Source organism: Sorex fumeus, unplaced genomic scaffold, assembly GCF_029834395.1.
Source record: "Sorex fumeus unplaced genomic scaffold, SorFum_2.1 ptg000063l, whole genome shotgun sequence".
Classification (NCBI taxonomy): Eukaryota; Metazoa; Chordata; class Mammalia; order Eulipotyphla; family Soricidae; genus Sorex; species Sorex fumeus.
In genome coordinates this window covers 77,511,608-77,654,107 of record NW_026606120.1, presented here as the reverse complement: position 1 = coordinate 77,654,107, position 142,500 = coordinate 77,511,608, and the positions used below count along the sequence as shown (strand labels likewise).

The following is a 142,500-nucleotide window of genomic DNA, read 5'->3' as shown; positions in this document are numbered from 1 at the left end:
ACTGCCCCTGACCACCCCACCAACCTGGTACTGCTTCCTATGCGCTGTGGAGCTTTGAGGTGGCATCCTTGAACATAGTGCAGCCTCCTGATTCTTTAGACCCGATTGTGACAGCAGGGGAAGAACATTTCTGTGACTTCATTGCAAAATTTGCTCCGTCAACCTGCCCAACAAGTTTGTAAGCGCCCACTTCCCAATTGGGCTGCTTGGGCTGACACATCACAATACTATAGACCAAAGAAAAACAAAGAGAAGAAACAAACAAACAAACAAAAATACTCTAGACCATAAGTTGAAACAGCGGGAATATCTGGCCTCAGTCCTGGAGGCTGGAAAGCCAACAGCAAGGTGCCAGGAAGGTGGGGTTCCGGCGAGGGCTCTCTTCTGGGCTCACACATGGCCACCTCCTGTGTACTCACAGCCTTCCTTTGGTGCCTGCATGTAGGAATAGAGAGAAACTTCTTTCTGTTCTCTTTAAAGATCTACCCTTGGGCCACAGATTATACCGGAGGTGAGATGCCCTGGCATAACACGTGGTCTGTGGGTCCCGGAGCATCACCGGTAGTTGCTCCTGAACCCAAAGGTAGGAATAGCCCCTGAGCATCACCAGGTATTGCACCTCCCTCCCCTAACACACACACACACAAACACACAAACACACTCACACGATCCACTCTTAGGACCTCATTTCACATTCACAGACACCCCTCTTTTGGGGGGAGCCTTTGGGGTCACACCCAGTTGTGCTTAGGACTTACTCCTGGCTCTGTGCTCAGGGATCATTCCTGGTGTGCTCTGGGGACCCTACGGGGTGCAGGGGAACAAACCCAGGTAAGCCGTGTGCAAGGCAAGCGTCCTATCCGCTGTACTATCACTTCGGCCCTAACCTTCATATCCTATGAAAAATTCTCTGTCTCCAAATAGATTTACACTGGGATTAAAGCTTTAACTTACAAATTTGGGGCAGGGGGCACAATTTAGTCCAAGTCTATAAGATATGAAGTAGCCAGGATGGGGGCGGGGTGGCCAGGATTGTGGGGTGGTACAATACAAAGGCAGCCTCTGGCACTGTGCTGAATATCCTTCTGCATGGAGCACTGACTAAATGGAGCAGAATGCTTGGGACTCAGTGCTCAATGCCCTGAAGGGTATGTTTCAGAGGCTCTTGCAACGTTGCAAAACCTCCAGGCTCCTTCGCTCAGGTGCTTCCCCGACACTATTCTCGAACTCCTTTCTCTGCCTTAAAGCTTATCATACACTGATCATTTGATTTTTTTTCCCTTTTGTTTTTGGGCTTGGGGGCCACACTCAGTGATGTTCAGGTTATTGCTGGCTCTGTTCTCGGGAATAAGTCCTCACAGTGTTCAGGGTGGTGGGTTCAAACCAGGCTCTTAGTCCCTGCAGCCATGAGGCAAGGCAAAGGCCTTCAGAGGGTGGCATCTAACGAATCCTCATTCTCAACGAGATGGTCCTGAGGCAAAGGGGGTGCTTCCCTGCTGTGCATACCCCAGGGCTTGTGGTCCATACTAGGGGCACAGTACACTCTGGGTAAGTAACCCACTGCCTCCTGGGACTAGGACAGAACCTGACCACCTTCCCAGGACCCCAATACCACCCCACTGCCAAGTCCTGGGGGCTTTGTGAGCCCCTCTAGAACCCACACTTAGGTATAGGAAAGGCTAAGTTTCTTTTTTTCGGGGGGGGTCACACCTAGCAGTGCTCAGGAATCACTCCTGAAGGGCTCAGTGGGTGAGGGACCAAATGGGGTGCCAGAATCAAACCCAGATCAGCCGCTGCAAGGCAAATGCCCGAGGCGCTATACTGTGGCCCCAGGGCTAAACTCCTTCCAAGCATCCAGGTTATTCCCACCTCCAGGGTGCTCGGATCTCTGAAGCCTCCCAGTAATCCAGTTCCTTACAGTTCCGGACCCCAACCTGAGGAGAGAAAGGAGAAAACAACTGTGACATCCTGGGGAGCCCCCCCCACCGAGGGACCCTGGAAGTGGACCCAGAAGACTCAAGTGCTCCAGCCTGGGCGCATTACCTGCGTGGTTCTCTCTGACCTTCCGTGCATCCCTTAGCTCTGCGCCGGCTTCTCTATCGGCAGGATGGACACGGTAAACTCGGCGGGTCCAGTCTTGTCCCTTCCAGGTAAAAGCAGGTTTAATGTGCCCCTTGTGCAGATGGGCAGAGGAAAGAACTAAGAGAGCCGATTTGTAGGGACACTTGCTTTGAGAAGGGAGGCCCAGGGCGGGTTGGCACTACTCTGGTCCTTGCCTGGTGAGGGAGCCTCACCCCCAGGCGGACATCCAGGCTGGAGAGGCCGAGGATGGCTCACTCTCGCTCTGCCTCCCACTGTGCCCCAGCTGGTCCCACTGTTCTCCGGATAGGTGGGAAGGAGGTGAGCGGGTCCTGACCTCACTGAACCCACATACCCCACTTCTGTAGGGTCGTATTTGCTTCTCCTCCTCTCCCTGAACAGGCAGAGGAGGTTTGCCAGGAAGCCTGGGGCAGGTGTCAGCTGTCTTAGACCAAGGGGTGTCAGTTGATGATCCCCCAAGCCCAGGCCACGGTGATTAACCCTGTGGGGGTGGGGGAGTAGGGGGTGAGGCAGTGTGGGCTGCATAGACAGATCTGCCCGATGCTGAGGGTTCAAGCTGACATCCACAGGAGCCTTGAGTTGGGGGGACAGGAGCAGGCCACTCACTGCCCGGTGACCCCTCTTTGGTCACCCTGTCTTCTCAGCCCCTATGAGCCCCGTAAAGAGATAGCTACAGCTCAATGGGGAGTAGGGAGCTCAGGGAGGACCTTCAGGGGCACCTCCTTTTGCTGGAAAGTTCTCTACGGTAAGGCAGCTCCTGGGGGGACCCCAAGGATGGAAAGGGAACAGGCAGGTCCTACCTTGTGTCTGGGAGTGGGGTCCTTGGAAGAGGAAAGCCCGCACCTCTCATCTCTCCAGGAAGTTTTCCTTCCCTGCAGCTGGTGCCCCAAAGACCCCCCCACCATGACGTCCCCCAATCCCAGGCCTTTCCCTTAGAGGGAGCCTGCTGGGCCTGGAATGAGAAGAATCTGAACTACAAACAGACCTCCCAGCGGCCCCCAGCTCGCAGAACCCTCCGGGGCGGGGCAGAGTGAGGGGCTGAGCCGGTCTGGGGCTCCCCGCCCGCCAGGCCGGCTGGCCGGGGCCAGGCAGGGGGAGATGAGGACTGTGGGCAGAGGTGGGCCCAGGCCATACCCGACTCTCCCAAGCCCAGAACCAGGCACAGTATCTGCACAGGGGCCTGGGGCTGGAGTTTGCAATCCAGCGTGGCCTAGAAACATCTCAACTGTGAGTTCTCCCTCCCCCCAGGAGGGATTTACCACCCCGCAAATACAACCCAGAGTGATAGTACAGCAGGGAGGGCGCTAGCCTTGCACGTAGCACCCAGGTTTGATCCCAGCATCCCGTATGATCGTTCTCCCTGCCTGCCTCTCCCCTGGGGACATCGGGTCTTAGAGTTCTGCCCCCACGCCCGGCCCAGGCCCCTAACCTGGGTAGGTCCCTTCTAAAAAGATCACGGGGGGGGGGGGGGCGGGGGGGGGGCTGGAATGAGAAAGGAGAAATCAGCCAAAGGAAGAGGTGAGGGGAGCAGAGTGCTAGAGGCCCCCGGCCCCACTTCCCCAGTTTCTGGCCTCCCTCCCTGGTCCCCCAACTTGCTGTATCCCTGCTGGCCCCAGCAGAGGCTTTGTAGTGAGCTGACCAGCACTGTCCACGCTGGGGTGCCCGGGCAGGGTTTTGGGGCAGGGTAGGCTCAGGGCAGGACCAGGCCGGAGAGGCAGCGAGCTGGAAGCCGCCCTGGGTACCGTGACCTCTTGGCGGGGGCCACTCTCCCCAGCTTGTAGAACACAGCTCCTGCCAAGGGTGGTATAGAAAGGCTCAGAGCCCGCAGCAGGCAGGGGAGGCTGCTGAAAAGGCGGCTTAAGGGCTTCCTGCTGCGTGAGATGGATTAGGCGGCAGTTGGGGGGGGGAGCTGGGAGGAAGGCCTGGCCTGCAGCCAGAGCCCCTGGGCCCCGGGGCTGACCGCCTGGGTCACCCTCCACCTGGCTGAGGGGCTGCACACCAGGAGGAGCAGACCACATGGAGTCCCCCAGATAGATGGAGGGAAAGATGGAAGGACGCCCTCCTGGGGGCTTTAGGAGACTTAGGAAAAGGGGGAGGAAGGAAGCAAGTTAACGGGGTTCACCGGGGTCTCCAGCTGCCTCCCAGAGTGAAGGTGCTTCTCAGGGTGCTCTCAGCCACCCCAAATTGGAACAGAAGGAAAAGGGACCGTGGGCTGGAGCGATAGCACAGTGGGTAGGGCGTTTGCCTTGCATGCGGGTTCGATTCCCAGCATCCCATATGGTCTTTGGAGCACTGCAAGGAGTAATTCCTGAGTGCAGGGCAGGAGTAACCCCTGAGTATCACCAGGTGTGAACCCAGAAAAAAAAATAGCAAAAAAAAAAAAAGGAACCGCCCCTCTCCCCCGTGGTCTTAACATTTGCACGGAGCATCAGTTCAAGGGATGATGAGTTCAGGCGATTACCAGGACATAAGATGAGCTGAGGAAGCCAGGTGTGTCAGAGGGTGACAGGGGCTGGGCGCCATCATGAGGTGTGAGAGTGTGGCCTGAGCTCTGGGGGTCGAGGTGACATCTCCCTGGGGATCACGTGTGGGGAAAACCAACAGGCGGCACATCGCGACCACTGAGTGGCACGCAGCAAGCAGACATGAGTATATACGAGGACAGGCATTTGGGAGGGAACATGCGAGAATAAGGCACAGCCTGCGTCCCCCTCAGGGCTGCTCACCCTCTGAGGAAACGGAGACCCAAGTTGGTGAGGGGACTTCTTGTCCCAGTTGAGAGATTTTCTTTCTTCAGTTTATTTATTTAACTTACTTGGTTTGAGGGGGCCAGACCCGGTGGTGCTCAGGCCTCACACCCGGTAGAGCTCAGGGAACCATACGGTGCGGTGCTGGGGTCAAACCTACCTCTCCTATATGCAAAGCCTTTGCCCCAGCCCCTGGAGCTGTCACTTTGGTCCCAAGTTGACAGACGTTTCAAAAATAAAGCACCTGGGGCTGAGAGAGAGAATACCGTGGGACTATGCTTTGCTTTGTACATAGCCAACCAGGGTTTGAATCCCAGGCACCCCATAGGGTCCCCTTGTCCTGCCAGGAGTGATTCCTGAGTGCAGAGCCAGGAGTAACCCCTGAGCATCGCGGGGTGTGACCCTGAAACAAAACAAAACAAAATAAATAAGATGGAGCATCTGCTGGTAGTTCAGGGTGGACCCTTGCCTTGCATGCAGCTGAGCCCGCACGCGTGTGGCACGGTTTATGTATGGTTCCCCCCAGCACCGCACTGCCAGGGGTCACGGGGTCACTCCTGAGCACAGTAGCCCCTGAGCACCACCGGGTCCCCCACCATTCCCCCATGAGAGAAAAATCACCGAGAATCTGAATTAGAAGGCAGGGCTCTGAAGTCCTTTCAAGTTTCTGTGGCTCCAGGCTCTGGGCGCCTTCTCCCCTCCTCTTCCTCGCTGGCGGGCGGCGGGCGGGGTTCAGGAGAGAGGAGGGCTCCCTTTCTCAACAACTGCCACCCTCCCGAGTTCCAGCTGCTCTGAGGGTTGGCAGAGTGGAAAAGGGCACCTACTCAGGGCACCGGGTAAGCCCCGCGCTCCGTGGGGACCGAGTCTGCGGGAGGAGAGGACGCAGGGGTGGGTGCTCGCAGCGCGGGGACCCTTGGAGCGGCGCCACCGGCTCCCAGCTCGGCAGGGCCAGCCCCGGCTTTGTGCCTGCTTTTTTCCCACAGCCCCGCAAGGAGGGGGGAGGGCGGTGTGCTGGGATCCCGGGCTCCCCCTCCCACTGGGCAGCACCCTATCAAGTCCCACCATAAAAAGCTTGAGCGTGGAGGAGGAGGGGGCTGTCCGCACTCCCAGGAGGCCTCGGCACCCTTCTTCCTTTCTGGGGAACAAGAAGCTTGCTAATGGCTTGGGCCCCTTCCCCAGCCCCTGGCCCCAGCTTCGGCTCCCCCAGACAAAAAAGCTGCTTTACATGAGAAGAGCGGGCTGGCCCGGCCTTACCCCGGACTCAAAGAGGCGGTAGGAGGCGGTGCTCCACCTCAACACCCCCCCCCCCAGCCCTGCGCCTCCCCCTCCCCCACGCTGAGGCCTCGTTTAGTTGCAATTAGCAATTCTTTGCAACCCACGGGGCTGAGGGGGACCAGCATCCGACCTCCCAAACCCGGCCTCCCAGCCGGGGCTCCCAGCCCCCGCCAACCCCCCCTTCCGCCTCCCCCCACCCCCACTGCCTCCAGGCCTCCTAGGAGTTCCCTAAGGAAGGAAGGAAGAACCCAGAGGGGCCAAACCCTGGGCCACTGGGGGTCGGGGCAGAAGGGCGGGCCCCAGGCCGTCCAGGCTGGATGAACCAGCCGGCCACTTCACTTCCCCTTATTTATTTACTTATTTATTTATTCATTCATTCATTTATTCCTATTTGGGGGGCCACACCCGGTGGTGCTCAGGGCTCAAGGTCACTTCTGGAGGAGGAGGTCCTGGGACCCTAGGCTGCCTGATCTTTGATGCCATAAGGTGGATTCACCTTCATTGTGGGGGGCTCAGGGTAGACCTCAGGGTCTAGAGTTTGATGTGTGCCAGCCTGGCAGGGGGGGTGGGGCGCACAGATTGCAGAAAGGAAAGACAGAATTCCTGAGCCCCTTTTCAGCTCACACAAGGCCCGCCTCTTGCATCTGATCCCCCCCGGAAGGGTGAGTTGGAGGTCCGGGGTCGGGAGAAGGCGAGGCGAGGCTGAGGGTCTGGCTCCAGGCCCTTGCACCCCGAAGGCAGGCGTTTCCCGCCGCCGCTAGAGGGCGCCCTCGACACAAGGGAGGCGGCTGCAGGCAGGACTGGGGGCTCCCGGGGTCTGCTCCTGCTTCCACCCCGGGCTGAGTCTGAGCACCTTGAGAAGGGAAGCCCGCTTCCTGTGGATGAATTGTGCCCTGACTTGGAAAGGTGTGTGGGGGCCGGGAGAGATAGCACAGGACCGGACCCTGCATCCCATTGGGTCCCCCAGGCCCTTGAGGAGTGGTCCCTGCGGGCAGAGCCAGAAGGAAGGCCTGGGCACCTCAGGGCGAAGCCCCCGAGTGAAAACAGAAAAATCAAAGTATCGGCCTGTGGGCGTGCATGAGGCGTCAACGCTGATCCCGCAACTCGGTTATCATAAAGGGCAGAGCAGAGACTGAAAACTCCCTGGGGCCGCCTCCCCCCACCTTTACAACTTCCTGTGAGAACCAGGGATTCCTGGTTGGTAGGATGATGCTGGGAAACGTCCTACGGGTCACCAGGGTTTTTGAGAAGAACAGGGCAGAACTGGACAAGGGGGACGCTGCGCCAGAGTGAAGGGCTCACAGTGAAGCCCAGATGAATTCGCTGCTTTGGAGGGTGTCTGCCCCCATTTTCATATTAAATGTAAAATATAAATGTTTGTATTTTATAAACAATAAATAGAAAATCAAATATATATGGCTTTGAGCCACACCCAGTGGTTCTCAGGGCTTACTCCTGGCTCCGTGCTCAGGGATCACTCCAGGGCAGGTTCAGGGGGGACCAAATGGAGGGAGTGCCAGGGATTGAATTTGCATCAGACACAAGCCGAGCAAGCGCCCTATCCGCTGTACTCTCCACCCACCGCCCCCCTTTGTAATGTTGCTGTTACACTCACCGTGCAGATCGGGTGAGTCTGGTTGGCCTTTGGGAGTGAAATGACCTGAATTCCCCTCCCCAAGTCTTAATTAGCTTCTTTTTTGACTGGGGGGTTGGGGTTCACGCACTGTGATGATAGGGGGTGGGGATTGAAGGACCCCAGAACTGGACCCTTCCCCCACCTTTAGCAGCATCTCCCAATTCCCCTCCCTGGAGGAAGCAGCGGGACTTGGAGGGAGGTTCCAGCCTCCAGCCGGGGCGAGGGAAAGAATTCCTTGGAATTGTTCCCTCGTTGCTCCTCTCTTTCCCTTTAGAACCCCCTAAGCTGGGGGGGGAAGGGGGGGGCAGAAACGAAGACAAGAAGAAAAAGAGTTCATGTGCCTGCCGGTCGCCCCGCACATTCTCAGGACTCAGAGGCTCTGGGGAGGCCTCCCAGCCCCCCACCTCCCCTGGGAGGAAGGCATTTAATGGGGGTCAAGTGCTTGGAGCTAGGGCGGAAGCAGTTGTGAGCCAAAGGCAGGAAACGCTCCTGGGGCGTCCTTCCCCCCCACCCCCCAGCTGGCGACCCCAGGGCTTGTTCACGCCTCCTCCAGCCCAGGAGCAGCTTGGCGGGAGTGGGGAGGCCAGTCCACATCCCCCCAGCCTTGGTGTCTGAGCTCCTTCCTGCCACGAGCCTGGAGCTTTTGGCCACACGAATCGGGTCCAGGGAGATGGGTCCCTTGTGGGCCCCCTGCACTCCTCTGCAGGATCCTGGCCCATAGTCACACCCGCTCACGGGTTACTCCTGGCTCTGTGCTCAGGAATTACTCCTGACAGTGCTCGGGATACCATATGGGATGCCGGGGATCGATCGAACCGGGGTCAGCCACGGGCCAGGCAACCATCCTACCCACTGTACTATTGCTCTGGCCCCATGATAGGGCTTTTCTCCCGAGACAGGGCTCCTAAACTCTGCACCCGAGGGAGGAACTGGCTGAACCCCAGCAGCCAGGCTAGAGAGAGTGAAGAACCAGGTGAAATTGATGTGGACAATATTTGTTTCCTTTGGGGGCCACACCCAGTGGTGCTCAGGGGCCCCGCCCCTGGCTCTCAGCTTCAAGTGAAATGTTGAGGGACCACATGTGGTGTCCTAGGATTAGAACCCACAGCTAAGTGCAAAGCAAGAGCTGAACTCCTTACTAGCTCTCTTCCCAAACAATGTATTTTGTTGAATTCAGTATAGCCAAAGTAGTTTCACTTCCACATGTAATCAGTAGAAAAATTATGAATAATATGTATAAGTACCGCGCGCTAATGGATTGCATCACTGCAGTGGGTAAAGCGTTTGCCTTGCATGCAGCTGACATGGCCGACCCAGGTTCGATTCCTCCGCCCCTCTCGGAGAGCCCGGCAAGCTACTGAGAGTATCTCACCCGCATGGCAGAGCCTGGCAAGCTCCGGGTGACATACTCAGTATGCCAAAAACAGTAACAACAAGTCTCACAATTTGTTGTGAGATGTTACTGGTGACTGCTGGAGCAAATCCATGAATGGGAGGACAGTGTTACAGTGTTACAGTCTAGTGTATGTTCCCCCCACCGCCCCTGCAACGAAATGACCTCCAGATTCATCTTATAAGTCCTCTAGCATCTGAAGAAGTCCAGTTGTGGGGGCCAGAGCAACAATACAGCAGGCAAGGCAAGCCTTGTATGCAGTCAACCCGGATTCAAACCTGGACATCTCAAATGGTCCCTTGAGCACCGCCAGGAGTAATTCCTGAGTGCAGAGCCAGGAGTAATCCCTTAGCATCCCCCGGTGTGAACCAAAAAGAAAAAAAAAAGCCATAAACAAAAAAGGAACTCTGGTTGTTGGATATGAATTGCTCTGGCCTAGCCCAACCACTAGCTGCAGGCTGTGTGTTCTCAGCCTCTCTGTGCCTTTATTGTGTCATCTGTAAAATGGGTTTTGCAGCACCTCCCCCCAGATGGTTTTGAGGAGGAGCTGTTTAGACTGGCTGGCACACACACCATGGGTGTTCCATAAAGCCTGGCTGCCTCAGGCCTCTGCCAGGCTAACCTTGGTCCCATCGGCAGCTGGCTAAAGGAGTGAATCAAAGACGCCCACAGCCTTGCAGCAGGCTGAGGCAGAAGGAAGCCGGGTGGGGTGAGAACGTCTTGTCTGGGGAAGTTGGAACAGGAATGAAGAGTGAAAGGCTGTGGGTGGCTGGCTGGCAGAAGGCTCCAACGAAGGCCAAACCGAGGTCTGCAGCTGTGCCGCGGTGGAATTTGGAAACAGTCACAGAGCCGCCTAAGACTGGGATGATTCATTGCTGAAATGAAGCCTCTGGGTTCAAAGAAGAGAGGTCTGGCGCGCTGGAGCCTTCACAAAATGCTTCCCGGAGCTTGGAGACCAGCTGGCAGCGGGCGATCGCCTTGTGCATGGCGAGAAAGGGTCTAGTGGGGACACCCGGGCTGGTTGGAGTCGCAACCAGCTCCCTCGCTCCCGGCAGGTATGCGTCCTCCCAGCCCGCGCTCGGGGAAGCCTCCGAGAGCTGCATTTTGAGGCCACAGCGCCCTCTGCTGGACCCGGGGCGCTGGGGCGGCAGCAAGAGTAAGTGACGGAGGAGTTGAGATGGGGAGGCACGGGCGGGACAAAATCCTGCACAGGAGAAATTTAGGGTCCTTCCCAATCCCCAGGGGTCACAAACGTGGTCACATAATCAGAATCCTTTGACAAGATAATAGAAAAATTTTGGGGTCAGAGAGATCATACAGCGGGTTGGGCGCTTTCCTTGCATGCAGCCCCCGGCTGAGTTTGATCCCCCAGCAAACCCCATTGTCCCCTGAACATCACCAGGACTAATCCCTGATGACTGATCCAAGAATAAGCCATCAGCACAGCCAGGTGTGGCCCCAAAGCAGGAAATAAACATAGAAAACTCTTTTTTTTCCTCTCCCTTCTGCAAGGAATGTAGAAAACTTCTGCAAAAGTAAGGGAGCTCTGGCATGTGGTTGCCTATCTACTCATCTTTATTTGCTTTGTTGGTCTAAGTACTAAATTAAGTTTACCTCTCCTTTAGATGGATAGGGCTACAAATAAGAGTATAACAACCTTAAAGAATAATAGTAGCAGTAATAATAATAATAATATACCCTTCTATGGCCTACCACATGCCATGTGCTATTCTGTTCTTTAATAATTTTATTCCAGATGAGGAAACCAAGGCCCAGTGTGACAGCTGACAGATGGCAGAGAGGGGCCGCAATGGGCAATGTGGCTCCAGCGTTGTATGACTCAGCCTGCTTCCTGCTGCTTCCCTGAAACCATCCAGACTTTTCCCCGTGAGGGGAGACTCAAGCCTGGGTGCCTTCAGGTTTGGCCTTCCTGGCTGTTCCTGACTCTCTGACCATTGTGACCATTGAATTTGAGAATATCAGGGCTAACAAGTATTATTGCTTATGCTTGAAATACAGGCCAGGCAGGCACATGCTGGGTATCTTTTTAAAATCTTTTTGCCACACCCAGTGGTGCTCAAGGGTTACTCCTGGCTCTGCACTTAGGAATCTCTCCTGGTGGTGCGTAGGGGTTGAACCCCAGTCAGCTGCATGCAAGGCAAGTGTCATACCTGCTGTTCTCTCTCTCCAGCCTTGGGTGTCTTTCTGGAGCAACTGAGTTGACTGCTGTTATCCCCTGCTACCTGGGGAGTGACTATTCACTTCTGTTCCTGCGAACAGCCACAGACTTCACTGTCATGGCTGAAAACACCACCCAGGTAGTCACTCACTATGCTGTGGGTCGGGGAAGTCCAGACCTGGCTTAGCTGGTCTCTGGGATCTCAGGAGGCTGTCATCAGGGTGACAGACTGTGCTGGCCTCCCACAGCTCATCTGGGAAGGGTGCTTCTGAGTAGAATGTTGGCAGAGTTAACCTCCTGGACCATATGGACTGAGAGGGACAGTGCCTCCCTCCTCTTACCTGTGGGCTGATAGCACTTCCGCTCCTCACGGGCTTTGCCAGCGTGGCTTGTTGGTGTGTGAGAATGTGTTTGTATGAGTCTGTTTATATGTGTGTGAGTATATGTGTTTGTGCATGTGTGTGAGTGGGTTTGTACATGTGCGTCTGTGGTATATGAAAGATAGTTTGTATTTTTGGCTTTGGGGCTATGCTTGGTGATGCTCAGGGCTTTCTCCTGGCTCTGCACTCAGGGATCATTCCTGGCAGGGCTTGGGGGACCATATGTGGTGCGGAGGATCAAACCTGGGTCAGCCATGTGCAAGGCAAGTACCCTACCAACTGTGCTATCACTTGGACCTGGAGGTTTGTATTTATGCTTGTGTGTTGTTTGTGCATGTGTTTGAGTGTGTTTGCATTTGGGCATATGTTATTTTTTTTTTTTTGCTTTTGGGGTCACATCTGGCGATGCACAGGGGTTACTCCTGGCTCTGCACTCAGGAGTTACTCCTGGCAGTGCTCAGGGGACCATATGGGATGCTGGGAATCAAACCCGGGTTGGCTGCATGCAAGGCTGTGCTATCTCTCCAGCCCTGTTATGTATATTGGAGTGTGTTTGCACATGAGTTTTGTGTAAGAGTGCATGTGTGTGCAAACATGGGTATTTACGTGTTTTATACATGTGAGTGTATGTGTGTCTATGTGTTTGTATGTTCGCACATGTTTGTATATGTGTGCTTGTGTTTGTGCATGTATGTGCATGTGTGCTGACCAGTGTGAAATGCACATTGTAGGCTGGCACTGTAAACTCAGACAGGAGCTGTTATGCCACTGTGAGGTAGATTTCTACTTTCTTCTTTAGGAAAATGTCCATTTGTTCTTTTGCTCTATTTTTGTTTTTAATAGCAGGAACCACACCCCTTAATGTTTAGAGGGATGCTAGGGACACACCCTGCACCAGCAGCGCAAGTGGGGAGAATGTGGTGCTGGGGATTGAATCTAGGGCCACATCCACTCTACAAGATCTTACTGGTTTGTTTGGGGGCTACATGCAGTGGTGGTGGGGGCTACCCCTGGCTCTGTATTCAGGGGTCATTCTGGCAATGCTCAGGAGACCATGAGGTACCAGAGATGGAACTTGGGCCTCCTGTTTGCAGAGCCTGTGCTCAGCCCTTGAGTTCTCTCCCTGCCCTCTCGGGCCTTCCAGTGAAATGAACAGTATCCACTGCATCACCGAGAATAATCTCCTTTCTTTAGAGTTAACTGATTGTAAATATTAACATCGACAATTCCCTCTAAAGCCACGCAATCTAAGGGCATGAATAGCCGAGCATGCAGCCTAGCCAGGTTGGCACGCAGCAGTCACCATACCAAGTGTGGCCCCTTGCTTCACCGGGTCAGCAGCGTCGGCCAAGGGCTCTGGCTAGCAGGAAGGAGCCTCCCACAGTCACAGAGTGTGTGTGTATGTGTGCATGTGCGTGTGAGTGTGTGAGCGTATGTGAACGTGTGAGTGTGAGCATGTGTGTGCGTGCGCACGCGTGTGTGTGTGTGTGTGTGTGTGTGTGTAAGAGAGAGAGAGAGTGCGCTCATGCTTCCATCCCCTTTGCCATCTCCCACTGGCTGGAACCAAGCTGTGGTTTTGTCCCTGAAAGGATGCTAAGGAAGGGGGTCACTCAGTGGTGTGATCACTGGGAGGTGGGCGGGATATCCTAGCCTGTCACCCACAGAGAAAAAGTTAAGGTTCCTAGAGGTTCAAGGGGCCCAGCTTGGCACATTGGCCCCTCTTGTGGTCTGTTCCCCGCTAGGCTGCAAACTCTGCTGCCCCCTGCCGGTTCTGCTTCCAGGTGCCACCGAGGTTCCCATATTTACCTCTGCCGCACTCTGGAAGAGTCCAACTCTGGAACTTGGACTCTCAGGGGTCACCTCCCCGCCTCCCACTCCAGATGACATGAATCCCCACTCCAGTGACTGCCAGTTACCAGCGTAGGGTGGTCTCAGCCTGGTTCAGTCAGGGACTGCTGCTTCTCAGCTTCCTGATCCCTCTGCTCACTCCCCGGGCCCAGCCTCCCACCATGGCCCCTCCGTCCAGCCCTTCCTGCACCACTGAGGCAGCCACCATGCCATCTTCCCCTGAGTACTGGGTAGTGACTTCCCAGCATGCTTGCGTCTGGGTTCTGCTTCATCTCAGCCTCCTCGCCTGGACTTCAGGCCTGGAATAGAATCCTGGAACCACGGGAGAGGGGCAGGGAGAGCGGCACAGTACCAGAATCCCGCCTGACTGCTGGAAGATGCCAGCACAGGCCTGCTGTGGAAGGGGGCCAGGTTGGGTCAACCAGGGGCTCCTACTGGGACCCGTGTCATCTCTGCTTCATTCTGTAACACTGGGCCAAGGTGAGTGCCGCGAAGAGATTTCAATGGTTCCCAAATGGTCTTCTCTAGGCCCGGTGGCCATTTTATTTTTGCCTTTTGGGCCACACCAGTGGTGCTCAGGGATCACTTTTGACTCTGGACTCAGAAATTATTTCTGGCAGTGCTTGATTGCGAGGATCAGACCTGGGGCAATCACGGGCAAGGCAAGTGCCCTACTTGCTGTACTGTCACTGTATTTTCATGCCTTTGTTTCTCTTGTTTTTGTTATGATCCAACAATCCATACCCTTAGTTACATGAAGTATATTATTTTGGTCAATTTCTAGGCGCTACAAAGTTTCCAAAGCCAAAGGCTACTAGATTTCTCTGCTTCCCTTTCTCCTGGACATGCATCAGTTTGACTTTATGATTTTTCTCTCTTTTTAAATAGAATCCCCCTTTCACCCACCATTCTCTCTCTCTCTTTCTCTCTCTCTCTCTCTCTCTCTCTCTCTCTCTCTCTCACACACACACACACACACACTCTCTCTCTCTCTCTCTCTCTCCCCCTCTCTCTCTCTCTCATGGGTCACACCCGGGGTGCTCAGGGCTTAATTCTAGCTCTGTGCTCAGAGATCACTCATTGTGGGGCTTGAGGGACCATATGGGGTGCCAAGGATTTAACCGGCTTCAGTTGCATGCAAGGCAAGCTCCTTGCTTGCTGTACTATCTTTCAGCCCCGGCTTAGTATATATCCCTCCTCCCCTGTCACCCCAAATTGGAACATCCTTGAGTTCTGTCTCCACTTTTTTTTCTTTGCTTTTTGGGTCACACCTGGTAATGCTCAGGGTTTACTTCTGGCTCTGCACTCAGAAATTACTCTTTGCAGTGCTCAGGGGACCATATGGGATGCCGGGGATCGAACCCAGGTTGACCGAGTGCAAAGCAAACAGGCCCTACCTGTTGTACAATCGCTCTGGCCTCACTTTTACCTCTCACACCACCCCTTCCGTCCTGCCCAGAACCAGAATTGATTGTCTCCCGCTGAGTGACAGCACCTTGGGGCTTTCCTTGCATTATTTACTTATCAAATCATTTAGATTGATTTATTATCTCTCATACTACATGATGAGCTCAGGGAAAGCCTGAAGAGCCCTGAGCAGTGGGGCACAGATCAATCCTGGCAAGTGTCGGAGATCATTTGGACAAGGGAGATTCAAGTCTGGCAGGTTTGAGGCAGTTTTTGCTGTGTGACCAGGTGTGGATTGCTCAGTGCTGCCCGGTACCTGCACTGGCCCCAGTGGACCGGCTCATCCAGTGGACTCCGCAGCCAGAGGTTGCTTCTGGCCTGCAAACTCCATGGAAGGGCTGGCCCCCACCTCCCTGGGAGGGGCCTGGGGGCCTCTGCACTGCCTTGACATGGCGGTAGGGGGCAGCACCTGCATTCCCATTGCCCTGTGGCAGTTTCCACAGCAGTGTGGCCTCCCTCAATGATACTACCTTCCTTCCTTCCTTCCTTCCTTCCTTCCTTCCTTCCTTCCTTCCTTCCTTCCTTCCTCTCTCTCTTTCTTTCTTTTTGATACTACCTACCTTTCAATCCCCTCTCCTAACCAGTTCCAGCCCCCCAAATGTCACCAGATTGTCGCTGAATTTCAAGCAGCCTCACCCAGTTCCTGTCTTACTGCCCTCTAGCATGTCCCCTGTAATTCTGTTTGCGGCACTTGGCCTTCTCTGAAAGGATCTCATTTGTTTACTTGGGTATCACCTCTCCCTCACTCTCGCTCTTTCTCCCTCCCCCGCTTGGCTTCCCAAAGTTAACTCCCAGAACATAAACCTGATAAGGGAGTTTTCTTACCATGTTCCCTGGACCATCTCCAGCCCCTATTGTGGCCTGCTCAGACCAGCCCTGCTAGGCAGTCCATAAACTTCCTCAAAGAATACACACTGTCTTGGAAGAGGTCAGACAGTGGGTGAAGCCTAGCACGTACCATGTGATCTCCGAGCACCACCAGGAGTGATCCCTGAGCATAGAGCCGGGAATAAGTCCTGAGCATCACCAGACGGGCCCCCCCAAACAAAGAAGTCATAAGATTATCAGTATATAGATGAAGAAATGTTCTGTATCACTTATCATCAGGGAAATACAATCAGAGCAATGAGTTGTCAGCTCACGCTAGAGAGACTGGATCATGGGGCCACAGAAGTAGTATAGGGGTTCAGGCATTTGCCTTATATGTGGCTAACCCTGGTTTGGTAACACATGGTTCCCTGAGCACTTTAGAGAGTGATCCCTGAGCACAGAGCTGGGAGTACTCCCTGAGTACCACAGGGTGTGGCCCAAGCTCCCCACAAATTAAAGGCTTCCCTGGCACTGCATGGCCCCCTGAGCACTGCCAGGAGCAATCCCCAAACCCAGAGCCAGGAGAAACCTCATGCATCTCCATGGGCACAGTTCTTCCCTTAAAAAGTAAAGGCCTGGCATTTGGTTCAAAAGCTTGGGGTGTATATTTCACACCAGGGGTCTCGGGTGTGCCCCCAGTAGTGCTGGCTCTCCTGAGCACCACCAAATGTGGCTCACCCTGCCCCTGCCAGTGAAAAGCACATCTCTTCAACCGAGCAGTCCCACTCTTGGGAACGTGTCCCATGGAATTCGGAGTGCTGGCGCCAGGAGAGCTGGGCACCGGGATGTTCATTAGATAGATACAAGACTCTTGTATCTATAGTTAGGCACAAGACACTAGGGACAGCGAGTGCCCATCCATGATGGGTGAAAGATAGAGGTGTACAATGGGATTTTTCACCACTGGGAGAAGAGGGTGGGAGCTGTACCAGGTCTTGCAGGCATTTTCATGAGCTATTTCTGAGCAAGAGAAGCAAGATGCATACAAATGTGAATAATATAATTGTTTTGTAGAACTAAGACTGGCAAAAAAAATTTCATGCACATGTATGTATGCATACGATTATAAACAATTAGATGATCATTTTAAACATATGAGGGGCTGGAGAGGTAGTACAGCAGGTAGCGTGCTTGTCTTGTACATGGTCAACCTGGGTTCGATCAATCCCCAGCATCCCATAAACCACTCATATCGCACCAGGAGTGATCCCTGAACATAGCGAGCAGGAAGCCCTGAATACAGCCAGTATGGCTCAAAAACAAAAACAGAAACAAAAAAGAAGGGCTACAAATTGCACTGTGGATGTATTACCCAGTTGGGGGTGAAGGAGAAGGAAAGCCAAGTGGGAAAGGAAAAAAAGAACATTGCTCCTGGGGGGTACTAGAGGTATAGTCCAGAAAGTAAGGCACTTGCCTGGCATGCAGCTGGCCCTGGTTCAAATTCCTGGCACCGAATGTGGTCCCCTGAGCACTATCAGGAGTGACCTCTGAGTGCAGAGCCAGGAGGAGCCTCTGAGCTCTGCCTGGTGTGACCCAACCCAAATTTGATTCAGACTTCATTATCTTCTATTTTGTTGCTGTTGGATTTGGGGGTCACACCCTTCTAGTCTCAGGCACTATTCCTGGCTCTGTACTGGGGTTGAACACAATCACTGCCCACCTCTTATACTATCTTTTCTCCCCTCCACTTCTTTCACTTCTTCCTATTCCTACCCCACACATATGCAGTAATGGATCGCTTGAAAATGTGAATAGGGGGGCCAGAGTGTGGGCTTTGCAGGCAGGAGATCTGGGTTCAGTTCTGGCAACCTACAGTCCTCTGAGCAGTGCTGACTGAGAGTGACCTCTGGGCACCAGGAGCCAGGAGTAGCCCTGGAGCACCCAGGGGAAAAGCACTGCATTGCTGCGGACAGGTCACTCTTCCTCTGGGTGTGCTAAGCTTTGCTCTTCTCTGCTGGATCTCCCATTTTTCTCCTTTTACCTCTCCATCCTCTTCTCCTGTGTGCTTCAATCTCCTGCCAGAACTGGCCCCAGAAGATGCAGAATGGACTCAAACAGATAAAAAAAAATGAAAATGTGGGTTCCCTGTTCAAAAATTGTGTGGACGAAGTGATAGTACAGTGGTTAGGGCGTTTGCCTCTCATGCCTAGGATTCAATCCCCGGCATCCCATATGGTCCCCCAAGCACCGCCAGGAGTAATTCATGAGTGCAGAGCCAGGATTAACCCCTGAGAATCGCTGGGTGTGACCCAGAAAGCAAAAAAAAAAATTGTGAAGAGGGTTTCGAGCAATGGTACAGCAGGGAGGGCACTTGCCTTACATGTGGCCAACCTGGGTTCGATCTCTGGCATCCCATACGGTCTCCTGAGCACTACTAGGAGTGAATTGAGTGTGGAGCCAGGAATAACCCTTGAACAAGCCAGGTGTGGTCCCCAAGCCCAAACCAAAAAAAATCCTGAAAAATTTCAAGAAGTAGCATGCTTGGAGGAGTCCTTCTGAGAACAGGCCCTCCCATTAGCACTCTGTGCCTCCATCTGGAACTTTCTGCCCCAGTTTATAATATCCAGCTCTCAGTACAAATGGCACCTTGTTGGGAGGTGTCACCTGATTGTCACCTGAATTTCAAGTAGCCTCACCCAGTTCCTGTCTGTCTTATTGCCCTCTAGCATGTCCCCTGTAACTCTGTTTGCAGCACTTGGCCTTCTCTGAAAGGATCTCATTTGTTTACTTGGGTATCATCTCTCCCTCACTCTCGTTCTTTCTCCCTCCCCCGCTTGTCTTCCCAAAGCTCACCCCCAGAACATAAACCTGATAAAGGAGTTTTCTTACCAGGCTCCCTGGACCATCTCCAGCTCCTATTGTGGCCTGCTCAGAGCAGCCCTGCTAGCCCTGTGAGGAGCTGGGAAATGAATACACGGTAGGGCTGGTCCCTCACCTTCAACAGCGCAGCCCCAGGGCTCCTCACCTTCAACAATGCAGCCCTAGGGCCAGCAGCATTTTGTTTGCATTCCAGTGCCCACAGCCAAATTCTGTCCCCACGTACACACCTGAGTTCCCCTCTTTCCTTTCCAGGAGTAGGGATGGCAGGCCACTTTGGAATCTCATTAGGTGTATGACCAGGAATTCTTTGACTTATTGGAACATTGTCTCATTATTTTCCCAGGAAAATCATACTATCAGTTATTTGAATTATTTTGAAGCTAAATGAAATGATACCCATAGACTGTGTTTTAGTAAAAAGGGTATTTTTGTGAGTGTGTGTGTGGGAGGGGTGAGAGGGGCCCTGGAGGAGCCACACCCAGTGGTTCTCAGCTTACTCCTGGCTCTGGGTTCATGGATCACTCCTGGCCAGGCTGTATATGGTGCTGGAACCCAGCCCGAGTCAGCTGTGTACAAAGCAAGTGTCTGACCTGCTGTACTATTGCTTGCTCTGGCCCCCTGTCTATTTTGTTCAAGATAGTTCCCTTCAAGGACCCAGTGTGATAGAAAAGCCGGTTGGGCACTTGCCTTGCACGTGGCTGATCTGGGTCTGATCCCCAGCACCCCATATGGTTCCCTGAGCCTGACCAGGAGTAAGCACTGAGCTTAGACAGACACGCGTGGCCCAAAATAACAAAGAAAAGTTTCCTTCAAATGTCTGGTAATCTTCAGCTCTTTATTCATACTTGAATTGTGTAGCAGCTCTGAGCGCCAAAACCTTCCTAAGCGAAGGAACCCGGGACCCTTATGTTGCGCTGGGGATTGAACCAGTGTTAGCCTCATACAGCTCAAGCACCCTAGCCCTGTCCTAACTATCCTCAAGTTTCTTTATGATGTTCAAATTCTGTGTGTTTTGCCTCTCCTTAACTAAAATGCTCTCTTCTCTTCACTGCCTGGAACTTCATTCAGCTTGAAACTGGGGGTCAGTGATGCAGAAGGTAACAGAATAGAAGGAACACAACCTTCCACCAAAAGAATCAGTTTTGGACCTCCCAAGGGTTGGGTTAGGACCATTTTCCAATTTGGCAGTGTCCCCCAGTTAGGGGACACACTGGCTGGTAGGACCATATGCAGTTACAGAGAGGGAAGGCACCCTCCCTGCAGAACTAGCTCCCGGGTCCCTGTCAGTTCCTGCAGGCCATCCAATGTTTTATGTACTTTGGCCAAGGGAGCTGAAAGATTGGGTGGGGTCCTCAGGAAGGTCCTAGGATGGAAAAATCTGATTCATGGCCCACACAAAGTCAGCACTGGGCAGGGGCATTGGAGATTACTGAGTTCAATTTCCTTTACAAAGAGGAAACTGAAACCCAGAGAGTTTGGGCTGATAGGAATCAACTTTGGCCCTGTGAGCAATACTTCTCTCCAACTGCTCAGAAAATGCCAGGATCTTTTTTTTTTTTTTTTGGTTACTGTTTTTGGCTGAGACTCTGAGGTGCTGAATAGGGGGTGGGGTGGGTGTGGGTGTCTTCCCTGCGATGTTGGACCGGTAGGAACCGGGGCGAAGGCATGCAAGGCAAGCGCCTTACCCCTTGTTCTCTATTCTTCCCGAAAATGCCCAGTACCGGGCAATCACGAGACCTTTGGTCTCACCGGTCCGTTTCTTCAAAGTTGCAGGTGCATGAGGGCTTCTGAGGTGAGGTCAATTCAAAGGTCAATTTTTCCTCACCCCCTTTCATCGGTTATCTAACACTCGACAAGTTGCTTGACTCCCGCCACGGAAAAACCTCCTCCAGTGGGGGAGCATTTTCCCACTCAGTGAATGGGCTGGCGAAAGCGGCAATCAAAGCTGCGCTGCCTGGCTCCACCACCCGCGCTATTGTTTGTGTTTTTTTTTTTTAGGCCACACCCAGCGATGCTCAGGTTACACCGGGTTCTGCGCTCATCCCGGGTGGTCCCGGTTGGGGTGCCGGGGACCGAACCCAGCTGGACTATCTCTCCGACATGCTAGCTCCAATCCAAGCACGACACGATGCTGCCATTTGGCACTTTTTTTTTGTTTCGCTTTTTGAATCATACCAGGCGATGCTCAGGAATTACTCCTGGCAGTGCGCGGGGGACCATATGGGATGCCGGGAATCGAACCCGGGTCGACGGCGTGCCAGGCAAACGCCCTACCCGCTTTATTATCTCCTGCCTTCACCCCCCTATTGGGCACATTTCAACCAGAGGCCAGGCCTCGGAAGGCCACGAGAATCTGGCGAAGGAAGCGCTCCGGAGGTCGAGCAGGTGCGCCAGGCGTCCCACCGAGCCCGGTGCCCTTTGCCTCCGGAAGCGCTCGCCGCGCTCGGGCATCCGTGCGCACGCGCAGCCGCCGGGGTCGCTCCAGGCCGCGGCGCCTAGCCCAGGCCGCGAGGGGGCGGCGCCGGCTTCCAGGGCCGCAGGGCGCGTGCGCGGGCTGCGCGCTCGCGCCCCCGCCCCCCCGCGCCGGCGCGCGCCGGGTGGGCGTGGGAGTGGGCGGGGACGCGGGGCGGGGAGCGAGGGGGCGGGTGTCGCGGGAGGGCCCGAGCGAACCCGAGCGCGTCGTCCTGCGAGGAGTGAAGGCGGCAAAATGGCGGACCGCTTCTCCCGCTTCAACGAGTACCGAGACTTTCAGGTAAACACGGGCGGCGCCATGCCCGCCGCGCTCCCGCCCGCGGGGCCCCTCGGGCGGGGGCCGAGGCCGCACCCGCGTCCCCCGCCGCCCCCCGCCGCCCCGCTCCCACTTGGCGCCTCGGGCCGCGCGTCCCGCGTCGCCCTTCGCGCCGCGGGTTTCGGGGCCCCGGGCCCGGCCGCTGCGTGTGGGGGTGGGGTGGGGTGGGGTGGGGGGTGCGCGCCCCCCTTGGGGTCCGCCCGGCCGGGGGGCACGGGCCCGCCCCCCGTCCCCGAGCCCCCCACCCCCCGGGCCGAGGGCGGGCCTTCCGAAGCCCGGGGGGTCTCGCCGCCCCCCGCGCGCTGTCAGACACAAACCCCTGCATTGTCTCGGCGTCTCGGCGCCCGCCGGGCCGGGGCCAGGGACCCGGGCCGGGCCTGCCTTCCTCGGCCCCGGGGGGCTGCGGCCGCGCAGAGCCGAGCCCCCCGCCCCACCTCGCCTCCCGGAGGGTGGCTCGCTCGCGCCGGGGCGCTCAGGGGCGCGTTCCCAGGCCTGCGCTGGCAGCCGGGGGCGGGGTGGGGTGCGGGCAGCGCCCGATCGTCCCTTTCTCCGGGCGCAGGATGTCGTCCGGGAACACGGCCTGGCGACGGCCATCGCTCGCGGGCCCCGGAGGGCCGGCGCAGCTGCAGATCGCCCGTCCTTGGGCTGGCTCTCTTCCGGGCCGCCGCGGGCTCGGGGCTCGGGGCTCGGGCCGGGGCCTGGCGCCGGCGGGGACGCGGTTTCCTCGGACCCGCTGCGCGCCCGGCCGCCAGCCCCCGCATTGCCGGCGCTCCCCTGGCAGGCGCCATGCGCGGGGGGCGGGGGCGCCGCCCGGGGCCCCGCATCCGAGAGCCCCGGGACTGGCCCCTTGCGCGGGGCTGGCTGGGGGGTGGGCTTCTGGGTCCCGGGACCGTGGGGCGGTCGGTGCTCCACGGGCGGGGAGAGCGAGCGAGCAGTGCCGGCCCCGACTGTGGTGCGGAGGACGCCCCCGCATCTGGGATCTTAGGGCTGTTGAAAAGCCCTCGTGATCCCGCGTCTGTTGTAGCGCCGCAGCCTAGCACAGGATCTCGGGGTGTCTGAGAAGATCAATCCGGGGAAGTTTGGATCCGTTCATGTGAGCCATTTGAGCTTGGAGAAGAAGGTCTGTCTTAGCGTGCACGAAGCGACTGCCAGCCATGTGGGCTTTATGGCTGATTTTTGCAGGGAGATCATGACCCCCCCCCACCCCCCAAAAAGATCTCCAAAACCAAACAAGCAAGAAAGCAAAACCTCAAGGCTTGCCAAAGGAGAGAATTTCAAGGTGACCTAGTAAGATTGAAAATAGAGCATGTGGATAATTAAGTTTTGAGGGAAAACGATTCACAGCCACTGAAAATCAGCGGGCTATAATAGCTTTTCCGGGGCCTTTAAAGAAGGTTTTGAACGTGGATGAGCAGATATGAATGGTGTCACCTGAAAAAAATTGAGAAAGTTACCCTCTATCTTTTCAAGCAAAACGACCTTTCCAATGTTTTAGCTATTTATGTAGAACTACTTTGTGTTACTTGGTAGTCCGTTGAAAATACTACATATTTTACGCCTTTATTTTCTCAGCTTTATATTGGAATAGCAAATTCCTGCTGTATTGGGCCAGCCAGGAAAATGTTTCTGTTTTTTAAAATTCAGCTGTCGGCCTGAGCGCATCACTGTGCTGAATGTTAAGTGTACAGAGGCAGAAAACAAGTTGAAAACTATAGACCATAAGTAAGGGAAAAACATTTCTCTTTATACTGTGATAGTGTGTGAAATCTAGAAAAGAGTTAGAAATATAGGAGCTGTAGAGATAGTATTGTAGGCAAAGTGGCCGAAACCCCTCCCCCCCATCCGCTATGGTCCCCCAGGCTCTGCCAGGAGTGATTCCTGAGGGCACAGTCAGGAGTAACCCCCAATGGGCTGAAGAGATAGCACAGCGGGTCTGGCGACCTGGGTTCGATTCCCAGCATCCCATATGGTTCCCTGAGCACCAGCATCCCATATGGTATAATATGGGATGGTCCCCTGAGCACCGCCAGGAGTGACCCCTGTGCATTGCGGGGTGTAACCCAAAAAGCATAAACAAATAAACACTCTCCTCCCGTTGTTCATCGATTTGCTCGAGCAGGCCCAGTAACATCTCCATTGTGAGACTTGTTACTGTGTTTGGCATATTGAATACCTCATGGGTAGCTTGCAAGGCTTTGCCGGGCTGGCAGAGGAATCGAACCCGGCTCGGCTGGGCACAAGGCAAACGCCCTACCGCTGTGCTATAGCTCCAGCCCCAAAAAGAAAAAAAAAAAAGAGTAACTCCCAAGCATTTCTGGGTGTGACCCAAAGACCAAAAAAATAAGTAAAAAGTATAAATAAATAGCAGTACTCCTACATAAAAAAAAAGAAATATAAGAGAATACAGTTTTTTAAAGCAATGTTCCAAAGGATCTGTTAAATGTTATCATTTCTCACTAAAGCAGAGAGCTGCCTTAAGCAGATGTAAATTTTTCTTTTTCTTTTCTTTCCTTTTTTTGGGGGGGCGGGGCGGGACCATACCCTGTGATACTCAGGGTTTTCTCCTGGCTCTGCACCCGGTAATTACTCTTGGCAGTGCTGGGGGGACCATATGAGATGCCAGGAATCAAACCTAGGTCAGCTGCATGCAAGGCAAATGCTCTACCTCCTGTACTGTCGTTCTGGCCTCAGATTTTTCTTTTTCTTTTTTCAGCAAAGCAAGATAGTTTTTATCAAAAGAAACTTGCTTAGAAAGATGTGAGAGGAGAGGAAATACATGTTCAAGAGAGAACCCGGGCTCTCCACAGTGAAGAATGCAAGTAGAGAAGCAGAGACAAACAAGCAGAATATACGTTCAAGGGAAAACATGGGCTTGGAGAGCAAACCAAAGATTATTCTAAGGTTAACTAGGTTATGGTAGCAGGATACAGGAAGTCAATTATCAGAAAAAAAGCAGAGGTGAGGAGTATCTGAGATTTAAAAGGGCGAAAACAAACAGTTTTTGGAAGACCATCCAAATATTCTGAACAATTTTTTTTTTCCTTTTTGATTTTTGGACCATAGCTGGCTGTGCTCAGGGCTTACTCCCACCTCTGCACTTGGGGGTGGTCTCTCCTGGGGAGCTTGGGGGATCATATTGGAAGCCAGTGTTTGAACCTGGGTTGGTTGTGTGCAAGGCATGCACTCCTACCACTGTACTATTGTTCCTGCCTCTGAACAATCTTATTAAGCAAAAATGGTTCTCAGGAAAAAGCTGTCCACAGTGGTACCTCTGATCTAAAAATTTCCCTCGTGGCTGCAAAGACCAACTCCGGTTTGATACTGGCACCATGTAAGTTCCCCTGAGACGGCCAGTAGTAATCCCTGATTGCAAGAGCCTCCAAATCAAAAATATAAGATATAATTCAGCTAAACATCTGAAATAGGTAAATACGGTATTTGGAATGAAAACCTTTTTATTAAGACCATTGAAAATTGTTTCAGTGTTTCTAAGAGGCATTCACTTAAAATTGTATGAATGATAATACAACTGGTAGCATGCTTCCCTCGCATTTAGCCAACTTGGGTTTGTTCCCTGGTATTTCCTATGGTCCCTCGAGCCCCTCCAGGAGTGATCCCTGAGTACCGAGTGAGGAATAAACCCTGAGCACTGCTGGGTGTGACCCAAAGACAAAAACAAAAACTAAAAAAGGACAAAACAAAAGGTCATTTAAAAGCGTTGGAGAGAAAATATAACAGAATGTCAGTATATCTCAAACATTTTCAAGGTCTGGGCCAGAGAGATAGTATAGTAGGTAAGGTGCTTACCTACAGAGCCAGGACTAACCCCTGAGCATCACCGGTGTGGACCCCCCAAAAAAAACGTTTTCTAGGTCAGGTATACAGAAGTGACCTCGTTTTATGTGATAAGTGAGGTGGTGAAGCCAGAGAATACATCTGAAAACAAATCCAATGTGGGCTTCCAAACACAATACACTGATTCTGTTGCTTTAAACAGATCATATAGCTCTGGAAAGTTTTCTGTGCTGCTTCTCTTATTCTACATGAATGTTGTTTTGTCTTTGGTAGGGTAGTTAGTAAATGTAAACTTTGACTTTTTGCCAATTTACCATGAAATGCCAGTTTCAGAGAGCTTAAATGTTGTCTTTGAACTTTTTACAGGGGCGGGTTCACTAATAGATTTTGTGAATACCTGAAATGTTATTTATTTTTTGGGGGGGCCACATCTGGTGATGCTCAGGGTTACTCCTGACTCTGCACTCAGGAATTACTCCTGGGGGGATGGGAGGACCATATGGGCTCCCGAGAATCAAATCCAGGTTGGCCGCTGTAAGGCCTTACCCACTGTATTTTCTCTCTGACCCCTGAAATTTTACTAATTTGGTTTTTGGAACCACACTTAGCAGTGCTCAGGGCTTACTATTGGCTCAGCACTCAGGGATTACCTCTGGTGGGCTCAGGCGACCATATGGGGTTCTGGGGATTGAACCTGGCTTGGCTGTGTGCAAGGCCAGTGTCTTTATTATCTCTCTTACTTTATTTCAGCCCCAATACCTGAAATTCTAAAAGTTTTTGTATAATGTAGTGCATATTTAACTGGTGAGGCTTTTAGGAATTTAATATAGAGTAATTTAATCATTGTTGTGGACATGATAATACATTTTAAAAACTTGGTAACTGTCACCCACCTATAGACTTTATGAGTATTGTCTCATAACTGTCACAATCCTTTGAGGTAGGTACTGTTTATTTCTTCCATATTCAGCTGAGGCATAGAGACTTAAACAACTCTGCCAAGTGTATCCAGTTAACAGCCTGCCAGCTAATACCAGAACCTGATCCTGAATTTACACTTTGGCTTTTTGACTCCTGAACTTGTGCTCAGGACCATTATCATAACTTCAATTATATATTTGATAGAACTGTAGTTGAACCATTACATATGGAACATAATACAGGTTACAAAGAATAACTGAAACTTAGAATGGTGATGAAATCGTAAGTTTTATCCTGTTTTTGTCTGTTTACTTACTTACTTAGTCTGATATTTTCTTACCTTTGAAGTTGTTACATTGTATCATAGAGGATATAGTGTTAACTGTTGTATTAGCTTAGACTTTCTGTTTGTCTTTTGGGCCAGTCCCAGCTGCCAAGGGTTTACTCTGCGGTCAGGAATCACTCCTGGTGGTATGAGGGACTCTAAGGGATAGACAGTACCGGATGCGCCCACCTGCTGTACTCTCTCTCCAGCCGCTAGTGTAGACATTCTTGAGTAGCTTTAATCCTTGTGGGTCCTACCCAGCAGTGCTGGTGGCGGGAGCAAATAACCACAAGGTACTGGTTGGGTATGCATGCCAAAGCTGGTAGCATATGGCAAAGCATGTACCCCCAAAGCCTTGCTGGGGGTACCTATAGGGCTCTGGGGATCGAACCCTGGTTGTCTGTGTGCAAGGCAAGACTATACCTGCTGTACTTTCTCTACAGCCCCTTTACTCTGCCAAGTATACCCAGGTTTTTGGCTTTTTGGATCACACCTGGCAATGATCTGGGTTACTCCTGACTTTGCACTCAGGAATTACTCCTGGTGGTGCTCAGGGGGACCATATGTAATGCTGGGGATCGAACCCTGGCCAGCCATATGCAAGGCACACCCTACTGCTGTACTATCACTCTGGCCCCCCTGAAATTTTAAGGGGCTGGGGGAGATAGTTCAAAGGTTTCCTGTATGCAGTTGATGCAGGAGCTGACAATTTGATTCCTGGCCCCATATTCCTGAGAGTAGCCAGGAGTAGCTTGGGAGCACTGCTAGCCGTGGCCCAGAAACAAACCAAAAATAAAGGAGGCAGGGGAGACCCAGGAAATACTTAGAACACTAAGCTCACTTAGGTGTGTCATCTCTGGCATACCTGCATAGAATGCGCACTCTGCTATGTGATACCACATAGAAAAGATGCTAATATGCTTTGTGATGTTGGTTTTATGACACTGTAAACATCCTAATTTAAAAATCTTCACTAAGATTTGAAGGTTGGGGCCAGAGCAGTAGTAGAGTGGGTAGAGTGCTAGCTTTGCATATGGCCAGCCTGAGTTCAGTTCCCAGTATGACATACGGTTTCCTGAGCCTGCCAGAGTGATCTCTGAGCAAAGAGCCCTGAGCATCGCCAGGTGTAACCCTAAAACAGAAAAGAAAAAAATAATTATTTTTCTAAATTATTTTTTATTTAAAATTTTTTTTAAATGATGAAATCTTTCTTGTTGAACTTGCAGATATAAACTCCCTGTACAACCTCAAACCTCACCTCAATTCCCAGCCTCTCAGCCACATAACAATTTTTTTTTCTTTTTGGGTCACACCCGGCAATGCACAGGGGTTACTCCTGGCTCTGCACTCAGGAATCACTCCTGGAGGTGCTCAGGGGACCATATGGGATGCTGGGAATCGAACCCGGGTCGGCTGCGTGCAAGGCAAACGCCCTACCCGCTGTGCTATCACTCCAGCCCCTATTTTAAAAAATTTTTAAAAAAAAATATTTTTTTAAATTATTTTTAAGGTCGTATCCTGGTATACATGAAATCCAGACAGGAATTTTACTGTTATTACAGTAAAATTTACTACATAAAAGTAAATATATGACTTTCTTACTGGCATTCACCATGATTACACATTACCTTTCACTTTTGTTTTGTCACTTTATCACTTGTTCCATTTATCTTAACTCATAAGAAATCAAATGAAGGAGACTAGAGAGATGATACAGCCTGTTGGGGGATTGCCTGTCATGTGGTCTATCCAGGTTTGCTCCCCGGACCCCATATGGTCCTCTGTGCTCGCCAGGAATAATTTCTGAGCCCAGAGCCAGGAGTAAGTCCTGAGCACTGCTGGTTGTGGCCCAAAAACCTTTAAAAAAATCAAATTAAGAATACCTTCAGAATAAGAAGGAATCAGGTTGCTTTAAATCACCAGTCCAAGTACACAAACTGAAGAACATCTTTTCACTAGCATTCAGTTTTAACACCGTTAATAACCACACCACCACTGATGCTAAGCATTGTGTCTTAATACTTTACAGCTGTACATCACTATGCAAATAATTTTATTTAGTAAACCTGTAATTTAAAATGTTGAGTGCATCTAAGTTATCCTTAATTTGTATGACATTTCTAGAGCTTTTCTGTGCTGTAAGCTGGTCAGTGAAAATAAATGTTCATTCAGTTACTGAAGTTAGGGTGTTTTTTTTTCTTTTTAATGGCTTTTGACTCAGGGAACACTCCTGATGGTACTCAGGGCCATATGGAATGCTGGGGGTTGAATCCTGGTCCGTCGCCTTGCAAGCCAAGTCCCCTATCCGTTTACAGTCCCTCCAGTTCCTCTCTGATTTAAGAGATGCCACTAGCTAGCAGTGAAAATTATTGTCAGAAGCCTCTAAAGATACAAGTGGGTTCTGTCCCCAGCACCATACATTGGTTGTTCCCTGAGCACCCCAGGACTCATCCCTGAGTGGAGAGCTAGGAGTAAACCCACACACTGCTGGGTGTGACCTCAAAACAAGGCAAAATTCAGTATCAGCTTTGATTGGGATGCTGAAATGTATGCAAAAGCATTACTGTTGTTTTCCCCATACATGTTAAGATAGATAGAAAGGCTTGGAACCAAGTTGTACGCATTTCAACATATTAATGACATACTGACATTGTTTTTTTTCTCTCCCATTTTTATTGAGGTACCATGATTTATACTACTGTTAATGATAGTTTTCTGTGCATACATAGTTCCAACACCACACCCACCACCAGAATGGCTGCTTCTCACCAACCAATATTCCAGAGACCCTTCCCTTCCATCCATTCCTCTATACTGGCATTCTTAATAGAATTTTTCTTTTTCTTTTTTTTTTTTTTTTAATTTTGGGCCTCGCCTAGCAGTACTCTGAGGTTACTCCTGGCACTTAGGAATTATTTCCGGTGGTGCTCAGGGGACCATATGGGATGCTGGGGAATGAACCCAGATTGTTCTCTTGGGAGGCAAGTGCTTTACCTGCTGTACCATCCAGAAAATAAAAAAGTCATTGATTAGGATTCCGACCCCACCCCATCTGTTACTCAGGGCTTGCACCAAGCTCTGCCCTTAGGGATCACTTCTGACAAGGCTCAGGTACTATAATCGAGAGCCGGAGAGATCGAACTTGGGTTGGTCATATGTAAGGCAAGCATCTTATCCCCTCCACTCTCTCTCCAGTCCTGGTTAATATATTCTTTTCTCTATGTGTGGATGGGGAGAGGCCACACCCAGCTGTACTCAGGACTTCCTCCTGACTCTGCTCAGGAATCAAACCTGGCAGTGCTCAGGGATCCATAATGGGATGCTGGGGATTGAACCTTGATTGACTGTGTGCAAGGCAGATATCCTCGGACTGTGGACTGTACGTATGTTGCTTCGCCCCCGACCAGGATATTCTCTCTTTTTTTTTTCTTGCCTTTTGAGTCACACCCAGCAATGCACAGGGGTTACTCCTGGCTCATGCACTCAAGAATTACTCCTGGGGGTGCTCAGAGTACCATATGGAATGCTGGGAATCGAACCCAGGTTGGCTGCGTGCAAGGCAAATGCCCTACCCACTGCGCTATCACTTCAGAGCCCCCCCCCCCCCCCCCCCCCGATATTCTTAGGAGATCTAGAGTGACCAAAGTAAGGTGAGCAGGAAGACTCCCTACTGGTGATTTGAAAGGCAAAGGGTATATATATTTAAGGCAAAAGGCAGTTTAAATGTGGGGATACGCTAAGGGATGACATCGCAAAACAATTACAAGTTACACTGGAGGGAGAATAGGTTGACATGAACTTTGATCATATGGCTCCTCATAGAGTTTGTACACTTAACTTTTTTCAGTGTAGGCTTGGCGATCAAGAAGAAACCCATGGTCCAGAGAGAATGTGACAGGGATTAAGGTGCCTGCCTCACTTGTGGCTGATCCTGGTACTGCTAATGGTCCCCAAGCACTGCCAGGAATGACCCCTGTGCACTGAGCCAGGGTAATGAACTTATATGGTGCCAGAGTCAGTTCATGGGTGTGACTGCCAGGCTCTCGAAAGAACGGGGAGATGGGACACTGAGCCAGGCCCAGTGAGTGTGGCCCAGTGTTGACAACCCTCCCTCCCCCCTCCCCAAACAAAAGGAAATCTAAAACAGACTGGTCAAGTATATTATTAGACATTGCTATAGGGCTTCTCTTTAGTGCTACCAAAATTACAGGAAAAGAGGTGTTCCTCTTGTATTTTTTAATTCTGTACATGTCACACAGTTCCTGTTATATTCTTTTATTCTTTATATATCACACAATTATTTTTGCAGAGGTATTCTTTCATTGCAATTTATTTCCCTCTGAGGTCTTTGTAATATATAACCAGAACTTTAAAAATGTTCAGCAATACTAGCTGTTTAGATTGTGCTCCTTTCATAACTAAAATATATTCCTATGTAATTCTTTTTTTGGTTTGTTTTTGGGTCACACCGGCAATGCTCAGGGGTTTCTCTGGGCTCTGCACTCTAATTACTCCTGACAATGCATAGGGGTTATCCTACCCACTGTACTCTCTCTCTCTCTCTGGTCCATAATTCTTGTATATTTGGTTATGTGAGAAAATAAAAAACAAGTTTGTTTTCTTGGTAATGGCGATGATGACTTTTCTGAAAAGGAGTAGCAGAATTAAATGATGAATTATGAATTTGAAACCCATGTAGCGAGGTATCATTTGTTCTTATGACTTAATAAATTTCTAATATTTTATTAATGAAAATGGATTCAAGCTTGAAGTAGACATCCAGTTTTTGAGTTCTATTAAAACTCTTTTCTGGGGGCTGGGGCAATAGCATAGCGGGTAGGGCGTTTTTGCCTTGCACGCAGCCAACCAGGGTTCAATTCCCAGCATCCCATATGGGTCCCCCCCAAGTACTGCCAGGAGTAATTCCTGAGTGCAGAGCCAGGAGTAAGCCTGAGCATCGCTGGGTGTGACCGGAAAAAAAAGGTGGAAAAAAAAAGAAAAAAAAAACCTTTCCCTGTACTGGTGGAGGATGACTGTTCGATCATTGTATGACAGAAATTCAAACATGAAAGTTTTGTAACTGTAGCTCACAATGATTCAGTTAAAAAAAAAATTCTTTCCCTGGAACAACTTGGTGATTTGCTTGTGTATCTGCCCTTAATTTTATTATTAGCATTACTATTTAGTATTTAGTAAAAGCTGACACATGGTAATTACCAAAGGAATTAAAAATGACCATCACAAATACAGGAAGAAGTCATTGAATTGCTGTTGCAGTAACAGAAGATGTAAAGATTTTCTTGTTATAAAAAGTGATTTTTCAGGGCTGGAGAGATAGTACAGTGCTTGCTTTGCACCTAGACACTCGGGTTTGATTCCCTAGCACCCCAAGTGATCTCCCTGAGCCCACCAGGAGTGATCCCTGAGTGCAGAGCCAGCAGTAAGCCTTGAGCACTGTTGGGTGTGGCCCCGAAACAAAAAGTAAATTATCTACTTAACCATGGAAATCTGACCAGATATGTTTAATGGTTGTAGTATTAGACTGCAAGAATTTTTTTTTCTTTTTTGCTTTTTGGGTCACACCTGGCGATGCACAGGGGTTACTCCTGGCTCTGCACTCAGGTGTTACTCCTGGCAGTGCTCAGGGGACCATATGGGATGCTGGGAATTGAACCCGGTTCGGCACGTGCAAGGCAAACGCCCTATCAGCTGTGCTGTCTCTCCAGCCCCTGTGCAAGAATTTTTAAAATTTAAATTTCTTTCCAAACTGAAAGACCAGCTGAGCTGTATTAAAATTCTTATTCTTTTATTTGTTTGGGACTTAACAACTACATGTATTTACGCTTAATTTAGTTTCTTTCTAAACTGAAAGACCAAGTGTGCTGTGTTATACTGCTTACATTGCTTTTTCTTTGGAATTTAACAACTACATATATTTACACCTGATTAGGAATGTATGGGAGAAAAAGTAGTTTAAGTTGTACATAGATTAACTGGAATATAGTGTTTTAGTACTATAGAATTGAAATTAGGTCTCAAAGTGAGGAATTTCCATTTTGTTACTGTTTTTTGTTTTTACTTTTTTTTTTTCTTTTCTGGTTTGTTTTGTTTTAGGTTTTTGGGTCACATCTGGTATAGCTCAGTCATTACACCTGGCAGTGCTTGGGGGACCATATTGGGCATTGAACCCAGGTTGACCATATGCAAGGCGAGAGCCTTACCTGCTGTACTTATCTGCTCCTGTACTGCTCCTCCTTATCTCCTCTTTAATCGCTTCCTTGATTGTGGTTACAAATAGCTTTTCTGTTTTGTTTTTGGACCACAACCAGTGGTGCTCAGGGCTTACTCCTGGTTCTGCGCTCAGGGGTCATTCCTGGCAGACTCGGGACCATATGTGGTGTCAGGGATGGAACCTGGTTTGGCTGTGTACATGCCCTGCCTGCTGTGCTATCTGTCCGGCTCCCTCAAATGTAGCTTTATACAGGCATTTTTATTCCTCCTGATGGATCATTGAGGAATAATTGCTTTTGGAATTTGATGTGAAGAATGCTTCATTGTGGTTTTTAATTCTTTGAAACTTGATTTAAAGTGGATTGATTTGATTATTAGTTTTAAATATTACGAGCATTGAACAATATTATAATAAAGTTTTTGTTTGCTTTTTTATCATGAATTATCCTCTTTAGTGTAAAAATTTAATACAAGATTTTGTGAGAAGTAAGCACAGTACAGCTCATTGTTTTTCAATAAAGTTTTTGTTTGCTTTTTTTTTAAATCATGAATTATCTTTAGTGTAAAAATTTAATACAAGATTTTGTGAGAAGTAAGCACAGTACAACTCATTGTTTTTAATGTTCCTAGGAAGATTTGCTTTCCCAAACGATTGATAATTTGTTTATTTTTTTGGGACTACACCTGGTGGTCCTGGCTTTGTGCTCAGGTATCACTGGTGGGGCTTGGGGGACCATATGGGTGCCAGGGGTAGAATCTGAATCTGCTGTGTGCAAGGAAATTGCCCTACTCGATGTATCATCACTCTGGCTTAATAGTTGATAATGTTTTAGTTCGCTTGTCAGAAGAAGAATTTGTATTACTAAGCCTACATTCTAGTAAATTGTTTCTGTGGATTTTTAAAAACCTGAATTTGTGGTACAGTTTTGGTTGTTCATTGAAAAAAGAATGAAGGGACTGGAGCAATAGCACAGTGGGTAGGGCATTTGCCTTGCACGCGGCCAACCCGTGTTCGATTCCCAGCATCCCATATGGTCCCCTGAGCACCACTGCCAGGGGTAATTCCTGAGTGCAGAGCCAGGAGTAACACCTGTGCATCACTGGATGTGACCCAAAAAGCAAAAAGAAAAAAAGAAAAAAGAATGAAAAGACAAAAATAATCCCTAGTTTAGTTAGGTTATTAATAATTTCAGCATTCACTACTTTTGAAAAGTAATTGTGGGCCTGGAGCGATAGCACAGCAGGTAGGGCGTTTGCCTTGCACATGGCTGACCCGGGTTTGATTCCCAGCATCCCATATGGTCCTCTGAGCACCGCCAGGAGTAATTCCTGAGTGCAGAGCCAGGAGTAACCCCTGTGCATCGTTTGGATGTGACCCAAAAAGTAAGAGAGAAAAAGAAAAAAGAAAAGTAATTGTAATCTTGTTTTTTTTTCAGGGTAATCACTTTGATCAGTATGAAGAAGGACACTTGGAAATTGAACAAGCATCACTTGACAAGCCTATAGAATCGGTAAGATGATCAGTGCTTAATTTTGGGACATAGCTAGTTAGTTAGGTAGTGTTCGTGTGACACTTGATGTGAGTGAAGTTAAACTTATTAATAACTTAAAATACAGGTTAGAGATATTTTCTTGCATGCACTACAGTAAAGGTTTGGGGTGTAACCTAATACATATTGGGAAATCAGTTTTTCAAAAATTTAGAAACAGTTTAGAATTAAACGGAAAATATCATTTTGGCCCATACTGATGCTTTGTTGAAGATAGCAAGTTTAGTGCTTTTGTAAATTGAAAAAGGGAGTAAAATGTATTTTGATCCTTTAAAAAAACTTTTCTTAGCAACATAATTACATTTGTAATGTTCCATAGGAACAATTAATGACTCAATTTATTTACCAGACTCTGGTGTGACATGGCAAATTTGATTTCTGTAGCTTAAGAGATGTCTGGTTTTTGGTAAAAATTGATACTGTTTCTTCACATGGCTAAGTTTTAGACATGAATACAAACCAGTAAAACAAGATTGTTTTCCTGACTTGATTTTTTTCAGTCAAAATTTTATAACCTTTTATTTTGAAGAGTCATTCTTCAAATTACAGTTTATAGTTAAAACTTGTTGATATTGTCAGTATTAAATATTTGTGCTTAAGTGTAAATATTCATCATTGGATTCAATAAGTTATTGGTAAATGAGTGAAAAATGATGTTAAGAGGGAATCTTAGTCTTTATAGCAAAGACCCTTCCCTGCTTAAGAAACACTAGCTGCTTCTGTCTGTGGAAAAGAAGGCAATTTAGAGAAGATAGATGTTATAATCTAGCCCTTATTTTAAAAAACTTAATACAGTAAAGGATCAACATATATTTATGTTCCTAATTAGGTTGGTGTTGTGTGTTTGTGTGTGTGTTTAGATGTTTACAGAAATTTACACAACTTGGGGTGTTCGACATTTTTCTTCCACAGCAGTTGGCCCATATTAGCTAAGCAGCCATGATCTGGTTTGTATTGCACGGTCTGCCTTTTTTTAATTTCTTCTCTAGGGTTTCTTTCTCCCTATTTCCCCTTCTTATTTCTGTTCTTCTGGTCCAGTGAACACTGCATATAGTACCTTCTGTCTTAATGTGCTGGCATGATGCTAGACTTAGGCATGGCAGTAATTGATGACGCATGTGATAATGCTGCAGAGGGAGAATTCACATCTTACCTTGTGCTAAAAAGTCCAGTCTTGTTTTGTCATAAACACCAAGCCCATTTTTCTAAGTTAAAAATCACTGAGTTTTACTCTGTTCTTTATTATCTTGGGAATTAAGTTATCACAAGGCAGAATTTTACAATAAAATCACTAGGCTAGATATGTCAATATTTTGATGCTTGAAAATTTTTTTCAGTTTAAATGTTTCTTTGGGTTAAAACAGAGGTGTCAGAAGCAAGATTCAAAGACCATAGTCTATGAGGTATATTGGTTTTATTCTTGTATAAGCTTTACTTCTCTATGTACTCTGCCTCAGTAGCATGGGATTTAATATGAATTTGCATCCCAAATTTTCATTATTACCACACTCAATTAAGATTTGGGAGCCAGGGATATGGCTCATTGGTAGATCACATGCTTTGAGTATATGAGGCTTTAGTTTTGACCCTCAGCACTGATAAATAAAATTTTAATACGACAAATTAAATGAAGCTAAACTTTTTTTTTTCTTTTTGGATCACACCCAGCGATGCCCAGGGGTTTATTCCTGGCTCTGCACTTAGGAATTACTCCTGGAGTTGCTTGGGGGACCATAAGGCATGCCAGGGATTGAACCCAGGTCAGCTGCGTGCAAAGCAAGTGCCCTACCTGCTGTACTATCTCTCTGGCCCCCAAACTAAACATTTTTAAGGATTCTTTTAGAATTACATCTTAAGGTTTTGTATTTTTGTAAACCATTTCTTTGGCATGTGAGACAAAAAATACTTTATTAAATTCTCACAATGTCCACGATTTCTTTCAGGACATGTAGATGTAACACTATTAGAAGAAAGTTTGAGTAATCAACTCTTTAAATATTTGTGGGTAAGGTGGAATTGATACATACCTTATTTATTTAAAAGTATTCTCTTCTCCACTAAAATAGTAAATGATACAGCACTTTATTTTTATAAATAAGTATATGTATAGAGGTATGTATTTTTATAAATAAGTATGTGTACAGAGCTATATATTGATTATACTTCTAATGAAATTTGCTCTTGAAATAATAAAATATTTACATTGTGATGTGGTAGTTTAGGTAGTGGTAGGAGCTTCATAATATACATTTTATTAGACTTTAAATAGGGTACGTGAGATGGGAGGGATTTTATTTATGTTTTCTAATATTTAGATATGCATTTAAAGTTAAAAAAATTATAAGGACATTTCTAAAATTGGCATCAGAGTAGATACTATGCCCATCCCTATTATTCCCCCTGAAAAATTCACTGTCACTTAAGGAATTCCCAACAAAATACATAAATGGTAGTTAAATGACTGGCTGTCTATATTGAACTATCTGGTTCTAAGGGGAAACTGGTGTTGCTTCTTAAACACATAGTCTCTGCTGAACTAAAATCTTTCTCTGCAGCAATATCTAATGAGAGGTGCTGACTGTTTTGCTACAGCATGCAACTCAAGTGGCTGGAAATAATGCAGCTTTGGGAGTCTACAGATCATTGCAGGAGCTAAAGGTTTAGTTTTTTTGTTTTTTGTTTTTAACAAAGGTAATCTGCAACAGCTGGTAATCCTTGGAAGTGTCTGCATAGGTTTGTGCCAAGAATATGCCTGTTTGAGGGTTATTGTGAGTATAGGATTAAGTCTTTTTATTTTTCAATAGGGTTATTTTGTTGCAAACTGACAATATGGAAATGAGGTGCAAAGATGAATAATATATAAAACTTTTAGTAAACTTCAGAGGTAGGTGTAGTTTAGTTAGGAGATTGTAAAAATATTTCTATTTCAGTTAGCAAATGTTAACACGTTTAAGCATTTGTAAAATATTTTATAATTGTTATAAAGTTTTATTTCCCTCTTATTTCAACTAACCAAATAACTTTAAATTTTTGATTAAGAAGACACTGTTCAGGGGCCAGAAAGATACAGTATAGTGAGTAAGGCTGATCCCAGGACCCTGGTCATCTCATCTGATCCCCTGAGCATCTGCCAGGAGTGATCTCTTAGCATTCCCAGTCCCCCCCCCCCAAAAGGAAAAAATAAAACCCAAAATAAAACAAAACATTGTTCAGGGGCCAGAGAAATAGTGGATAAGACACTTGCTTACCTTGGGGGTGACTGACTCGGTACGCCATATGGAGTGATCCCTGAGCACAGAGCCAGGAGTATGCCTTGAACACTGCTGGTTGTGACTGAAAAGCCAGAAGGAAAAAAATAGACTTTTAAGAAAATTATGAAAAGAATTGTCAGGTAGTTTGATTACTGAATTCAAGAGGAGAGAGAACAATATATTAACATATTATTATTATTACCAAAAAAGGTTTTTGGAACTTAAATTTTAAGTTACTGCTTTCTGAGATTTTAGGTCCTAGACTTTTTGTATACATATATAAAGATAAAATATTTATCAAATGAGGGACCAGGGAGACAGTGCAGCAGGTTAAGTGCTTACCTTGCATGCAACTGACCCGAGTTTGATTCCATGCCCCACATCTGTTCCCCAGAGCCTCTCCAGCAGTGATCTGTGTGTGCAGAGCTGGGAGTAAGCCCTGAATAATGCAGGTGTAGCCTAAAAAACTAAGAACAGTGATCTGATCCAGGCTAGTATTCTATGAGTTCCAAGAATGACGTGTGATTTGGGATATATGATCCTTTATGATCTTTACTGTAGGAAGTCAAAAAATCAGAGGGGAGAATAATTGAACTATATTGAGAACAGATTCCTCCTCATAGACTTAAAACATTTTGTCAGTGTTGCATTTGGAAGTATAACTACTCATCGGTCATTAGTTGTTCTTCGTTCTACCTGACTCATTAAAATCCTGTCTTTATAGTTGTCAGGTTGACTGAACTTTAAAAATTGAGCTTTCTAAACTTTAGTTGCTGATGTTTAGTTTTTACTCACTTAAGGATTTAAATATGTATGTATAATTGGGTTTTGTCACGTTGCATATCTGTTTAGATCTGTGGACTCCACTAGTTCCAAACTGTAACTGTAAGACTGCTGATTTGACACTCCGCAGTGACCACATGTGTACTGCTCTATAAATACTGTGCTTCTTGGAGCTGAATGGTGTAGCATTACTATGTGGCTTTTCTCTAGTCTTCATTGTGTCATCTGTAGTGAGCTTAGATTTTTGTTTTGGGAATTTTTACAACTTGTTTGCATGGGTTCATCTGGTAGCATTTGGTTTTTGCTTATAAAGTCTCTTAATACACAGTCAGCAAAGCTTACAATCCACTCAAGAGACTTAACATTTTTTCACTGTTGATATGGGATAAATTAAGTGTGGCTGTCAGCTAAAAGAAAATTCCGTGTGGAATTCGTATTAATCCAATTACTGACATAAGTGTATATTGTCTTCTCAGTATGTTTTATTTCCCGGTATAAAAGCTTGGAATTGGTCCTAAGAGATAGTTCAATGGGCAGAGAGCATGCTTTGCATGTTAGATCCCTGGCACCACACATTCCCCCAGTTTGACCAGAAGTGCCCTCACACACAAAGCCAGGAGGAGCCTCTTGGCACTATTGATGTGGTCTAACAAGAGATAAAATAAGAAGCCCTATACAATAAAGTGATTTTTATCTATGTTTTGGCAGGCTCTAGCCTGTGTCTTAAATACAGGTAGATAGTACTATTGCCAAAATGGTCATTGTAACTGTGATAGAGCAAAGTTTCTGTGAAATTTTATTACTGGATATCAACAAATAAAAATGTTGAAGCATTAAATGAAGTTTTTTTAGGTGATGATAATGTGCTTTCAGCATATTGATATTTGTTTATAATACACATTTCCTGTTTTTAAAGATACTCCATTTATATTTTTACTTTTGGGGGTTGGGGATTGAACCCAGTGCCACAGCTGTGTGTTTTATTTATTTATTTAAATGTAGGAGCACTGCTGTTTATTCAGCCATTGATTGAATTGGACATGAACTCCACATTATTTATTTGAATTGGATATCCATGAGATAGACCATTACAAAGCGCCACAGATGTTTAAAGCATGCACCCTCAGTCCCTCAAAGATTTTTTTCCAATTTGAAAATTATATCCTTTTTACACATATAGTACAGGGAAACAAAAGATAAAATGCAGTGCTTAAATTATCACTGATGTTTAAATATAGGGACAAAGGAATTACCATCTGAGGTAAAATAGTTGGAAAAAGTGTGGGCTTTTCAGCTTTTTCATGGTTAACAAGAATTTCATGCTCAAAGAGAATGTCACACCATTTTAGACTCTAAAATAGTAGGTTGTGTTTTTGCTACCTCTGTTAGGTAAAGATTAATAATTTTAGAAACTACTTTTATTTATTTTTGATTTTGGGGGTCACATTCAGTGGTGGTCAGGACTTACTCCTGGCCCTGTGCTCAGGGATCACTCCTGGCAAGACTCAGGAAACCATATGTGGTGCCAGGAATCAAACTGGGGTTGGACATGTGCAAGGCAAGCATCCTACCTGATGTACAATATCTCTAGCCCCTGATAATATTTTAAAAATTAGTATTTTATGTGCATTTAAATTATAGTCTCTATAGTCTCTATCATTCCTTATTCATGAGTCAAACTGGACAAAAGGGACTTTGTTTATCTAGGCCTCCCCAACAGTCCTTGGCTGTGTTTGGGGACGGGGGGGTTGAACTCAGTGCCTCATGCAAGCCAGGCATACATCCCAGCCTTTGAGCTATTTACCCAACCCCCCCTTTTTAACTTTTTTTCCTTCTGTGAGATTATAAGCCCCATTTGTATGTTTTATTTAAAAATAAGCTATTTTTCAGTCCTTAAAGTAGTTGTGAAGCATGATAGGGCTTTTTTGTCTTGAGGCTACACCTGGCATGCTTATGGGTTATTTCTGGCTCTCAGGAATTAGTCCTGATGGTGCTTGGGGGACCATATGGAATGCTGGTGATTGAACCCAAGTTGGCTGTGCAAGGCCAGCACCCCTACCTGCTGTACTATTTCTCTGCCCCATGGTAGTTTTTTTTTTAAATGAAACTTAGATGTGAGGGAAGAGGAAGAGGGGATGTACATGTTCAAGGGAGAATGCAGGCTTGAAGAACAAGCCAATGGTTACTATTTTAAAAATAAATTTAATTTTTATTTCCTTCTATGTTGAGATTACCTGTTTGGTATATAAATTATGCCAATTCACTGCTTTCTAAATGATAGCCATAGAAATAATTGGCAAAGTCATAGTCCTACACAGAGACTTTTATTACTTGAATGGGTTGGATGTTTTGTACTTGTTCTTTCACAAGTCTAAGTTTAATAAAGATTTTATTTTTATCATTTTAGAGTCAAAGGCTGCTTTCTTTCTTCTACTTACATGTTATAAGGTATTTTGGTGTGCCTTTCTCTTTGTACCCATTATCCTTAAACCTTTTGGAATTTTGACCAGTGTTGATAAAATGTCCTTTTTTCAGTAGGAAAGGGGAGCACACTAGCTTTCTGCAGTCACCACACTGCTTTTTCCCTCCCAGAGCAGGCTGTCTGAAATAATGCGGAAGGGCCAGATTTTCTGTGAGTCATTCACATAGTCTAGGAAGTGGGTGAGCAAAAGGGGTTCTGGAAAATACATACTTTAAAAAAAAAATTAGAATGACAAGGACACAAAATGGCATTATTTTAAAGTATGGATGGGGCTAGAGATAGAATCAAGGAGGTATGTCCTTGTGTGTGGCTCTAGTGGCTGCGACGCTGGGTCAGATCCTCAGCACCACACGGACACCACAGGCTGTGGCTTGAAGGCCCCACTCTCCACAATGACAATTTTAATGTAGTCTCTTTCATACTTGGAAATACATTCCCTACTCATACTTGGAAAAGTATATTTAAGGAATTATTTTCACCTTGATTTCAGAGAACCAATATTCACCATCACTTTGAATCAAAAGTATTATTGCAGTGACAGCCGGCCATCTTGAGTGGTTTTGTAAAAGTGGTGCTAATGTGTATGATTCTGAAATTTTCTTTTCCTTCCTCTCCCTTTAACATTTGCTTTATCTTTCACTGTTGTCAATCATAACACACTGCTCTTGAATCTCTCAGCTGGTCTTGACTCATGAATTTACTTATGCTTTCACTCTTCTTTAATAAATACATTAATTGCAAGCAGTGAATTGAAAACAAGACAAAAGAAATCGACCATTAGTGATTGGACAGTTTCTTACTTTGTGTTACATTTAACTGTTCTTTTGACAGCCCAGTTTTTAAAGCCAGGTTCGTATGGAAATGCTTCACTCCACTTGCACTGCTTTTGGAAATAGCGTACTGCTTCATCTGTCTGTTTATTTTAGTGCATTCATAATGTAACAGTCAGCATAATGTCTCATCTCCACTTAACCAAAGATTGAGTGTTCTTAATCAAATTAAAGGGGGCAACAATTTTTGTCAGCATAGTGTACTGCCCCAAATCCATGGCAAGTATACTCGTAACATTAGTCTTTTAATAAAGATTATAAATAATAATTTACATGATCTTAGAGTTATGCTGCTGTCCTTGTCCTTTCTCTAGTTATTTAGGTTGTAAATACAGGTAAGTTAATTTTCTTTGTAGCATAACAAAATTCTCTTTACTGTTTTGTTTTCTGTTAATGTTATTTGTATTAATACCATAATTTAAAAAAATGAAACTTATGGCTAGGTACTAAGATAAGAGGATGCTTTTATGAAGATGAGAGTGATAGTGCAGAGGGTAGGGCATTTGCTTTGCATACTGCCTACCTGGGTTCGATCTCCGGCAACCCTTATGGTTCCCTAAACCCACCAGAAGTGATCCCCTAGCACAGCCAGATGTGGCCCCAGAATAAAACAAAAGACAGTACTTGGGGCTGGAGCGATAGTACAGCAGGTATTTGCCTTGCACATGGCCAAACGAGATTCGATTCCCAGCATCTTATATCGCCCCTCAAGCACTGCCAGGAGTAATTCCTGAGTTTATGAGCCAGTAGTAACCCCTGTGCATCGCTAACTGTGACTCAAAAAGCAAAAAAAAAAAAGACAATACTTTTACAGACCATGAAATTGGGAGAAAATATTGGGAAGAAGAGACAAAGTGGAAGGTTGTTTTTTTTGGGGGTGGGTGGGTTTGGGTCATACTCAGCGATGCACAGGGGTAACTCCTGGCTTTGCACTCAGGAATTACTCCTGGCGGTGCTCAGGGGACCATATGGGATCTGGGAATCGAACCTGGGTTGGCCGCCTGCTGTACTATCACTCCAGCCCCCAAAGTAGAGTTTCTGTGATACTGAAAGTCATAATAGAGGATCACACATAAGCATAGTCCTCTAATCCATTTTCTAGCAAGAAATAATTTCTACCGAGCTGTAACCGAAGTTCCAGTGCCATCTCTCCACCAAAAGGACCTCTCTACTGTTTGCCTCTGTGTGTGTGTGTGTGTGTGTGTGTGTGTGTGTGTGTTAGTGAGGGTCTAACACAGGACTCTACCCTAGTCACATCCCCAGGGATTTCCTACCCTTTTTATTTATTTTTGTTGTTGTTGTTGTTGTTTGGGGGTCACACCTAGAGATGCTCAGGGTTGACTTACGGCTCTGCACTCACTCAGGAATCACTCCTGGCAGTGCTCAGGGGACTATCTAGAGTGCTGAGTATCAAACCTGGGTCAGCAGCGTGCAGTGCAAGTGCCTTACTTGCTGTATTTTTCTCTCTGGCCCCTCTCCCTACTCTGTTTAACTAAGCCAGAACATTGGAGACCTCTGATCTTAAATTGTCAGAAAATATACTTTTGGGGGCTTAGAGATAGCATAATGGGTAAGGCCCTTTATGTAAACGTTAAACGCAGCTGACCTTACACACAGCCGACCAGCATTCAATCCTCAGCATCCCATATGTTCCATAAGCACTGCCAGGACTGGTCTTGAGCGCAGAGCCAAGAGTAAACCCTGAGCATTGCTGGGTGTGGCTCCAAGGCAGCAACAACAACAAAAACCACCAATTTTTTGTCTTCTTCTATGACTCCAAAGAGCATTTAAATATGGAACTGAAAGAAATGCAGTTTAATTTTAGATAGTTGAATTTAATTCAGAGATTTATAGCTCTGTGTGTGTGTGTGTGTAACAAGATAATTTTATCTAATGACTTGAGGGGAAAGAAAGGGAATATTGTATGTTCAGGAGAGCATGGACTTCGGAGTGGGAAAAGCTAGCAGAGAGACATAGAAGTAAGCAAGCGAGAGTGTGGGCTTGAAGAGCAAGTTTTTTTAATTGTTTTTTTTAATCGACTTCAGCAGATAGATTTTGGTGGTGTCAGCTAATACTATAAATTATGTTATAGTATCTGTTGAACACCATGTTATAATTTTAAAATATTTTCCTTTGGACAGGAAATCATTTTATCTGATAATAGTTCTTTTAACTATGTCTCAGTACCTCACAGCATTTGTAAACATCAAAGAACTGGACAAAGGTCTGCAGAGACTTCTAAGATACTGAAAAAGCTGACATTTAATTGTTGCCTCTGATGTGTTTTCATACAACTTGCATTGAATACCTTTTCCAATGTGCTTCTAGGAAGATGAGACATTATGTATATTGGTTTTTTCCTCCCTACATGCACTAATGGTTCTTTACTGTTAACTTATTGCTAGGCCTGTTTCATTCTAACATTTTAGCATTTTTGTTAGATTACATGTTGAAATGCATCACTCAGTCTGTGCTTGAGCTCATTTTATTTTTCTGTTTAATCAGTTTAATTTCTTGTTTTTACTAACCTCACTGTTTTTTCAGTTTAATATTGGCTGCATGCTAGTTAAATATTTTTATTATATATGTATATATTTTTTAAAATCAATCAAGTCTAGCCTGGATTTTGCTCTGATTGTGTTTTCATTTGTAGGGGTGGGGGAGCAGTCTTACACTTATAACTTAATTTGTATCATGAAAACCTGACACATAAATAAGATAACACTATGTAGATTTTCTTTTTAAAAAATCTTTTAGTGCTGTCTAGGTGGTGGATATGATTGTATAAAAATCTTGATTTTATGCTTTTTAAACTTCATAAATGTATTTTACCCCCTTTCCCCTTAGTTTTTTTCTCCTTTTAAAAGTGTTACATACAAAAGTTGCCCAGCACATCATCGGAAAGGGCCCTTCCCGCTCCCTTACGTTCTTCCCATATAAAATGATAGCTAGCATTTCCTTTTACCTTAATGTCCCTTATATTATTAGACACATTGACCCTATTGCACCTTTTGCATGCATATATGTAGAATTATCTCTTGTTCATCACCTGTTTATATGTCACTAGGAAGGGAAGAATATATTATTGGAATATTTTTGGTTTCTCTCTGTTCTGTCTGTCAGGATAATATTGGACATCGCTTACTCCAGAAACATGGGTGGAAGCTGGGCCAGGGATTGGGAAAATCTCTACAGGGTAAGTTTTTTACATGTTCTCCCCGCCCCCCTCCCCCCAAAAAAAGGAAAGAAAAAACTGTTTCTGATGAAGATCTTGTGCCTAAATGTTTGTTGTCTTTTTAAAAAAATCTGGTTTTCCCCTGCTTTCCCTCCCTCCCCTAGAATAGTCTATTTTCCTATAACTGTATTTTGAATCACTCTTAAGCTAATAATTTGCAAGAGTAAGCTGCTGTGTGTGTCATGAAAACGTATAACATGTGGGTCAACCTGTTTACATTTTTCTCATGGAGGTGAATGGTGGGTGGAATAAAAGAAATATGTAGTATCAGGACATGCTTTCTTTGTCATTTCGGGATTACAAAGCGAACCATTCAATGGCAAAATTTAATTTTTGCCTTCCCAAATTCTCCCTTACCTTAGTGATTGCTTTGTATTTTTCTCTGTAGTCAGAATCCATATAATACTAGAGAGAAAAATGAACCCATCTGAAACATAATGGAAGCAGAGATTTCCTCATGCTCACTGAGCAGAGACCACTTTCGGGTTCAGACCAGACTATGGAAAATGAATGGTTTGAGCTGTTCCTGCTGCATTTATTTTTTCTTTATACTAATCATTTGCATAAAAGCAATTGCTAATACACCTGCTTTGTAATTCTTATTTGTTGGAAACCAGCCAACTCCATTCACCTTTTTGCTTCCTTGCATTCAAGAGCTACTGTTTTTTCTTTTGAAGATATTAACTCAGAAGTGGGAGCTTGTCTGCTTCTGGTGATGGACAGAGCTTACTATATCCAGGGACCTCTGGGGGAGGATTGTGCTTTTGTTGACTAGTTCTTTGAATTTTGGAATTGGATTTCTATAATTTGAATGGGAAATCCATTCTTTCAAGTCAAATGTTTGTGTATGTTAAGGATGTTTTGTATGTGTAGATGATAGAACAAGAAGCAGGGTGTTTCAGTTTTTAAAATCTTTGCTTTTTTTAATTATACTTCTATAAATTGTAATCAGTGGTGACATAAGAAGGTGCGAAATACATTTACTTCAAATTATTACTATGCATTAGTCTATTCTTTGAGAGAGTTAGATTTGATTACATGTAAATTAGTTTTCCTAGTGGCACAAAGAGTCAAACAATAAAAGAATATAATAATACAACAATTAAGAACAATTTGTTTTCTTTTTTTTCCTTTTTGGGTCACACCTGGCAATGCACAGGGGTTACTCCTGGCTCTGCACTCAGGAGTTACTCCTGGCGGTGCTCAGGGGACCATATTGGATGCTGGGAATCGAACCCGGATTGGCCGCGTGCAAGGCAAATGCCCTACCCGCTCTACTATCTCTCCAGCCCCCACAATTTGTTTTCTTTAGACCAGAGGTTGCCAGACATTTGACCTACTCCACCTTTTCAGAAAAAGGTTGGTGCCCCCCAGTTATACCCAAGGCTACTACTATCTCCCTATCTTCAATAATTTATTTACACTGGAAACTTTAGACCTTAGGTTTTATAGGTCCAGAAAAGAATTAGATAGGTACTCAGGACTGAAAGAGAATCTTGAGAGAGTTTGTTTCAGTGGTTTGTTTACATAGACATACACGTTTGCTTGAAATGAATGGAAGTGCTCGCTCAGAAGAAGGTCGAGAGCCTGGATCTGACCTTTCCCTGTGGTCTGAAACATATCTGTTCAGATTCCAGGGTACTATGGATCATCTCTTTGGTCCTTCACAGAAGGAAGTCAAACTTTAGGGCATTTCCTAATGGCTAGAAAATGGTTTGAATCTAAGAAGTTTCCGTTGTAAGTACGTGAGGTGTGCAGATACAGTGAGTGCCAGTGCCTGCTTCAAAAGAGAGAAACGGATATTCACTGACTTTGGAGTGATGAGGAGTTATTTTAATCTGAGAATATTTAAGCATTTTTGGTCTTTTTTTTTTTCATTTATTCGCCTTTTCCCTACCCCTGTCCTCCTCGTGAAGACTGGCTGCAGTGAGTAGCGGTCACACATACTTGCTGTGTACCTGCACATGTTGGTGGCACTGCTTTCACAAACTAAAGTGTACTGGAGACCACACATTCTCTTGGGGTGCCAAGGATCCAAACACGTCACAGGCATCTGACTTGGGGCCTCACACTGGCAAAGCAGGTCCCTTGCTATCTGTGGGTCCTTACAATATTGTCCTTTTTAAAATCAGAGATCCTTGAAAAGAGAAGACTCATAAACTTTATTTTAAATACATGGGAAATTTGCAACCCAGTTCTAGCATCCATCTCCCCTTATTTAAGAAAGAGCATAAAAACACAGATCTACCATCTTACAATTTATTTGACTTTTTTAAAGTGTTTTTTTTTGGGGGGGTGTGCTGGAGCAATAGCACAGCAGGTAGGGCATTTGCCTTGCACGCGGCCAACCCGGGTTCGATTCCCAGCATCCCATATGGTCCCCTGAGTACCGCCAGGAGTAACACCTGAGTGCAGAGCCAGGAGTAACCCCTGTGCATTGCTAGGTGTGACCCAAAAAGCAAAAAAAAATTTTTTTTTGGTTTTAATATCACACCCAGCTGTGCTCAGGGGTAATTTTTGACTGTATTGGGGACCATATGCTATTGAACCCAGGCCTTCTACATGCAAAGCATGAGTTCAGCCCACAGAGTTGAGTTCTCTCACCTGTCCTTAATAACTTCTTTTTTTGTTCGTATGTTTGTTTGTTTGAATCATATCTGGCCATGCTCAGGGGCTTTTACTACTGGCTCTGTGCTCAGGAATTATTTTTGGTGGTCCTTGGGGATCTTACGGGATGCTGGGCATCAAAAGTGGATTAGCAGCTTGCAAGGCTGTAAATCGTGCAGTATGTAATACACCATAGTCCATGTATTATTGCCACAGCCCATTAACTCCGTGTGTGTGTGTGTGTGTGTGTGTGTGTGTGTGTGTAGCAAGATAGGATTTATTAAAACTTAAAAAGATGTGAGGGGAGAGAACGGGAGAAGTAGGTATTCAAGAGAGAACACTGGCTTCTTGAGAAGCATGCAAAGAAACATTGAGAATCAAGAAATATGTATTCAAGGGAGAACACTGGCTTGAAGAGCAAGTCCCTAATTAACTATTTTTAAGTGTATAATTTACTATTGTGCAAATCTGCCCTGTTTGAACTGCTAAGTACAGTTTGTTTTTAATTTAATCACCGTGCATTGCAAAGTTAGTCATGATTGGGTTTCAGGTTCCAACCAGTCCCTTCACCAGTATCCATTTCCCTCTGCCAATGACCCCAGTTTTCCCTCCTGCCCCGAGCCTGCCTCTATCTCTGGCACTTTTTTTTTCCCTCTTAGGCACTGTGGTTTATAATACTATTATGGACAGGGTATCATACATATCATACATATCACTTTTCCTCCTTAGAGCACATAGTCCTCATCTAGAGTGACCCCTTCTCTCTATCACTATTGTAGTGGTCCCTTCCCTGACCTCACTTATCCCCCACCCCACCCCCCACACACACAGTGTCAAGATTCCTACTTAATGACCAGTTGTCCTGATGTTCCTTTCTACTGTCTTTGGGAATTAGTTATTCACCTACTATGTTTATGTCCTTCATATGAGTGAGGTCACGGAAAGTACAGTGTTTTAGCCTTTACAAAGAAAGGAACTTAATTGCCAAAGCCAACTTCAGTTGTCTTATAAATGGCTTTTTTATTTTTTACTTTCAGGTTCAACAGTGTGCCAGTGAAACCCTGGTTTCTCTTAGATAGCTTTTTCTCCAATAATAGCCACATAATTTGTGATAAGTATAGTCACTTTTATGGCACAGAGATATGATTCATAACATTTTTTTTCATTGTACCAAACTTTTGCTCTAAATAACCACTAAAGAATGCCCTAATAAATGTTGTAACTACTCCTTAGTATTGCGTAGCTTAGTCACTACATGCAGCTTCTGGGCTTTGTAAATTTTGTATTTGCTAGTTCATTCTCAACTTTAGTTTTTTTTGACTATAGATATAACATAAAAGTTAATTTTAATAATCTCTTCTGGATTTTTGGTGGAAGTTTAAAATTTATTTTTGACTCATACTAGATTTTTACAAATGGTGCCCAGTCCTTGGGGCTTTCCCATATCTTGATACTGGATAGATTAGGGAATAGAGCATGCTGATTCGGAAACAAAATTGTCTTTGGCAGAATATAACATAGTCACTTGTTACTTGTTATCCCATTAATATTCCATTTGCCAGTTCATATAACATAGTAAGGTGGGTTTAAATTTATACTTGGATTTACTTAGTATTTTTAAGAATGGTTCAGAAGCTAAAAGTGTAGGGACTGGAGAGAAAGTAGACTGTGTATGCATTTTGCACTCAGCCATCCTAGTTTCATTCCCCAGCATCCCGTATGGGCCCCCAGGCCCTACCAAGAGTGATCCCTGAGTGCAGAGCCAGGAGTAAGCCCTGAGCGCCCCAAAGTATAGCCAAAACTAGTATGTTATTTATATGTGTATACATAATTTATGTATTTGTGTATATATGTAGATATACGTATATGTATAACTTTTATTGTATGTGCAGATAAATGACTTGGTATTTTTGAAAAAGAAAAAATGAGGGCTGGAGTGATAGTACAGCAGGTGTAGACCTTACACACGGCTCACCTGGGTTCAGTTCCTATCCCCTCATATGGAACCCCTGAGTACTGCCAGGAGTAATTCCTGAATGCAGGGCTAGGAATAACCCTTGAGCATCACAGAGTGTGTCTCAAAGCCCTCCTCCCCCCTAAAAATACAAAAAATATAGTTAGATGAGATAGGAAGGAAACAGACTAGAAAAATAACACCTATAGAAAAGATGGCTGACCAGGTCCTTGAAAAATACAAAGACAGGCCAGTGGTTAAGAAATAGTGTGGATAGTTACTTGCTTTAGGGGCAGTCAATATGCTGCATGGTGAATGAGAGTGGTGTTTTGTTTTGTTTTGTTTTGGGGCCACAGCTGGCAGTCCTCAGGGTTTACTCTTGGCTATGCACTCAGGGATCATTCCTGGCCAGGTTTGAAGGCCCATGTGGGGTGCTGGGAATTTTATTTATTTATTTATTTATTTGCATTTTGGGTCACACCTGGTGATGCACAGGGGTTACTCCTGGCTCTGCACTCAGGAGTTACTGCTGGTGGTGCTCAGGGGACCATATGGGATGCTGGGAATCGAACCCGGGTCAGCCGTGTGCAAGGCAAACGCCCTACCCGCTGTGCTATCTCTCTAGCCCCAAACTTTTTTTTTTTTTTGCTCTTTGACTCAGACCCGGATGCTCAGGGGTTACTCCTGGCTCATGCACTCAGGAATTGCTCCTGGCGGTGCTCGGGGGACCATATGGGATGCTGGGAATCGAACCTGTGTTGGCCATATTGGCTGCGTGCAAGGCAAATGCCCTACCCGCTGTGCTATCGCTCCAGCCCCGGTGCTGGGAATTTAGCCCTTGTAGACCACATGCAAGGCAAGAACCCTACCCTCAGTACTATCCTACCCCTGATTGCACTCTTTTATGGCAGTTGAATAAAACATAGTTTAAGAAATTTTTTTATAAATCAAAATTTTTTTAAATTAATTTTTTTCTTTATTTGGGTACCATACCTACTGGTGCTCAGGGACAATTCCTGGCATGGTACTTGTGGTCACTCCTGGCAATGCTTGGGAGAACCATGCAGTGTCAGGGAATGAACCCAGAGCTCCTGAAATTTTACTTCTCTTTCGCCATTTAAAATGGTTATAACCTTCTGACGGCTTTGAAGTGAAATGGACTGTAACCCAAAATCTCTTTTACTATGGAATATGTTTAATCAGTAGGCATAATCCAGAACTGGTGCCTGAGTTTTTGTTAATGTAGTTTAAGAACTATTTGATGATTTGACAGATTTGATATTGTTGCAAACAAAAGTTAAGGTCTGTGAAAAATGGAGTCTGATAACTGTTTCGTATTTCACCCTATCTCTGAGGTTTTATTAGTAAGACAACCAGTAAATATTAATGTATTCTAGTTATGCTCGACAATAAATATCAAAATTGATTGGACATTGTTCCTGTTAGGTTTCTTTTTTTGGGGGGAGGGGGGCTTTTTGGGTCACACCCAGCAATGCACAGGGGTTACTTTTGACTCTGCACTCAGGAATTACTCCTGGCGGTGCTCGGGGGACCCTATGGGATGCTGGGAATCAAACCTGGGTCAACCATGTGCAAGGCAAACGCCCTACCTGCTGTGCTATCACTCTAGCCCCTAGATAGGTTTCTTTTTCAATCCCCAAAGCATTGTTTTTAAAATCAAAGAAAACACCCCAGACCTTTTAATTATTCCCCCTGTGCCCTTTATTGTCATATGTTGTCATAGTGACTGGGAATTGCATACACTTGATTTTAATGATTGTGCACATATACTTTTAGTGTTCATTAGGTATTGCACATTTGGTTGGGGGGGTATTAGTCACACATTTTCCTTGCAGTGCTTAGTGCTGGGGCTCACTCATCAAAAGCAGTGTGACAGTGGGGCCGGAGAGATAGTACAGTGAGTAGGGCTCTTGATTGCACGGGGCTGACCTAGTTCCGTCCCTGGCCTCCCATAAGGCCCCTGGAGCCCACCAGGAGTGATCCCTGAGCATAAAGCCAGGAGTGAGCCCTGAATATTGCTGAGTATGCCCAATAAACAAACCAGCAAAGCAATATAACTAGCATTTGAAAACTTAAGATCTAGGTTTGGGTTTGGCTTTATCACGTAGTCTTTGGAGCTTCTCATGCAGTGCTCAGGGAGTGTGGGGACATTCCCATTAAGTGGCCAGCCAGACTGGATGGTTCAGTGCAAGGGTCCGTGAAGCAGCAATCCTGAAAGCTACAAGGGCCACTGTAGTCATACTGGGGGTGGAGGGTCATATGTGGTGCTAGAGTTGAACATGGGCCCTTCAACTCAGACTCCCGCACTAGCTCTTTGTCCCCCTGCCACTTTAACTAAAGGGATGTATTACTATCAGTACTTGTCTCAGCAATAAATGGGAGTTTAAATAACTCCCTATCTTCACATAGAATGTTTCTGAAAGATAATGTAAGTTATATAATCAGTCATTTTATAAAAACTGCAAAATACTATATAAAGGATAACATCTCTGTTGTATGGCATATTTATAGGTAATTAGATGGATTGGGGATAATCATCTTTAAGTCTTAATCAGAAACTTAAAAGCTATAAAAATCAAATAGAGCTGGGTCAGAGAGTTTAGGAGGTAAGGCTCTTGCCTTGACTGAAATTGACCTCAGTTTGAATCCCCAGCACTACATATGGTCCCTTGAGAACTGCCAGGTGTGGATCAAAAACAAACAAAAAATCAAATAGAGAAACGATTTCCTGGCCAATGTTATTAGAATTTACAAGTTGAAGTACCTAATATGTCTAATATATGCTAGGTATCTAACGCCAAGATTTGGGCTTTGTTTTTATTTTGTTTTTAATTAAATTTTTTTTGTTTTTGTGTTTGAGGAAGGAATATTCCTGACTCTGCACTCAGAAATCACTCCTGGTGAGCTTGGAGGATCATATGGATGCCGGGAATTGAGCCCAGGTCAGCCACATGCAAGGCAAATGCACTACCTGCTGAACTATCGCTCCAGTCCCACATTCCACCATTTGAAAAATCATTGTCTGGAACAGAGAGATCGGATGGTGGATAAGATAGTTTAGCACCTTGCGAGCAGCTGACCTGGGTTTGATCCCCAGCACCTCATTTAAGTCCCCTGAGCCTTGTCAGGAGTGATCCTGAGCACCACTAGGTGTGGCCAACCCTTCCTCCCCATACAAGATCTCCACCCAATATTAAAAGAAAGTATTCTTTTGTAGGGAATGCCTACATATTTATATTTGTATTTGTATTTTTTGATACAAACAATCATAAGACAATTCTAAAATTCTGTGTTTTGGTTTGGAGAGGGAGATTGACTTGATTTTGTATCACATCTGATAGTGCTCAGGGGGTCGCTACCCAGCTATGCTTGTAGGTCACTCCTGGCAGTCCTTGGGGTAGACCAAGTGGTACTGGGTTTTGAAACCAGGCCTCCTGTATGCAAAAGCATGCATTCTTGAGCTGTCTCTCCTGTCCAGTCATAAAACATTTTATTGGAGGCCTGGAGAGAGAGTATGGTGGGCAGGGTGCTTGCATCGGATGTGGCTGATACGGCACCCCATTTGGTCTCTGAGGTCCACAAGGAGTGATTGCTGGGGGCAGAGCCAGGAGTAAGCCCTGAGTACCACCAGTTGTGTCCCCAAAAAAGTTCCTGGATATCTTTTATTCGAAATTTTGGAATATAACCAAGTATTTGTTTAAAACAAGTGAAAATCATCTAATCGATATTTGTATCCCAATATTCCCCCCAAATTTTACCCAAAATAAGTTAACTGCCTCAATGTATTAATATAAGGAAGTTCCAAGGACCTGCACAAAATCACCAGAAAGAAGACTTTTTTTTGGGTTTTGTTCTTTTTAACTTGAGGGATTGGGGAGATGATTCAAAAGGTGGATAAGTACATTGCATGTGGGATGTCAGTGTTTGATCTGAAGTACTCCATGCTCCTCCCCCACCAAGCACCATCACTAGGAGTGATCCCTGTGCACTTTCAGATGTGGCCCCTCTCCCACCCATCATCCCCCTCCCACCCCCCCATAAAAAAGAAGAAAGAATGAAAAGTAGGGCCAGAGAGACAGAACAGTGGGCAGGGCGCTGGCCTTGCATGCAGCTGACCCAGGTTTGATCCCTTGCACCCCATAGGGTCCCCGGAACCATGGCAGGAATGATCCCTGAGCACAGAGTATTACTGGCTGTGCGCCTCCCCCTGCCCCCTCCCCCCAAAAAAATTTCGGTTAGAGAAATTAAACTTGCCTTTAATATTTTTCGGTGGGGTGGATCACACCGAACAGTGCTTGGGGAAGCTATTCCTGGCACTGCTCAGGAGACCAAGTGTGCTAGGGATCAGACTCATAGCTTTTCTTTATAATAGTAACATAGATTTTTGTGGGGGAGGGGTTTGGTGGTGCAGGAGATAAAACCAGAGTTGATCACATGCCGGTTAAATGCCGTAACCTCTGTATTCTTTTTCAACTCCATAGATAAATTTTTGGATATTATCTTTGCAAAGGGCTGGAGCGATAGCACAGCTGTAGGGCATTTGCCTTGCATGCAGCCGACCCAATTGACCCAGGTTCAATTCCTCCACCCCTCTCGGAGAGCCCAGCAGGCCACTGAGAGTATCTCGCCCGCACGACAAAGCCTGGCAAGCTACCCGTGATGTATTCGATATGCCAAACACAATAACAAGTCTCACAATGGAGATATTACGGCCCACTTGAGCAAATCGATGAACAATGGGAGGACAGTGACAGTGATCTTTGCAAAAGCTAAGTTACTTTATCCTATATTCTCTTGTAAATTTGTTTTCTTTTGGGAAAAGGAAGTAATATCTAGGGCTAAGTAGAGCGGGTAAGGTGGTTTGCCTTTCTCTTAGCTGACTTGGGTTCAACCCCCAGTACTCTTTACAGTTCCCCCATCCCACCAGGAGTGATCTAAGCACAGGTCAGCAGTAAAGACTGAGCACGGCCAGGTATGACCCCCCCAAAACAAAAGAAAATAGTACCCAGTAGAATGTAAATTTTTGAAGGGGCCAGGAGCCTCCTTTCCAAAGGTGCTGGGGCCACCAGCACTGTGTTGGTGGTGCTCGAGAGGCATCTAGTGTTGCACTCTGTGTATGCTCTGGACACAGGTATATTTTTAAGGATTATTTTAGTTGGTGGAGCAATAGTAGAGCAGGTTGGGCGCCTGCCTTGCATGCAGCAGAGCTGGGTTTGCTTCCCAGCAGCCCATATGGCCCCTGAGCACAACCAGGAGTGATCCCTAGATACCTCAGCATCTCCAGATGTGGCCCAAAAACAAAACCACCAAAAAAAGTTTTAATACCTTTTTTACTAAGAAAGCGAGAAGCGGTTATAGAAGCACATTGAATGTTGTCAAGGTATAGATAAGAGTGAACAAATTATAGAAGCAAATGTGTTGTCAAGGTATAGATAACTTTAAAAAGACTTCCAGGGTGCCAGGAAAGTGGTTTTAAAGCCGGAACTCATGCATTTCATGAGGGAGCCCTGAGTTCTATCCCTGGTATCCAAGCATTGAGCCAGGAGTAGGCCCTGAGAACCACTAGTGTGGGCTCCTCCACCCCCCCATTCAAAAATGAGACCTTCATTTGGTGAAAAGCATACAAAACTAGTTGCACATTTGGTAAATTCTTAAATTTTGTTTGAGACCATGGCAAGAAATATGTATATAGCACTGTCCTCCTGTTGTTCATCAATTTGCTCGAGTGGGCCCAGTATCGTCTCCATTGTGAGACTTGTGACTGTGTTTGGCATATCGGATATGCCACAGCGAGCTTCCTAGGCTTTGCCGTGCAGGTGAGATACTCTCGTACTCAGGAACCAGTCATGGCAGTGCTTGTACTCTTGTACTCAGGAACCAGTCATGGCAGTGCTTCGGGGACGATACGTGGTGCCAGGGATCTATCCTGGGTCAGCCTTGTGCGCATGGCAAGTGCCCTACCACTTTGCCTTACAATTCCAGCCCCACAAATATCTAAGTTTTTAATTAATTTTTACTGTTTATTTTTGGGGCCCATCATGTGGTATGCGGGCCCTTGGAAGTGCTGTTTGGGACCCTTGGACCTAGAATGTGGGAGCATGTGCTCTACCACCTGAGCTACATCCTTGTCCCCTCATTTAATTCTTACAGTAGAGCTGTAAGACAGTAACTTTTACTCTCATTTTGCAGAAGAAATCAAGGTTTCTTGTTTAGCAAGTTGCCCAAGAGTAAACCATCAGTAAATGAATGTCACCATCCAAACTTTGTTTCCCCCCGCGCCCCCAAACCCTCAAAACAAACTGACTGCTTGTGAATGGATCGGTACTCCCTTGAGGAAGACAGGATTTCCGTCTTTCAGGTAGTCACGGTCAAGCTTCTTCTAGTGTCTCACACTTCCTGAGCTTTAGCCCTTGCTCGTTATAGCCAAGCAGAAATTCTCAGGTGTAGCCAGAACTTTTGATTTTTTTTTTTAAAAAGCAGATATTTAGGTGAAGTTTCCTGGTAAGTGTTGCTCAAAGTTTAAGATAATCTGGAATAAGCAACAACATAATGTGGGACCCACAGTTTTCCACTTTGTAACCTTATTTAAAAAGTGACGCCTGGGTTTAAACTCAAGCTCCACAGCTAGAAATCACTATAACCTTGCTGTAATGTAGCTCAGTTAAGCATAATTTAAAAGGACTTGGGGGTTGTTCTGAGAATTAGGATGATACGTAAGTTATTATTTTAATATTTGGGCCATGCCTGGTAATACTAACTTGGCCTTTTCCTGACTCTGTTCAGGCATCACTCCTGGTGGGGCTCAGGGGATCCTTTGCAGTGCTAGGGATAGAACTGAGCTTGGCTGTGTGCAAGGCAAGCACCTTAATCTCTGGACTGCTTCTTCAGCCCTAGTAGGATGTGTATGATCTCATTTCCTCTCTTACAGAGTGGGAGATCAGTCCACTTAATAAATATAAGGCGATTATCCATAGTTAAACTGCTAATAATAGGAACCGTATTAACAGCACAAGTCTGAACTCAGCTCTCAACTTTTCTCTTTGTCCTAAGTTCTTAAACTGATGAGTAGCAGAATTTTCTTGTGTGCTTGTTAAAAAAGTAGATTCTGGGGACCAGGGTTACCCCATTGAATAGCACTTGCCTTGTTGGTATCAGTGTATGTGTTCAATTCCCAGCACGAGCCCATGCTGAGGGCGATCTCAGTGGCATGGCAACTGGGTTCCCCAGTGGCCTGACAAAATGTGTGATCTCTGGCACACCACAACCAAGTGTTGAATAAATTCCACAACTGAATGTGTGGTGTCTGGCAAGCACCACAAGCAAGGTATTTGGGGACCTGCGAGCACTGTGACAACAAGTAGCTTTCTAGCATCATAACCATGTATGTGACCACAGCACATACCACGACAAGACTGTGAGCAAACACCACGACTGAAAAATGCAGTCCTCAAGAGCATGTAACCAACTGTGAGCTCTTGAAAAAGTATGTGACCATGTGTTGTTACAACAGGGAAGGAAATGAAGAAAGAATTCCCATACAGCACGATTCAGCAGTAGGCGTGGGGTTTAGGAAATTACTCTTTGGCGGTAGGGGTGACAGGTTCTAACCCATGGAGGTCCTCACACATTAAAAAATTTTTTTCCTATAACATTGAGTTAATACAGGCTTCTAAGTAAACTGTTTTCATGAAGCAAGTAGGATTGATATGAGAGGTGTTCAAGGGCCAGAGAAATAGTGATAGTACAGTAATTGTCACTTCCTTGCATGAGTTTGACCCAGGTTCTATCCTGAGCACCTGATAGGGTCCACTGAGCCCACCAGGACTGATTCCTGAGCACAGCCAGGTGTGGCCCCAAATTTACCTTACCTGCTCTGGCCCTAGCTCCCAACCAGTTTAAAATTTTAAACTAGGAAAGCGGAGGCCTAAGGAGATAGCTTAGGGATCAGGGGTGCATTTGTTGCATACTCAGAGACCTGGGCTCACTCCCCAGGGTAGCATGGCTCCATTAGCACTACCTGGTGTAACTGTCGGAGTCCCCATCCTGGTGTTGAACTGGAAGCTCAGAATACCACTGAGCAGGAGTCCCCCCATGATGCTGTTTCTAGCACTGAGCAGTCTGGCCATTGAACAGTTCAGGCATTGACAGGAATGGCTTAGGGGTCCCTTGAGCATTGCTTGGAAAGTCCTCTTCCTCAAAAAAACAAAACAACAACTAGGAAACAGTTTCTCCTCTGAGCCTCATATTCTTAAGCATTTTACCTTGAAATTACATTATTAAGTTTTTTTTTAATTTAAATTGATTAAGGCCAGAGAAATAGTATAGCAAGTAAGATACCCATATGATCCCCTGAGCATAGTTGGGTGAAGTCCAGGACACTTCTGTCCCCAAAACAAATAAATTAATCTGGGCCCAGGGACATTGCTCAAGTGGTAGAGCAATCCCTGACATGCACACGCTGGTTTTGACTCGCAGGTACTGCATGGCCTCCCTGAGCCTGCCAGAGCTGAGCCACATTGCCAAGACCATCTCCAAGAATGGCTCTGGAATCCTTAACAATACAGTTTTAGACCCAATTAAAAAATTAATTTATCATAAAATGACAGATTGGTGCACATTGTTAGCATGAGATTTTCTTCCATGAGTCAGTAGTTGTGGTTGAAAAAAAGTTCTATTCAAGTGAGAGTATGATTTCCTTTGGGTGAATTTATTTTTTTTGGTGCAGAAAGAGCTCCCATTGTTAGCCTTCCTAAGAGCTTATCTAATTCTATCTTTGGGTGAGATCCTTTGAAGGCTTAACATCTGAATGCATAACAATTTTATTAAAGTCTTTTTTTTGCCTCTTCTCTGTCCCTGTTTATTAATGTTAGGGTATATAAATAAAGTAGCACTGTAGCACTGTCCTCCCATTGTTCATCAATTTGCTCGAGCAGGCCCAGTAATGTCTACATTTTGAGACTCGTTGTTACTGTGTTTGGCACATTGAATACATCACCGGTAGCTTGCCAGGCTATTCCAGGTGGGCAAGATACTCTCAGTAGCTTGTTGGGCTTTCCAAGAGGGGCAGAGGAATCGAACCTGGCTCGGCAGGCCGGCCACGTGCAGGGCAAACCCCTACTGCTGTATTACCGCTCCAGCCCATAAATAATTTTATACTATATGAAAATATGGAGAGTCTTTTATGTCATGCATGTTTAAACTTTTGTGTCTTAGGAAATAGTGAATTTAGGGGCCAGAGCAATAGTATAGCAGGTAGGGTGCTTGCCTTGCATGTGGTTGACCTGAGTTTGATCCCCCACGCTGCTTATGGTCCCCCCGAGTACTGCAAGATGTGGCTCAAAAACAAAAGTTGTGAATTTAAATATTGTGTTAGTCTAATTGTTGTACAGGTCATGAAACTGGTGACGAATATAGCTTATGGCTGTCGTATTAAGTGCTGCAATGAACAGAGATGCTCACGTATGCTTTCAAATTTATGTTTTTGTGTTTGAGATACCGATGCTCAGAGTGGGGCCAGAGCGATAGCAGGTAGGGTGCTTGCCTTGCATATTACCCACCTAGCTTTGATTCCCAGTATCCCATAGGGTTCCCTGAGTCCCTCCAGTAGTAAAGGAATAATTCCTAAGGGCAGAGCCAGGAGTAGCCACTGAGTATTGCTGGGTGTGCTCTCCGCCCCCCACCCCTCCACCCCAGAAGTGATATCACTGGGTCATATTGGAGTTTACTTGGGTTCTGGGGTCATACTGGAATGCGCTGAAGACTCAGTCCTGGCAGGACTTCAGGGACCAAACGGGGTTCTGGGGATTGAACCCAGATAGGCTATGTGTAAGGCAGTCCCCCAGCCTGGTGCACTATTTCTCTGGCCCCTCTTCAGTATTTTGAGAGGTCTCCATTACTGCTTTCCAGAGAGGTTGAACTGATACGTTCCCACTGGCAGCAAATGAGGATTCCTTTCTCACTGACTGCCCTCCTGCCAACACTTGCCAGGCTATTCTCGCTGGTGTGAAATGACAGTTGAATTTTGCTTTGATCTGCATTTCCCTAATCATAAGTGATGAGTGCCTTTTTGCATATCTCTTGGCCATCTGTGTCTTACTTGGTGAAGTACCTGCTCGCCTTCTTTACCCATGTCGAACCATGGGTGACTGAATCAAGAAGTTGTGGTATTATGTACCGTGGAGTACTATGCAGATGTAAGAAAGGATAAATCCATGCAGTTTGCTACAAACATGGATAGATCTAGAAGGTAACATGCTGAGTGAATTCAGAAGAGAAGGGATAGATATAGAATACTCCTTCTTATTTAAAGATACACAGTAAGCCAGCACCAAATGGCCAAAGGTAACATAACTGGAGAATTGGTTCATAGAACCAAGTTCAGTTTGACAGGCAGGGTTAAAAGGAGAGGGACTTTTGGGTTTCGGATGGAGGGAAGTTGTTGCTGCTGGTGGGTGTGGTGTTGGAATGATGCATGAAACCATGACCAACAGTATTGTAAGTCACAATACCTCAGTTCAGATTTTTTAAAAAGAGAACATTGTTCTTGTAGCAATGAAGAATATGTATTTTATTTGGAGTAGGAAGTGCTTGTGTTTTTTAGGGGATTTGTTTGTGGCTACACCCAGTGATGCTTGGGTTCTGCTTCTGGCTGTATGCTCCATGGTTGCTCCTAGTACTGTTGGTGGGGGGGCGTGGACTATGACCTTGTAATGCCAGGGATCAAACCTGAGTTGGCTGCAGACAAGGCACTGTTATCTTTCTGATCTTTTTTTTTTTTAATGTTTTGTCTTTCGGCCACACCTTAGCAATGCTCAGAGGCTACTCTTGGCTCTGTACTCAGGTATCCCTCCTGGAGATGCTCGAGAGACCATATGGGGTGCCAGGGATCAAATTCGGGTCAGTTGTGTGGTTGTTGCAAGCTCCCTACTCACTGTACTATCTCTCCAGCCTTCTGATCTGTTTTTTGTTTTAACTCAGAAACTCTTTGTGGGAATAGATAATATGCTTCATGTTGTCGGTTAGTGTTTCTTGAGAGGTAGTATAGCATATTTATAGTTGTCAAGAATAATATCTAGATCATGCTGAAAGGAATCATTGATTTTATTTTACTGATTTTATTTGACTCATTTTCAAGAGAACTTTGCACAACTGAACTTTTGATTTGGAAATACTATATACCGATTTTAACCAGTATTTCTAAAAGTTATGTGATAATTAAAAAAAATCCCCACCCTTTCGCTTTTTGCTCTTTTGGTCACTGGCGTCACATGGACACTTTGGTTGTGATGATGGCATCTTTGGCTGTGATGCTCTGCAGGAGCTGCTCACTTGGTTGAGGGCGTACACGTCGGCAGCTGCCACGCACTCTGGGGTTGCACTCTAGTGGTGTGGTACTCTGACCTGCCTAGGATATGCTGGAGATGAAATGTGTTGTTGGCCATCCTGAGGGCTGGGGTTGGACCCAGGGAGCAGAGCTGCGGGAACTGTGCTCAGAGTACGTGGGGCAGTGCTAAGGTTCGAACGTGAAGTCTCTCTTACAGGGCAGACACTTTGGCCACTGAGTCACCACTACTTTAGTGCATGCCAGGCATCAACTCCAGCCCTTTGAACCATCTTCTCATCCCCCTTTCCCTGTGTTGCTGTGACAACTGGGGATTGCACACAGACCTGGTGGTGATGCTTACACACTTGGCAGTGGTGGTTTCTGGAGGTTGTACACTGGTTTGTGCTTGGACATGTACTCCCTGTGGGGCAGAGCTTTGGTTGTGGTACGTATACACACTGACGCCTGCCTATGATGTGCTGAAGATAGAATGCTTTGTTGGCTATGATGGGGGATAGGATGTACCCAGATTACATGCTTTTGTGTTCCCTGGGGTCCCAGACAGTATAGCAACTGGGATTTGTCTGGGTGCAGGTGGGCAGCTCTAGGGATCAAATCCGAGCAGGTGCTTTTGCCACTGAGCCATCCCAGAGGACCCCTATCCCCGTGATTTAGTTCTTTGGACTTTGGTTGATTCAGTATGGTATATCCTTAACTGTTGACTCATGGGTGACTGGAGAGTTAGTTCAGAAGGCTAGGATTTCTTGCACAACTACTATGTCGGTGTTCCATGTACAAAGATTCCAAGGTTCCATGTACAAAGATTCCTTGGTTCCCTGAACATATTAGTTGCACTACTAGAGTCACCTGCACCCAAGCAGCACCATGTAGTCAGGCCCAAGCTAGAGCCATTTGGTCCATAGTATCAGGCCAAGTATCACAGCAAATAGCTTTCAGGTGACCCTGAGCCTGTGGGGAGGCATCTCCCCCAAAATAACATGGGGCCAGTGATGTGGTTCAGATACATGATTTGCATGTGTGAGGCTGAGTCAGTCCTCTGCACTATATCGGCACCAAGCATTCTCAGGTATGGCACCGGTAATAATTTAAAAAAAAAAAAAGAATTCAGGAGAGATTGTTCTAAAAAAGGGTATATTGGGTATATTTAGGCAATCAATTCCCTCCTCTTCCCCACCCCCCCCCCCAATATTCAGCCTTACTCTTCAGTTACAGTAGTCATAGTATCTTTACATTTTATTATTTTTTAAAATTTATTTTAGGCATCCTGGTTTATAATATTTTAACATTTTATTTTTTAATACCTTAAATGCTATGGCTTACAAAAGTTGTTCAAAATATAGTTGTTATGGGCTTTTGATATTTAAGCTGCAATCCTCTCCACCAGAGCTACCTTCCCTCCACCATTGTCCCCATTTTCCTAACCATTCCTAGCGAAGCCTGCCCTCTCGCAGGGACACAGTAATTTGTTTCATATTGCTTGTTGCAGCTAAATGATTAATGGAATTAGCAAAAATACTTCAGAAAGAAAACGTGTGAAAGAAACTGTGTGAAAATTGTCTCATTATGGGGTTAAATCTTTGTCTGATGATGTCCTAAGTTGTTTGTTGCTAGATGAGTCTTCTGTGTTATTGTTTTTGTTGAGTTTAGTTGGTTTCTACGTTTTTTTTTTTTTACCCATCTAATTTGGTCCACTCCTGCTGGAATTTTAGTATTGTGAAATTTGGATTTGTCAAACAGTCCTCAAACAGTCCAGAAACATCAGGATCTGTAGAGCTGTGTCAGTGAGTCAACACAGTGGCTGTAGGGTGTGGGTGTGATTGCTAGGGCTTCGAAAAGTACTGAGACTGGGGGAGCAGAGGGATGCTGACCGTCTCCACTCCTCGAAGACACCAGAGTTATCAGCTTGAGCATCAGAGTACCTGGAATGTTTGCGGTTTGGCATCTGCAGAGATTATTAGTGAAGCAGGGGAGTTGGACCATTGGTGTGGTGGTAGCAGTGGGGTGTGGCTGCAGCTGCCAAGGATTTGGCGGTCCAGGAACCTGGCCAGCCCTCTTCCCCTCCAGAGGGTGCCCCAGAGTTTTCATCCGGGAGACCTGTGTGTTCATGAATTTTAGCGGCTTGGCTTCCATCTCCCGGGAGATTTGGTCATGAATCTGAAGAGCAGGGCGAGTGGGTGAGTCGGCATGGCAGCGGCTGTAGGAAATAGGCCAGGGCTTCTGGAGTGGGGGAGAGAGATTTTCACAATTTTTATGTGAGCATTTTATGTTGTTGAGGTAAACATAATCTTAGGTACAGAAAATCTAATCTAGTATTTAATATAGTGTTTGGATTTAGAAAGGACAGAATTTCCCCACATTGACACATTCCAGATGTTTCCTTTTCTTTACATTGCTAGATTGTAGTGTTACATCTTTTTGGCTGATAGTGATAGTTTGTTTCAAGGAAAGGCTTGTGATTTTGTTTTGTTTTTTGATTTGGGGGTAGAGGAGCCACTCCCATAAATGCTAGGGTTCAACAGAATTATGCTTGGTTGGGTTGAGACAGGGAGTGCTGGGGAGTGGACCCCAGTTTCTTGCACATGCAAGATATATATGGCCTTCCGTTGAGCTTCCTGCACAGATCTGATAAAAGAATTTATGAGCTTTGGTTGAAGTTGCCACCTTTTTTTTTTTCTTTTGCTTTTTGGGTCATACTCGGCGATGCACAGGGGTTACTCCTGGCTCTGCGCTCAGGAATTACCCCTGGCAGTGCTCAGGGGACCATATGGGATGCTGGGAATTGAGCCCGGGTCGGCCGCGTGCAAGGCAAACGCCCTACACGCTGTGCTATTGCTCCAGCCCCAAAGTTGCCACCTTCTAATAGTGAAGTAAACACGAGGAAGGTCCTTAATTTAATGGGTGCCTTCTTTAAAGATAAGAAATCAAGGAACAGTGAGCCTGGATTTAGTTCAGTTTATTTTACAAAATAGTTGAGCCTTCTTAGAAAATACATTAGCAAACACGGTTGCTTACCTTTCTTTTAAAAAAAAAATTCACTGTAAGCGGTTATCCAGGTGTTCCATAGAGATGTTCTTTAATAGGACTTATCATTTGATGGCAAGTTAATACATTGAGGGGATTTCATAATGCTGCAGCCTTTTTATTATTATTCATTATTTTTCCATTGGGATTTTAGGGGTCTGGAACCCCTTTAATGGGAAGAAATTACTGCTTAGCCAGCAGTTGTATCACCTTCAAGTTGCTTTGAAAACCAGAGTTCTGTGAGTTACCCTTTAGTAAACTAATTATAAATGTGACCCCTTTGATGTCACTTTGTTTGCAGTTAGTTCCTGGTCTCCTTCAAAGCTTGAGTTTGTTGTGGATAGAAGAAAAGATGTGGTGGGCCTGGGAAGACTTCATTAAAAGGAAACAAAGTTCTAAGGAAAGCTGTTACCAGTTTTATTTATTCATAACAAAACTTGAATGCAGTTTCCCAGTTACTGAAAATCTAAGATTATTTCCAAACCTTTTATTTGTCCTTTTTTTCTTTAATCAAGAATTTGAGGATTATTCTTATACCCAAATCCTCTTAGTTCTTTTATTAAAACATATGACTTGATCACTCTCCAGTTGATCTGCCTTTGATGTTGTTTTTTTTTTTTTCTCAAAGAAAAGTTCCACCTTGGACCCTGAATACTGATTTACTATAATGAATAGTTAAATGAGAAATTGGAAATTAGAGCTTGTTTTCTCATTTTAAACTTTCCCCATAGTCCCCCAGCCCAGCATTATTAAAGAGGAGGTTGTTCACTTTCTTAAGTAGTAACAAAAACATCTCACGACCTGAGCAGTACAATTTGAAAATAACTGCTGTAGCACAGAGTGTCCTTCTCTGTCCCCAGTTGAAATTGGGGGAGGGACAAAGCCCAATTGTTACATTAACCATCCCATCTGCCTGCTAGAAGGCCTGTTTCCTACCCTAATGGTTTCTGCCTAACAAATGGTGTTTCTTTTTTACAGCATTTTGATCCTGGACTTGTTGTGGTGATGGTAAACTTAGCAGTGGTAATTTTTTATTTTCAGACTGAATTACTCCTTTTGTCATCAGTGCACCAATATGTTAGGCTTACTTTCTCTGTTGTAGCCTTCATCCTTCTGCTTGGTCTTTTTCATTTTCCTTTCCTTTCCTTATGCAACTTGTCTGATCCTTGTTCATTAAAGGGTAATGTTAAGAAGGGATGTATCTGTTTATGTTAGAACTGCCAAAAAAAAATCAGTTAAAACATTAAATTCTAATACTGTCAAAAAACTTGATCTCCCCACAATGTAATGGGCACTAGCACTTGCTACTGCAATTTATAAATAAAACAAACTTTGACTGCCTTAGAAGGCAAAAGTACTAATGCAGAGTTTATGCACAGGGGTTTACAGAGGTAATGAATTTGTACCAAAACTTAATGATTCTTCCAAAACAAAATCTGACAGACCAAAAATGATACCAAAACAAAATTTTTTTCTTTGATGTTTCTTTTCAATTATTTTATTGGGCCTTTTGTTTTTACCAGTAAATCCCTGACTGAGACGTTATGAAAGTGATATTGCACCTAGGAAGTCATTTTTATAACCTGTCTTTAATTTGGTCCTTTTGCTAAAGATTGCAGTCACTGCTTATTTATTATACCATTGGGCATAAGGTTCTACTGCTTTTTCCATTTTCCTTAACTGGCAGTCTTTGATAGTATGTGTTTGAACAACTGTAATAGAATTTTCCCCCCTTTTTTTCTGGCATAAGATGTTCTATATACTTAAGCATTTTTCCACTGATTACTTCTAATTATTTCCTTATTGTTAAAAACAATAATGGGATATTGATGATAAATAGTTAAACTTTAAATTTTTCACAACTTTTTAAAGACAAAAATTAATCCTATTTATGGAGCAACTGTAAGCAACTGTATACACTGATTTCTGGTTGCTTTGAAGTTTCCTTTTTCTTTAGGAGCTAACTGAAGTCATGATTGTGACTTTTTTTCTTCTTTTTAATTGTTTTTTGAAATACCTCAGATTTAGCCTAACAAAGCCCAACTTCTAGCCCAAAGGTATAATATATATGTGTATATAAAAACAACAACCCCCAAAAAAACAATTGTTTACACCAGCCTGAGTGAAATGATGAGGGAAGTAAACATTGTGTTTTTTCACTAAAGGTGTACAACGGATAAGGTAAGTCCTCTTTCAGTGGGCTTACATCACAATAAACAGCGCAAGTTGTGATGTAAAACAGCTGTGGTAGTAAAGTGCTTGTCTGCCCCATTTTGCTTTGTTTGGCTGGTTATGAGTGGATTAAATATACATTACAAAAATTTTCCAGCATAGATCAATTAGTTTAAAGTCAATTTTCTTCGCAACTAGTCCTTTTCACAGCTTACCAGTTGTCACAGTCAGTATTAAATCCACTCTGGAAAATGGGACCTTAGAGCACCAGTTTAAAAGTAAAACTGTTATTTAAAATTCTTAAGAGCAATTAACTGCCAGTTTTTTTGTGTGTGTGAAATTTTTTATAGCCCCATTTAATTTTCAACCATGAAAACAAGATACTATTAAGTGTATTGCAGTAACAGTTTTCCTGCATCATATTGTATGGAAACTTTTTTTTCTATTGAAACATACCCAATTGAGACATTTATTACCAGTTTCTAAAATGTGTAGAAGGAGGTAAAAGTGAAGTGATTCTAAATAAGTTATTTGGGGTCTTTAAAAAAATTAATTTCTAAAGCTTTTTTTTAACCTCCTGGTGCCAGTGTTTAGAAGTGCTTTGCATTATTTATGAATTTAGTTTTGTCATAATTCCCTGGAATTATCCCCAACTGGAAGATCAACCATGGTGATAAGTTGGGTGTAAACTGGGAGAGGTAGGTTTGGTTGTAAGCTGTGAGAATGGCTTGTGTTTGGTTCACTGTAGCTTTCTGGTCTCTGCACTCCAAGGCAAGATCTCTAACCACCCAAACCCAATGTGTAAAGTGAGCTGTTGGCTTAGCTTTGTGTCTTACCTTGGCAATGTGTTCCTGTTACAGGGAGAACAGATCCCATTCCAATTGTTGTCAAGTATGATGTCATGGGCATGGGCCGCATGGAAATGGAGGTAAATTAATTTCTCTCTTAGATATTTACATTGATCTTCCAAATTCAGATGCTAATAATGCAAAATACATTTCTGTTGCACATGATTTTTATTCATTCATTTATTTATTTATTTATTAGAGAGCCCATGTTCAGAGAATGCAGAACTTTTTTTTTTTTTTTTTTTTTTTGGTTTTTAGGGGACATACAGTGATTCCCAGGGGTTACTTCTTACTCTGCACTCAGCATTTATGAACTACTCCTGGCAGTGCTTGGGGGACCATATGGGATGCTGGGGGTCGAACTCAGGTTGGCTCTTTGCAAGGCAAATGCCCTACCCACTATACCATCATTTCAGCCCTTGTTTTAATATTTTTCTTTGGAAATTAGAAAACAATTAGGGGACCTTGAACCCACCACCCTTGGTGATAGCCAGCCGGGCAAGCAGTTTGGTGCAAGGGCTGTCTGATAGAGTTACTTGGGCTGGTTTAGTCCACCAAGGCTACAGCTAATGATGCTCAGGAACCTCTAGGGCCTGGGAGATGCTTTGGAGACTGTGATGTCAGGGAACAAACTGGGTTGGGTACATGCTTTACCTAACCTCTGGGTCATCTTGGCTTTAACAAAACTCTTTTTTTACATTGCCACTTAATCCTCTCTTTCAGAAAGAAATAATGCCAGACTTGACCCTGTATTCCCTGCATTCATTTTAGTAGGTAGTATTGTTTAGCTCTCAAAGTATTTGTTATGTGGGTCCAGGGAAATATCTCAGTTGGTGTGCACTAAGCCCTGAGTTTTATCCTCAGTTGGCACTGTGGGTTGTAGCACCTAATTGTCAAGCCTGGCGTGCAGGGCTGAGCATCATTGAGATGCTTCCCAAGTTCCTAAGTGCTACTGAGGAGACACTGACATGTAAGTATATATACTGTGGTAGAAGTTCTGCCCTTGGAGATCTGTGCGTAGCCGTCATCTGATACCTGCTTTTCAGGTCTAAAATATTTTATTCATTTACTTCTAATTTGGGGGCATTGAATATAGAATAAAGTTCAGTATTTTGCTTTGAGTATTAAACTAATGTGAACAAGCCTCAACAAATACGCCCGTTAGAATCATGAGCACACAAGCATATTTTGTAAACTGGTACTTTCCCTGTGGGTTGACAGTAGAGCAACAGGTAGCTTAACAGACTATAATGTTTATTTTATTTCCATGCAGTATTTTAGTTGTGGCAGTGAGTGTTTTTGTTTCCCCCCTCCCCCACCCCACCCCCTGCCCCTGCTTTGGGCCATATCTGGCCGAGCTCAGGATTCACTTCTGGTTCTGCACTTCTGGCAATTGCTCAAGGGACCATATGTAGGGCCAGAGATGAAACCCAGGTCAGCTGCATGCAAGGCAAGCACCTACCTATTGTACTATGTCTCTGGCTCATGCAATTACTTTTTAGGTTTTTTTTAATAGATAATTGGGTGTGCTTGGGAATTAAGACTAATTATGTCTATTTTTGTTCAGCTCGATTATGCCGAAGATGCTACCGAACGGCGCCGTGTCCTAGAAGTGGAAAAAGAAGACACAGAAGAGTTGAGACAAAAATACAAGGTACTCAAATCAAGCCACTCTTGCATGTGGAATTCTTACACTGAAGGAGGGGTTCATTTTTGATCAAAAGGACCTCTTGATGAAGGCATTTCTTTGACATTTGGTGGTGATACGTATTTGATTTAATATTTCTGTTAATGTTTCTATTTATTGCCTCTATAAAAGCAGTAGTGTTTATATTTCATAAATTTGTCAGCAAGATTAAATTCATATTGGAAAGTACAATGCCTGGGGCAGAGTAGGTAAGTATAACAATAAAGTTTTCTTTGAGAACTTGAGACCTGTTGGATTCAACTGGGGATGTAACTGGGAATCATTTTCTTCTCTTTTAAGTTTAGGAATTCAGAGCAGAGGATTGCTTAATGGGGTGGAGTGCATATTTTACATGCAGGAGGCCTGGGTTACGTCCCGAGCACTGCATCCTCCTCTTCTCACGTACTTCCAGAAGCAGCCCCTGAGCACTGAGTGTGGCGCAACGAGAGCATGAGGGCTGGAGACAGAACAAGTGGATAGGGCATTGGCCTTGCATTCAGCTGACTTAGGTTTGATCCCCAGCACCGAATGTTATGATTCTCCAAATATGCCAGGAGTGATCCCTGAATGCAGAGCGAGGAATAAGCCCTGATTCTAGCTGTATGCAGAATCTCTCCCACCCGGCTCCCCCCCCCCCCCCCCCCCCCCCAATGAGGTGAGAGCTTTGGTATTCTCTAACTCACAAAGTGAGTTAGAGAAAAATTGCAATTCAGAACATGGTCTATATTAACCTTGAGAAATTACTATGGAATATGGTTTTGAAGATGTTGTATGCCTATCTTTACCTCAAAATAGGTAAATTTGAAGATAATAAATTGAGCTTAGTTAAGATTGTATATTTTGTTGTTTTGTTTTGAGGCCACACTTGGCAGTACGTAGGGCTTCCGGCAATGCTCTGGAGACCATATGGTGTGCCAGGCATCAAACCCAGGTTGGCTGTGTGCAAGGCAAGTGCCTTTCTGTTTGTACTATATCTCCAGTCTCAGTTAAGACTTTTTTTCTTTCTCTTTTGCAAATACGGAATGCTTCACAAATTCGCGTGTCATGCTTGCGCAGGGGCCATGCTAATCTTCTCTGTAGCACTGTAGCCCTGTAGCACTGTCCTCCTGTTGTTCATTGATTTGCTCGAGTGGGCCCAGTAACGTCTCCATTGTGAGACTTGTTGTTACTGTTTTTGGTATATCAAATACGTCACGGGTAGCTTGCCAGGCTCTGCCTTGCAGGCAAGATACTCTCGGTAGCTTGCCGGGCTCTCCGAGAGGGGCAGAGGAATTGAACCCAGCTCAGCCGGGCTGGCTGCATGCAAGGCAAACGCCCTACTGCTGTGCTATCGCTCCAGCCAATCTTCTCTGTATCGTTCCAATTTTAGTATATGTACTGCTAAAGCAAGCACCCAGTTAATATTTTTTTTTCTTTTTGGGTCACACCCGGTGATGCACAGGGGTTACTCCTGGCTCTGCACTCAGGAATCACTCCTGGCGGTGCTCAGGGGACCATATGGGATGCTGGGAATTGAACCCAAGTCGGCCACGTGCAAGGCAAATGCCCTACCTGCTGTGCTATCACTCCAGCCCAAGTTAAGATTTTTTTTTAAGAAATTACCTTAGTTAAAAGAACTTACTTTGCTTTTGATACTAGTGATGACAGAAAAGGAGGTTTTTTTTTTTTTTTTTTTTAAATAGAAATCTGTTCTACCAGAGACAGAGATAGTTACAGAGGTTAAAGCAAATCCTGATTCAAGTCCTTACACCACAAATGGTCCCCTGAGTGTCATCAGAGATCACTTTTGTGCACAGTCAGCAGTTACCCCAGTTACCCCTGAATATGGACCAATATCCTTTCCTCCCAAATTCTACCCTAAATTCTGCATAAAGTGAAAACTGGTAGAACTGCAAGGAAAGATGTTAAAGCTTCCAGAGAAGCTAGAGATACCAATGTACTCCAGAGGACTGATGGAAACAGGTAAAAGGTAAAGGTAAAGGTAAAGGCCCTCCCGTTGATCGTCGATTTGCTCGAGCGGGCCCAGTAACGTCTCCATTGGAGACTTTGTTGTTACTGTGTCTGGCATATCGAATACTCTCGGTAGCTTGCCGGGCTCTCCGAGAGGGGCGGAGAAATCGAACTCGGGTCGGCCATGTTGGCCACTTGTAAGGCGAACGCCCTACCGCTGTGCTATCGCTCCAACAGCAGAGGAAAAAAAATCAGCAACACTAGTTGGAAATTTTGAACAACACTTTTTTTGTTTGCTTTTGGGTCTCACCTGGTGGTGCTCAAGTGTTGTTCCTGCCTCTTCACTTAGGAATCACTCCTGGGTGCTTGGTGGACCATATGGGATGCCAGGGATTGAACCCGGGCTGGCCGCATGCAAAGCAATCACCCTAACTGCTGTAGTACTACTGCAGCCCTTTGGACAATATAAACAAATCTCACCTAGTGGTTTTATAGGACTCTGTACCTAAACATTTGTGGGATATGTAAACAAAAGATATGGCGGTATCCTGGATTGTAAACCAGATATCAACATATTTCAGTGAACTAATTCAAGTTATCAAAGCCAGCTTGTATATTTTTGGGAGCTTGGGGGATATGCCTGGCAATGCTTAAAGCTTTCTGGTACTGTGCTCATGTGTGACCCCTGGTGGCTATATTCGGTTCTAGGGATCGGTTCTAGGGATCGACCTGAATCTGGCTGCCTGGCTACATGCAAGGCAAGCACCCTAACTCCTGTACTGTCTCTCCAGAGTACAGGAACCTGGGAAAAAATAATTGTTCGAGGGCTGGAGGGATGATATAGGAATTAAGGCTATTTCCCCTGCATGCAGCCATGAAACTTCATCCCCAGCACAACATAAGGGTCCTCAAGAACAACCAGATGTGGCCCAGAAACCAAGGGGAGAGGGTAAATAGCCACATTGTAGTCATACTTAATATTGGAAAGTTGCATGCTTTCTTTTTGAGGTTTGAGACGTAACAGGGACATCTGGTATTTTTATTATTTTGCTGGCTATCCTAAATAGAATAAGGTGATAAGCAGAAACATGTTGTATGAGATAAAAATTTTTTGTAGGTATAATCATGTACATAGGTATTAGTTAAATGTTTAACAACTTAGGGAGAATGCCAAATAAACAGTCATAAATTTATTTTTTATTTTGGGAGGCATATGCCCAGTGGTGCTCAGGGCCCACTCCCACTGCAGTATTTAGAGGATCATGTTTTGCTTGAGATCAAATCCAAGACTCTTGAACGTGAAGCATGTCTCTCCAACCCACTAAGCTATAGATTTAAAGCTTTATATGTCAACAACAGAAGTTAGAAAATTAACCTTACAAGGGCTGGAGCAGTAGAAATATGTGTCTGCTCCATAGAAATTCATCTCCACCTAGACCCAGGATATGAGAAACTTCCACAGAAAATAAAGAAATCAGGGGCCAGAGATATAGTACAGCAGCTAGGACATTTGCCTGCATGCAGCCGACCTGATTTTGATCCCCAGCACCCCCACATGGTCCCTTAAGCCTGCCAGGAGTGATTCCAGCTCCCAAAGCCAGCAGTAAACCCCAGCACCAGCACTGCTGGTGTACCACCCCCCCTTAAAAAAAAAACACGAAGCAAACAAAAAAATTTAAAAAGACCAAAAATTAAAACTGCAGACTATACAAGGAGACTATACCATACATGCAGACTATACGTTGAGAGAAGATTGGGAGAAGTCACAAATTATAAAAACATGTAAAGGTAGCAGAAATACTATTAATAATTGAAGACTTGAAATAAACTATAAAATAAGAATACCAGGGAGCTAATGCAGAGCACCAAGGCTTTTGTTACATAGTCTCTTGGACAGTGTCACAGTGTCACGGGTAATCTCAGAGCACTACCAGGTGTGGCTCAACATACCAAATAAGATAAAAACAAAACTGTTTTTTTTTTTTTAAAGCCGCAATAACAACCGAAGGACAAAATCTGTGCACCAGTTAAAAAAGGGATAGAGGGGCTGGAGTGATGTACCCAGCACTACACCTCACAATACTCAGTGATAGTACAGCGGGTAGGGTGTTTGTCTTGCACGTGGCCAACCCAAGTTGATTCCCAGCATCTCATATGGTCCCCTGAGCACCGCCAGGAGTAATTCCTGAATGCAGAGCCAGGAGCAGCCCCTGAGCATTGCCGGGTACGACCCAAAAAGCAAGCAAGCAAGCAAGCCTTTATGCATGCATGCATAAATAAATAAATAAATGGATGGATAGAAAACAAATTGGAAAAACATTTAAAGAAGTTGGGTTAGATGGGGAAGATTGGACCATACCCATGTCTTTACTCCTAGTTCTTTGTTCAGGGATTACTCCCTAGTGTGCTCAGGGAACTGTATTTGATGCCAGGGATCAAACCCAGGTAGACCAGGTGCAAGGCACGTGCCCTCCGCACTGTATTACCTCTCCGCCCCTGATTTTTTTTCTTTTTTTTTTAATTTTTATTAGTGAAACACCATGAGGTATGGTTGTAGACTTACAAATTTTTGTGCTTGGGTTTCAATTATACAATGATCAAATACCCATCCATGATTTTTTGTTTTCTGTGGAAGTTTCTCATCCTAAATTTAGGTGAGAATTCCTTTGGAGCAGGTCTATGTGTACCTTAGCTTGCACCTGGTTTATTCAAAAATCTGAAACTTTCATATGAACTGTTTTTGTTTGGTGGGTTTTGGGTTTTGTTTTGTTTTGTTTTGTTGGCAGGGGTGGGGGGCACACCTGGCAATACTCAGGGGTTACTCCTGGCTCTGCATTCAGGAGCTACTCCTAGCAGTACTGGAGGAACATACAGGATACTAGGTATAGAACTTAGGTCAGCTGCTTGCAAAGCAAATCCCGTACCCATTGTACTATTGTTCTGCCCCTGAACAGATTTTATACTTTTGTTTCTGTGGAGGGGGCAGGTTGAGCCATAGCCAGCTTACTCCTGAAATGTACTCAGCACCGCACCTCGCAATACTCAGTAAACTGTAGGTGGAGCTGGGGGCTTGAAGCTGTATTGACCACATACAGGGCAAGAGCTCTCACTCTGGCCTTACCCTTTTTAAATATTTTTGTTTTGGGGCCATACACCATTGTGCTGAGGCTTACTCCTGGCTCTGCATTCACGGATCACTCCTGGCAGGACTTGGAACCATCTGGGATTCCAGGGATCAAGCCAGGTCAGCTGTGTGCAAGGCAGGCGCCTTACTCAAGCGTACTCTTTCCAGCCAATAACTGCTTACTTTTTAGATCTTTTTTTTTTTGGAGACTTTCTTAGGTTCTTTTTTACAAACATGCTACTTTTGTATAGGTAACTTTGTTGACCCCATTTTGGACTTTGGCCAGTTCTCACCCTTCTATCTACACATTCTCCTTAAACGTGGTAATAATGATGATACAGGGGTCAGAGTTATAGTACAGTGGGTAGGGCATTTACCTTGCATGCAGCTGGCCCGGGTTCAATCCCTAGCATTCCATATGGTTTTCAGAACATGAGCAGGAGTAATCCTTGAATACAGAGCCAGGCATAACCCCTGAGTATTGCTGGATATGACCCAAAAAGCAATAATAATTATTATGATACAAGATTTCACCCATTATGCCTTAGTTTAAATATTTTTCCCTCATTAGAAACCTTCTCTATTTACCAGTTTAAATAAATACTTCATTTGTTTTAACTCTTACCATACTCTTTAATAGAAGTTAAAGATTTCTATAAAGTTTTATGTAAAAAAATACAAATTTTGTTCATCTGTCTGACTAATGATAAAAAAGAACCTTCAGGGAGGAAAGACTTTGTACTATTGTATTTAGCACATACTTGGCACATAAAAACTCAGGAAGTCTGAGTTGAGCACACCCTTAGAAGTAATGGGAAAAAACAGATTTAATTGATAATACTGTGGATATATCCTCTTGGAGCATAAAGGGAAGTGCTCGTGATCGAAAACATATGTAGCGTGAACTCTGCCTCTTGATCTACATCTCTGACTCCTGGAAATATAAACATTTAAAAGAAACCTTTTAATTCTTTTTCAAGTTAAAATTTACCATAGAGTGAAAAATGGCTAAATAATTTACAGCCTCATATGATTATATAATATTTTGAAGTCCTTTTCCCTCCCTGAAATTATATCCCATTTGAACTTTCTGATTTAGAACTTTCTATGGCCACCTGATCCCCTCCAGGAGTGATGTCTGAGTGCAAAGCCAGATGTCAGCCCTGAGCAAGTGTAGCACCTCCAAAAAGGCCTGTTTTAACAATGCTTACTGAAATAAGAAAAAACAGTTACCAAAATGAAAATGTTAAGGTTAGAGAAAATACAAAAACATTTCATATAGTTTGCTTCTCAGTGACCACTGAGTAAATGACATTAATCAGCAATTAATAGTACTTGGAGATGGGGACTTGCTTTGCTTGCAACTGACCAGGGTTAAATCCCCGGTACCCCCTATGGACTGGAGCAATAGCACAGCGGGTACGGCGCTTAACTTGCATGCAGCTGACCCGGGCTGACCCTGGTTCAATTCCTCTGCCCCTCTCGGAGAGCCCGGCAAGTTACTGAAAGTATTGCGCCCGCACAGCAAAGTCTGGCAAGCTAACCGTGACGTTTCGATATGCCAAAAACAGTAACAAGTCTCACAATGGGGACGTTACTGGTGCCCGCTCGAGCAAATTAATGAACAATGGGAGGACAGTGCTACAGTGGTACCCCATATCACTCAGGGTCCTCACAGGAGTGATCCCTGAATGCAGAGCTAGTAGTAAGCCCTGAACACTGCTGGGTTTACCCCAACAACTATCAAGGTGTGGGGGGAGAAATACTTCAAGACTGAAAGTGCTTGTCTTTCACATGGTCAGCTACTTAGGTAGGATGCTTGCTTTGCACATACGGTGTTTTTCCATTTCTTCAGGTCAAGTTTTGTAGAAAGGGTAGGGTCTTCTGGCAGTTCTCAGCCAAATGGGCCAGTGGTTCTTGCAAGGACCCTGAGGTGGCTGATTGCACAGGCAACCCTGCTGTGCTAGGGATCTCTAGGTAGGGCATGAGTCATCTCTCTGATGTCTCATGTGGGTGCCAGAGGTATGGCCAGGATCAGGGCGTGCACCTTAACCCCTGTGCTTTTCTCTCTGATCCCTAAGGTATTTGGAAGGGCTTTGGTTGTTTTGCTTTTTTGGGTGTATGTAGGGGGCATACAGGGGTGAGTGATGAGGGGTCACTCCTGGCTCTGCTCTCAGGGATTATTCCTGGTTGTTCGGGAGAGCATATGGGATGCTGGGGGTTGAACCTGGGCCAGCCACATGAAAGGAAGTGCCCTACCTACTGTACTTTCCCTCTAGCCCCAGATCCCTAAGTTCCATCCTTATTAAATATGATCCTAAGAGCTTTATTTTCTGACTTTTGTGAGATTTTTTTTTGGGGGGGGTTGCTTTTGTTTGTTTTGGTACTGCACTTGGTGACAAGATTAATTCCTGGGTCTGTGCTCAAGAGGTTACTCCTGGTGGGACTTGGGGAACCATATGGAAGCTGGGGATCACACCAAGGTTGAATGTCTGCAAGGCAAGAGCCTTACCAGCTGCACTCTCTCTGGTCCTAATTTTTGTGAGTTTTATATTTTTATCTTATATCCTAAGGTCTTTGCTAAACTAGTTCTAATAATGTACATGAATTCTTTAGGGTTTATTACATACATTATCAGTAAATAAAATGTTTTTCATTCTTTATCTTTTGGGGGAGGGATTTGGTCCACACCCTACGATGCTCTCCGTCTACACCTAGATCTATGCTTGGGTGTGTCACCCCCATACTCGGGGGACCCTGGAGTGCAGGAGATTAAACCTGGTCAGCCACATGCAAGGCAAACAGCTTAACTTCCATCTCTTCAAGATCCACATCTTTATCTTTTTTGGAAGGTAACACCCAGGGCTACACCCGGAATTAAACCTTACATCCTAGCCCTTTAACTCATCTCCTTAATCCTGTATCCTTTTTATTTTCCATCTAATTCCACAGCTTAGAAGTAGAGTGTTGAATGAACGTGATGGGAAAAGAACCCTTATGCTAGAGTAGAGAAGACATTTGTTTTTTTTTTTTATCCCGTCCCCTCCTCTTCTGTTGGAAATCTCACCCAGAATGACATCTGTTTCAGATCTTGGTTGGATAAGTTTTCAGTGCTTGCTTTGTTACCAGGGACTTGGGAGAGGGAGGAGTGAGGAGTTAAAATTTGTTATTGTTATTTTACCTATAGTACCAGGAAGCCAGGAGTTGAATTTTGTTGTCACAGAGGTTCACACATATAAAGCATGTATTCTCAGGGCTGGAGCAATAGCACAATGGAGAGGGCTGCTGGAGTGACCACGGAGTGATCTCTAAGCACAGCCAGGTGTGACCCCCACCCCCAAAATCGTAAATAAATGAGAATCTTCCTAATGCAATATAACTGAAACCAAAGATTATACTGATTTTATTTGGTCTAATAGGAAGAGAAGAGGAAAGGATATTTTACAGAGACAGATGACTTATAAAACTTTTTTGGGGGGGTTAAGGGTAGGGTGGGGGTTTTGGCTACACTCAGCAATGCTCATATAATACTCCTGGCTGTGCACTCAGGAAATATTTCTGTGTTACTTGGGGAACCAAGGATACACTTACTGTATGATCTCTGACACACAGCCAAGTCTGTGCCAGCACTACCACTAAAGAGGGGGGTGACTTCCAGCAAGCATGTGCACATACACTGCAACCAAATGTGTGACCCCCCAGATACTGCAACAGCAGCAAAGAGGGGGGGCGCAAAGCGATGAAATGACATATCTCAATTCATAAGATAGGACTGAAATGATAATGAAAGGAAAATTAAAATTTGCAATGATTATTTCTTAAAAAGCTGACAGTGTGTTGAATTCAAGTATGTAACTTAAGAAATTAGAAAGAGAACCAGAGACTAGTACAGTGGGTAAGGGGCTTGCATTTCTGGAGGCTGACCTCCGGTTCAAACAGCATCCCATATGGTCCTCTGAGCACAATAAAGAGTGATTCCTAGGAGCGGGAGTGAATACAGCGGGTAGGGCATTTGCCTTGCAAGTCGCCAACCTGGGTTCAATTCCTGGCATCCCATATGTTCCCCCAAGCACTGCCAGGAGTAACTCCTGAGTGCAGAGCCAGGAGTAACCCCTGAGCATCGCTGGGTGTGACCCAAAAAGAAAAAAAAAAGTGATTCCTAAGTGCAAATCCAGGTGTAGCCCCTGAGCACCCTGAGCATCACCAGGAGCAATCTCTGATTACCACCAGGTGTGATTCTAACGCGCGCACACACACACACACACACACACACACAGAGTGTGATTCTAACACACACACACACACACACACACGGTGTGATTCTAACACACACACACGCGTGCGCGCGTAGCCCCTGATTGCCTTGCACACAGCTGACCCGGGTTTGATCCCTGGCACCCCATACGGTTCCCCGAGCACCACCAAGAGTAATTCCTGCATGCAGAGCCAGGAGTAACCCCTTAGCATCACCAGGTGTGGCCCCAAAAGCCAACCCCCCCCATTAAAAAAAAAAGAAATTAGAGAGGATCGGAGTGATAGTACAGCAGGTAGGGCGTTTGCCTTGCATACAGATGACCTGGGTTCTGTCTGGCATTCCCGGAGCACTGCCAGGAATGAACCCTGAGTGCAGAGCCAGGAGGAATCCCGGAGCATTTGGGTGTGACCCAAAAAGCACAAAATTAGAATAAATAAATTAGAAAGCGAAGAGAAAATAAAACAGTAAAAAGCAGTAGTTCATAATGAAAACAAATTCAAAGGACAGACCCAACAAATAAAGAAGTTCTTTGAAAATAAAAATGAAAAATCTCATCAAGGGAACATGTAAACGCAAAAACTTTTAGAAATAAAGAGGTGGGATGATGCAAAATAAAATTAAGATAAGGGAGCAATATGCAGTATTATGCCAATAAATTTGCTAACTCACAAACATAGTAAAACCTGGGTCTATGATTAATTCAGTTCCTTGCATCTGGAGGCAACAAATTATTATATAAAGTCCAAAAAAACAAATAAACTCTTGTATGATGGTGGAAGGGTTGGAGCGATAGCACAGCGGTAGGGTGTGTGCCTTGCACGCAGCCAGCCCGGCCAAGCCAGGTTCGATTCCTCCGCCCCTCTCGGAGAGCCCAGCAAGCTACCGACAGTATCTCGCCCGCACAGCGAAGCCTGGCAAGCTACCCGTGACATATTCGATATGCCAAACACAGTAACAAGAAGTCTCAAAATGGAGACGTTACTGGGCCCGCTCAAGCAAATCATTGAACAACGGGAGGACCGTGCAGTGCAGTGCTATGATGGTGGAAGGGAATTTTAAAGACCTCCAACAAGAAATAATTCTGTATGTGTACAAATAATTGTAAAGTTGAAAAAAGAAAAGAAATAGGTTCAGAGAAGGGCCAGAGTGAAAGTATAGCATAGCAGGTAGGGCATGTGCCTTATACCCGGCCGAGCAGGATTTGGTCATGGCATCCCATATGGTTCCTCAAGTACCACAAGGAGTAATTCCTGAGCATTGGCAGGTATAACCCCAGAACAAAACCAAACAAAAGCTGGAAAGTCAGAGAGTTATGATAACACTCTGTAAAGCCTTGCATGCAGTCAGTGAATATTTAATCCCCAGCACCACATTATGATCCCCAGAGCACTACCAGGGATGGCCCAAAAACAAACAAAAAAGGAAAGAGCACGAAATTAATTTAATTTTAGGGTTTTGGGGCTACATGGCCATTGCTTAGGGTTTACTCCTGGTTCTGTGCTGAGGGAAACATGAGGCATCAGGGATGGAACCTGGGCCGGCCACTTGCATGGCAAGTGTTTACCCTCTGGCCTATCTCTCCAGTCCCCTCCAGTGCAACACTGATACTGAAACCTGGCAAGAATTAAGTGGCAGGCCACTCTGACTCATGAATATGAATTCAGATCATGAACAAAATACTAATAATCGAAAGCAGAACCAAATCAGTGTTCAAACTGGTATTGAAACATGAATACAAGAATGATCTAGTATTATAAAATGTATCAGTAAAATTCACCTAAAGAGAAAAATTTACTGATCGAGAAAAAGCAGAGGCAGAGCCTGGCAAACTACCAGTGGCGTATTCGATATGCCAGAAACAGTAACAATAACGGGTCTCATTCCCTTGACCCTGAAAGAGCCTCCAGCGCGGCAGTGTTGGAAAAGACGAGTAAGGAGAGGCTGCTAAAATCTCAGGGCTGGGACGAAGGGAGACGTTACTGGCACCCGCTCGAGTAAATTGATGAGCATCAAGATGACAGTGATACAGTGACAGTGATATATAACACATATATTATAACATATATTAAATACATACACATACACACCCACACCCATAGTACAACGGGTAGGGCATTTGTCTTGCATGCAGCAGATCCGGGTTTGATCCCCAGCACTCTATACAGTTCCCTGGAGTGGTCACTCCTGGTGAGCCCACCCTAGAGTGATCTCGGAGTGCAGAGTCATGATTAAGCCTTGAGTACTGTCAGGTGTGCCCCCACCCCAAATATATATCCATATATATGTATATATGTGTTTTTAATATATATATAAATTTTACAAAGCACACATGAACATTCTCTTTAAGAATATGACAAGGCTACTCATTAGAACTTTTGACACTCAGCATGAGAGATAAAACCACCAGAGTAAAAGAGGAATGTAGATGAGAAAGAGGGAAAAAGGACGGAGAAAGTGAGAAATAACGCTGCATGCTCGGGCATGGGAAGACCTCTAGGGAAGCTGCCAAACTGGACCGTGATGCAGGACTTCACCCTAGAGTTCTTGAACCTAAGTTAACAACAGGTAACTGTCAATAAAAAGAAAGGGATCATGGCTCCAGGATGCCTATGATGCTGGCAGCTTATGCGGTTACCAACAACTGTCCAGTTAACTCATACACACATGCACAGTGTGAAGAAAGACCTAATGTCGAGGACACACTCAGCCTGTCTGACTGATCTTTGCCTAGGACAAGTTCAGATCCTGAGAATAACAACGAATGAAAGAATGGTTTGAAAAAAATCAAAAGCTGCAACTGAGAAACCTTAATATATGTATGCCAGGAAATACAATCCTTTACAAAGTTCAGAAACATGTAAAACTAAGCAATACATTTTTCGGGATATAAAACACACTGTAAATCCATCACTGTTTTTGTTTTGGGGCCACATGCAGCAGTGCTTAGGGCTTATTCCTGGTTCTGTGTAGCGATAGCTCCTGGTGGAGCTACCACATAGTGTACCAGAGATCAAATATGGGTGAGCTGCATGCAAGGCAAGCACCTTACCTTCTGTGCTATCTGTCCAGCTACTGTTTAACCATTTGTAAAAAGGGAAAATATGGGGCTGGAGCAACAGTACAGTGAGTAGGGCGCCTGCCCTGTGCACAGCCTACCTAGGTTCAATCCCCTGGCATCTCATATAGTTCCCCAAGCAGTGCCAGGGAATAATTCCTGAGTGCAAAAGGAGTGAGCCTGAACATGCCCGGTTCAGGTTCCAAAATAAGAACAAACAAGCCATAATTATCATAATAATACGGAAAATAAAGGAATAGACAGTATTAATTCTAAGTCAAGTATCACCCTGGTACAAAGACAAGAAAAGTAATCTAATCTCTCTTAAAATGAAAAAAATTATGGAAATATCATTTAACAAAATGCTAGCAAATCGAAGCATGTGAAAGGAATGTAAAAACATCATCATGATTAAGTAGAAGTTATCCTTGGAATGAGAAGTTGCTTTAACATACAGAGATGAGTAAATGTAATGTGTGTAGAATCAAGGGTAAAGACCTACAAAATACCTTTTTTAAATAGGCTTTTTCAGCAAGAAGCTCCCATGTGTCCACAATCCAGACACACACACAGGAATCTCCAAGCAACTTGCAGCAGAGATTTCTTCAAACCCTAATTATTAAAATTTTAGAATTCCTAGAGTGCGCAGCCACTGTTGGGGCCACTCGACATATTATAACCATAACAAGTAATACAAAACCCATTGTCTAGCGATTGTATTTTCGGCAGGTATGAGGAGTGGTAGGGCTGGCCTTGAAATATCGAAGGTAGCTAAAGTAGAGAAAAAATATTTTGCAAATTGTCTGCTACACAGGCAGGGGGAGGTGTGGAATGGGGGGGCAATACTGGGGATTTTGGTTGTGGAAAATGTGCACTGCTGAAGGAATGGGTGTTTGATGACCGTATTATCAAAGTTCAAACATAAAATTTTTGTTACTGTATCTCACAGTGAATAAATTTAAAAAAGGAAAAAAATAATAAAATAGGCTTTTTGGGTTACACCTGATGATACTCGGGTCACTCCTGACTCTGCACTCAAGAATTATTCCTGGAGGTGACCACGAGACCATATGGGATGCCTGGGATTGAACTCAGGTTGGCCACATGCAAGGCAAATGCCCTGCCTGCTGCACTATTTTTCCAGCCACAGATAGCAGATACAAAATTAAAGAGAAAGATTAGACAGTAATGGGACTGGAGCGATAGCAGAGCGGGTAGGGCGTTTGCCTTGCATGTGGCCAACCCGGGTTCAATTCCCAGCATCCCATATGGTCCCGAACACTGCCAGGAGTAATTCCTGAGTGCAGAGCCAGGAGTAACCCCTGAGCATTGCCAGGTATGACCCAAAAAGCAAAAAAAAAAAGATTAGACAGTAATTGGGCTGGGGATGTAGATCAGTGGGAGAATACATGCTTTTTTTTTTTTTTTAATTTTTTTTTTTGCTTGTTGGGTCACACCCAGCAATGCTCAGGGGTTACTCCTGGCTCTGCACTTAGGAATTACTCCTGGCAGTGCTTGGGGGACCATATGGGATGCTCAGAATTGAACCCAGGTTGGCCGCTTGCAAGGCAAATGCCCTACCCACTGTACTATCACTCCCACCCCTAGGAATCACTATTATGCTCAGAGCATAATATGGGATGCTGTTAGAATCCCGGGTCAGCCTCCAGCAAGGCAAGAGGCTGTACTAACTGTGCTCTCTGTTCCTCTTTCTAATTTCTTAAGTTACATACTTAAAGGACTGGAGCAATAGCACAGTGGGTTTTGCCTTGCACGCGGCCGACCCGGGTTCAATTCCTCCCTCCCTGTCGGAGAGCCCAGCAAGCTACCGAGAATATCCCGCCTGCATGCCAGAGCCTGGCAAGCTCCCTGTAGCATATTCCATATGCCAAAACAGTAACAGCAAGTCTCACAATGGAGATGTTACTGGTGCCTGCTCGAGCAAATCAATGAACAATGGGAGGACAGTACATTACAGTACAGTATCATTTCAATCCTATGTTATGAATTGAGATATGTCGTTTCATCGCTTTGTGCCCCTCTATTCCCTTTTTTTGCTGCTGTTGCAGTATCTGGGTGTCACATTTGGTTGCAGTGTATGTCCACATGCTTGCTGGAGGTCACCCTCTTTAGTGGTGGTGCAAGTACAGACTTGGCTTTGTGTCAGAGATCATATAGTACCTTTGGTTCCCCAAGTAACACAGGAATAATTCCTGAGTGCAGAGCCAGGAGTATTATATGAACATTGCTGAGTGTAGCCAAAACCCCCACCCCACTCCACCCTCAACCCCCCAAAAAAGTTGTATAAGTCATCTGTCTCTGTGTAAAATATCCTTTCCTGTTCTCATTTCCTATTAAACCAAGTAAAATCAGTATCATCTTTGGTTTCAGTTATATTGCATTAGGAAGATTCTCAATTGTTTAGGATTTGGGGGGCGGGGGCCACACCTGGCTGTGCTTAGGGATCACCCCATGGTCACTCCAGTAGTTCTCTGGGGACCTTATATAGTTCCAAGAGATCAAACCAGGATTGGCTGTGTGCAACGCAAGAGCCTTAACCCCTGTACTATCTGTGTAGCCCAAAATACTCTTTTTAGAAAATCTTTAGGTGGTAAACTCTTTACCTGGAAATGCCTTTTCATTGTTCTGAAAAACATTTTATATATACTAGGGAAATTACTTTTCTCAGCATTCTGTTTTTTGACCATTTTTAAATTTTATTTTTGGTGAAGCAGGGTAGTTTTAATTGAAACTTAATTAGAAAGGTGTGAGGGGAGAAAAAGGGAGAAGTACATGTTTGAGAGAGAACATCGGCATCTCCAGAGGGGAAGTAAGCAAGCAAAGAAATGGAGGGACAAGCAACTGGAGATAATGTGTTCAAGAGAAAAGCCAGATTTTACCTTCTATTGATTTAGAGTCTGGTAGTCTTGTCATAAATCTTTAATTTTTTGCTAGAGAACTTCATTTCATTATCTCCAGTGTTTTGCAGGTAGAATTTATGTAGGCACATTCCTATTGAGCCTCTATAATATACTTTGTAGCTCCTCTCTGTGAGTTATCTTTTATCAGTTTGGCAAAATTCTTGGTCATTATATTAAAAAAATCCTCTCATCTCTCTGTCACGTGGTAGTACAGCCATAGCTATCATTTAATTCTAGAAATTTTGGGTCAGTGTTTGGGAGGCATATGTGTTGCAGGGCATTTGAAACAGATCTGCTGCATGTTCTGTCTCCAGCCCTGAATTCTAGAACACTTTCGTTAATCTGTTATGTATTTTTTATTTGTTTTTCTCTATAGCTATTGAACCTACCCTCTGAATAATTGAATGTTTTATAATTTTTATTAGGATTTAAATTTTTCTTTGTGAAAGTCTCAATTGAATCTGCAGTGACTAGATTTTTTTTTTCATTTTAAATAGCATATTGTGTTTGTTCAGTTTCATAGCTCCATTTTTTTCTTTTTTTAGTGGGTGGGGACAGCCAGTATTGCTCAGGGGGTACTTCTTGCCCAGGGCCGTAGGGTCAGTCCCAGTGGTGCTCAGGGAACTATACAATCGATGCCAGGTATTGAGCCAGTGTTTCTGAATGCAAAGCATGCTCTTCAGCCCTTTGATACCCAGCATACATGGTTGCCTGAGCAACACTGGGAAACTGCTCATTAAGCACTAAGAAGAATTAGCCCAAAAACAAAATAAACAAAAAAAGTGTGTTTAGAGCAGAAGAGATAGTATACAGGACTTGAGGTACTTTGCTTGTGACTGACCCCATTTCGATCCCCAGCACTATGATGATCCCCAGAGCATTGCTAGGTGCAGCCCTGGAGACCCCTAAACACCACCAGAATGACTCCGGTGGTCCCTGGCATAACTCATTCTCAGGTCTTCCATTGACCTGCCAACCCAGTGACCTCTGGGTCTCCTGAATACTGCTGGGTGTCCCCAACTTCCCAGAATTGTGTTTCAAGGCCAGAGTAGTAGATAGCACAAGAGTTAGGTAGGGTGCTCACTTTGCACGTGGCCAAGCTCAGACACAAATAAAGTCCCCCGAGCACCACCAGGAGTGATCTCTGAGCACAGAGCCCAGGAGTAAGCCTTAGTGGCACTGAATGTGGACTCCACAGCCCATCCCCCCAAAAAGTAAAATTCACTCTCTCTCTTTTTTTATTGCATTTTGTGTATCTGATTGGTTAGGGTTTGTTTAATTTTTTTTTAATCAGAGATATCTATATCGCCTAAAAAAAATTAAACTCTTAACTATAAATTTTCTTTTTATTTGACTATTAGCACAATCATATACAAATTATGCCAGTGAATTCTCACTTGTTGAAATGAAAAATTTCAACAGTTTTTTTCTGGTAATGAAAAATACAGTGTAAAATAAAATGTAATGACTATAATGAAAAGTTCTATTTTTTTTCTCTTTAAGATTTTTTTTAATAATACTTAAAATTCTACGAAGTCAGTTTTTTTAAAAATTCTACCAAGCCCATCTCTAATTTCTATTTTGTATTTCTCACAGGATTATGTTGACAAGGAGAAGGCAATTGCCAAAGCATTAGAAGACCTCAGAGCGAACTTTTATTGTGAACTATGTGATAAACAGTATCAGAAACATCAGGAATTTGACAACCATATCAACTCCTATGATCATGCACACAAACAGGTGAGGAATAGCTACTTGCTAACAAAGAAAAAGTTGCTTTGTTGTTATTTCTGTTAAATTTTGTGAGTGTACACAAAAAACTTGCCTGTGGTTTCTTTTATCTGCCTGTCTTTCTTTATCTGGTAACGACTGACTGAGTTGGTATTTACAGTGGCAAAAGTACTGCCTTAGACTTCTCCCTGTAAGAATAAATGTAGAGTGAATGGAGAATCTTGAACTTAATAAAACTTACAAGTTTTGGCTTTGAATTATTTGGTTTTTTTTTTCCCTCTGGGTTTTTTTCCCCTTTTTTAAACTCTGCTAGGATAGAACAGGCTACCTCAGTAGGATATGAAGTTGGTCTGTTTCTATCACTGCGGTTACTTTAGCACAAACCTGGTTCCCCTTACATCTGCAGCATAATCCAGTTAGTGATAGAGTTTGAGAGCTCGTGCTGAAAGATTTCTGAATTACTATTTAATTTGGTGGTTTGAGTAAGGCTCACTAGAAAGTTGTTTCTTTTACTCCCTTTCTTAACATGCTAAGTTTCGAAATAATATCCCACACTGAGTACATTTCATCTTGTCTATATAACTTATTGCTTAATTGGTTGCTTTCTGTCAATGAATCATTTTGTTATCTATTATTTCCAAAACCTTGGAAAGGTAGGCAAATCTTAAGAAAAATATGAGAATAGATTGTAACTTGAACAAAAAAATTCTGGCACTACATTTGAAGAGCTTCCTTAAAAAATAAATAAATAAAATTACCTTTCTTTCATTGACTTGGAAAAGAAACTTATACCTAAGTAGCTACTGGTGTTATGAAGCCTTTAATAATTCCCCAGGGAGGATTTTAGAAGGAAATTAGTTCGTAAATCTATAGAACAGATTTCGCTCACCAAGAATTTCAGGCCGTTTGCCCTTGGATGACTTAGCAGAATTTACTCGATCTTTGCAGGTGGGGAGGGACAATGGTTTTGTTTGTCAAACTTGTAAGATTTATGAGCATTACTGAAATGCTCACTTTAGATCTGTGGAGCCACGTTTCTTTAATCTTTGCTTCATCTTCCAACAAGCCATAAGATTTCAGTGCACAGGTAAAAGGCGTGTATTGACTAAATTTTACTTTTACTAACAAGGATTGTTTGTAAGCTGGTTATGGTGTTGTTATTTTTGTAATAATCTGTTCCACATTTAACCACACCTAACCAATTTAGAGTTCAAGATAGCTTTCCAATCTTTTTTGTTAATTTTTTAAAAAATTTTTTGTGAAGCAAGGTTGTTTTTATTGAAACTTAGAAAAATTTAAGTGGGGAGAAGGTGTGTTCCTGAGAAAATATGGGCTTCTCAGAGTAGAAATAAGCAAACAAAGAAACAGACATATGAGATGCATATTTAAGGGAAACCGTGGACTTGAAGAGCTGCTTTTCAACCTTTTAAATACATTTGATATCGTTTATGCTGTCAGCTCTATTTAATTTGAAAAAAAGAAATTGAAAGAGTATATGGACAAGAAGATGTATTGGTAATTACAACTTCAAAGAGTAATTTATCAAGAAAGAAAAATACAAAAGCAACTACTGCTTGCCTAGTAACGTTTCCACTTTTTTTAAAAAATAATTTCCCCTACTCAACTGTTTTATTTAATTTTTTTTGGATTTGGGCCACAACCGGCAGTTCTCAGGGCTTAGTCCTGTCTCTGTGCTCAGGTCACTCCTTGTGGGACTCGAGGAACCATATGGGGTCTGGGGAATCAAACATGGGTCTAGCCACCTGCAGAGCAAATAAATGCCTTACCTGCCATGCTCTCTCTCCAGTCTCGATTGTTCCACTCTTAAGAGTATACAAAATTCATAGTTTCATAGTTCTGTTATAGAATTAAGCAATAAAGCTAAGCAAAAACATTCACCATCCAAAAATACCCACCTCTTGGGGGATATAAAGGGGAAAAAAAATTTTTTTTTTTTTAAAGAATTACCTGTGGCAAGCCAGAGAGCTCTTGCCTTGCACACAGCCAACCCTTATTCAGTCTCTCGTGCCACATATGGTACCCTGAGCTCACCAGGAGTGACCCCTGAGCACTGCCAGATGTTGGTCCCCACTATACACACCAACCCCCAAAAACGAATTGTCTGTGAAATTGGGGTGATTTTTTTTCTTTGATAGCGCTTGAGCATTTACTTTGTATGTGGGAAACGAGCACTGCATGGTCCCGTGGCCCTGAAACACAGAACCAGAAGTAGCCCTTGAGTATTGTCTGGTGTGACCCCACCACCACCAAAAAAAACTAAATAAAATAAAATCATCTATGGTAAATGACTCCTTGAGAAACTTTAAGCACTAAAAATTTAGAATTTTTATACTTAGATTATTTAAAATACTTTAAAAAGTTAGTTTTATTTGATGACTTATTTTTTGAGTGATGTTTCAATAGAAAAAAATATAAAATATATCTCAAGCTTGAATAACATCTAATTCAGGTCAGCATTTGGGGCAGGGACGGGTTTGTGGGCAGCACCCAGAGATATTCAAGGCTTGTTTCTGGTTCTGGGTTCAGGCGTGATCCCTGGTGGTATTGGGGGGACCTTATGTGGTGTTGAGAATCAGACTGGGTTAAGTCTCGTGCTCCTATGACCTCATGCTCCTTAGCTTCTGTAATATCTTTCCAGTTTTTGAAAGGAAAAGGCTAAACCAAGGTAGAATAGATTTAGATATTAAATCTGGGCAGAAGTCTGCAACCGAGATCCACATTGACAGCATTCATGTGATGGGTAGTAGAGTATTCGTGTTCTCGTGGTGGCAGTTGTTACAGCTGTAATTCGTTTGACTTGGACCTATTTATTCTCCAGTGCCCCTTGAGTCTCAGTTGGAAGTGACTTAGTCTCCCCACTTTCCTCTGTTGTAGTGAGTGGTTTTCTACCCGGAATGATTTCACAGTGTCCAGTGACATTTTAAGTATCACAACCAGAAGGATATGATATCTAGTGGGTGCTGCTGTCCTTCGGAGCACAGAAAAGACTCTTGTAGCAAAGCATTTTTGTGAACCAAAATCTCAAGAATGGGGCCAGAGAGATAGCACAGCAGGTAGGGCTTTTGCCTTGAATGCAGCCAACCAGATTTGCTTCCTCACACCCCATATGGTCCTTTAAGCAGACCAGGAGTTGACCCCTCAGCACAGAGCCAGGAGTAAGTCCTGAGCACCACCAGTTGTGACCCAAACCCCAGCCCCCGGAAAATATCAGTAATGTTGAGGTGGAGAGACCTTGTTTTGTTATGGTAAAGATGGTAAAGGCCCTCCCGTTGATCGTCGATTTGCTCGAGCGGGCCCAGTAACGTCTCCATTGGAGACTTTGTTGTTACTGTGTCTGGCATATCGAATACTCTCGGTAGCTTGCCGGGCTCTCCGAAGTTTTGTTATAATATTGTAAAATTTTATTACATACAATATTCTGGTATTATTTAACTTCTGCTTAGTACAACTTAATAGCTAACATTTAAGTTCTGATTATAGTATATATGAAGTATTCATTCAGATGATCCCAGGTGTTTATTACTTTTTTAGATTATCAACAGGAAATTAAGAATTTCTTACAGAGCTCATTGCCCTGAACATGGAACATAGCTGTAGGCTGGAGACATGGCTAAAGGGCTTATGGGGTACCATCGCCGATGACAACACCCTGATGACTGAGCTGGGAGTAGCCCCGAGAACCACTAGGTGTGAGCCCCCTTCTCCCCCCAAATTTTGTGTTTTTTTTTTTTAAGAAAGAAAAAATATATATCTATAATCCCTGATTAAGGGAAAAGAAATATGTTGCTGATGCTAATAGATGAATAATCTTATTAACCTTGATCAAAAATACATTTTCAGGGGCCAGAGTGATAGTACAGTGGGTGGGGCATTTGCTTTGCATGCGGCAGACCTGGTTCGATCCCCAGCATCTCATACTGTCCCCTGTGCACAACAGGAGTGAAACACAGAGCTAGGAATAAACCCTGAGCACTGCTAGGTGTGACCCCTCACCTCCAAAATACATCTTCAGTATTAACAAAAAAAAAAAGATTGAGACTGGAGAGTGATAGTACAGGGGGTAGTATCCTTTATTTGGTTGGACTTTGGGCTGTCTCTTATATGTATATTTCTTATACAGCTGTCCTAGTGATAGAATCTTGAAACAGAATACTTGAAGACAATAAAAGAACACATAGCAGACCACAGTGGTAGTACAAAGTGCTTGCCTTGCACAGGACTAACCTGGGATTCCCAGCATCCCATCTGGTCACCCCAAGCCCTACTAAGTAATTCCTGTGTGCAGAGCCAGGAGTAACCCCTGAGCATTGCTGGATGTGGGCCACCCAAAATAAAAATACATAGCTAGCACTAAATATAAATATTTTATAGTTCAACTTTCCCAGAACTTAGTTTTTGTTTTTGTTTTTTTAATTTGGGGTCAGGATGAGAACTTAGAATTTCTAAAGAACCTTTAATTGACCCTGATATAACACAGATAAATAACTCCCCAGTGGAGATGAAACCTCTTTGTTCTTTGTTCCTCTCTGGACATAAACATACCATACAATCGGACGTTCCATCTTCCAAATTCATGTTCTAAAATCATAAAGACACCCTGTCTTGTCTTCCAGGAAGGCACATAGGATTATTATGAATCTGAGATAATAGGTAAGTACATTCAAACCTGAATTTAGTAAGGCCTAGTTTGCATCTTCAAATTGCCGCCACTAAAATTTTCCAGAAGAAATACTTATTATGTAGTGGTAAATTAGTATAGGTGAGTATAGGCAGAATACAGAACATACCCTTATCTTTATTAAAAACAAGTTAGTGTCTCAAAGAGAAGATTCGCCTTCATTTGTGTTTTTTTTTTTTCGTATAGGTTTTTTTGGGGGGAGGTGTTACATGCCTCTCGCTTCAAAAATGAAAAAGCTAATTAGACATTTTGGCTCTTTCTGCAGATTAACCCTAGTTTATGATAACTTCAGTACATTTTGAAATCTCCAAAGGTAGTCCTTGCCATTCCTCAAGAGGTAACCAAATCTATAATTTGCTTTTATGTAAGTTCTGATATGCCTGGGTGCTCAGTGAACATTAGTATCTACCTTCTTTTGTTGCTTTAGTTATAAGTTAAAGGTAAAATTGAAACTTAGTTTTTTCCCCCATTCTTAACTTTTTAATTTGTATCTCTTACTAAATTTTTTCTGCTAATGGATATTACCTTGGAAATAATTTTCTTTAGCTTTTCAGGGGATATAAAATTTAAACTCCGAAGAACATGCTTTTCCCCAGTAGTAAATTTGTAGTCATACAAATTTGTCTGTACCTTATTTTAGCACTTTTTTTTTTCTTGGTGCCTTCAAGTTGACTCTTTTTTGTGTTTTGGGCAGTTTGGTTTTCGGGGGTTTTTTGGGATGAATTTTTTGTTTCGGTTTTTGTTTAATTAGGTTTTTGGGTCACACCAGGCAGTGTTCCAGGAGTACTACGGGCTTGGCGCTCATAGATAATTCCTGGTAGTGCTGGGGGAATCATATACGGTGCCAAGGATTGAATCCTGGTCTGCCCACTATACTATCTTCTCAGCCAATTCTGGATTCTTCTAGACGATTTTATGTGTGGCAATAAGAATCCTTCACTAACCTGTAGTATGTAAAACAGATTACAGAATGTGTTTGAAGAGATCCAGGCTTCTTTCCCTGATACTGTTTATAGTCCACTGAGCACAGAGCTAGAAATAGGCCCCGGGTACCACTCGGTAGAGCCCAAACCGTGCCCCCTGTCCCACCCCATCCCCCAAAAAAGGCAATTTGTGGGGCTGGAGAGGTAGTACAGTGGGTAGGGTGCTTGCCTTGCATATGGCTGACTCAAGTTCAATCCTCAGCACGCTATATAGTCCTTCAAGCCCTGCCAGGAGTACGCCCTGTGCACCACTGGGTGTAGTCCTCATAAAAACAAAAAGAAAAGTTCCACAGATTTATTTTGTCTGACCTTTGTGGTGTTAGTTTTCCTCCCTTCAGTTTCACTTGTTTTCCAATTTCTTTTTAAATGGGGAGATTTCACATAATTCAGTTGGGCTTGCAAAATTGAAATATCTGAGAACACTGGACTTCTATTTTAACTTAATAATTCCCTAAAACTGAAGAATTTAGAGATAGGAAAGAGTTTAGCTCTTTAAAAAGCTAAATGTTCCTCAGCTGTGATCTCTGCTTCATATTTTCTCTTATACCCACTTTCCTGACTTTATGCTCTTATCTCCAAACCTCACTAAATATTAGAGCTTTCCCCACACACACATCTGCACAGGTTCTCATTGACACTGAAGAAGTTGCTTATTGATAAGCAGCCTCATTATTCATTTGGTGTTGGGTCCAGATTCCTTGCAGTTTCAGAATTATCAGGGTACTCTGATCCAGTTAGGAAAATCTGGTGCTATACAGCAGCTTTGAGAAACTTCTTTAATCTCTGTCTTGATTAGAGGAAAGAGTAGTTTCAACCTGCCCTTTTTTTTTTTTTTCTAAAATAGTTCAGTATGAAACCCCCTGTTATTACAGGGGACCAGGGTTACTCACTGCCATACTTATCTCAGCACTAAGGACCTAAAGACTCAGGCTTGGCCCAGCAGTGCTCAGGGATCACCAGTGCCACTTTTGGTGGCGCTTAGGAGACTATACGATGCTCGGAATTGAACCTGGTGCCTCTGCTTGACACCATGAATTACAGCCTTTTGAGCTTCCCTTGTCCCCATTTTTTATATTCTTGGAAACAATTGGAGTCTCGTTTAATACCTAGGTCTGTGTAGTTGGGAAGATATTGCAGGAGTCAGAAGTGCTTACCTGGTGTACACTGGACCACGCACTGGTCACATGGCTCCCAAGTATCACCAGATAGGTGTAGCCCTGCTGTCACCCAGTGGGGTGGATTGTCTGGCAAACCCACTGCAGATTTTGACAAAAAAACAGTTGGAGTCCTTTTTCATTTTTGTTGTTCAGTATGAAAGATGTGAGCGAAAGTAGGCATGGTTGAGAGATGATTCTAGGACTGAATATGAATCTAGAAGGTTCTAAGTATAACCCTTCTAAGAAGTGAAATCACCATTATCAAATACCAATGAGGTCACTCCATAGTTATTCTTTGTTTTGTGTGCTTATAGAATGCTCACCCCAAAGAAAACCGTAAGTTGATTGTGGAGATGTGAAGTAGATTTGGGAAATTATAAATTACTTATGAGTCCTCCCCAAACTTGGTAAATATAAGATGGCCCAGTTTCCTTTCAAAGAGATGATTCTTTAAGAGAAAAAAGCAGCTGTAAAGAAAGAGTGTAAAGTAAGGAAGCACCTCGGGCAGAGAGGAGAGTTTAGGGGTTGGGGTGCATGCCTTGAATGTCCCCTCCCTGGGTTGGAGCCCAGAAGCACAGCAGCCGCCTGGGAGTGCAGTCCCCAGCAGGGCACCTCTGGCAGTTTGCAGCACCATGGCACGGGCCTGGAGCTGACTGCGGGCCCGTTGGCTGTTTCACAAGAAGCCTCTGAGCCCCTTGAGTACTGGTAAAGGGGTTCACCCAAAAAAATAATCTATCTCGAACTTCCGCATACTTTAGCTTTAGTAATATCTAGCAGAGAAAGGATTTTTTGTTTCTTTTTGGGTCACACCAAGCAATGCTCAGGGGTTACTCCTGGCTCTGCACTCAGGAATTACTCCTGGTGGTGCTTAGGGGACCATATGGGATGCTGGGAATTGAACCTGGGTCAACCGCGTGCAAAGCAAATGCCCTACCCGCTGTACTATTGCTCTGGCCCCAAGAGGGGATTTTTTTTGTTTTATTTTTGGGGGGATTAACCCTGGCAGGGCTTGGGGGACCATATGGGGTGCCAAAGATCGAACCCAGGTCTGACATCTGCAGGACAAATGCCCTATACTATGAGAAGGGAAATATTTAGATTCAGAGATACCACTGTGAAAAGGGACTCCTTTTTTCTGGGGGACACTTTTGTTTAATAAGCCTGTTCAGGGGCTGGAGCAATAGTCCAGGTATGGCCCAAAAAGCAGAAAGAAAAAAAAAGGATGTTCAGGATATTTGGATGGTCTCTGTACTTACCACTTCTACTTTTATTCTGGTGATTGACTCTTGTATCCAGCTATCATAACCTAGTTAACTTTAGAAAAATCTTCGGCTTGCTCTTCAGGCCCACGTTCTCCCTCGAACACGGATCCTGCTTGCTTGTCTCTGCTTCTTTGCTTGCATTTTTACTCTAAAGAGCCCATGTGTTCTCTTGAACATGTGATTTTTTTTTCTGTATCTTCTTCTGCATCTTTCTAAGCAAGTTTTATTCCATAGAAACTATCTTCACAAAAAAAGAAAAAGAAAAATCTACATCTGCTTAACGTAGTCCTCTGCTTTAGTTAGAAGTGGTAACTTTTAACAGATCCTTTGGGTACTAGTATTGCTTTAAAAACCTTCATTCTAAAAAAAAAAAAACCTTCATTCTCTTTTATTTCTCTTATTTCTTAGTTTTTTTGGGCCATGCCCGGCGATCCTCAGGGGTTAGTTACTCCTGGCTGCACACCTAGGGAGCATTCTTGGCAGTGTCAGGGGAGCCATATGAGATGCTGGGGATCAAACCTGTGTCGGCCCTGTGCAAGATATCGCCCTAGTCTCTCCAACCCCTGTATTTCTAACTCTTTTCTTGATTTCACACACTGCCCCAGTATAAAGAGAAGTGTTTTTACCTTATCTAGGTTCTACAGTTTCCAGCTTGTTTTCTGCTTCTATACACTTGACACTCAGCACAGAAATGCTCTGTGGTAGAGATTCTGTGATGTAACCACTGTGATTTACTGTAGTCTGAAAAGACAGAGCAACCCTAGGAATAATGATACGTTTGTGAGTGACAGTACTGCAAGTTTTGTTTGAACTGGGATGTTGCTGTTTCTCTTGCTGTGGTCCTAAGCATCTCTTATGAATTATCACTTAATCACTTAACTTCCCGTTGGTCGTCGATTTGCTCGAGCGGGCGCCAGTAACGTCTCCATTTGTCCCTGTCGCGTGCTAGTGTAGCCCAATGGCATCTGTTCGCTCCGGGAACATGAGGAGCCTCAAACCGATCGTTCATGATCTTGACGAAGAAGTCTGACCATCTGGTAGGTGGGCGGCCACGCAGTCTTTTGACATCCCCTGGAATCCAGTCCGTAACAGCTCTAGTCCAGCGGTCGTCTTTAAATCTCATTAGAGAGATAGTCCAGCAGATAAGGCACTTGCCTTGCACACAGCTGACTCTGGTTCGGTCCCTACCACCACACAAGCACTGCTAGGTGTGATCCAAAAACAAATTTTAAAAGAGTATTCATAGCATTATTCATTATAAAAGTGGAAACAGCCCAAATTCCAGTCTGTTGATTGGATAAATGAAGTCTGATATATCTATTCAGTGGTTTATTTGATACTATTAAGAAATAGTATCGGTTTGCTTGAGCAGGCCCAGTAACGTCTCCATTGGAGACTTTGTTGTTACTGTGTTTGGCATATCGAATACATCACAGGTAGCTTGCCAGGCTCTGCCGTGCGGGCAAGATACTCTCGGCAGCTTGCCGGGCTCTCCGAGAGGGGCGGAGGAATCGAACTCGGGTCGGCCATGTTGGCTGCGTGCAAGGCAAACGCCCTACCACTGTGCTATCGCTCCAGCCCAAGAAATAGTATCAAATACTGAAAAAAAAAATAAAAAGAAATAAGCAAGAAACTTGAATACTAAAAAGAAAGAAAGAAAGAAATTAGTTACTAGGGCTGGAGAAATAGTACAGCAGGTGTAAGGCCCTTGCCTTGCATGCAGCCAACCCAGTTTTGATTTCCAGCATCCCATATGGTGCCACAAGTACCACCAAGCATTATTCCTGAGTGCAGAGCCAGGAGCGATCCCTGAGCATAGTAGGGTGTGGCTGAAAAACACAAGAACAACAACAAATGGCTTACTGATAGAGGCCTGCCTTGCCTTGCATGCAGCTGACCAGGGTTCAATTCTGGACATCCGGTATCGTCCTCTGGGCACTGCCAGGAGTAAACCCTGAGCATCACCAGGTGTAGCCCAAAAAACAAAAAGAAAATCTATGGTCTACTTTTACTGAATAAGATATATTTTTATCACTTATCAGGGCAAGTGCTAAATATCTAATGTCTGGTCACTTGGACGTCCTTAACCCATTCACCTATGATCTTCTTTCCCTGGCTAGTTTAATCCTGAGGCTTTCTTTCCTATACAATGTTTTTCCTCCCTTACTCATGATGATATCTGGAACGGTTCAGAAGCAACAAATCAATTCGGAAAGAGAGAAGCACATTAATGTTATGTCGTAAGACTGAGACAGGAGTGATCTCTGAGTGCAGAGCCAGGAGTAAGCCCCAAGTACTGCCAGGTATTGCTCCCCCAAAAAGTGTTTTGTTTTTGTTTTTGTTTTTTTAGAATTCATTTCCCTTTTCCTTGAATCAAATATTTTCTAGCTAAAAATGTGTTGTGGGGCTGGAGCAATAGCACAGCGGGTAGGACATTTGTCTTGTACGCGGCCAACCCGGGTTCGATTCCCAACATCCCATATGGTCCCCTGAGCACCGCCAGGGGTAATTCCTGAGCACAGAGCCAGGAGGAACCCTTGTGCATTGCTGGGTGTGACCCAAAAAGCAAAAATAAATAAAAATTAAAATGTGTTGTGTGGCTTGACTTAATAATTTTAGTCATTCAGTAAATTAGTAAATGTATTAACACTCTTCAGAAAGCATATTTTATGATTTTTAGAGAATAAAGACATGATCTTTTTGACATCAGCTTAAGTGATTTACTAACACCACATACACTGCATCCCATTTTGGATTCTAACTTGAATTTTTGTGTTCACTGAATTTGTTTGACCTTTCAAAAAGAGTTTTTGAATTTATGACAGCCATAATTTTTTGTCTCCTTACATGAGCTCTGTTTCTTCTCTTCTCATACTACAGCCAGGTAGGTTGTTTCTCTCACCTTGAGGAAATTATCTGAAGTTGTATTTGTCTTAAGCATTTAAGAGGGAAGTTGAAATACAGCTTACAGGTAGAATTTCGTGTGGGTTAAGTGGCAATTAAGCAGACTTGGTAGCTTTTTGTATATCATAATCTTTTTTTAAAAAAAAAAACCTGACTGAAAGTCTTAACCTCCTTGTGTGGGGGGTCGGTGGGAGTGGGGAGGAGGTGGCATAGGCAGAAGCACACCAGGATCACTCTTGGTGGACTCACAGGGCCATATGTGGTGCCTATGACCAAACCTGGATCTGCTGCGTGCCTACTCCCAGCGGTGCCGGGTCTTTGCTGTGGGCCTGACAGTTCCATGGTAGCTCAGTGACACTGTGCTGTTCAAGTCTTCGGTGCTGGGGCAGGGCCATGTCATGTGGTACCAGGACTGAACTCTGGGCCTCTTGCCTGGAAGCATGCACTCTGCAGCCCCAACGCCTTTGTTAAAATTACTTTTCAGAGGGGGCAGAAACAGGACAGTGGGGTAGGAGCTTGCCTTGCAAGCAGATGACCTGGGTTCAGTTCTCAGGACCACATGATTTATGATTCCTTGAGCACACAGCCAGGACTAAGCCTTAGCATAGCTATGTGTGAGCCCTCCCCTCCCCCACCCCGTTTTTTTTTTTTTTGAGCCAAAGAGACAGATTGCACCAAGGTATGAGCTTAAGCTCATGGTTTGCATGTGACAGGACCAATTTGATACTGGTTTGATCCCAGCATCACATGGTTTCCCAAGCACCACCAGGAACATCACCCAAGCAACTCACAGTAGCACCTGAGTATTGGTCAGTGAGGTTCCCCCAAAAATTAACTTTTGGACATGAAATTGATGGTCTGGTCAAAAACTTCTTTCTGTTTGCATCAATTTTGACCACAAGCAAGGGGCTTGGAGGCAGAGAAATAGTATCGTGGATTAGGTGCTTTCCTTGCCCACAGCTGACCCAAGTTCAATCTCTGGCACACATATGGTCCCCTGAGCACAAAGCCAGGAATAAATAAGCCCTAAGCACACTGAGTGTACTGCAAAAGGAAAACAAGGAAAAACTAGACTTGTTGATTTTTTGAAAATAAATGAGACTTCTGGATCAGAGATCCAGTACAGGGTTAAGGCACTTGCCTTGCATGCAGCAAATCCCATTTTGATCCCCAGTTACTATGGTCCTCCAGGCACTGCCAGGAATGAATGCTGAGCACAGAGCCAAGAATAACTCCTGAACACGGCCAGGTCACTGTCACTGTCCTCCCGTTGTTCATCGATTTGCTCAAGCGGGCCCAGTAACATCTCCATTGGAGACTTTGTTGTTACTATGTTTGGCATATCAAATACGTCACGGGGAGCTTGCCAGGCTCTGCCGTGCGGGCGAGATACTCTCGGTAGCTTGCCAGGCTCTCCGAGAGGGGCGGAGGAATCGAACTCGGGTCGACCATGTTGGCTGTGTGCAAGGCAAACAACCTACCGCTGTGCTATCGCTACAGAACACGGCCAGGTATGTCCTAAAAATCCAAATCAAGAAAGAAGAGCAGTTTTTCCTTAGTATGTAAGAATATTAACTAGGAAAATATTAAGCAAAGCATAAATATTTCTCTCATAAAAATTCACAAACATTTTATATTGATCTTTCTTACAGATGGTTTATGTTTATTAATGTGTATGTGAGAAGATCCATTATCTAAGCCAGATTTTTTTACCAATGATGTTTCAGGCAACTCTATGCATTTAAATATGGCTCTGTGCACTTAAAGGTTTGCTTATAGAAATAAGCCACAGCCCATCAAGATACACAGCTTCATGACTGTGTATCACACAGTGATTCAGTAAAAAAGAAGCCAAAGTTCCACCCCAAATAAGGGGGAGGAAAGTCACTATTCAATAAGAGTGGTTTTCCATTTATTTTGACATAGTTTCATAAATATATTGAGGGAATTGGAGTGCAAAACTTGACTTAGCCATCTAACTCTGGAGCTTAGCACATAATCCCTTTCTGAAACACAGGAATGATTTAGTGGTAGTGCAATATGATTACTAGAAAAGAACTATGACAAAGTGAACTAGAAAATTCAAAAAGGAGAGTTCATGGGGTCAAAGAGATAGTATAGGGGTTAAGGCACTTGCCTTGTCTCCTGAGCACCACCAGGGGTCACTCCTGAGCACAGCCAGAGCCTCTGCACTGTTCAACGTCACCCAAAACCGCCTTTTTAAAAAAAAATAAAAAAGAAAAGTTACTTCTTTTGAAGGGTAAGCTGCTTTATTTTTTTTTTTTTGGAGGGGAAATTTAGTTTTACCTTTAGCTCTTAAGAAGGTGAGACATGGACATGGAATTGGGAGTCCATTTTTATGGTGTTTTGTTGTTGGGGCACACCCAAGGGTCGACAGGGCTTACTCCTGGTTCCAGTAAGTGATTAAACCCAGGTCGTTGGCATGCAAGGCCAGTATGTTACCCACTCTACTATTATTATCCACTCTTCATATTAGAGACCTCAAATACACGTTTTAGATTTTAAAAAAAGTGCCAGTCCCTGTCTCTTAAGGTTTGGGTTAGAATTTGGGGATTTCCAGTTCTACTTTTGAGATCCAAGACTTGACTAAGTTTTTAAAGGTGATGTAGGAATGTTTGCCCTCTGTGGTAGCAGGAATGCTTTGCCCTCTGTGGTGCATAGAAGAGATTATAATTAGGATGCACTGTTACTAACATCACATTTTTTTTCTTCCTTTCCTCCAGTTATATTAAGATAGGAATTTGAAATCTGATCTGTTTAGGGTGAGGCAGACAAAATTCTTTTCCTTCAGCCTTAACCATGCACCAAATGGCTTCTGAATTGGAAAAGCCTAATCTTTTACTTTACCTAACAATTTTAGTAAAATCACTGTTGTGCACAATGTTCTTGTAGTTAAAGGGTTGTCAGAGGAGATGAAATGACTGGACAAGGAGAAACTTATTTGTAGGGCTATGGATTGACTGAAAGTGATAAATAGCACTGAACAGATAGTACTGTGGACACTGTGCTTTCCTTGTGCGCTCGATCAACCTGGGTTCAATCCCTGGCACCGCATGTGATTCCCCAAGCCCCACCAAGAGTGATCCTTGAGTGCAGGGTGAGGAACAAGGCCTGGGCACTGCCACCGCTGGGTATGGTTTTTCTTAAAATAGTTTTTGTTTTGTTTTGTTTGTTTTGGGGCCACATTTGGCAATGCTCAGGGGTTTTACTCCTGGCTCTATACTCAGGAATCAACTCATGGCAGCACTCAAGGGACCATATGGGGTGCCGGGGACTGAACTTGGGTCAGCCACATGCAAGACAAACGCCCTCCCCACTGTACATTGGTCCGGCCCTATCATCTTCTGTCTTAAGTGGTTGGTTGGGGAGTCACACCAATTATTGTTCAGGGCCCCTTTCAAACTCCTTGGGGATCTTACGATGCCAGAGATCAAACCCAGGCCTCCTGCATGCAGAGCACATGTTCAGCCCACTGAACTATCACCTTGGACTTTCGTGTGTGTGTGTGTGTGTGTGTGTGTGTGTGTGTGTGTGTGTGTAGTATATATAAAAATCTTCATTTGGGTATTCAACTACCTACATCGGGGGAAAATTGTCAGCTGTTGGTTAGTTGAACTTTTCAAAAATAGAGGTAAATGAAAGGCTAATTGACTTGAGACAGTCTTTCCTAAAGCTCTGGAATCCTTTTTCCTGAGGAAATGGGTAATTCCATTTCTCTAGGATCCTTACTGCTCTGTCGGTCTGTGTGTATGTACACATGTACGTGTTGTACAGGTGCTGCCCTTACCCCGCCCTCCTAGAGTTGACGGCTCGGTCCCTGACTGCTCAGTATAATAGAGTACAGATTCACTAAAGAGAGCTTGTGTAGTAATGCTTGCTTTATTTTTTTTTCTCTTCCAATCTTGTTTTATTTTTTACTTTTTTTTTCTTTGTGGTGTGACATTTTCAGCTGATGTTTTGAAAGCAAATCCTTCTAAATTGGGAGCCCAGATCACAAGAGTGAGTTTTTCTTCTAGTGTCTTTAGCTGTTTATCTTTTTTTGTGTGTGTGTCTTTCCACCCTTTTCCCCTCCCAATTCAAAAATATTCAAGCACATTTCATAAATATTAGATAAGAAAATTCCTCTGTCTGTGAACATCATGCCTTTCACAAAGCAATGTCCACTTTATATTGGGTCAAATTCCTTTTCCTGGTGCTGTTGTAAAACCACAGGCTAATGTGTTTCATTGTATTTCTTTTGTTTATTTCTTATCAAGTGTGTTGACTATGAAATTTCAGTTTTGTCTTCATTGCCGATAGATATGTCTGAACTCCGTCCTCAGTGTGTCAGCGCACTGTTCTTTTTTGGTCACTGTTTTGTTCTAAGGAAAAATTATACTTCTAAGAATAAAGCACCCTTTCTTTTATCAGGATTTTCAGTCATGAATTCTCTAACTTGTCTCTATTCTCCCTCCTCACTCCCTGGCTGTCCCTCTGAGGGCCATGAAAAAGCGAAATGCTGTACCTAAGTGCTCTTTAATGCCAGCGGACTGGCCAGGCGGGAGGGTCAGACTGGTGAGCTCTGAACAGGCCAGCACTGAAAGGTGGTTGATAGTTACAGGGAAAGCCACGCCTTTTTATTGTGAAAGAAAGGGGCTGTTTGTTAGATCTGATTCAATAACTTTCCCATGTAAGCTGTACATTGCTTTTTAAAGTCTTACACCTGGGTAATTTTTGTACTAGCTTAACCCTTTTCTGTTCTCTCTGACTTGTGTTATTAGAATTTATCTCATCTTCTGTTTGTCTAGTTTTGCATCCAGGAAGAGCAGATGGTTAAATAGTTCTTTTTTTTTCTCCTACTGTTCTAAAATTTACTTACTGCTTTCGAAGTCATTTTATTTTGCCCAACAAAGCAAATGGTATGCTGTCCTAAATAAGTATGCAAATACTCCAAGTGTTTTATCCTAAATAATCAGCCATTGTGTTTTCAGTTAATCAAAAGAGTATAACAATATATTCTACACTAGCACTATAACCATTAATTAAGGGCAAATACTCCAGAGGCCTTGCCTTTAGGATCCCTAAGTTACTCTAAATCGCCCACCCTTGTTTCTTTTTCTTTTGCCTCAGAGATTGAAAGATCTCAAGCAGAGAGAGTTTGCTCGAAATGTTTCATCAAGATCCCGTAAAGATGAGAAGAAACAGGAAAAAGCCCTTCGACGACTCCATGAGTTGGCAGAGCAAAGAAAACAAGCTGAATGGTAAAGATCCTTTCTCTCAGGGTTCTGTAGATAATTATAATCCTTAACGTTATAAATATTTTTAAGATTATAGTTCAAGATCCTAGACATATAGTCCTTATATTTGTAATAGATCCTTTTCAAACAAAGTATATCTATACTTGGATTATAATATACTGATAACTATATACACATAAGGAGGGTAGATCCTACTCTCTCTGTGACCTTAGCTAAACACTGTCTCAGTGTCCTTATCTTTAAGTTGAAGATTATATCAGTTATTTTTCTTTTGTTTTGTTTTGGACCATATCGAAGTGTGTTCAGGAGCTCCTTCTGGAGAGGTACCCAGAGTTCCTGCACACAAAGCAAAGTATTCTTTGAACTCTCTCCTGAGCCCCAACAATCTTACCTCTTACTGTAAATAAGTTATTACATCGAAAAAGCTGGGCTGGAGAGATGGTAACAGCAGGTGGAGCACTTGCCTTACAAATGATTAAACCCCAGATTCAATTCCTGGGCAATCCATGTGGTTCCTTGAGCCCCTCCAAAAGTGATCCCTGAGCACAGAGCCACTAGTAAGTCCTGAGCATACCCTGGTTTGGTCCAAAAACAAACCAGGAAAATGTAACTAGGAGACAGAAGATACCCAATAAACTACTCAACTATTACTCCCTTTCTTTCAGCATTCTTACGTAGGAAAGCACATAGAGTGTTTTATAGCTGGAATCTACTAGATCACGGGCTCTTGTGACTTTGTTTGGTTTCATTTGGCAGTTCCAAGTAGAACTTAGGTTTTATGCATGCAAGGCATGAGCTTTTACATTAAGCTATAATTTCCAGCCCCTGGATTTAAGTGTATTTTTGTGAGGGGAGAGGGGCTTTTGGTTTTTGATTTGAGGGCCACAGCCAGCAGTGCTCAGGACTTGATCCTGGCTCTGTGCTCAGAGATCATTCCCAGTGACTAAACACAGTGCTGGGGATCACATTGGTGTACTCAGCTGCCTTCTGTACTGTCGCCTAGACCCCATATTCAGTTTTTTTTGACTACCTTTTAAGTACGCTCCAGTTCTAAACAATCTAAAACCTGGGGGATTCTGTTTCTTTGTTATGACCCCGACTTGGAGTGTTTTGGTTGGTTGGTATAGTTTTTTTGGCTATACTAGGTTGGTGCTTATTGGTAGGAGACCATGGCAGTGCTGAGGATGAAATCTGGGCCTCCTGCATGCAGCTCATGCACTTCAGCCCGTGGAGCCATCTCACAGTCCTGGAATGTTCTTTTTAATACTCATTCATAGTTCTTGCTGATTTGGAAGCTGGTATTTAACTCTGCTGGAGTTTGCTATATCTTGGGCTGCTTTATAAAGCCATTAGACTTTGGGGACCTAATCTTTGAGCACTTCAGAAATCATGAGGTTAACACCTCAGAGGTCATAAGGTTAACACCTCAGGTAGCTCAGGCACAAGAATATGGGCTCTCATGATTGTTTTTACACGAACTAAAGGAACTTGACACAGAAGAAGGAAAACTGATGATGGCTTTGAAAAGATTGTAATTGAGTTGGGACCAGAGTTTCCAAGTTCCTGGACATAGTAAGTTTATTTTGTCTATGGATCCATACCTGTTTATCTGCTATTTATTGTACTGCCAGGGACCAGCCACAGCTCCAGCTCCTGTGTCTCCTTTTTAATTTTCATGTGTTTTGGAAAAAGAAAAGGAGAAAACAGGTCCCAGGATGTAGGTCAGCAGTAGAATGTGCATGTATGAGTTCTGGGTTTGATCCCCAGCACTGGCAATTAGCCCTCAGTACTGCTAGGTGTGGGTCAAAAAAAGGTTGAGGAGTAAAGCCCTGAGCACCGCAAGATACGACCCAGAACCGAACAAAATTTAAAAACTCAGTAAAGTACAGAGGACAGAGCCAGGTAGGGCTCTTGCTTTTGCACACAGCCAACTCAGGTTTGATCCCCAGCACTCCATTGTCCCCTGAGTCTCACTGAGCACCAGTGAATGTAAGTCCTGAGCACCAGTGGATGTTGCCCAAACAACAAAAAAGAGTAAGGAATAAAGGACTAGAGAGAGAATTTAGTGGACTGGTGAGCACATGTTTTTGCATGTAGGAGACTTGGGTTTCATCTCTGGCACTTTCATGATCCTCCAAGCATTGCTTATGTGTTCTAAGAAATAGGATAAGAGGGCAGGAGCAATAGTACAGTGGGGAGGGTGTTTGCCTTGCATTCTGCCAACCCAGGTTAAATCCCTGGCATCCCATATGGTCCACTGAGTGCTGCTAAGAATAAATCCTGAGGACTGCCAGGTGTGAAACGCCCCCCTCCAATATAAAGAGGGGGGTAAGAAATGAGAATGGATATAAAACTGATAGACTGTACCAGATAGTAATAATTATTTGAATTGCAAAATAAGTCTTTTTGTTTTTTTCTTGTTTGGGGGCAAACCTTGCAATATATATTCATGGAATACTTTTGGCTCTGCATTCAGGAATTATTCCTGGTATTGCTCGGGAGACTATATGCAATGCTGGGGATCAAACCCAGGTCAGCTGCCTTTAAGACAAATGTCTACCCACTGTGCTATCACTCTGGCCCCTGTACTTTATTTTTGCGGTTTGGTTTTAGTTTGGTTTTGGGTCACATCCTGCAGTGCTCAAGACTTATTTTTGGTTCTGCACAAGGGACCATATAGGGTGGTGGGGATTGAACCTAAGATGACCATGGGCGTAGTAAGTACCTTACCTGCTGCACCCTCTAGCCCTTCACTTTAAGAAAATTTTTTTTTAATTTTGTTTGTTTAAGGTTTTTGAGAGGGCGGAAATGGGCATGGGCCGGCCAAATCTGAGGGTGCTCAAGGGTTACTCTTGGCTCTGTGCGCAGGGATCACTTTTGGAAGAGCTCAGAGAATTGTATGTGGTGCCTGAGATGAACCCAGTTCAACCATATGCAAGACAAGGGCCCTACCTGCTGCCCTGTCTACTCCATCCCTGCACTTCCATATTTTATTTATTTATTTATTTGTTTGTTTGTTTTTTAATTTAGCATTCAGAGTTCAATGCATAAACTTTCTTTATTTAGTGTAGGAGTACTGCTATTTATTCAATCACTGATTAGGCTGATTGAATTGTGCATGAACTCCACACTTTCATATTTTAAAAATCATAGGAAGAAAAGCAGTAACTGGCTAGCCCTCGGAATTTAGCTTAGCATATTACTAACAGTATAAGACTTTTTCTAACTGCCACTGAGGAATTCAGTATTTTATATGATCATAAAATATACCCATAAATCTGTGTTCTTTTTTTTTTAAAACCAATATCTAGTGCACCAGGAAGTGGGCCCATGTTCAGACCAACAACAGTGGCCGTAGATGAAGAAGGTGGAGAAGATGATAAAGATGAATCAGCTTCAAACAGTGGTACAGGTTCCGCGGCCACTTGTGGTCTGGGATCTGAATTCTCCACAGATAGAGGAGGCCCTTTCACAGCAGTACAAGTCACTAATACCCCAGGACTGGCACAGGCTCCTGGCTTAGCCTCCCAAGGTATCAGCTTTGGCATTAAGAATAATCAAGGAACACCACTGCAAAAGTTGGGAGTATCATTTTCCTTTGCCAAGAAGGCTCCCGTCAAACTTGAATCAATCGCATCGGTTTTCAAAGACCATGCAGAGGAAGGAACGTCTGAAGAGGGAACAAAAGCTGATGAGAAAGGTTCTGATCAAGGAGTGCAGAAGGTAGGAGATTCTGATGGAAACAGTAATCTTGATGGAAAGAAAGAGGACGAAGATCCTCAGGATGGAGGGTCCCTTGCTTCAACATTATCTAAGTTAAAAAAAATGAAGCGAGAAGAAGGAGCTGGAGCTACAGAGCCGGAGTATTACCACTATATCCCGCCAGCTCACTGCAAGGTGAAACCTAACTTCCCCTTTCTGCTTTTCATGAGAGCTAGTGAACAAATGGAAGGTGATAATAGTACTCATCCAAAGAGTGCCCCCGAGAGCAAGAAAAGCAGTTCTCCCAAACCTAAAGGCTGTGGCAAGGTGGCCCCAAGCCAAGGAGCGGAAAAGGCAATTAGTGAAGCCCCCGAGCAGCAGGCAGAAGTCGGTGTGGCGGAGCCTTCTGAGCCAGGAAGCAAAGATGAGCCAGAGTCGGCAGAGCACGTCCATGAGCGCAGTTTGGAGAGTCAGACTCAGAAGGCTCCCGAAACCCCAGTGTGTGACTCTGACCCTTCTAAAGAAGCCCCTCAGGCCACCGCAGCAGGGAAAGAAAGCCAGGAGGGACCCAAACATCCCACCGGCCCCTTCTTCCCAGTTTTGAGCAAAGATGAAAGCACTGCCCTCCAGTGGCCGTCGGAACTATTGATTTTCACCAAGGCAGAACCCTCCATTTCATACAGCTGTAACCCGTTGTATTTTGACTTTAAACTTTCAAGAAACAAAGATAACAGAGCAAAAGGGACAGAAAAGCCAAAGGATGTAGGCAGCTCTTCAAAGGACCATCTCCAAGGCCTTGACCCTGACCCTGGTGAACCAAATAAAAGCAAGGAGGGTGTCGAGAATGCGGAACACACCTCAGGCGGAAAAGTGGATGCACCTGCTTCAGCGTCTGCCTGTAGCATCCCGAGTAAGCAGGAGCCTGGGGGCAGCCACGGGTCCGAGACAGAAGACACCGGGAAAAGCCTTCCTGGCAAGAAAGAACGGTCCGGCAAGTCTCACCGACACAAAAAGAAAAAGAAACACAAAAAATCCAGCAAACACAAACGGAAACACAAGGCTGACCCAGAGGAGAAAAGTTCAAAGGCAGAGTCTGGGGAGAAGTCTAAGAAACGCAAAAAAAGAAAACGGAAGAAGAATAAGTCATCAGCCCCGGCCGATTCCGAGCGGGGACCCAAACCAGAACCTCCTGGAAGTGGTAGCCCCGCACCCCCAAGACGACGGCGAAGGGCCCAGGATGATTCGCAGCGGAGATCCCTGCCAGCTGACGAAGGGAGCAGCGGCAAGAAGGATGAGGGGGGCGGGGGCAGCTCGCAGGATCACGGCGGGAGGAAGCACAAAGGTGAGCCTCCAGCTTCATCCTGCCAGCGAAGAGCGAGTGCCAAGCGCAGCAGCAGATCTAGTCACCGGAGTCGCCCGAGCAGTGGGGATGAGGATAGCGACGATGCTTCACTGCACCAGAAGTCTCCATCCCAGTACAGTGAGGAAGAGGAGGAGGAAGACTCGGGGAGCGAGCAATCCCGCAGCCGCTCCCGCTCTGCCCGGCGGCACCCCTCTCACCGGTCCTCCCGGCGCTCCTACTCCAGCAGCTCCGACGCGTCCTCAGACCAGAGCTGCTACAGTAGAGAGCACAGCTACTCAGATGACAGCTACAGTGACTACAGTGACCGCTCACGGAGACACTCCAAGCGCTCCCATGACTCGGATGACTCAGACTACGCCAGCTCCAAGCACCGGTCCAAACGGCACAAATACTCGTCGTCCGAGGATGACTACAGCCTCAGTTGCAGTCAGTCCCGGAGCCGGTCTCGCAGCCACAGCAGGGAGCGTTCAAGATCCAGGGGCCGAAGCCGCAGCAGCAGCTGTAGTCGCAGCCGGAGCAAACGGAGGAGTCGCAGCACCACCGCGCACAGCTGGCAGCGAGGCAGGAGCTACAGCAGGGACCGCAGCCGCAGCACCAGGAGTCCTTCCCAGAGGTCAGGCTCCAGGAAGGGGTCCTGGGGTCACGAGAGCCCCGAGGAGAGGCGTTCGGGTCGGCGTGACTTCATCCGCTCGAAAATTTACCGTTCCCAGTCTCCCCACTATTTCCGATCAGGCCGGGGAGAAGGTTCTGGAAAGAAAGAAGATCTCCGAGGAGACGATGGTAAAGGGACAGTCATCCCCTCTCAGAACAACATTGGCGCAGGAAGGGCCTTAGAAGGGGATTGCAGCCCTGAAGACAAGAACTCCATTACCGCCAAACTGCTGCTGGAGAAGATCCAGTCCAGGAAGGTAGAAAGGAAATCCAGCGTGAGTGAGGAGGTGCTGGCTACCCCTGGGAAAGCTGGGCTTAAACTCAAGGACCCCCCACAAGGCTACTTCGGGCCCAAGCTCCCCCCTTCTCTCGGCAGTAAGCCTGTCCTACCACTGATAGGGAAGCTACCAGCTACCCGGAAGCCCAACACCAAGAAATGTGAAGAGTCTGGCTTGGAGAGAGCGGAAGAGCAGGAACAGTCAGAGACGGAGGAAGGGCTCCCGGGGAGCAGCGAGCCCTCATTTGGACATCAGTTCCCCTCAGAGGAAACAGGTGGCCCCTTATCAGACCCTCCCCCAGAAGAGCCAAAGTCTGAAGAAGCTACTGCTGACCATCCTGTGGCTCCCCTTGGCACCCCAGTGCACTCTGACTGCTATTCTGGGGACCCAGTTATCTCCCATAACTACCTCCCTGACCCCAGTGACGGGGACACCCTAGAGTCCCTGGATAGTGGTAGTCAGCCGGGACCTGTGGAATCCAGCTTGCTGCCCCTCGCCCCAGACCTCGAACACTTCCCTGGTTACGCCCCTCCCAGTGGGGAGCCGAGTATCGAGTCGGCCGACGGGGCCGAGGATGCCTCCCTGGCGCCCTTGGAGAGCCAGCCCATCACCTTCACCCCCGAGGAGATGGAGAAGTACAGCAAACTCCAGCAGGCCGCGCAGCAGCACATTCAGCAGCAGCTCCTGGCCAAGCAAGTGAAGGCCTTCCCGGCCTCCGCCGCCCTGGCCCCGGCAGCCCCAGCCCTGCAGCCCATTCACATTCAGCAGCCAGCCACCGCCTCCGCCACCTCCATCACCACTGTGCAGCATGCCATCCTGCAGCACCACGCGGCCGCGGCCGCCGCTGCCATCGGCATCCACCCCCACCCGCATCCTCAGCCGCTCGCCCAGGTGCATCACATCCCCCAGCCGCACCTAACCCCCATCTCCTTGTCCCACCTCACCCATTCCATCATCCCCGGCCACCCCGCCACCTTCCTCGCAAGCCATCCTATCCACATCATTCCCGCCTCGGCCATCCACCCGGGGCCCTTCACCTTCCACCCCGTGCCGCACGCCGCACTCTACCCGACTCTGCTGGCTCCGCGGCCTGCCGCCGCAGCTGCCACCGCTCTCCACCTCCACCCGCTCCTCCACCCCATCTTCTCAGGTCAGGACCTGCAGCACCCCCCGAGCCATGGCACATGAGTTGGGGGCAGGGAGCCCAGGTGGGGCCCATGAGATGGCCCATACCTTCCCTCGAGGGGTGTGGGGCCATTCATACCAGCAGGTGGAAGCTGGATGGGCAGTGTCTAACAGCCAAAGAGTCTCTAAGTTTTGGCTTGTGGCGGCGGTTCAGATTTTGAGGTTTGCTTTCGGTTGATTATCAGGGATTTTTTTTTCCCTTTCCCCCTTTCTCTCTGCCCCTCCCTCTCCTGTGTTTCTAAGCTTGGGAACATATCGGCACATGCTGCCCGCCCTCTGCAGCAACACCTCCAGACCTCGAGGTTAGATGCTCCCCCTTCCCGCCTCCGCTTGGCCACCTTCCCCTTCTGTAAAGTCGAACATGTCGTCCGCCTCCCTGGCTGGCGGGTTGTCCATCTGGTCCTGCCTTCTCAGTGTCTTTGACCGCCCCTTGGTGAAGCTTACGTTATCCCAGATGAGGTGGAAAGGGAGGCGGACCTGGATTCAGATGCTCCTCAGGCCATCAGCCAGTCAGCCCACTTCCCGCAGACAGCCACGCACCTGGCACCCTTGTCCCACATCCCAGAGGAGACACATGCGTTCGTATCTCAGAAAGGAAGATCTATCATGAATAGAACTTGTAGAACTTGCCTGAGTGCTCCCCAGGGAGGCGCTCATGTGTCTGAAGGGAGTATTTTCTTCTGTCATGTTGTTGTTTTCCTTAATTTATAGGATTTTTTTTAATGTAAAAAAAAATTGCACTGAACTCTATAAACGTAAATGCTGCTTTTTGTAGCTCATATTAAAAAGTTGCATATTTGTAGTATACTGCAATAATATTTTTTACATCCAGCTCTTTAAGTGATCCTTGTTCTGGTGGCTTTGTGTAAATATGTTTGCCCTAGTTGAATTAAGAAACTTTAAAGGTTATAAAATAAAAACAAAAAATAAAAAGTATTTGTTTTCTGCTAGATGAAAAAATGACTAAGCATGTATATTTTATCAAGCTCATGTATTTTTGAAGTTATGAACTATAAAAATGTTAAAAAGAGAAATCCTGTTTAACATTTTTTTTTGGCTGGGACAAAATATTTAAATATTTGCATTAAGTGGAGCCCCCAGCACTGGGAATTTGGAACTAATGGGCAACAGTCAGCTGGGGTGTCAGAGGGAGGGATCTTCAGTTACCTGAGTCTCATGCATGTGTTTTGCTGTCTTACAGAGAAACAGGTGGGCCCCCCAGAGGAGGAAGAGACCAAAAGCTTGTTTCTCTGGAAGTAGTGAAATGTGAATGGTTAAGGGTCCCTGGGGTTCCCGGTGCCTTGCTCTAGGCAGTGTATTTGCCTACTACTACTTGGTCCCCTCTGACAACTTTTTTTTTTTAATGTGCCTTTTGGGTTGGCTAGAAACTGAAGATAAAAGTTGGAATAGTTTACGAAGTTGGAATGATAGCACAGCAGTTAGGATGTTTACCTTGCATGCGGGTGACCCGGGTTTGATTCCCAGCATCCCATATGGTCCCCTGAGCACTGCCAGGAGTAATTCCTGAGTGCAGAGCCAGGAGTAACCCCTGTGCATCACCGGTGTGACCCAAAAAGCAAAAGAAAACAGAAGTTGGAATAGTTTTAAGTACTATGAATTCTTATGCTTCATAGTTTCCATGCCTTTTGACCACCTTTGTTTAAGCAGTGACCTTTTTTTCCTTCCCCTTTTTTCCCACAACATCTACCAGAGGAAGTATCACCTCAGACCCTCTTCGTCCTCACCTTTAGCCCAGGTCCTCAGCTCCAATACACATACTGACCCAAAGGGAATTGAACATGACGGATCTCACCTACGCTCAGTTCCCAGTGCAGCATTGCCCTACCCATTCTGTGGCTAGCCTTGGCTGGGGGGGTCATCTGACAGAAAAAACAAACCTTGCTTACCTGGGCCAAGACTCTGCTCTGCCTTCCCGGATTCCCAAAAGACAAAGGTTCTGAGCTGGAGAGAAGCAAGTGCTAGACAGACAAGGCTCCGGCAGCCCCTGCCTGCTGAGTCAGAAAAGGCACTTTGTAGATGTCTAGCACTGGAAAAATGAAACCAGCTGTTCAAAGTGAAGGGACTTCCACCCCTCCCTTTTAGCTCATGTAAATATTTAAATAATACAGTATTAACATTTTTTGTGCTGCTTCCCATTAGCTTGTTAGATTGAGGCATACTCTGGCTGCCTCTCTGCCTCCTGGGCTCAATTTTAATTACAGAATAGTGGTTTTAAAACCTTTTTTTTTAATTAAAAAAAAAAGGAAAGCAAAATAACCTGTCCTTACAAGCAAAACAGAGTGTATTTAACTTTATCACATATGATAGATATATATGCTGTAAAATTAGGGAAAGGAACTTTCTAATAAACCAATGATTTGTGGAAACTTAGAGGAGTCTGTCATGATTGTTGTCCCCTCCATTCAGTTTGGTAAAGGGTGGAGTTAAGGGTTCAGTAACATCTTGGTTGGGAATCCAGAAGATAATACATGAGTTAAGGGCTTTCTTGCAGTGTATGTGGCCCCAAAACCCAAATTTAAAAATAAAAAGGCACCATTTGTTTGAAGTGATCGAATAATTCTGTGAACCAATTGCTTTTGAGCTTCGTAACTGTGTATCCAAAGTGCAGGCTATTTTCCCAAGTAGAGGGGAAAGAATATGCATGGCTCTAGGAGGAAATACTAAATTTATCTCCATCAAAAGTATAAATGTTATTAAGTGCATACCTTTCCATTCTCTCCCAAGAGACTACTCTGTTTCTACCTTTTACATCATCTGTTTGTTAATAGAATGAATGGCACATAGTTCTCCATAAATGGATTTCTAGCTTTGATTTTTAGGATACTGGATGAACCTCAGGGCAATTGGATTATAAGAGCTATAGTGAAATCCTTTATGCCGGAAACAATATTGAACTAGTCTCTATAACTCCTTGTTATTTGGAGGTGGAGTGCAAGGGAGTTGCACCTAAGTGCTGCTGGTCCAGCCTAACCCAGTGTTAGGACTCTTAGTTGGGGCTAGAGCAGTGGTAGAGTGGGTAGTTCATTTGCATTGAATGGAGCCAATGCAGAGTCGATCCCCAGCATTCTTCTATATGGTGCCCCAAGTCCTGCCAGGAGTGATTGATCCCTGAGCCCAGAGCCATGAGTAAACCCTGAGCACCATCAGGTATGACCCAACCCCCACCCCAAAAAAAATAAGGATTGCCAGTGAATTTGAGGGGCCATGCGGTGCTGGGGATAGAACCATATGCCATCAGCTTCCTCCCAGCCTTCTTAATCCTTTAATTCCTTCATGGTGCGTTGAATAATTACTACAATGCCTAGTAAAGGAAATAGGTCCTAATTGTTAGTGAGCTGATGAAGCCTTCTCTATCCGAAACCAGAATATGGCAGGGAAGATTTAGTATCTACGCTGATGATAGTTGTGATCCAGAGGAAGGGCTACACAGCTTTGCATGCTGGAGGCCTGGGTTCAGTCCCCTGCACAGCATAGTCCCCTAGGCATCTCCAGGAGCACAGTCAGGAGTAGCTCCCAAATGTCTCCAGGTGTAGAATAACAACAACAAAGCAGGTCTGTAGCACTAAGTGGGTTTCTTCTTTTCAGCCTTCAAAGAGTTGTGAGGAGGCAGAGTGATAGCACAGCGGGGAAGGCTCTTGCCTTACATATGACTGACCTGGGTTGGAGTCCCAAAACCCCATATGGTACCCTGAGCACTACCAGGAGTGATCCCTGGGTGCAGAGTTGTAAATGGGAGGACAGTCTGGCTGCACTTCTTGTCATCCCATTGATCGCCAGATTTGGTTGATCCAGCTGGCTAGGTGTACCCCTTTCCTCTACTGTTCCATGTGCATCCCTCCCAAAGCTCAGTCGAAGAGACACAGCCAGTTGTATGAGCAGCTGTACTCGCCTGGTAGAACCTCCAAGTGCACAAAATAGTTACAAGCAGTAGTACAGTGGTCAGGGCACTTGCTTTGCACATAACCAGCCCAGGTTCGATGCCTGGACCTCCATGCAGTGCCCCACTCCCCAGTAGTAGTGATCCCTGAGTACTGAGCCAGGAGTAAGTCCTGAGCACCACTGAGCGTGACACAAAATCAAAAAAAAAAAAAAAAGACATAACTGGAGACGGAGAGTTTGGCCAATATAGTTGACTGATGCCTAAGCCCTGTGGAGGACATGGACGAAAGTGCCTTTCTCGAAACGATATTGCAGCCTTGGGCCTTATCATGGAGTAGCAGCTTCCTTACTGCTTCCTCCACTTCTGACCAAGTCATAGTGTCAGCCGCTCCTCCAGCTGGGCGAGGAGAAGCATCCAGACCCATTAGCTCGTGGCTGTCCCTAGTCACATTGGCCCAAACTAGCCAGGTGCAGTGGAAATGGAGAGAAGACAGAACCAGAGGATCTGGTGGCCAAAAAAAAAAAAAAAAAAACACACACACAAGGAAAAGGAAGTCCTGACATTCAGTCGCAAATGTTCATCCCCGTGGGGGCCCATCCCCTTCCTGGCAGCCCTAGAACCTGTCGGAGTCCAGTCCTTGTCACACACTTCTGTGCCCACTGCTCAGCCAGCGGGTTTCAGTTTGATAAGACATAACTTCCTGTGGTAGAAACTAAAAAGGAAGAGGAAGAGTGGGCCCATTCTTGCCGGTAGACTGGGAGAAGGAAGATGGCCAGGACTTTGAGTCCCCTTCCGACCCCCTGGCTTCTGGCGTGCTTGCAAATGCTTTTGGGACTCAGAGTGACGCCTCCAGCCTGGGCCTTGAATCTGGACCCAGGACGACTTACCGTCTATACGGGCCCCAATGGCAGCCACTTTGGGTTTGCACTGGACTTCAACAAGGACAGCCATGGGAGGTGAGTCCTGGGGGCAGTTTGGGTGTTGGGAGAGCTAAGGGTTTCCCTGTCATCACTGCTTCGTGAACCTCGTGTTCCACTGGTGAAGCCAAGAGACCTCTACGGCCTCTTGAGTGGGTGCTCTTGTTAAGGAGACTTGGGGACGGCTAATTTAGGGAGAGCTGTGGGGAGGGCCCCACCGGGGGTGGGGGTGGGGGAGATGAACACTGAGACGCCATCAAAGAACAAGCAGGAGACAAAAATCAAGGCCTTTTCCCCAAAGGTGAACTGTAACCTACTCCACCTTCCTTTCCTAGAAATAGGATCGTGTGCCTTAGATTAATCATCAGACTCTAAAATCAGGGGTTTGGGCAGAGAGAGAGTACTGCTGGTAAAGTGCTTGCCTTAAACAAACAAAAAAAAAGTATAAAAAGTTGGGGCTGGAGCAATAGTACAGCAGGTAGGGTGTTTGCCTTGCATGCAGCCAACCCGTGTTTGATTCCCAGCATCCTATATGGTCCCCTGAGCACCACAAGGAGTAATTAGTGAGTGCAAAGCCAGGAGTAACCCCTGTGCATTGCCGGTGTGACCCAAAAAGAAAAAAAAAGTAGTATAGGTTGGGGTGGGAGTGGGGGGACCCATTTCACCTCTTCCCCACAAAAAAATAAAATTGTGCCTGCAGCCTGCAGAGATGTCTCTAAGGGTTGGAGCTCATGATTTGCATGCAGAAGTCCCAGGTTCAGTCCCTGGCACTGCACAGTGCCCCCAAACTTCCCTGAATGTAGTTTTGTCCCATAAAAGAAGTACCATTTCCCTCCCCACCCCTCCTTGCCTTTCTATATTCCTATATTCAGCTTGGGAGTTGGAGCCATAGTACAGCGGGGAGGGCGTTTGCCTTGCACATGGTCAACCCAGGTTCCATCTCTAGCATCCCATACGGTCCCCAAGCACTGTCAGGAGTAATTCCTGAGTGCAGAGATAAGAGTAACCCCTGAGCATCGCTGGGTGTCACCTGTGATTGGCATCAAAATTATATCTGAAAAGAAGCACATATATTTGAAAAGAAACTTGAAGCCTCTGGTGAGATTAATCAGGCTACAAAAATGAGATGGCTGTTACTAGTCCTGGTTCTTTTTGTTTACTTGTTTTTGTTTTGGGGGGACCACACCCGGAAATGCTCAGGGCTTACTCCTGGCTCTGTGCTCAGGAATCACTCCTGGTGGTGTTCAGGGGACTGTATTTGGTGCCTGAAATCAAACTCAAGATGGCCGTGTGCAGGGCAAACACCCTACTCACTGTACTATCATTCTAGCCCCAGGGTGCTACTTTTAATAAACCTACAGTGAGACTGGAGCGATAGCACAGCGGTAGGGTGCTTATCTTGCAAGCAGCCTACATGGCCGAACCAAGTTCGATTCCTCTGCCCCTCTCAGAAAGCCCGGCAAGCTACCTAGAGTATCTTGCCCTCAGGGAAAAGCCTGGCAAGCTCCCCGTAGCATATTCGATGTGCCAAACACAGTAACAAGTCTCACGATGGAGACGTTACTGGGCCCGCTTGAGAAACCGTGAGACTAAACAACAAAGTTATGTTGAAAAATCTGTTATATTTAGCTAGTACTATTCGTATCTCTATTTCTTCTTTAAAAAAAAAACTTCTCTTGACAGCACTGAGGGATTTGTATTGTCCCATTTGATGGCAGAAGTGAGATTTGAGCCCAGGGTATTTGAAATAACACCTCCTCCCCATCCGACTTTAGAGATGTCCTCTATCCACCCAGATTCTTCACATCAGCTAGTTGTTTAGGAGGGATCTGGTAACAGATTCCCTGTCTTCAGATAGTCCTTCTAGAGGCTTTGAGAGGTTGGAGGGAACCAAATGCAGAACTTTACAGAACTTAAGTGTTTTCAGCAAGATACTGCACTCTCGCCCCCTTGTATTCAAGTCAACCCAGCTTGCTAGAGCCGGTCTTTACCCTTTCCTCACTGGTTGTTTTGCCCATATGCCACTCTCTCCGAGTCAGTTTCAACCATCCAACCCTTGTGTGGTCTTGAGGAAAAGGGCGTCCAAAGTACCCAAACCGGCGCTAGGACGCAGGGTACCCCGGAACCTTCCTCTGGCTCACTCTGCTTTCCTACCCAGCGTGACCATAGTGGTGGGCGCCCCGAGGATGTTGGGCCGCAACCAGGAGGAGATGGGCGGCGTGTTCCTGTGCCCTTGGAGGGCAGAGGGCGACAAGTGCACGCTGCTACCCTTCGACCTAAGTGAGTCCTGCACAGAGGGGACAGAGGCCAGAGGGGGCCTGGGCCTTCCGACTTGGGCACCTCACCCCTTCTATGTTCCCAGATGATGAGACCCGGAAAGTCGGCTCCCAAACTTTCCAAACCTTCAAGGCCCAGCAAGGACTGGGGGCGACGATCGCTAGCTGGAGAGACAACGTCGTGGTGGGCGCCGCGGGACAGGGACGGGGGCGGAAGGAGACCCCCGGGGGAGAGGTACCGATTTTCCCCTTCCCCACCTCCTGTGGCCCTGCTCCAGGCCTGCGCTCCCTGGCAGCACTGGAACGTACTAGACAGGGCCGAAGAAGCCGAGAAGACGCCCGTGGGAGGCTGCTTCGTGGCGCAGCTCCGGAACAGCAGCCGCGCCGAGTACTCGCCCTGTCGAGCCAACACCATGAGCCGGGTTTACGTGAAAAACGAATTCAGTGAGCTCTGCAGGCCTTGCTACCCCGCCGACCCCAGCCGCTTAGTTTGGTTCTTACCCAACCCTTCTCGCAGCCTCCCAAGATCGGGCTTTCAATCTAGCATCTCCCAAGGTCCACGCTCTGGGGCCGTGCCACTAGCAGGCGACCTAGGCCCCGCCTCCAGGAGCTCCCGCCCCTAAGACCCTCCTCCCGTCCCGCCTCTCCTTCCAGAGGCCACGCCCCCGAAAGACTAAAAGACCACGCCCCCACAAGGCCCCGCCCCACGCATCCGCACTCCCTCTCCTCCCAGCTGCACCGCTTTCAAGGCCCCGCCCACGGTCTCTTTGGCCCCACCCCCAAAGGCCCCACCCCCAGGCCGCTTCTGGACCCGCCCTCACGGGCTCCCGCTCCGCCCCCTTTATGCTTCCTCACCCCTCCCAAGTAGACACGCCCCCACGGCCTCTCTTGCCCCGCCCCACGCGACCCCGCCGCCCTCCTCGATGCCCAGCTCACACCGGCCGCGGCCCCGCCCTTTGGAGCGCGGCCCTGGACCGAGCCTTTGGCTGAGCCGCCTCCGTCCCCTGCAGGCGGAGACAAGCGCTACTGCGAAGCCGGCTTCAGCGCGGTGGTCACTCAGGCGAGTAGCGGGCAGAAGCGACCGCGGGGGGAGGAGCTCTCCCACCCGGCCCCTCTCACCTCGCCGCCTTTCCTCGCAGGCTGGAGAGCTGGTGCTCGGGGCCCCCGGCGGTTATTTTTTCTTAGGTACGTGCCCATCTGTTCACCTCCCTTGGTCCTGGCGGCCTGGGGAGACCAGGGCGTCTCGCCCCATACCCACTGCTCCTCGCGCCCTAGGTCTTCTGACGCGTGTCCCACTTGCCAACGTCGTCTCGAGTTACCGCCCGGGCACCCTGTTGTGGCACGTGCCCAATCAACGCTTCACCTACGACTCCAGCAACCCGGAGCACTTCGACGGCTACCGGGGTAACCCTGGCACCCCGCGAGGCTTCTGGGCAAGCAGTCGCCTCCCGGCCGCGTGCCCGCCAGCCCCCGCCCCCCGCCCTGCACCACCCACCGCCCCGTTGCCGGGCCGGGAGTAACCCATGCGGGTGTGGACAGAGCGGTCTCTGCACCCCCATCCGGCCCCCTTCCTCCCAGAAGACTAATCCGTCCCGTGCTTTCAGGGTACTCGGTGGCCGTGGGCGAGTTTGACGGGGATCCCAGCACGACAGGCAAGAAATCTTTTAAGTCGGGGGTGGTTGGTGGGAGAGAGCCAAGCCCTGGGGGAGCCCCTGCACGTCCCACCGCGAGGTCTCCGCGGAAGCAAGGACGCGGATGGGGTGGCGAGGGACGGGGCAGCTGCAAGCCATGGTCCTCTGCCTCGGCTCTCTCCAGAGTATGTCTTCGGCGCCCCCACCTGGAGGTGGACGCGAGGAGCGGTGAGTCGCAGGACCCCAGCCATCGGTCCGACGCCCCCCACCCTCCCCAGGCCTCCCGCCCACTCGCGTGGATCTGGGTGCTCGGTGCCCCCGGAGCAGGAATGACCCGCCCCTGGGCCTTGTGTGCAGGTGGAGATTTTCAGCACCTACTTCCAGTCTCTGCACCGGCTTCGCGGAGAGCAGGTGGGCCCGCGCCGGGTGGGCAGCCACGGCGGGGCGACGGGCCGAGTCTGTTGGGGCAAAAGGTGGCAATTAGGGGGTTCCGGGTCTTCCTGCAGATGGCTTCGTACTTCGGGCACTCGGTGGCTGTCACTGATGTCAACGGGGACGGGTGAGCAGGGGTGTGCCCCGCTTGTGCCCGCTTGGGTCCCCGCTTGCAACCCTCGGACTTCCCCTTTCCTAGCCCTCACTCCACGTGACCATGGGGGGGGCGCGGGGGGGCCAGCGAGTGCACCTGGGCGAGATCTGGCCCTCGTCCACCCCGCATCACCGCGCATCTGGCCTGCAGGAGGGACGACCTGCTGGTGGGCGCGCCCCTGTACATGGAGAGCCGCGCTGGCCGCAAGCTGGCCGAGGTGGGGCGCGTGTACTTGTTCCTGCAGCCTCGGGGGGCCCAAGCGCTCGGCGCCCCCAGCCTCCTGCTGACCGGCACGCAGCTCTACGGCCGGTTTGGTTCGGCAATTGCACCCCTGGGCGACCTCAACCGGGACGGCTACAACGGTGAGGGGGAGGCGCGCGTCCCCTGGCGGCAGGGCGGGTAACAGCAACAAAGAGGGGAAATTTGGTGGCGCTGGGAACCAGGATTTTTAACAGCCGTGACTTCAATATAATGCGATTTAAACCCTACGGTGGAAAACGGGAGAGAGATGTTCAAGGAGATCTCGTAGGGCTTATTTGCAGGAGTCCAGGCGGAAGGTGGGCGTGGATGTATTAGATGAGGGAATTAGAGAAGAGGATAATTTCACAGATAAATTTTTGCATCTGATCGATTAGGGCCAGGTGGCAGGCCTAGAGTCGGTTGAGCTGGAGGACACCCCCAGTCCAGCTTGAAGGGCTTGGGGCATTAGAGAATCCCAGAGGATGGCTGGGTGAGCTTCCTTCATACCCTCCAGGCATCTGAGGAGAGATAGGGACATGGGTTGGAAGCGCTCAGGCCCCTGGAAGGAAAAAGAGGCCCGGGACAGCCTTGGGGAGCAGGAGCAGAGAGGGGTCTCCCAGAGGGAAAGTAGACAGGAGTGTCCACACAGAAGGGACCCAGGACTCAGCCAAGCTGAGTCGAGTGGAATGAAGAGAGGCCAGTGTATCCAAGGGACCCAATAAGGGATGAGACAAGGCCAGTCCCTGGGGCTGGAGAAGTGACCCCGGGCTCCAGCGAGGAGGCCAGAGGTGACTGTGACATGAACCCACTAGGTGCGACAGAAGCCAGAAGGCTGTGACTGTGTGAGCCTAGAGGAGCAACGGGGCATGACTGTGTTGGCAGGCCTCTGGACCACTCCCCAGAGGGGGAGGTGTCAGGAGAAGATCATGTTCATTTGGGAACTTGTGAATGAGGCTCAGCTTGGAGGAAAATGAGCTTGGGGCTGGGGGTGAGCTGGAGGAGTTGGCGAGGGCTGGGAGCCTGGAAAGGGTTATTGAGGCGAAAGTAGATGGAGTGAAAGAGATGGAGCGAGGGGTTGGTTTAATAGCTCAGCAGTTGGGTTGCTTCCCTCTGTGGGGGTCTTTTGGGGGGCTGGGAGCATCCTGGAAGAGGAGATTAAGCCTAGAGGTTCGAGGCAGGACTCCATGATGGCCCATGGACTCGCCATGAGGCCAGAGGACTGAGGGTCAACCACACCATGGCCAATGGTCAAGAAGAGAGTGCAGGGACGAGGGAGCCATAGATCAGGAGACAGAGGTCCAAACTCTGGGTCTGAGAGTTGGTGGTCACAGCAGTCTTTTTAGAAATATGTTTGTTTGTGAGACTCTATCAGGAAAGTTAATAAAGTTTTTGTTTTCTTTGGGGATCAGACTCAACTATGCTCAGGGCTAATGCCTAGCTCTGTACTCAGGAATCACTTCTGGTGGTGCTCAGGGAACCATATGGGATGCTGGGGATCAAACCCAAGTCAGCCGCATGATAAACAAGTGCCCTACCCACTGTACTGTCTCTCCAGCCCCGAAATCAATGAAGTTTTTGAGGGGTGGCCAATAAAGGAGTTTTGGAGGGCATACCCAGTGTTGTTTGGAGGACCACACAGTGCCAGTAATAGGACCCAGGCCTTGTGCATGCAAAGCATGCGCTTGCCCCTTTGAGTCATCTGCCCAGGCCCTCCAGAAAAATTGTCTTTTGGTTTGTTTTTGTGGGCCACACCCTGTGTGCTCAGGAGTGACCCCAGTGATACTTGAAGGATCAAATGGGGGCCAACCCTATACAAGGATTATCTCCCAACGCCCCCTCCCAATACTTTTTTGGTTTACTATATGGCAGTACTCAGGGCTTAATAGCTATCCAGTAAGAATTTTTGAGAGAAAAAAGTGCTGTAGGGGAGAGAGTACAGCAGGTGTAGTGTAGCAGACAGTATAGCAAGGTTTATTCCCTGGTACCTCATATAGTCTCTGAGCCCTGCCAGGAGTGATCCCTGAGTGCAGAGTCAGGAGTAAGCCCTGAGACCACCGGACATGGCCCAAAAATCAAAGAGGAAAGAGAAGCTTTTAGCAAGGACAGGTTCCCTGGTAGTGGAGGGAAGCGGGGCCAGGTTGGACAGGCCTTGCTGTAAGATCCCAGCCTTCCAGGACTCCACATTCTGCTCGCAAATGGCAGTAAGTGGAGCCAGACAGATAGCCAGGCGCTCCACCCACCCACCCCCCGTCAAAAAAAATAATAGACTGGGAATAATAATGCTTCATCTTCGCAACTGAATGAAATGGCGTCTGTGTGTTTCCTCTATAGATACTGAGGGCTGTTACTAATTTTTTTTTCTCTTTTGGGTCACACCTGGCATGGCACAGGGGTTACTCCTGGCTCATGCACTCAGGAATTACTGCTGGCGGTGCTCGGGGTACCCTATGGAATGCTGGGAATCGAACCGGGGTCAGCAACATGCAAGGCAAACTCCCTACCTGCTGTGCTATTGCTCCAGCCCCTGTTACTAATCTTTTGTGGTATTACTGTTTGTGCCAAATTGGGTAGTGCTCAGGGCTTTCTCCTCCCTAAAGGGTTTTCTCCACTCCTGGAGGGCTGGAGTGGGGGGGGGGGGAGAGAGGGGGGCACGTCAAACCCATGATGGCTGTGTGCAAGGCAAACATCCTGCCCACAGTACTCTTTCTGACCCCTGTTAGTAAAGGTAAAGGTAAAGGCCCTCCCGTTGATCGTCGATTTGCTCGAGCGGGCCCAGTAACGTCTCTCTGGAGACTTTGTTGTTACTGTGTCTGGCATATCGAATACTCTCGGTAGCTTGCCGGGCTCTCCGAGAGGGGCAGAGGAATCGAACTCGGGTCGGCCATGTTGGCTGCATGTAAGGCGAACGCCCTACGACCCCTGTTAGTAATATTTACAAAAATTCTACTCCAGGGCTGGAGCAGTAGTACAGCCAGTAGGGTTTGCCTTGCACAAAGCCAACTCGGGTTCAATCCCCAGCATCCCATATGGTCCCCACACCCGCCAGGAGTAATTTCTGAGTGCAGAGCCAGGAGTAACCCCTGTACATCGCCGGGTGTGACCCAAAAAGAAAAAAAATCTACTTCCTGGATCTCTCTTCCACCTCCACCTCCAGAGGCCACATGGCTGCAACCCCTGCCTGCTCCTGTCCCCTGAAGTCTGCCCAGAGGAGCTCAGGCAAGCTTGCCAAGAGCCCTGGGGAGACTGAGTGACACATTTCCCTTCCCTTTCCCTTGCTCCCTCCAGATGTCGCTGTGGGGGCGCCCTATGGGGGTCTCAGCGGTCAGGGCCAAGTGCTGGTGTATCTTGGCGGGAGTGAGGGACTTAGCTCCCGGCCCTCCCAGGTCCTGGACAGCCCCTTTTCCACGAATTCTGCCTTCGGCTTCTCCCTGCGTGGTGCTGTGGACATTGATGACAATGGATATCCAGGTGGGCTGTACCCCTGTACAACCTGGACCATCAGGGCCCTGGGGCATGGCTGCAGTGCTGAGCTGGTCAAGGGCCTGGTCTTGGTCCCCCTGGGCCATCGAGGTGGCTGGGCCATGGGGGGGGGGGGGCAGGTCATCAGGGGCTGTGTGAGAGGAACACCTGGGACGATGAGATGAGGACCCCCTGACCTCTCTAAATGCCAGTTCTAACCCACATCCCTGTGTCCCTAGACCTGCTAGTGGGAGCTTACGGTGACAGCAAGGTGGCTGTGTACAGGTTAATACCGGTTCCAGGGCTAGGGCTGGGGGTGGAGGTGGGAACTCCCCCTGCATTTCCCCCCCATCAGAGGAGATTAGGCAGCAAAGTGATGAGTGCCCTGGGTCCCACCAGGGCTCAGCCGGTAGTGACAGCTGCCCTCCAGCTGCTGGTACAAGACTCACTGAACCCCACTGTCAAGAACTGCGTCTTGAGCCAGACCAACACCCCAGTGAGCTGGTGAGGATGTGGACGGCAAGGCCAGACTGCACGGGAGGCCAGGGTGGGGGCTAGGGCCTGGCTCTGAGCGCCCTTACCTCTTTGCAGCTTCAACGTGCAGATGTGTGTGGGCATCAGCGGGCACAACATGCCTCCCCAGCTGCGTAAGTGGCTGGGATGAGGCCCAGAGGGGCAGGGCCTGGGCTCCCTGGGGGCCAGCGGGGGAGCCTGAGCTCCCTCCCGCCTGCTTGCCTGGTCAGGCCTCAAAGCTGAACTGCAGCTGGACCGGCAGAAACCCCGCCAGGGCCGCCGCGTGCTGCTGCTCAGCTCACAGCAGGCAGGCACCACGCTGGTCCTGAACCTGGGCAGGATGAACAGCCGTGTGTGCCACTCTGTCACTGCCTTCCTCCGGGTACGTCTGGCTGTCGCTGGGCAGGGCTGGCGGTGCACCATTTGTTCCTGACGTCCTGGGGTGATCAGGGGTGGTCAGGAGTGGGGCAGCCACTCGACTTGGTTCTTGTCCCCATCCCAGGATGAGGCCGACTTCCGGGACAAGCTGAGCCCCATCGTGCTGAGCTTCAATGTGTCCCTGCACCCTGAGAAGGATGGACAGGCCCCCGCGCTGGTGCTACATGGGGACACCCATGTCCAGGAGCAGGTGGGGACAGGCCTGGACCCCTGCAAGAATCCAGGGTCAGGGTTTGGATCCTAGTCATAACCTGAACACCAAAGCCTGGATGTCCTCTGGATATCATCCACAGTGTCATCCTAAACCCAAAAGGAACCCCCAAATCGTCATATCCCTCAAGCACTCCCATAAATTCCAGAGCTGACATCGCCACTAAACTCTATTAACCCATGATCTCTGACTGTCAACACTGAAACCCCAACTCTGTCCCGAATCCTGGGGCCAGCCCCCAAGCCATGGTAGTGTCTCCCAACTTCCTGTTGTTCAGACCTCCTGTCCTCCAGGCCCTGAGGTGACCCCGCACCCCGGCTCACCCATTCCTCCTGCCTTGTCTTCTCTAGACCCGGATCATCCTGGACTGCGGCGACGATGACGTCTGTGTGCCCCAGCTTGAGGTCACGGCCAACGTGTGAGGCCCTATCTGCTCAGCCTCTGCCCAGAGCTGCTCCCCTCTGCCCAGCCCCTAGCCTTACCCTTTCCTTCCCCCCCTACCCCAGGGCAACAGGCTCCCCGCTCCTGATCGGGGCTGACAACGTGCTGGAGCTGCAGGTGCAGGCAGCCAACGAGGGCGAGGGGGCCTACGAGGCAGAACTGGCCATGCACCTGCCCCCGGGTGCCCACTACATGCGGGCCCTCAGCAATATGGAGGTAGGTTCCCCGGAGGTGCCAGCGCCTTGATCCTCAGCTCACCCCAAGAGTTCCCCCTTCCCTTATGCATGGCTATAAACATTGGGATTTCCATTTTGGTGTGTGTGTTTTTTTCTTTTGGGGGTCACACCCAGCGATGCTCAAGGGTTACTCCTGGCTCTGCACTCAGGAATTACTCCTGGAGGTGCTTGGGGGACCATATGGGATGCCAGGGATTGAACCCGGGTCGGCTGCATGCAAGGCAAACCCCCTACTCACTGTACTATCACTTTGGCCCCTTGGTGTATTTTTTTAAATTTTTTAAATGTTTATTTATTTTTCTTTTTGGGTCACACCTGGCGATGCACAGGGGTTACTCCTGGCTCATGCACTCAGGAATTACTCCTGGTGTTGCACAGGGGACCATATGGGATGCTGGGAATCAAACTGGGTTGGCTGCATGCAAAGCAAACACCCTACCTGCTGTGCTATTGCTCCAGCCCTGGGGTGGAGAGTTTAGAGGACTATGTGGACTATGTGGATGAACCCACTGGCCATGGTCAAGTAGCCCCCTCACTGTTACTGCTCCAGCTTCTATAATTCTTTTTTATGTGCTTTGGGGGCTACACCCAGTGGTGTTCAGGGATCACTCCTGGCTTTGCTGGGGACTATATGTGATGCCAGGGATTGAACTGAGGTCAGCCACATTGCAAGGCAAGAACCCTACCCACTGTACTATCTCTCCAGCTGTTTTCCCTTTCCCACCTTGGTTTTGGGGCCACATCTAGCAGTGCTCAGGACTCACTTCTGGCTCTGATCTCAGATCACTCCTGACAGTGTTTGGAGGACCATATGCAATGTTGGGGATCAAACTCGGCTTGGTTGCATACAAGGCAAGCACCTTACCCACTGTACTATCATTCCAGGCCCTCCTAGAAGTTACTCTTGTTGATGCCATGTTTATCAATGGGATCATACCTCATATAATGTTTATGGTTTTTTTTTTTTTTAAAATTAATGGGGGCTGGAGAGATAGCACAGCTGGTAGGGCATTTGCCTTGCACGCGGCCGACCCCGGATTCGATTCCCAGCATCCATATGGTCCCCTGAGCACCTCCAGGAGTAACTCCTGAGTGCAGAGCCAGGAGTAACCCCTGTGCATCGCCAGGTGTGACCCAAAAAGCAAAAAAAAAAACATTAAAAATAATAATGAGTCTAGAAAGATAGTTCAATGGGCTGAGTGCACACTTTGCATGCTAGCAACCTGCGCTCAATCCTGGTACCTCATGGTCCCTAGAGCAATGCCAGAAGTTAGAGCAGGGAGCAGGCACCAGTATCACTGAGGTAGCCCCAAAATGGAAAGCAAAAAGACTGAAGTAATGACTAGTAATAAGGGGGCAGGGAAAGTGGCTCAGTGAAACAGTACATGCCTTGTACGGGCGAGGGCCTGACTTCCATCCCTAGCTCCAGCACTGCAGGCTGTGGTCCTCAGGGGACCTCTGAGTACCACCAGGAGTGGCCCCTATAAAATAGTGATGGTAATTTAGGCTAAAGAGCTAGTACAGCGGCATGGGAGCTTGCCTTGCATGCAACTGACCCTGGTTCAACCCCCAACACTCCATATGGTCCCTAAGTCCCACCAGGAGTGATTCTGGAGCACAGACCCAGAAGTAAGCCTTGAGCACAGCCAGGTGTGGTCCAGAAAATAGGAAAAAAATAAATACAGCAGTAACAATAAAACGACATGGTGACACATAAAGTGCAACATGCTCAGCCCGAGGAATGCCTTTTCCACCCTGCATAACTTTTTTTCTGACTGTCCAAGAGGCTTTAGGCACATAGAGGGCGATTGGGGGGTCTGGGGGGGGGCTGTCACTTTGTCACTGTCTCTCTCACATTGCCTCCTCAAAGGGCCTCGAGAGGCTCATCTGTAACCAGAAGAAGGAGAATGAGACCAAGGTTGTGCTGTGTGAGCTGGGCAACCCCATGAGGAAAAATGCCCAGGTGAGGTGTTGGGGTGAAGCAGCCCCACACTGGGGGCCAGGGCGGGAGAGGCCCCGAGGCCTGGTACAGAGCCGGGCAGCAGCTCGGGCTTGGGGAGGTGACACGGCCTCCCCATCCCTCAGGTAGGCATCATGATGCTGGTGAGTGTGGGTCACCTGGAAGAGGCCGGGGAGCACGTGTCCTTCCGGCTGCAGATCAGGAGGTACTTACTGGTCGGGAAACAGTCCCTCTGTTGCAACCCCACCCCGGCAAGCCTCCTCAGACTGGGGAGGTGTGAGGTGTGCCCCTGAAATCAGGACCCCCACCCCAGAAAGTCCCGAGGCTCACTGGACCGACCTCCCCTGCCTGCTTCTCCCCCTCCACCTCCCACCCCTGCAGCAAGAACAGCCAGAACCCCAACAGCGCTGTGGAGCTGCTGGAGGTGCCCGTCCGGGCAGGCGCCCGCTTGGAGCTGCGAGGGTGAGAGGAGAGGGGTATCTGGAGTCCTGGGGAAGCCCGTGCCCCACCCCCCCACCGGCAAGCCAGGGCAGCACGCTCACCCTGGAGGAGTCCCTACAGAAACTCCTTCCCAGCCTCGCTGGTGGTGGCCGCGGAAGAAGGCAGCAGCAGCGACAACAGCTCTGACAGCTGGGGCCCCAAAGTGGAGCACACTTACGAGGTGGGGCGCGGCCTCTAGGCCCAGGCTGGGTGCGAGAAGCACAGGAGCTGTGGCCAGGGTGCCCCCTAACACCCTGCCCTCCTCCTCCCCCAGCTGTATAACAATGGCCCTGGGTCTGTAAGTGGCCTCCACTTAGAACTCCAGCTCCCCGGCCAGTCAGGGCCCTCCGACCTGCTCTACATCCTCAACGTACAGCCGCACGGGGGGCTGCAGTGCTCCCCACAGCCTTCTCCCAATCCCCTGAAGGTAAGTTCCAGGAGGAGCAGGGAGAGTGGCTCTGAGACCCTGAGTAAGGCCCCCTGGGGTTGGGGAGATGGGCAGGGCGTGGCGCTGGGAGGACCTGAGGTTTGCTTCTTTCCTCTGCAGCTCGACTGGAGGCTGCCCACCCCCAGCCCTTCCCCCGTGCCCTCGGCCCATCACAAGCGGGACCGCAGGAGCTTGCTTCAGGCCAAGCAGCCTTCGAGGCTTCAGGACCCTGTGCTGGTGGTGAGCGGGCGCTGCCAGCCTCCCAGGGGCCGGGGCTGGGGCCTGGCAGGGGCTGGCTGCTTGCTGCGGTCTGATATGGGACACTAGGGGGCCCCTGAGTTACTCCAGATGCCTCTGAGAGCTTGCGCTGGTTCTGGGCTGCCGCGGGTACCGTGCCTGGGGCTGGAGCCCGGTTTGTCTTCTTGTGCTGCCACTGAGCCACCTCCCCGGCCCCCACCTGCATTCCGGGTTCCATTAAAGAAAGTGAGTGGGGCTGGAGCAATAGTACAGCGGGTAGGGCGTTTGTCTTGCACGCGGCCGACCTGGGTTTGATTCCCAGCATCCCATATGGTCCCCTGAGCACCGCCAGGGGTAATTCCAGGGGTAATTCCTGAGTGTGACTCAAAAAGAAAAAAAAGAGTAAGTAAATGCCGAAGCGGGGTCACAGAAATTCTGGGTATTGAATTCCAGAATTGAATTCCAATTCTGGTATTGAAGATGACGCGTTCCCCGGGCCCTGGCTGTCCTTGTGCGCCTGAGGCCCTTCCCCAGGGGAGACCAGAGCTCCGTGAGGCTGGCCGTTGGGGTGAATGGGTCGGGGAGTCCGAGGGGTCGGGACTCCTGACGTATCCCCGCAGAGCTGCGACTCGGTGGCGCCCTGTACGGTGGTGCAATGTGAGCTGCAGGAGATGGCACGAGGGCAGCGAGCCATGGTCACGGTGCTGGCCTTGCTGTGGCTACCCAGTTTCCGGCAGGTGCGGCGGGGGATGGGGGCGTGGACTACGACTGGGCGTGGCCTAACATGAAGTGGGCGTGGTCTTCGCTGGTTGGGGGCGGGGCCGGAGAGTACAGAGGTGGGGCTCTGGTCTTGTAAGCGGGTTGCAATCACCCATCACTGGGTTCTACCCGCGGCATCCCATATGAACCTTTGAGTACCGCCAGGAGTAATTACTGAGTTCGGAGCCAGGAATAAGCCCTGAGTATCGCTGGGTGTGACCCAAGTAACAACAAGAAGAAGAGCCTGGGGAAGGCCAGGAGTCTTCGAGGAGGGGGTCCTTGGCTGGGGGCTCTTAGGCTTCCTGCAGGCCTGACCTGCATGACTCTCACCCCCACCCTCTCCAGAAGCCCCTAGATCAGTTTGTGCTGCAGTCGCGTGCTTGGTTCAACGTGTCCTCCCTGCCCTACTCAGTGCCGGCTCTCAGCCTGCCCAGTGGGCATGCTCGGGTGAGTAGGTAGCAATGGTGGCCAGGCAGATGGTCTCCCCCACATGCCTGCCCTGTGGGGTGGCAGCGGCAGGGCCTACAAGGGTCTGTGGGGTGGGGCAGCAAGGGGCTCAATGGAGGTCCCCATGACCTAGGAGGCTGTGGGTTTGCTCTCAGGTCGAGACACAGCTGCTGCGGGTTCTGGAGGAGAGGGACATCCCCATCTGGTGGGTGCTGGTCGGCGGGCTGGGCGGTCTGCTGCTCCTCACGCTCCTCATCCTCGCCATGTGGAAGGTGAGGCACAAAGACTCACGGGGTCCCTGTGTAAGCAGCACCAGGGCCAGAGAGGAACTGTATCCCCTGTGACCCAGGGCTCCATGATCCCTTATTAGAATAATCCTTCCCGGACCAGAGCAATAGTACAGCATGTAGGGCATTTGCCTTGCAAGTGGCCAACCGGGTTCGATTTCCAGTACCCCATATGATTCACCAGGAGTGGTCCCTGAGTGGAGAGCCAGGAGTAAGCCCTGAGCACCACTGGGTACGCACCTCCCCCTGCCCAAATAAAGTCACACTCCAGAGATCCTTTTCTGGACATCCAACACCCAGGGGATGTTGGCAATTCCCAGCCCTTTGGGCATTTTCCCTCTGAGAGGGAGGGTCCGAGGCAACGAGGCCTCCTTGGGGTTTGCCCTTCTCCAGGCTCTGTTCTTCCCTCTGAGGCTTGGGATCCAGCCTGCTCCATAGGCTTGTTCCTTCTGAGGCCTTGCTGGGTTCCTCCTCTGGGCTTGGTTACGCGCCCAGCTCTGGGGAAGTCCACGCCAAGTCAGCATCAAACCCATCCTCATGCCCTTGGGCCCTGTGGAGACATAAACTCAGTTAAGAAAAGTGAAAGTCACGACAATTTATTATACATGCAGTGGGGTCCCTCCTCCGTGGGGGAGGCCCAGGCTGGCTGCTTTCTAGTCAGCTTCCTCCCTGGCTGCTCTGGAGCCAAAGGAGTACACTGAGACCTTGGCCCTGGGCACCCCCAGCTCGGTTTCTTCAAGCGTAACCGGCCACCCCTGGAAGAAGATGATGACGACGAGGAGTAAGGGTGTGACACGACACCCAGGAAGGGTGTTCTGTTCCTGCTTCTCCAATGAGTGCCCCCCAATAACTCTGCTCGCCTCCAGAGTGTTCTACATATACCTCCTGGTTGCCTGCCCTACAATAGGTCTGGGTTGCCCCTGTCGTCCTGCTGTCTAATAAAGAGGCTGATCCCCACCTCCAGTTCACAGCTTCCTTTTTCGGTCAGAGGAAGAGAGGGGGCGGGGTGGAGGTAGTAAGGATGAGGTAAACCATGAACCAGGGGCTTTCCTGCACAAGTTGAAGGGACCCGTGGGAGTGGGTAGGGGTGCAATAAGCAATAAAGAGTGAGATCTCCAGGTGAGATGGAAGGAGGTTGGGGGGTCTGAGGATAGAAGGGTGAGAAGGGGTTTGGGAACATCAGAGAAAGCATCCTGGATGCCTGGGGGCAGCTTTGAACAGTATTTTTTTCCCCATGATTATTGGAGGGTGAACTTCAGGATAACCTGAGATCCCCATAAATAACTTGATAAATGAACCAGAGGCCTCCTGTGTTTGAAGAGGACCAGAGGGAGTCTGGCTGAGCCCTCAGCCTCCCAAGGCGTGTGTGGCAGCAGGCAGAAGGGAGTTAGCGGGCACTGCTGCCTGGCTCCCCGCTGCCAGTCCTTCTGCTCCACCAAGAGGAATCTTCTATCTGGAAAGCAGGGAGCAGAGCAGGGAGCTGAGCAGGGAGCTCTCATCAGGGCTAGGAGTGGAAAAAGTCTCCCATAGCTGAGATGGGAGAGAGGTAGGGGGCCCACCTGAAGTCTTGAGAGATTTGTTGATTCATGTATTTATATTCCTGGAGTACCTCCCCAGTGCCTGGATCTGTCACACAGAAAGGAAGGAAGGAGGGCCCAGAGAATCAAGACCTCCCATTGTGCCTCATTTACATCTGCTAGTCTATTGGTTGGTCACATGCTCTTATTTGCATAGGGCATTTGTGACTTGTTTGGTCAGCTCAACGCACCCTTATTTACATAAAGGAGCAACCAATCAGAAAACAAGGCGGGGAGCACCATCTGTATGAGAGCAGATCTTTGGGCTTCTAGGTTGTGTGTGTGGTTTTTTTTTTTTTTTGGCCTGTTTTTGTCTACCTCCTGGGTCCTCTGGAAAAAAAGGTATGTGGTGTGATTGCTATGGCCGCTGCCTCAGTTGTACTTCATGTGAGCTGTAAAGAGCTGCTGCTCTGAGCATCTCTGGCGCTGATCTTAGCCATCATCCACAAGGACAAGAAGGAAGTCAAATCCTCTTCAACAATCCTATCCAGTGCTGGGATGGCACCTCGAACAAAACCCAGGCACTTAACATTCAACCAGGAGCAAAAGAAGGAAGAAATATGCAGTCAGGGGGCCGGAGCGAGAGTACAGCAAGTAGGATGTTCTCCTTGTATGCAGTCAACCCGGGTTCAATCCGCATCCCATATGGTCCCCTGAGCACTGCCAAGAGTAATTCCTGAGTGCAGAGCCAGGAGTAACCTCTGAGCATCACTAGGTCTGACCTGACAATGATCAGAGGTTACAAAAAAGAAGAATAAGAGGAAGAGGAGGAGGGGAGAAGGAGGAGGAGGAGAAGGAGGAGATAGAGGAGAAGGAGGAGGAGGAGGAGGTAGAGGAGAAGGAGGAGGAGGAGGAGGAGGAGATGAGGAGGAGGAGGAGATGAGGAGGAGGAGGAGATGAGAAGGAGGAGATGAGGAAGAGGAGATGAGGAGGAGGAGGAGGAGATGAGGAGGAGGAGGAGGAGGAGAAAGAGGAGGAGGAAGAGGAGAAATATACAGTCAGGACCAAAGTATGTGGGAGACTTGAATTCAAACCCTAATCAACCCCTAAACACTGCCTGGAATGACTCCCAAACAGGAGTGGCCCCTGAACAGAGCAGAATGTGGCCACATACCACACACACACACACACACACACACACACACACACAAATTATTAAAAAATATATATCATCAGGGGCCAGAGTAATAAAACAATGGGTTGGGCACTCATTTTGCATGTGGCCAGCCAGCCTGGGTCATCCTTGGTACCACATATGGTTCCCTGAGCACTGCCAGAAGACCCCTGAGTGCAGAGCCAGGAGTAATTTCTAAGGGAAGGAGATAGTGATGAGATGACAGAGATAGTGATGGCATGACAGACTCCGAGGGTACCGAGCGAGGGCTGGTGTCTAGGTGGGGTCGTCAGGGAAGGCCTCTCCCCTAAGCTGAGGTAACAGAGGCAGATGAACAGTCCAAGAAGAAAGTGCTGCAGACAGGAAAGTAGTGGGTAAAAGGCCCTGGGCCAGCGAGGGATGTGATATATTTCAGTAGATGCAAGAGGTCCAGGTGGCTGAGGCAGGCATAGGAGGGGGCCTGGGGCTGTGGGGAGGCCAGGCCGCAGCTCTGGCCACAGGGAAGGCTTTGAGCTTAACACTGAAAGTTGGCAGAGACAATAATACTTGGACCCCACTCTGCTGCTGGTGACTGCCTTTGCTCAAAGAATCAAAAGGTAAACTAAGAACAGAACCATTTGATATCCATGCATGGCAAGTTCCAGAACAGGTTCCTTGTGTGGTGATTGGGAACATTTAGAAAAATATTAAACTGTAATCCTAGAATACCAGCCAAATTCCTCCCCTCTCCTCTACCATTGCAGGTGGGTTATGTCAGACAAATCATCAATTTTTGTTGCTTTGTTTTTATTTGCCATGCAAGCTACCTGTGATGTATTTGATATGCCAAAAACAGTAACAACAAGTCTCACAATTTGTTGTGAGACGTTACTGGTGCCTGCTCAAGAAAACTAATGAACAATGAGAGGACAGTGCAGTACAGTGCAGTGTTTTTATTTGGGAGCTGCACTGGCAGTGCTCAGGGATCATTTCTTGTTGTGCTCAGGGGACCATATGTGGCGCTTGGGATCAAACTGGGGTTAGCCCCATTCAAGGCAAAAGCCCAACCTGTTGTATTAACTCTCCGGCCCCTCATATTGTCTGTAGGGATATATCAGTCTTTATTTATCTTGATACAGCAACGCACTTAGTTAGCATTTGTGTGTTGACAGACAAAAGTGTGTTGAATGATAGGGCAGATTGAAACCTGCCCTACCAATTTGGATAAAAAGCTGAAGATCTCTGTGGGCATGGGGGAGTGTCTCAAAGCTCCATCCTGGCCATCAGAAGCCTGGTAAGGTTATGGTCCCTTGAATGGAGGCAGAGGAAACTGCTTTTCACACACAGATGACAGCTACTGGCAGGGAACACCCTACAACGGGTGACAGAAGCAGATTCCCGGCAGCCTTAACAGATTGTAAAGTTGGGTTGAAACCAACAAGACAAAATTCACCAGGGAAGAGTGCTAAATCCTGTGATGAGGTTCCAAAAAATGGTTACATAAGAACTGAACTGGGAAATCTGGTTAGATAGAAATTTATAAGAAAAAAAAGAGAGGGAGATTGAGAAGGGAAGAGAGAAAAAGAGAGAGAGAAGGTAGAAAGGAAGGGAGAGAAAAGGAAGGAAGAAAGAAATGATGGAAGGGAAGGAGAGAAAGAAAAGAAAAGAAAGAAAGAAGGGAGGAGAAAGAGAGGAGAGAGAGAGAGAGAGAGAAAGAGAGGGCCTCAGTGATAGTACAATGGGTAAGTCGCTTGCCTTGCATGAGGTCAAATGGGATTCAATTCCTGGCATCCCATATGGTCCTCTGAACATGGCCAGTAGTAATTCCTGAGTGTAGAGCCAGGAGTAACCCTTGAGCACTGCCAGATGTGACCCAAAAACCAAAAAGCAAAAGAGAGAGTGAGAGAGAGAAAGGAGGGAAGGAGAAAGCAACAGAGGAAGGTGGTTTTATTAACAAATCTATGGGGGAGGGTTGGAAAGGGGGGTATACTGGGGACATTGGTGGTGGAGAATATGCACTGGTGGAGGGATGGGTGTTTGATCATTGTATGACTGAAACTCAAACATGAAAGTTCTATAACCGTATCTCATGGTGATTCAATTAGCATAAGTAAATAAATAAACCTATAACAAGGTCCTGTTAATCAGAAGACACTACCAGAGAGATAGTTTTTTACTATTCTCTGGACATAAGGTCATTTTCCTAGGTTTTCAGTCCCTCTGTCACACCATACTGTGGGAGGAGGTGACAAATCAGATAGGCCCTGGCAGGGACTAGTCAATTAGATGGGATTTAGCCATCCTGGGTGATACTGACAACCAGAAACGAGAAGGAAGGAGCTTGGCTAGGGCAGGGACACACCACTGACTCCTGTGGGTATCACAGGCTGAAGACAAAGGAAAGACTCAGGTTCATGAACTAGAACAGCTGGAGCCAAAGGTGCTTCTCAATGCTGCTCCAGCTCTACAAAAACTTCCTAAACACTGAGTCTGCCCCGCCACAGATCTGTCACCAGGACCAACCGTAGTGCTGTTTATTGTGCCCTGATCCTGCCAGACCTAAATCCTTAAATCATCACCATTTCCTCATGACAGCCACCCTTGACAGAGAATTACTACAATTCTCACTTTAATGTCAGGCTTTACTCATGACAAAGTGCAACGGACCAGGTTGCTATAGTTCAACTCCCCCTTTATTTCTTGGTTTGGAGCCATACCTGGCGGTGCTCCAGGGCTTACTCTGAGCTCAGAGTAAGCTCCTGGAGATGCTCAGGGGACCATATGGGTGCCAGGATCAAACCCAGTCAATCACATGCAAGTAAATGTCTTGTGCCCATAGTATCTCTGCAGCCCCTCAATTCCTATTTTAATTTAACTAATTTATTTTTTGGTTTGGAGTCACACCCAGTGATGTTCAGGGGTTACTCCTGGATCTGCGCTCAGAAATTACTCCTGGAGGGGCCAGAGCAAGTAGGGCGTTAGCCTTGCAAGTGACCAAGCCCCGGGTTCGATCCCCAGCATCCCATATGATTCCCCAAGCACCACAGGGAGTAATTTCTGAGTGCAGATTCAGAAAAAAAAAAAAGTAAAGAAAAGAAAAGAAATTTACTCCTGGTGGTGCTGGGGGAACCATATGGGATGCGGCAATAGACTCTGGGTGTCGCATGCAAGGCAAATGCCATCCCCACTTTCCTAGCACTCCCGCGCCTCAATTCCCTCTTTAAAGGAAGACCTGCAAGCTACACAATCACGGTTTCCTGGACAGGGTGAAACAAGAACCGACTCACAGGTTCCCACGGGGTCACTTTGTATCTCTGAAAGCCCCTGCAGATGCTGATGTAGTTCATAGGCGTTCTTCTTTGTTAGTTTGTATTTGAGCCACAGCTGGCGGTGCTCAGGGGTCACGGCTTCGCTGAGCTCAGGGATCACTCCTGGCGGTGCTCGGGAGACCCTGTGGGGTGCCGGGGATCGAACCCGGATCGGCTGCGTGCGAGGCAAGATCCCTTCCCGCTGGAGTCTGGTTCGGGCCCCTCTTAGGCTTCCTGAGCCATCTCCCCAGCCCCCGTCCTTGCACGGTTTGGAGATACGACCCTGCCACACCGCGCCTCTAGACCCGGGCTGTAAGCAGCGGTCGTTTCCACTCCCCCACATTTTTGGGCGCACAAGGTCCGGGGTCCCTGGCACCCCAACAGCCCTGAAGATCGGACCCTCCCCGCTCCACTCCCCGGCAGGCCAGGGTCTGACAGCGCCGGGTGGGGGCGGCGGGGTGGGCCCCCGGCGCCAGTGCGGGCGGCCGTGAGGGGGCGGCGCCCGGAGACCCCGGGCCGGGGCGCCGCCTGCAGGGGGCGCTGGCGGCGGCCCCACGGGCGGAGACAATCGCGCCGAGCGGCCGCCGCAGCCAGAGCGGGAGCGCGAGCAGCGCGGAGCGGCGCCGAGCCGGGGCGGAGCGGGGCCGGCCGAGCGGGGCCGGGCGGGCGCCTGGGCCGCTGGGGCCGGGCCGCGCCCCGCGATGCCGCCGCCGAGTGGCCCCGGCGTCCTCGCGCGGCTGCTGCCGCTGCTGGGGCTGCTGCTCGGCGGCGCCTCCCGGGCTCCCGGCAAGTCGCCTCCGGAGCCCCCCAGCCCGCAGGGTGAGTCTGGGCGGGGCGGGGCGGCGACTGGGGTCTCCGGCCCCCCCTCCGCCTGCAGCCCCCTCTCCGCGGCGCTCGGGTCTGGGGGTGGGGGGGTGCTCGGCGCCCCGGGGTCGGCGCTGGAGCGGGGACGGGAGGGCGGGAGGGGCAGAGCCCGGGGCGGGGGTCTCGGGGAGACACAATGGGGAGGGAGGGACCCCGGGGCTCCGCGCCGCCGCCCCCTCCCGCCTTGTTTTTCTCCCTGCGGGTCCGCGAGGCGCTGCTGCCGGAGCCATTGTCTAGCCGAGACACCCGCCCAGGGGCGGGCTGGGGCGGGCGCCCGCTCCGCAGCCCCCCGCGGGGTCCGCGCTCCCGGCCGCGGCGAGGCGGGGGCGCCGCGGCGGCCGCCCCCCGGGGCCCCACGGCGCTGGGCGCCTGCAGCGGGCGGGGAGGGGGAGGGGACGGGGAGTGGGTGAGGCTGTGGGCGGGTGGCTGCTCGCCTCGAGCCTGACAGCCTCCAGCCAGCCCTTCCCCCGCCCCCGCTCAGAATTTGGGGTGCACCAAGGTGATGCTCATGACGGTGGAGGGGGTGGCCGTGGAGGGACCCTCGGAGAAGGGGTACGTGGTGCTTCCCTGCGCAGGGCGCGTGGCAGGCTGGGGTGCCTGGGCCAGGCAGTGCTGGGGGTGGGGGGCAGGTGCAGGGTCCCCATCTCGCAGGCCTCTGGCCACTCCTTTCCTCAGCCCCTCCCAGGCCACCCCCTCCTCATCACAGATTCCCACAGCACTGGGGAGCCCCAGCCCTCACCCCAAGCAGGTGGGTGTGTGAGGCCAGGCGGAGGGTGGTTCCTGCATCAGGAGCGTAGCTGGGCGGTGAGACGCCCCCTCCAGCCCTGCACCACCTTCCAGCCCCCTGCCCCAGCCTCTCCCTGCCTGGAACCCCTGTGCTCCCATCCCCCCTCCCAAGGAGCTGGCAGGAAAAGCAAGGTGAGGGGCATATGGATGAGGGAAGTGGGGTCCGGAAGAAGGGGGGGAGTCGGATTTCCTCCTGGACAGAGGCAGGCTCAAGCCAGGAGAGACGGAAACCCCAGAGGGGTCAGGCTTCCGGAGCCTTTGGGCGCCTGGGACAAGCTCCCCGTGCCTCAGTCTCCCCTGTTGCTGTGCTGAGGAGGAAGAGGCCTCATTTCCCAGAAGCCTCCCTCTCCATGCCTGCACCCCGGGGAGGGGGTTGGAGGAGCCCCGGAAACTGACTGGAATGGAGCCAGGAGAGGGGGTCTCCTGAGCCGCTGGCTGGAAACCCAGGCTGAGGGGAAGGTGGGTCTGTCTGTCAAACCCTCCCTGTTCCCCCCACATGTCACCCTGTGTATTCCTCGCCCCCTACCCCATCGGCCGTGCGGCAAGCACAGTCCTCTCGAGTGCCTGTGCTCTGGGTCTCCAAGTCCCCACATCCCAGCTGCCTCCATCCAGCTGCTTCTAGGCCCCACAGCTTCTCAGAATTCCTGTTGCATGGGAGTGTGGGTGGGTGAGTGGGTGGCTGGGGGACCCAGCGAGGGAGGGGCTGGGTGTGTGCCCACCCCACAGAGCTGGGCTCTGGCCTGGGAAGAGGCTCAGGCCAACAGCTGGATGGGATGCCAGGGGCAGGCGTGGTGCTGGCCTGGCCTGGGAGGCTGAGGGGGGCACCTGTCACTGCCGAGGGCTTGGGCGCGCCTGGGAGGCTCCCTGCACCCCCCCCCCATGCCTGTGGTATCTCCAGGCTCCTCTTCTGTACCTGGACTGCCTTGGCCACGCCAGCTCCCCCCTCACTGAGGCCCCTGGACCTTTCCAGGCATGACTTGCCTGCAGGGGTGAGGCATGGGGCCAGTAGTGACTTGGGTTTTGTTTTGTTCTTGTTTTTAAGCCACACTCTAGCTCAAGGATCACTCCTGGTGGGCTTGGAGGACCATATGGGATGTCTGGGATCGAACCCGGGTCAGCTGCATGTGAGATAAGCTCCCTACCCACTCTACTGTCTCTCTGGCCCCCCAGGTAGTTGGAATCAGGGGTGTGGCCCTGGGAATCCAAGAGAAACTTTGGGGCTCTCCAGGCTGGCTGTCCAGGGCTCAGAAAGCAGTGGCCCTGGACTCTGTCTACACCCTCCATGTTTTCCTTGGGCCTGGGTTGACCCCCGCCCCCATCTCCTTCCCTTTGCCAGGGCCCCAGCTCCCTGCCCGAGGGAATGAGGGCATTGCCATGGGGACTGGCTGCAGCCGACCAGCTGGGAGGGTTAGGCAGCAGATGTCAGCAGGACGGTCGGAGGTGATTGTTTGCGCTCAGGGTTGGGGTGAGAAAACTGAAGGCATCCAGGCTCCTGCGAGGCATTCTGGGCAGAGGTCCTATGTGGGGGACCCCCCCCCCCGCACCCCTTTCTCACATTCCTCCTGGGAACTCAAAATAGCTCAGCTCTTTCCAAGGGCTGCATCCTACTGTCTCCTGTCCTGACACCAGCCCCGTAGGGCTCAGCTGAGAGGCGGTTTGGAGCCAGATCTCCACTTTCATTCTAGTGCAGGTATCAAAGCTCATGGCACCTCAGTTTTTGCATCTGTAAAATGGGCTAAGAGCATATTTTTATCGTGTCTAATACATCATGGGTGCCTTCGTGTACCCATGAAAAGGACAAAATGCTGCCAAATATAATCATGATAGCATTAATCAGAGGCACAGCTAGCTTCAGAAATGTGACAACGTGGGAAAACACATGTGCTAGAGTTGCAGAATATGGTGGCTGTCCCACCTCTCCCCTGATGTTCTGACTTTCAGATGCTCAGACTTTCTGGTTCTCATCATTCCTGGTATGGGGGCCGAAGAGATAGTACAGTGGGTAGGGCACTTGCCTTGCATGCAGCTGACCCTGATTCGATCCCCAGCATCCCCTGAGCAGCACTAGAGCCATAAGTGACCCTCGAGAGTGGCTGGGCATGACCCAAAAAACAAAAACCAAAAACCTAGTCCAGTCTGGGCCCCAGAGTCACTCCCAACACCCAGCCCCTGTTCTCGGGGACCCCGGCCCTACCCCTCCCCTCACACTCCTCCCTTGTCTCCCCTCAGAGATCCTGATCAAGGTGCAGGTGTACGTGAGTGGGGAGCTGGTGCCCTTGGCCCGGGCCTCAGTGGATGTGTTTGGAAACCGGATGCTGCTGGCCGCTGGCACCACGGACTCGGAAGGCGTGGCCACACTGCCCCTCAGTTACCGCCTGGGCACCTGGGTGCTGGTTACTGCCGCCCGCCCGGGCTTCCTCACCAACTCCGTGCCCTGGCGTGTTGACAAGCTGCCCTGTGAGTCAGGGGCAGGTGGAGGGGAGGGGCAGCAGCTGACCCCCTCAGCCCCTTCCCAGAATAGCCCGTGAGGGTGGAGGGGGCAGTGTTCCAGCAGCTGCTGCCTGGGCTGGGGTATGCAGAGGGGCTGAGGCGGGGGAGGTCACTGTGACGCCGTGGGGGGCAGGCGGGTGGTGCGTTCCCCCGAAGCTGACCGGGTTCCCCTCCCGCAGTGTATGCATCCGTCAGCCTCTACCTGCTCCCTGAGCGGCCGGCCACCCTCATCCTGTACGAGGACCTGGTCCACATCCTCCTGGGCTCCCCTGGTAAGGCCCATCCACCCCCCCCTTGTCCTTCTCAGCCCGGATCTGTGCTCTCCCCCACACCCACTTGGTACCCTCACGCTAGACACTTAACCTCTCTGATTTGTGATTTTGCTGGGAGAGGCCGGTGTGACTTGCTGAGGTCAGGACTAGGGAAGCACAAGTCTGCAAGACCCAGCACAGAGGGTGGTCAGTAGGGGCTCAGAGCCATAGTACAGTGGGCAGGGCTCCCTGGCACTCCATACGGTCCCCTGAGCCCCACCAGGAGTGATCCCCTGAGGACAGAGCCAGGAGGAAACCCTTCGTCCTGCTAGGCATGCCCCAAACACAAAAACAAAGAAGGTGCTTAGTGAGTGTTTTTCAGAGTCGGGGCTACCCTTGGTCTCTCCCCTCCCTACACACACACACACACACACACACACACTCATCTGGGTTCATGGGCCAGCGCAGAGTGGCGCGTTCTGTGGCAGTGGTCCACCAATCTGGCACCTGGCTGCGGCACCCACAGTCCAGGCGGCTCACAGGCTTTGCAGCGGGTCTATGTTGTGCCACCATTGCCGGGTGCTGGGCAGGATCTATGCTGTGCCACCATTGCCGGGTGCTGGGCAGGACAGAGCATGGGCAGACAGACCGGCCCACAAGGCAGACGGACAGACCCCCTGGCCACAGCCAGCCTGAAAGGATCAGCTGGAGGCAGCAGCTGGGATGCTCTCTCCACCAGGGGGCCCTGGGCCCTCGGGAGCAAAGGCACCGTCCTAGGGGCAATCAGGAGACTGCGGCAGGGCCCTGGGGGCCTGGGGTGCTCTGGGGCACCTCGGCTTGCAGCGCCTGTTGTGGCTGCAGAGGCCAGGCAAAAGGAGGCACCGTCTGGCTTGTGGCAGGGAGCACTTCGGGCTGTGCGGTGGGAGCACGCCCTTCCCAAGCGACACTCTTCGCGGGCGACCTTGTTCCCGCTTGACTTCTATGCTCTTCCCCAGTTCTCGGAGCCTGAGTCAGAGGCTTCTGAAATGTCTTTGCAGGTTTCTAAGCCAGCAGACGAGCCCTTTGTTGCTCCCTAGCTTCGAGCCCTCCCACAGCTCTGGTGCTGGGAGGCTGAGCCCAGACTCTTTTGCCTCCGCAGAGGGAGGCTCTGCAGGGCTGCCCTCCAGCACGCCTTCTCCCAGCCCAAGACCCCTCAGGGCCACCCTCCACACAGCCCTGCATGCACAGAGGAGTAAGGGAGATGCCTGGCTGGCACCAGTACTTGGGCTTCAATTGGGCCCAAGACTATGACCTTGGGCAAGCAACAACTTCTGCCTTCTTCTCTGCCTCTGTCACAGAGGTCAAAGAAAGACACCAGCTTCAGGGGCTGCTGTGCCATTTATAGGGTGACAGAGGACACCTGTTTAGAGCAGTGAGCAGCATGCCTTAAATCTGACAATGTGTAGCCATGACCCTTCAGTGCTTGAATTAGTTTCTTGTTTTGTTTTTTGGCCGCACCCAGCAATGCTCAGGATCACTCCTGGCAGGGCTCAGGGATCCTCTCCATCCCAAGACATACAGAGAGGACACACAAGACAGACAGAGAGGACACACACATACACGTGTGCACCATACACACACATGCACACACAGGCTGCCTACCGCAGTGATGATTGTAGCTGGAGTGACAGGACAACTGCCTTGCACGCAGCTGACCTGTGTTCCATCTCTGGCACCTGATATGGTCCCTTAGCACTGACAGAAGTGATCTCTGAACACAAAGCCAGGAGTAAGCCCTGAGCACCCCAAAACAAACAAAACCCACAAAAATACTGGGCTGGAGCGATAGCACGGGCTGGAGCGATAGCACAGCGGGTAGGGTGTTCGCCTTACAAGCGGCCAACATGGCTGACCCGAGTTCGATTCCTCCGCCCCTCTCGGAGAGCCTGGCAAGCTACTGAGAGTATTCGATTATGCCAAACACAGTAACAACAAAGTCTCCAATGGAGACGTTACTGGGCCCGCTCGAGCAAATCGACGATCAACGGGAGGGCCTTTTACAAAAATACAATTAAATGTAAATATATTTTAAATCACTTTTTTTTTTTTTTTTGCTTTTTTGGGTCACACCTGGTGATGCTCAGGGTTTAATCCTGGCTCTGCACTCAGGAATTACTCCTGGTGGTGCTTGGGGGACCATATGGGATGCCGGGGATCGAACCTGGGTCAGTTGCTCCGGCCCCGTAAATATATTTTAAATTCACTAACTTTGGAGGATGGGGGCCCTCCCAAGCAGTGCTCTGGGGCCAGGAGTCATTTCCAGTAACAGCCAGCCACACCCTATGGTTCGGTGCTAGGGCCTGGTGCTGCAGCACTATCCCGCCCAATGGCACGTGTACCTGTTCACCTGGGTGACACCAGTAGGGCACAGGGGCCTCTGGAGTGACACCTGGCTGCTCAGGATGGGTCACCTGGTGCTGGGAATGGAACCTGGATCCTTGCAGATGCAAAGCCTGAGCCCCACTCTGGAGCTGGCTCCCTGCTCGCTCTGGAACTTTTAATTTTATTATTAATGTGGGCTCGAGCGATAGCACAGCGGGTAGGGCGTCTGCCTTGCACGCAGCCAACATGGCCAACCCGAGTTCGATTCCTCCGCCCCTCTCGGAGAGCCCGGCAAGCTACCGAGAGTATTCGATATGCCAGACACAGTAACAACAAAGTCTCCAATGGAGACGTTACTGGGCCTGCTCGAGCAAATCGATGATCAACGGGAGGGCCTTTACTTACTTATTAATGTGGGCAGTGCTCAGGGGCTATTCCTAACTCTGTGCTCAGAAGTGACCCCGGTGGGGGTGCTCAGGGGAACCATATACTGTGCCAGGGATGGAATCAGCCAAATTGCAAGGCAAGTGCCCTCGTCCCATTCTCTCTCTCCAGCCCCATGAAGGTGCTTGCCTTGCAGCACAGCCAGCATGGAGCTCTGCCAGGGGTAATGTCAGCACCGCCAGGTGTGCCCTACCAAATAATTATTTACTTTTTAAAAATTGTTTATTTGCTTATTTTGCTTTTATGGGGGTCACACCCAGCGATACTCAGGAATCAGTCCTGGTGGTGCTTGGGGAAGCATATGGGAAAAAGATGTCCAGGGGTCCAGGAAGATAGCCCAGAGGACTGGGGTTCAGGCTCTGCACGCAGGATACCCGGGTTTGATCCCCGTGGTTGCCTGTGCACTGATGGGTGAGACCCCTGAGCGCTGAGCCCAGAATAGCACCTAACTAAAGTTCAGTGCCAGGCCCTACCCTTCCCACTCAGCTCTGAGATCATGTAGCTCTCCCCATGGCCGCCCCCTCTGCCTCCCCAAGTTTCCCCATTTCCCTCCTCACCCACTCACTTTTCAACCTGATCCAGCAACCCTGCCCACGGCCAGACCACGGCAGCCCTCTCTCCCCGCAGGTTCCCGCTCCCAGCCCTGGGTGCAGTTCCAGCGCCGGGCAGCCCGCCTGCCTGTCAGCTCCACCTACAGCCAACTCTGGGCCTCGCTCACGCCGGCCAGCACCCAGCAGGAGATGCGTGCCTTCCCCGCCTTCCTGGGCACTGAGGCGTCCGGCTCAGGTATGCAGGGGACCAGGCAGGGTGGGCTGTGACCCCTCCGGGATCCAGCCCTCAGC

The 142,500-nt window shown here is 47.3% G+C and overlaps 3 protein-coding genes, 1 non-coding gene and 1 pseudogene across 13 annotated transcripts in view; 3 read left to right on the top strand and 2 right to left on the bottom strand.

The window, feature by feature from the left end:
• The first annotated feature begins 21,316 nt into the window (after window positions 1–21,316).
• GPATCH8 (G-patch domain containing 8) lies at window positions 21,317–109,596 on the top strand. Of its 10 annotated transcripts, none has more exons than XM_056127640.1 (11): window positions 21,409–21,467; window positions 34,212–34,286; window positions 35,238–35,272; window positions 41,673–41,690; window positions 44,795–44,867; window positions 64,832–64,876; window positions 66,886–66,953; window positions 68,441–68,527; window positions 85,462–85,605; window positions 101,732–101,862; window positions 105,171–109,596. In XM_056127640.1, the coding sequence occupies exons 7-11, from the start codon at window positions 66,927–66,929 to the stop codon at window positions 109,039–109,041; spliced, it is 4,260 nt and encodes a 1,419-aa protein (XP_055983615.1). In that variant the 5' UTR covers window positions 21,409–21,467; window positions 34,212–34,286; window positions 35,238–35,272; window positions 41,673–41,690; window positions 44,795–44,867; window positions 64,832–64,876; window positions 66,886–66,926; the 3' UTR covers window positions 109,042–109,596. The 10 variants fall into 10 exon arrangements, with proteins under 10 accessions (XP_055983614.1, XP_055983615.1, XP_055983616.1 ...); XM_056127641.1 differs by having other exon boundaries at window positions 41,587–41,690; XM_056127642.1 differs by having other exon boundaries at window positions 41,584–41,690.
• Window positions 69,572–69,644, bottom strand: LOC130036286 (uncharacterized; annotated as a pseudogene).
• Window positions 85,899–86,031, bottom strand: LOC130036320 (small nucleolar RNA SNORA66). The gene has a single exon (XR_008794362.1). It is a non-coding gene; the product is annotated as a small nucleolar RNA SNORA66 (small nucleolar RNA).
• A 4,111-nt stretch (window positions 109,597–113,707) lies between the features above and the next one.
• Window positions 113,708–129,345, top strand: ITGA2B (integrin subunit alpha 2b). Its single transcript, XM_056127649.1, has 30 exons — window positions 113,708–113,895; window positions 116,015–116,136; window positions 116,219–116,316; window positions 116,411–116,576; window positions 117,143–117,192; window positions 117,272–117,317; window positions 117,408–117,536; window positions 117,737–117,784; window positions 117,948–117,991; window positions 118,121–118,174; window positions 118,270–118,322; window positions 118,500–118,711; window positions 121,875–122,057; window positions 122,288–122,333; window positions 122,448–122,552; window positions 122,640–122,695; window positions 122,792–122,943; window positions 123,064–123,189; window positions 123,561–123,628; window positions 123,717–123,867; window positions 125,758–125,850; window positions 125,973–126,052; window positions 126,229–126,309; window positions 126,409–126,508; window positions 126,602–126,754; window positions 126,875–126,994; window positions 127,612–127,728; window positions 128,096–128,197; window positions 128,353–128,469; window positions 129,210–129,345. The coding sequence occupies exons 1-30, from the start codon at window positions 113,708–113,710 to the stop codon at window positions 129,267–129,269; spliced, it is 3,120 nt and encodes a 1,039-aa protein (XP_055983624.1). The 3' UTR covers window positions 129,270–129,345.
• Window positions 129,346–135,085: 5,740 nt separating this feature from the next.
• FAM171A2 (family with sequence similarity 171 member A2) overlaps window positions 135,086–142,500 on the top strand; it is a 10,296-nt gene continuing 2,881 nt past the window's right edge. Inside the window, 4 exon segments of the mRNA XM_056126843.1 lie at window positions 135,086–135,281; window positions 138,342–138,569; window positions 138,782–138,874; window positions 142,286–142,444. Coding sequence (XP_055982818.1) covers window positions 135,164–135,281; window positions 138,342–138,569; window positions 138,782–138,874; window positions 142,286–142,444 — 598 coding nt within the window. The 5' untranslated portion in view covers window positions 135,086–135,163.

Bases quoted from the DNA above. Each gene is read 5' to 3' on its own strand.
- GPATCH8 (XM_056127639.1), top strand. From the start codon at position 21,423: ATGGCGGACCGCTTCTCCCGCTTCAACGAGTACCGAGACTTTCAG. The intron at 34,287-44,794 runs GTAAGATGATCA...TCTGTCTGTCAG, and splicing joins TTGACAAGCCTATAGAATCG to GATAATATTGGACATCGCTT. The intron at 68,528-85,461 runs GTACTCAAATCA...TATTTCTCACAG, and splicing joins AGTTGAGACAAAAATACAAG to GATTATGTTGACAAGGAGAA.
- ITGA2B (XM_056127649.1), top strand. From the start codon at position 113,708: ATGGCCAGGACTTTGAGTCCCCTTCCGACCCCCTGGCTTCTGGCGTGC. The intron at 117,537-117,736 runs GTAACCCTGGCA...CCGTGCTTTCAG, and splicing joins GCACTTCGACGGCTACCGGG to GGTACTCGGTGGCCGTGGGC. The intron at 123,629-123,716 runs GTGAGGCCCTAT...CCCCTACCCCAG, and splicing joins CTTGAGGTCACGGCCAACGT to GGCAACAGGCTCCCCGCTCC.